Source organism: Hydra viridissima, unplaced genomic scaffold (assembly GCF_058129835.1).
Source record: "Hydra viridissima isolate aposymbiotic clone 2 unplaced genomic scaffold, HvirCarnegie_v1 scaffold_1, whole genome shotgun sequence".
Classification (NCBI taxonomy): domain Eukaryota; kingdom Metazoa; phylum Cnidaria; class Hydrozoa; order Anthoathecata; family Hydridae; genus Hydra; species Hydra viridissima.
In genome coordinates, this window is record NW_028324300.1 from 1633067 (window position 1) to 1759686 (window position 126620).

Here is a 126620-nt window from a genome sequence, read left to right on the forward strand (position 1 = left end):
AAAAAGGAATATCCATCGAAGTATTCGAAAGACGATAAGAGGAAACTTTGAAAGAAAGCAGAATCCTTCCGGTTGGTACATGGAGAATTATTTCACATCGGAAATGAAAAACGACTACAACGAGTTGCAACTGGAGAAGAAGAGCGAAACCGTATAATACGAACTCTCCATAGCAACAAAGTTGGAGGATGTCACTTTGGGCAAAACGCCACGATCAAAAAAGCAACTGAGAGGTATTGGTGGAAGTCGATTTTAAAAGACATACGCGAATTTGTCGGATCCTGCCCTGAATGTCAACGTGCAAATCCTAACAACAAACCATCACCTGCGACGCTCCATCCGATCCCAGTTAATGACATTTTTCACCGTTGGGGAATAGATCTAATTGGTCCGTTGAGAGAAACTAAGAACGGAAAGAAGTATATTGTAGTAGCAACAGAATACCTTACTAGATGGGCTGAAGTTGATTACATCGCAGACAAGAATGCGGATTCTATTAATCGTTTCATTCTTCGTCTGCTATTCAGATTTGGGGCTTGTCACATTCTACTTCACGACCAAGGAAGCGAGTTTTGTAACAAGCTTGTGGAAGATCTTTTATTGAAATTAGACATAGAATCCGCAAAAACGTCAGCATATCATCCCTAGACTAATGGACTGACAGAAAGGTGATAAATGGTTATACTCTATTTTTTACTTTGTATAGTTTTTATAATAACTTTTAAATTTGTTTTTTGTGTAAAATAGGGGCATTATTTAATAGTCTTAAATACAACAGTTACTAACTATAACGTATCAATTTTCTTTGCACAATAGGTTCAACCAAACGTTGATTACAAATATAATGAAAGTTGTTAACAACGAAGCAAACGACTGGGATGAACTTCTGGACCCGGTGGCTTTTGCATATCGAATAAATAAACAAGTTTCTACGAAATACTCTCCCTTTGAGATTATGTATGGAGTTAAAGCTCTGATTCCAATCGATTTGGAAAACCGGACAAGAGAGATTTTTCTGTGAGATACCAAAATTGACGAAGCTAAACAAGGATTACGAATGGCTGAGTTCGCTGAAGAAATTGGCGTGAAAAGAAACGCAGCTAAAAAGAACATCACAATGGCACAAAATATGCAGAAGAAACGTTACGATGGTAAACATTTACCTCAATCATTTGAAGTTGGCGACAAAGTTTTGAAATGCAATAGACGCAAAGACACACGAATAGGTAATAAGTTAGCTCAAAGATTCCACGGCGCTTACACAATAATAGATGTTTTAGACAAAGGAGAGAAGGAGTTTATCGGTTGCAAGATAAAAAAAGAATATTAAAACAAATTGTTAACGCTATCAGCCTAAAAAGATGGAATGAACCACAGGAATACGCCATGTCAATTAAACCTGCAACCTCCGGTCAGAATATTGATAAAGTTATAGCAACAGAAGCATTGAAAGATTCAGTCGAAAAAATCGATTATCAAAAAAAGTTTTCAAAATCAGAACCCCCGGATTTCAAAGTACAACTAACAATTGGAGATAAACAGGTCCCGACTTCAGACGCATGGTTGAACAACAGAATTATTGACGCGGTCAACAAAATGGTTTCAACACATCTTGGTAACAAATACAATCCATCAACTCTTCTGGTTCAGACACGATCTGGGTTGGAAGCAGTCACCTGTGAGTCGATCATCATTCTTCACGACGTCAACCATTGGGTCACAACTGCATGCGTTGAAGGAGAAGTTTTGTATTTAGATAATAGCTCCGTTTCAAATTATGTTAAAGCTCAAATGAGACAACTCAATGTTAGACTTGTTAATCCCGAAGGTTTTCTTTAGTAACAGTAGTACAATGCGCACTACAACCGAATGCATCGGGCTGTGGTATTTATGCAGGTTGCCTTTGCATTTCAGTTGACAATTTATGGAAAAGATGGTATGACGCAAACATTTGAAAACAAAATTATGCGCTCTCATCTCATTTGCTGTTTGGAAACATCAATCGTCACACCTTTTCCAAAAACCGTCTCACATAAACATGAACGCAAGAAGGCGATACAAATTATCAATATTTAGAACATGTTAATAAGTATATTTAAACTGTATTTTAACTGCTAAATTACGTTTTTATTTTGTTTTGTTCGTTTTTTTTAAAAACAAAATACTGGGGGCTATGTGAAAATTCTGCATCAAGATCCACCATGCATATTAACTTTCCTTGGTATCAGTCATAATTAACGTTCAGGCACGTTATTTAACAAATAAAATGGCTTGGCAACAATTACAAATGTTTTATCAAAAAAACCAAAATTTTTAGTAAACATAATATCGGGAGAATATTCATTACGGGCGGGAAAGAAATAATGTATCCCCCCGGAATGTTTATTCTAGAGTATACTTTCCGGGGGAAAAGTTTGTCCCGGTACATACTTTCCGGGGGAACAAAAATGTGGGGAGAACATTTGTTACGCGACACTGGCAAAAATATTAGCGAAATTCATTCAAAACCAAAAGAAATTATCCAGTTTTGTTTTACATTTTGTTTTGTTTACAATATGGACTGTAGTGTAAACTTTTAACCTAATGACTCAAGAAGAACAAATTTTCAAAAAAGAAATGTAAGTAAACCCAATATCTTTGTCTTAAATATACACTATAATTATTTTCAATTATGAATTTTTGCACAGAAAACAGTCCTACGTTCAAATTATATGTTTTACAAGTTTTAAGATGTTTTTTATAAATTCGCAAGTCCATCTAATGAATGTTTCATTAAATAAATTCTTTCACAATTAAGCAGTTATAAGTAATTTTTTCACTGTATTTTTCCTATGTTACAGACATCAGAAAAGGAAATAATTATATATCATAGAACTTTTCAAATTTTGTAAATTTTATAAATTTGTTTTTTTTTGTGTTGACCCTAAAAATAATATCATTCCCAAACTTATATTTAATGTGTTTTTAATATCTTTATCCAAGGGGACAGAAAATAGATGCCTACGCAGCTTAAATATCATTGAATTTGTCACAATAAATTCTTTTGGCAGACTGGATTAGACAAGGTGAAGATTTTTTAATGGGAAGGCTTAGTGGCAAGTTCATAGATGGCTTGAAAATAGCAAAGGTTACCAATCATGAAAACACCCGGGGATGGGAGACTATCTAGTCTAAAGCTGTTGCAAATGGACTCGCTATTCCAAACACCACTACCTAAGACGTGTTATACTTTCTTATACTTCCAAATGTGTTCTAAACCTAGTTAAAAAATTAGATTATCAAATTTTATTCACATTAGATTGGTTTGTCTGAAGCAGGATCTATTTTGAGTAGACAAAATGCATATCTTATAAAGCAAGTTATTTATAAGCCCTTAAAAAGGAGCCTTCTCCACTTCTACTACTTTATAAATGACAATTAATAACTTTAAGGAGCATCAAAAAAACTCCTGAAAGTTGTCCTAGCAAGTTAAAATTTAACAATTCAATCTATTAAAAATTTTTTTAGCAGGTGAATTAAGCTCTTGCTCTGACCAATCGAACAATTTTATTTGTTGTCTCCTGAAAAGTTTAATACTCTTTTTAATCAATTAGTGTGAGTTTGTTGGAGAGAGAAAGCTAACAAAAGCTAACACCACTAGATCATATTGTTTTTTTGCATAGTCGGTTGAGACTCAGTCTTCCTCAAAGGACTCCAGCTGTCATGTTGAAAGATGCTCTACCAACAACAACCCAATTTACTTCAACCAACAGTTAAAACACTATATATTTTATATATTCTATAATTTCAACTTTTTAAAATAATTTTTAGTTATGGGTCCGGGAAACTTTTTTAAGTTTTGGCTTGAAATAGTTTATCTATAAATAATTTATAGGGCGATGTAGACTCAAAAGGCCGGGTGAATAAAAATGAGCAATTGCTTTTACTCAGTAATTGGTCAGCTTTACGTGAATAAAAACTTTAACAACTTTTCTTTAGTTTTTATTCACGTAAAACTGGCCAATTACTGAGTAAAAGCAGTTGCTCATTTTTATTCACCCGGCCTAAATTGTTCAATAGAATGTAGTACATTTATTATAGAATCTCCAGGAGATATCAAACCCTTTTCAATCGGAATTCACGAGAATTTCATCTGAAACCCCCTGGAGTGTGCGTATTGCTGCTACAAACATACTATTTCGTAATTTCCGCCAATTTACGCTTCAAAATCTGATAAAAATTTACGTGAATTCTCAATAGCGGAATTCGTATGTCCAAAAATTTGAGCTACCTTATCCCTACTACTAACAGTTTATTGTTTTGAAAATAAAAACAGAAATCAAACCCAATCTCAAACATTTCTCATTGACAAAATTCGAATAGTAAATTCCACATTTCATTTTTCACCGTCTACCTTGACAACAGATAATCAACAATTGGTAAGAAATTTAGAATGTGAATTTGGCCATAAATAAATTTCTAATTTTTTTCAGACCTAACTGTATTTTCACATGAATTTCTCCACAAATATCAAACACCAAGTTAATCTTTTAAATGCTATTTGAAAAAAAGAGACATGTTTTTAACATAAAGATTAGTGCCAGTAATAATAATTACAAATACTTTTATTTAGATTCCTTTATATTGCAGTAGAACACATTGAATTTGATTATAAAAACTCTTGCATTGCACTTTGCCTGGGTTGAACCATACGATTACCGCTAACGTCGGTAACACGACCGTATAATTTTCGGTAGTAAGGGCCTGCATTCGCTCTTGCCCCCTCCTCTAACGATGTAAAAAAAACAACCTCATCTCACCCTTAAGAGTTACTCGACCCAAACAAGTAAACAGAAAGCTACCGTCAAAACGTTTTAGAGGTGGGTGGATGTTTTTGAGAAAATTCAAATTATAGTTCTGCTATAGAATTATCAAACATACAAATTTGCTTTCTTGTCAATCAACTTCAGCTCAAATAGTTTGGCATGCTATTTAAAAGCGCTTCAATTGTCATTAAAAACTGTCGATAATAATAATAATAATAATAACAACAATAACAACAACAACAACAATAATAATAATAATAATAATAATAATAATAATAATAATAATAATAATAATAATAATAATAATAATAATAATAATAATAATAATAATAATAATAATAATAATAATAATAATAATAATAATAATAATAATAATAATAATAATAATAATAATAATAATAATAATAATAATAATAATAATAATAATAATAATAATAATAATAATAATAATAATAATAATAATAATAATAATAATAATAATAATAATAATATATATATATATATATATATATATATATATACATACACTCATGGAAAACGCAGTAAAGAAAGAAGAAAAAATATATATTTATAAGCTCACCAGATTCAGTGAGCGCTGATATTACTATTCTTCAGACGAAATTTATACTCCAACCGAAATACAGAAATAATCAATTATCACATAAGTTTAAAATTGTCCGGATACTATGTGTACCATTTGTCCGGAAGCGATTTACTAAAAAATTTTTATCTAGCTAATATGAAGATTAAAATGAAGAAATATCTTGAAAAAATGCTGAAGAATTTTTTAAAATATGTTGACAATCTAAAATATGCATTAACCAACGTATTTATAACGTTTTCAAGAAGACGAAGAAAAAATATTTATTCTGAAACTTAATCTGGAGACTATTGATTTAAAAACAATGGTCTAAATTTCCGGAGTTGGCCTCAGCATAACACATTTCTTTGAAGTGTTGTTGCCACAAGTTGAGCAGTGAAAGATCATTTTCACTTAAAAGAATGTGTGTTCTTCTTTAGTACAAAGTAGGCTTTAGTGCAAAATAGACTTTACAACTTGAGGATTTTCCATAAAAGAATTTTTGATAATTTTAATACATGCGATAAAATTAACCAGTTTGAAGAAATCTAGTAAAAAAGAAAGCTGGGGAAAAATTCACTCTTTTTTTGGGTGCGCTTTTTTAGTTGTCTAATAAGATATCAAATGGTTATTACCTATAACAGAAGGAACAGTCTTTACAGCAAAAAAATCATTTTTTTATTTATTTCAATGCTTTGCTTAATGACTAAGGTTTCTTTACTTTATCTGAGGCTTTTGTTAACATCTAAAGTTTCATTATAATTAAAATATCAAGTATTTTTGGTTATTACGTCACGTATAAAACGCATCATATTACCGCCATGTATTTTTGGATATCAAAAAACGTATATTGAAAGTGTGTTTTTTTAAAAAGTGGTGTCTGAATAAACTTTTAAAGGAGTATTGTTTTATCAAACCGTTAATTAAACGTTTTAATTTTAAGTCTTGTATCGAATGCGATGGTCTCTTTCGTAAGTTTAAAGAATGTGATGTTAAGCTTAAAAAGGATGTCAACCCTTTTAAATATCTTTCAGCAGATTTGTAACAATGTTATTATCATTATTTTATTATAATTTCACTTTCGACGATAAGAAGTGTTTTTGCAAGATAGTTTAGTCATGCGATAGCTCATGTTGAGTCACGCGATTGTTCGTGTTTAGTCTCCGTCACTATTTTATTTAAATATCAAAAGTACAGTGAATATAAAAAAAGCCTGAGCACCAACTGTCAAGCTCAGAAAACGCACCAAATATGAAGAGTTTTTCGTTTAAATAAACAGCTAGCTCTGCACAAAATTTTTATTTCAAATGCAAATCTCTTCATGTACGGATTTGCTTAATCTCTTATAGAAAGTTAATCTAAAATAAAAATGGCGGTTTTGTCGTTGATTTTCCTTCTTTGTGGTTTAACTTTTTGTTTATGCGCAGAAAAATTGAGTATTTGTTTTTTCACTAACTGGTCACAATATCGAAGTGGTTTGGGTAAATTTACACCGGAAAATATCGATGTTACATTATGCTCGCACATCAATTACGCATTTGCTAAAATCAATTTAGAAACCCATTTAATAGAGGAATACGAATGGGATGATGACTCGTTAATGTCAGAAATAGCTGCGCTGAAATCTCTTAAACCTTCGCTAAAGACTGTGTTGTCAGTAGGTAACAATTAATAATCATTAAAATCATATTTCTATAAAAATTTAAATTAGGGAATTAGTTTTGGTACAAATACTAAAACTTTATCAATTTCTTACGTAGAAATTTAAATTTTCTTGCTATATTTTTTAACCATTTTTTAAAAAACGCAGGTGGTTGGACTCACGATGAAACAGATCAACGTTATTCAAAAATGGTGGCAACAGCAGCCACAAGAAAGGCTTTTATAGACTCAGCTATTGAATTTCTTAAAGCACATAGCTTCGATGGACTCAGCTTAGATTGGGAATATCCAGCAAACAGAGGATCTCCAGCAAGCGATAAGCAAAAGTTTACGCTTCTTGTGCAAGAAATCCGTGCAGCTTTTGATCAAGATGCTGCTAAAACTCAAACAACACCTTTTCTACTGACTGCTTCAGTAGGTGCTGGTCCTAAGGTTATTGCTACAGCATATGAAATACCAGAAATTGCTAAACATTTAGATTGGGTAAACCTTATGACGTATGACTTGCATGGTTCCTGGGAGAATGTAACTGGTTGCTCAACAGCAATTTCCGGACCGATACCAACAGTAACTAATTCTTTAGACATTTGGTTAACTGGTGGCATGCCAGCTAGCAAAATAACACTTGGTTTAGCTGGATACGGAAGGACCTTTAAGTTGAAAGACTCTAGTCAGGCAGGTCTGGGGGCACCCGTAGATGGACCTGGGGCGGCTGGAAAGTATACATTAACACCCGGTGCTTTATCTTATTATGAAATATGTAGTACTGATTGGTCAAGTGTAACAACTTATATTGACAGCCTTGCCGGTGCTCCATACGCATCAGCTGGTTTACAATGGGTGGGTTATGATTCTACAGAAAGCATTATAAACAAAGTAAAAACAATAGTAATCCCTAAAAATCTCGGAGGGATTAGTTTTTGGTCAGTTGATTTTGACGATTTTTCCGGCAGTTTTTGCAACCTTGGAAAATACCCTCTACTAAGAGCAGCTGTAGAAGCAATTGCTGAATCTAATCCTATAATGCAAACTCAAAACATGGGAAAAGCTTGCAGAGCTGCTAAGCGATGGAAACACGTCGATTCTTTACAAGTTTGGTGCAAAGAATATTGTTCTGCAAACGGATGCCCAAAATATATGTGCCGATGTAACTAGTTTACAATCGTTAGCTTATATGTATAAATGAATTTAAAAAGTAGTATTATTAGGTGCTACAGAATGTTATAGAAAATTCAACATTTTGCTATTTTTGCTTCACTCATCTCTTTTGAAAGTTGAATTATTTGCTCTCAAACGTAGGGTTGAATTATCTGCTCTCAAACCTAGGGTTGAATTATTTGCTCTCAAATGTGACTTTAAAGTAAAACCATATACTTTTATAAACATATTATTATTTTATACATTTTCAATTTAAAAAAATTTGTACTTGCAGAGGTGAGCGCGTATTTGGTTTTTGTAAAACGAAGCTTGATAAAACAAATGGAACGTTCTCAAAACAGCAAAACTTTCCTCCACTGAATTTAGATCCAGTAGTGTACCAAGGAGGGGGCGTGGGGTAGGAATGGGGGCGGTGCGGCGGTGAGGAGGTCCGCCTCCTGGTGTCACCCTAAAATGGGTGACACTTGGTGCCTTATTTCTAGAACAAACAAAAAAATAAAAGTTGGGAAAAAGAATTAAATTCCAAACATAACTTTTTCTTTTTTGACGATTTTCGAAGATAGAAGCCTCTTCAAGATGAGGCTCTATTATTTGAGATCGTGCCAACAAATTTTTTTGTAAGTCTTATGAGTTATTCTATCTTACTTTTGTTTGCTTTTGGCAAGAAAAAAAGTGTAAAAGAACTAAACTTAGCTACATCAAAATTTACAAACTTTTAATGAGGCCTCAGAAAATTACTTTTGGAGATTCCAAAAACATTTAAAAGCTGCAAATGTTACCCTAGACTTGGGTATCCCTAAACTTTTAAAAGTTTATTGTAGAATGGGATTTTACATGATGCTCTTCCAAATCCTATAAATGCACTGAAGCTGTTTATCGCAGTTTGCGTGTCAGTAGCATCATGTGAGAGGAGTTTCAGTAAACTAAAATTAACAAAAAACTATTTACGGGCGACGTTTACAGAATAGCGGCTTAGCAATCTTGGTGTATTAGCCATAGAAAATGAGGCAATACAAAATAAAAATTTTGATGATGTTATTTCAGAGTTTGCAGCAACCAAACGCAGAAAGAATTTTTAATTACAAATTATACACAGTATAAAAATACGTTTCTGCAAATACGTTGTTACTGTGGTTTGATATTCGTTCAATATTATTAATATTAGAAATATAAATATTAGAAATATAAATATTAGAAATATAAATACTAATTATTCCATGAAGTACATAATAAATTTATTGCTTTTAACTTTTGATGGGGTAACAACACCAACTTCCGCCCCGAGCTACGCAATTGTTAAAATCTTTTTAAGTTATAGTTTATATATGTATACATATATATATATATATATATATATATATATATATATATATATATATATATATATATATATATATATATATATATATATATATAAACAGGATGGCTTTAGTAGACTTAAATATAAAACATTCATGATTTCATAAAGGAAGCTCAAAATAAATATAGGGGGTGACAAAGTTGATGATTTATAAAAAATAAAGTTAGTGATGATTGGTCGTTATAATTGATTGGGTGGTCATCTTTCTCAAAACAGCTATGTTAGAACGAAAAATGATAAAAAAACAAAATATGTTCCAAAGTATGCATGATTTCAGTAACTTAAACTCACTTTTTCATGGTATAATACAACAATCCAATTAAAGAATAAAAAAAAAAGGGTTATAGAATTAGTAATTAGTTTACCGATCAAAAATGAACGCCAATCTTATCACCTTCTACAACCATAATCAATTTTTTTGAATTGGTATTGATCTGTTAACAAAAGATAGTTTGAGGAAAGATTTTTTACTGAACGGTGAGACATTGAAACAGAATTAAAGTCGTTGACGATATTGAATTAATTACTTTATTTATTTAAGCAAAATTAATTAAGGTTGATAATCAGGATAAGTTTTTCCCTGAAAAATTCTTACATCTTTTTTTGACTACTTGTTTCAAAATTTGATTGATTAAGCTTCAATGTAACTTGATGTATCAAGTCTAAAACACAATTTATATGTATATATATATATATATATATATATATATATATACATATATGTGTGTATATATGTGTATGTGCATATATCTATCAAATTTAATCTGCTTTCATAATCTTTACAAAACAAAATCCTCGACAAAAACATTCACCTATGTTTTGGATGAGCAGTTATGTTCTCCCATTTGTTTTTATTCCTGGAAATTAGCTGGTACTTTGTTCGATATCCTTTTTTAGGCGCATGAAATAACTTTTTATATGATAATCACTGTTTACGGAGACGTTTTTTAATTAAAAATGTCGCCACTTTTTTATTGTGCAGAAACTTTTGCGCTAGCTTTTATATAAGTGTATGTACTACTGTGATCAAAAAGTAAGGTGAATTTTTAATTTAAACTTCCCGCCTTATTCGAATCGTCCAATCCTTTTTATTTTTAAGTTGGTAGGAATGTCATTAACATTTGCGCCAAATTACATGTCAAACTCATAATTATTTTTTTTTGTTTACGCTTGTTTCTGAAGTACCAAAAGTGCATTTGGCGATTTTCACGATGTCTAATTTTGTTGAGCAAAGAAGTGCTATTAAATTTTGTTTGCGGAATGATATTTCTGCTGCTGAAACGTATCGAATGTTGCAAAAGGCCTTCGGTGAAGAGACTATGTCTCAAAAAAATGTTTACAAGTGGTACAAAGACTTCAAAGAAGGCCGAGAACGTGTTGATGACTTGGAACGCTCCGGACGACCATCGACTTCGATTGATGATCGCCACATCAACAAAATCAAAGAATTGGTGCTTGCAAATCGTCGGTTAACCATTCGAGACCTTGTTGACATGGTTGGAATATCATTTGGGTTGGTGCAAGCGATTTTGAAGGATCATTTGGGCCTCAGAAGACTCAAATCACGTTTGGTGCCGAAATTTCTCAATTTCTTTGAAAAAGAGCGTCGCGTTAAAACGTGTGAAGCGATGCTTTCTGACTATCAAGACGTCTACAAACAAATTATTACTGGCGATGAGACTTGGGTCTACGCATACGACCCTGAAACAACCGACCAATTGAGTGAATACCGTGAAAAAGGCGAGCCGAGACCGAAGCAATCACGTCAAAGTCGCTCAAAAATCAAGGTCATGTTGACTGTTTTCTTTGATTATTGTGGTGTCGTGCACTACGAATTCCTTCCAACTGCCCAAACTGTCAACAAGAAATATTATTTAAGCGTTATGCGACGTTTGCGTGAAGCTATTCGCAAAAAGAGACCGGAATTATGGGCCAATAACTCTTGGATTTTGCACCACGATAATGCGCCTTCGCACACAGCACTGGTTCTTCGTGAGTTTTTCGCCAAAAACTCTACCCATGTTGCTCCACAACCACCGCATTCGCCCGACTTAGCACCGTGTGACTTCTGGCTGTTCCCAAAGCTCAAGAGACCACTCCAGGGAAATCGTTTTGAGTCCATTGAAGAGATCCAACGTGAATCGGCACGCGCATTGAAGGCTATCCCTACCAAGGACTTTTCGGCATGCTTCGAAGACTGGAAAAAACGTTGGCAAAAGTGCATTGGGGCCGGGGGGGGGGGGATTATTTTGAGGGGGACGATACAGATTTGGAAGAATAAATAAAGATTTTTCATTTTATAAAAAAATTCACCTTACTTTTTGATCACAGTAGTATGCTTAGTCTAGATAAGGATAATTAAAGAAAATAATTAATGATAATTAATGATAATTAATGATAATTCAAGAAAAAATTTCGAACGAAAGAGAAAATGAGAGAAAGCTGCTTCGTAACATATTGGTCACCATTTAAAAAAAAACAAACAAAAAACGATAAAAGATTTGTACCATAAGAATCTCAAGTCTTTAATACCTATATATTATTTTACTTTCCATTTTTAGATTTATTATCTTTTGTGAAGTATAAAAAGGTATTTGAACAAATTTATTTTTTAAAATAAAAATAAACATGCTGATCTTTCATTTTAGTGCCATAACATTAAACGATTTCATTTATAATTTTTCGAATGAAATCGAGTCAACCTTCCTTTTCTTGCATGTTAAAGATTAAAGGGAAAAAGAAAAAGAAAAAAAACAACAACAACAAAAAAAAAAAACAAGAAGTGGAATTCAACTACATATTTTTAAAAATACCATAAAATACAATCAATAAAAGTTTATAAAGCTTTTTAAATATGATATAGTCAAAATAATCTAGAATTAAACTCACCAAAGCTGGATTTGATCTCGTAAATTCCGCCGGCAGGAGCATTGGGGAAACTTTTTTTATAATAAATTTAATAAAAGTGGGTTTTATAGCACAAATGCAGTTTTTTTGTTTAACTTGCTTATTCGATATGTTTAATGAAACATTTCTTAGAACTCATAAGTTTATAGTCAACTCTTCGTGGTAAATTGGTTTTGAGGGAGTCGAATGCGCAGCTGATGCTGCTATGAGAGCTTTAGAATGTAGCGCTTGTAAAGATGATGGGATGTAAAGCGTTTGTAAAGATGATGGAATGTAAATTCAGAAGACACTGAAACCCCTACCATAATATTTGAAAATTAAGTTAATAAGCATCTTCTTTTAATGTAGAAATAAATGAAAAAAGGCTTGTAAAAATTTAAAAAATTGTCGATTTTATTGAAAAGCTTTGTTGCATTTGTTTAAATCTTCTTTTGACTCAAACTTCTTTTAGTTTTTGATTGAAGTTGCTGTGATATAACTTTAGTAGCGTAGAAACTACTTTTAAAGTACCATAGTATTTTAACACGAATTTTTTAACAAACTCTGTGTCTACGTAGTTTAAAAATATCTAAACGAATTCTTAATTAAACAGAAAGTTACATAGAATAGAAGTTTTTTTTTTAAAATTCATTTATATGTAAAATCTTGATACTTAAGAAGTTTGAGTCAACGAGACGCCAAAATAAATTGTTTTCCAGCTCTATTGGTAAAAACCGAAAATTCAAGGGAATGACATAAATATGATCATAAAATAAAACTTTCACCTGAAACCGCACTTGACTGCATATGATGCAAATGGAAAACGAAGAAAAAACACATGCGGCATGTAATAAAAAAATGGTTTAAACCGTGTTTTTTCTTGCAGCAACTGCAGTGTTTGCAATGTTTGCAATTGCCATTTTTGTACTAATACTAAATGATGATGATGATGAACTAGAGAGCAAGTGTATTTGATATTTTTTATTAGAAGACCATTTTAAAGTAATAAAGAACTTTCTTAGATTGTTTTTTTAAGTTATTTTTTGATATAATGGCCTTATCGCATTTTATTCATAAAGTTCAGAGGCATTCATTGGAAAACATTTACCTCGCTCATCCAATAAACTAATTGAGGTTAGTATTACTTAAACTGTCATGATTTATAGACGCTTTTTGTAACTACTAATATAGATCCAAAATTATTACAGCAAAAATATACACTTGGAAACTAGATTAAAATTTCAGCTTTTTTCATTTTTGTCTCACGATTGTAGTATTTTAATTTTGTCCTAAATTTATGTCTTTAACAATACCAAATCCAACTTTGGTATATTTAAATCCGGATTAAATTCATGTTTAAGCTAATGCATACATACATACATACATACATACATACATACTTACATACATACATAAATACATACATACATACATACATACATACATACATACATACATACATACATACATACATACATACATACATACATACATACATACATACATACATACATACATACATACATACTTACATACATACATACATACATACATACATACATACATACATACATACATACATACATACATACATGCATGCATGCATGCATGTACAAGTATGTATATATATATTTGCTTTGTTGATGTAAATAAAACTGCAGTTATCTCTAAAATAAGTTAATTTCGTTAAACAATACCGTTGTTGAAATAAAAAGCCATTATTTGATTATAATTTTAACTTTAGAAAAAACTATCAATAGAGTGCAATTATATATCAAAAATGAATTATCTAAAACATGGAACACGGGACTAAACAAAATTTAACTTTAACATATAATTGGATTTTTTTAAGCCCGGTGAAAAGTTCAAATGAAAAATTACCAAATATCAAAGTAAAGTATCACATATTACAAAACACAGGTGCTAACCTTTTATAAAATTCATCAGCAACTTCACGAAATGCTTGACGTACACAGTCACTTTCTGGTGCAAACAAGTCTATTGAACATGCGATAGCCTAAAAATAAGTTACTGCATCTTTTTTAGGCTATCAAGAAGCATGGCAACTAGCTAGTCTTCATTATATTATATAAAGATTATTCGAGGTCTGGGAAAAAAATTATCAAATTAAAAATTTTGAATTTCACATCAACACCGGGTTCTTATAAAGATATTATAAAGTTTATAAAATTATAAAGTTTTATGAAGAAGTATTGCAATACAATGATCTGTGGCGCAGCTGCAGCGTGGAAATATTTATACTAATAATAAAAATAACGACTTTTTGAAAATTTGGATCCTTTTTTAGTCTACCTGCAGAGTTAATAGAAAATCATGTAACTTTTGAAACTCTTCTCCACTTTTTAAACCATTTTCTTCACGAATCGCTTTGATATTTCCGTGCTTAAAAAAGTCCAAAGCGTAACTATTCAACTTGATCTTTCGGAAGTCTATTTTCACAAACGGTATTACGCGCACATCTGTGTAAATCTATGAGTTAAGTAATCACCTATTCTTAAAAGTACAAACAATTAAAAAATAACATTAATGGTTAACGATTGACTAACTAAACGGTTGACAAAATGATTGACAGTCAGTGTTTGCAAAGAGTTTAACCCTGAAAAAAAAAAAAGAATTTTCAGAATTCTTTAAAGTCTCCCCAAACTTATCACGGTTAAAGTTAAAAATAAAAATCGAAAGTTGATTAAGCAAAAGATAAAATTTTTAAAACGCGTAAATTAAAGTTTTGATTTGTTTAACACTTTAGTTACAAAATTATTTTTTTTCTCATTAAATATTCTAGTAATAATATTTCAATAACTTTTAGAATGCTTTAAGTTTTGATTACCAATTTTTGTCGCTAAACATGAGACATTTTAATTTTTGAAACTTTTTTTATTTTAAAAATAATCAGCTAATTAAAATATTTTCATAAGTAAAACTAAAGATAAATAGGATAAATAGGTTTTACAATATTTAATCAATCTATTATCAGCTGCAATATCAGCTTTCATTTTGGGCTGGTACTTTGAACATAGAACTATGACATATAACTCTGACATTTCAGCTTAGAGCTTGGTAATGGCAGCCTTAAGGGAGGCATTGTTAGGATGCTGACGATCACAGACCCTGACATCAATGTGCTCTCGCGCTAAGAAAGTGAGGGGTTTTAAATTAGGCAAAAGGGTGATTAGATGTAAATTAGCTAAAAGTTTATGATCTCAGACAGCCGTCTTTGCAAATCACGTGATAGGGAAAGCCATCTTAAACTAAGAGAAATTTTTGTGTGTGAGGGAAGATGGCTATAATCCAATTAAAGACACTTTAAAACTTGGTCTAGATCATATTTAGTACTCAACTTCAAGCCTATCGTAAGGAGACTGGTGGGATCTTTTCCTCAGAAGAAACAATTTGTGTAAAAACCATGAGTTATGCAAAATGCTCTGACAATTAAACTGATCTGATGGCATCAAAAACTTTGTTTGAATTCTTCTTGGAGATATTAAAGACTTCAATGATCTTTCAAGTTAATCTCATTGAGTTCTAACCAATCCGCTATTTTATGACACTGATTAATCTGGGCATGATAATTAAAGGCTTTCTTGCGAATTCTGGCTTACGTCCGACACATAGTTGATCCTTAAACTGTTTTCGACTCTGTGAAAAGCGCCCAGAGATATTCCAACTTCCATGATTATCTTCTTGCTTTTGCTTCATTTATCAGAAATAAACGCGTGTTAACATGTTAAAAGTGATTATTAAAAGCCTTGAGTAAACACTTAAAAAAGTTACTAAAATAATTGGTTAAAAATAGTAATCGTAATAACGACTTTAAAATTGTGGGTAACTACTATCTTAAGGTTAACGTGAAAATCCGAAAGAAACGGAAGTCTTACTTCTACGAATTAAAATGGTAGTTTTTAGTCCATTGACAGTTGTTCTTGAACAAATTACGCAAGGGCATCAAGATATTCACTGATATGTACCAATATTTGCGACGCTTTGGATGGTAAACCTGAAATGTGGCCGCAAATCATTGAGAATATTCTTTTTACTTATCACGCTATTTTTTTACTTATCAATATTTTTCAACCAAGTATTCCTGCTAATTTATAACCGGGAGCTAGTTTTATGATAAAGAACACTTAACGACGGCTTTTTTGATGCCATTTTTTCATCAGCAACTAAAGACCGAACAGTTATTGAAAGTCCAAGAAACAGTCACAGATGAAGCAGCCAGAAACATCAAAGCTGCTCAGAGAAAAACAAGTTCGAGATTACTATTGTAAACATAATCTTGTTTTTGCTTTTTCTGAGCAATTTTAACATTTCATTTTAGAGCGGAAATTAAGGTGCCTGACATTGTGTTATTGAAAATCAACAAACAATTCGGTCTGAAGTTTTCACAAAAATGGTTCAGTCCATAAATTGTTATATCTTTTACAAAAGTTTACTTTAAAAAACGCGTCAGGATGAATTCTTCAGAAGACATGCAAGATTGTTCAGCTAAAACACTACATGAAAGGAGCAGGCGAAAAAATCAAAATCAACATAAAATGATTGAATGTTCTTGTTAACGAAAGTGTCAGCTGAATCAATCTTCCTCAAAATCTTTTTGGTTTAAAAATTTCTTTATCGCTCAAAAATCTCTTTATGGCTCAAGCCTTTATGGCTCAAGCCTTTATGGCTCAAGTCCATATGGGTTAAGTCTTTATGGCTCAAGTCCTTATGGGTTAAGTCTTTATGACTCAAGAATAAGCTATATGAGCTCACAGAGGAAGAAATTCTAGAAAGGATAGATGGTTGATTAAACAACAAACTTAAGGATGCAAGAAAAAATTAATTTGTTAGGCTCTTGGTAGCCTTAAAACTAACAATTGATATCAAAAAGCCAGAAAAACAACTCAACATTCTTCCCAGATTCTGAAAATTATATGCCATTAAAATTTAGTAATCACTTTAAGTGAAAATGTGTGATAGCCTGCACAAAACCCAACATCTCTTTTGAAAATATGATGGAAATCCTTCTTACCACCTCTGGTGAGAAATAGCAAGGTTGAAAAAACATTTTCCCTATTACAAGCAGACGGATGGTTTCAGTTGTAGTGTCTTTATTCTTAGCTTATGGTTATGTCAGTAGCTTAGTTTGTTCTAGTATTTTGTTAGATGGAAAATCCCCTGTTGATGCTTGATTTGTTGTGAATAAAAAGCGATGGCACTTAATAAAATGCGTTACACATATCCTTTCTCAACACTTGCCATTGATGTTTCAAGAAACAAGCCTAAATACTTTGATCGTTCAATGAATGTTTAAATGTTTTGATACAAAAAACGATTTTTCATTTCGATAATTTATTTTGAAGCTTACTTCAGCTCAATTCTTGTTTCGTAATGGTTAAAAAACTTTTCCTAAGGTTTCAGGTTTATTTAACTTTTTTCAAAAAATTCTAAACTTCGTGTAAATTATCGCTACTAAGTAATAAACTTAGTTGAGATGATTTACAGTATTCCAAACTAATGTCTATCATCTTTACAAAGACATTAACTTGAATTTTGATTTGCTCCGTAACGAATCAGTAGCAAAATAACCTGATATGATTTTATATATTTTTGTCAAATGGTTAGTGTTTTAGTAAACTCCTAAGAATTTATTTTAAAAGTATTAATGAAAGAAAATATTATCGTCCAATTCTAAATACAGAAAAAGTCGTAGACCATTCATTTATCTTTTGTTAAGAAAAAGCAACATTCCTGTCCATTCAACACATCTACTATGCTATTTTATTCTGGTTATCTGGTCGTCAATTTGAAAAAAAATCCCTTACAATATTCTTGCGGAAATTCTGGGATCTCTAAAGATGTCCTTGTTCATCAGGATATGGTTTAAAAAAATGTCTTATATTTTCCGGAGTCCTAATTTACCTCAGCATCGTTAAGAAAACTGCATCAAAATAATTTTAATTTTTTGCGACGCAGTTTATATATATAGATTTAAATGAATATTGAATACTAATGTACTCTTCATTAAATGCGTTTCACTTTTTAAAAGAAGTTATTTAAATTTTTTTAATTCTTATACTCTATTTTAACTTGAGCTTCATTAACTCAGATACATGCCACCCGACGCACAGTGTGTCATTTTAACAATCTAGAAGGAAAAAATTCATTTTTGAACTTATTTTAAAGTGCTTATTTGAACTATTATTGATACCAGGTAGTCTATAGTATTTAAAAACCAAACCAGATTTTTTTTTATTTTGATGCAGCTGCTAATTAATTCTTCTGAGTATGCGCGAAATTTTAAAGTCCTTGAACGTAGCTATGACAACAATAATTTTACAATAACTTTTAGTTATTGTTAACGTTTTGCTTCTGAAACATTTTAAATTATTTTATTTAAAAATAAGTTATTTTTTTATTTATAAAATTTGTTATAATGATCTCTTATCTTTAAGGTTTTCAGCTTTTAATGAAAATGTTTTACTGTGAAGCTGTGCCCGAAAATTTTTTAAGAAATACTGCGAAGTCGATTTAGATAACAAGAGTGCGCTTAGAATTAATAAAGCTCTTAGGAATTATTCTAGAATGCATAAACTCGAATTGTAAAATCATTTTGGTTAAACAGGGTGCTAATTACAAACAGGGTGCTAATTACTTCAGATTAGACTAAAGCAAGTTTGAGAGCATATTCGAAAACTAAGCATATTAAAATAAATTCTGAATAGTTAAATTTACTAGAAAGTGAGCAAAGTGAGGTAGCTTTAGAAAGTAACAATTCTGAGGGCACATCTTAGGCTTTAGTAAGATGAACATGGTATTGCCAGCGATACCAAATAACTGAGTAATCTATTTTTGCCTCCTTTAAAATGTGTTTTGGTGTTGAATTGTAAAAAATAAATTTAAATGTCTCTTTCATAAAAATTCTTTAATATTGAAATTAAAATCTATAATTCTTAAATTCTTTAAATTTGATCTATTTTATAAAGTTCAAAAAATGTTAAATATGCTTACTCATTTTTTTTCCATTATTTTGTATTTTTATGATTACTATAAGGATAACTGTACTTTAAATAAACAAGATTATAGTCTGTGTTTGGGTTTAGAGTTTTTTCCTTCTAGATTGTTAATGACACACTGTGCGACGTTACACGATCTTGAAAATTAACACAATTGAGTTGACTAACAAAGAACAACACTTTTACGTATAAAAGTTAAATTAAATAAAATTCGGACAGTTTTTATTTTTAATAAGCAATCAATAAGGAGACTTTACTGTTAGAGAGAACTTAAGAGTTAAATTTTACCGAAATCACATAAATTAAAATACCTGATGCCGAACTTTGGATATTTTATCGTATTGATCATAAACGCCGTTATCAGAATGGCTCGATGTCCCAACAAAGTTTGAGCAGCATTTGTTGTTGAAAGCCGATCTCCATATCAATGATTCAATTGAATTTTCTAAGATTCATTAAAATTGCATTTAATTCTAAACTTAATCATTAGCATTTCAATGTGTCCTTTAATGGTCCTAATTGTTCTATTTACAAAATACTTTCCTTACTCTGGGATCACAGTTGGGAAAACGCTCAGCTAATGAAGTATCACTTTAATATATAAGAAAACTTATTGCAATACTTTTTAAATACAAAAATTATGGAGGGAGATTAATAAATCACTGAAAATCGTATATTAAAAACATGAACAAATTTGTATTGCAGTTTGAGACAAATCACTGCAATCTTAGTGACTGAAAAATGTGAAAGTGAATTATTTATAAAAGATGGCAACTAAAGAAATTTATCTAATAAATTAAAATAAAGTAATATCTTTCTTGAAATATTTACTACCACTTACATTTTTAAAGGGATATCGTTCATTAAAGGATTTAACTATAAGCCATATATAAAAAACAAATTCATTACTTGTAATTAATTATAATTAATTCTAAATATGATAATTAATTCAAAAAAGCAAAAGTTTTCAAAAAAAAAAAAAGACAGAAAGAGACGACGACAGAGAAAAAATACATAAGGCCAGCATTCTTTTTGGAGAAAATGCTATACAAACATATATATATATATATATATATATATATATATATATATATATATATATATATATATATATATATATATATATATATATATATATATGCTATACAAGCTATATAATTGCTACACAAGCTATAAAAATGCTATACAAGCAGTATTATAAATGAGAAAAAGTTTGTGATATGCCAAAGTATTACAACGAAAAAAGTTATGTATACAGAAATACCTTCAGGAACTTTAGATCCACGAGATGACTTGAACTTGATACCTGACAACGGCAAGCTATTATCTTCGTCTAATGCTTTATTTATGTGTTTTGACATTAATAGCAAATACATGTTGTAAACAAGTTCTACTCGGTTATTGTATCTTAGAATTTCCTATAAAACACAAAAAACACAAAGCTTTCCCAAACTCTAACTTATATAATATCTTAAAAACTTTGATTTCTCACAAACTGCTATCACATTACCAAATTGACATATAAAAAGTAAGTGATATGAAAGATATATACCCTGAGAACAATTGAGCCTATGAGAGTAAAAGTGGACCAAGTCCAATTTTTTTCAAATGACCCTTATGTATGTAAAACTGCTAAAAATTTGCTATATTTTTAGAGCAAAAATGGACCTAGTCCGTAACACATTTATTTCTTATTCAACAGAGGGCAGCACATTTTTACTCTAACAATAAATCACCAGGTATAGAGAGTAATAGTGGACCAAGTCCATTGATAGTGCTTTAATGTAAGAAATCAAGATTCAAGACCACATAAACTACACATTTTCTTAGAATTATTATTACTATGTTAGAACAAGAATAACATTTGTACAGGTAAGATGCTTTAAATGAATATCTGATTATGGTTTTATATTAATATAGTGAAGTATACAGCACTTTCACACTTTATAAAGTGACAAAACTGAAATAATTTGGTGAGCGATAATATAAGATTTATTCAATTGCTCTCAGCAGGAATATAAATATTGATTTGTTAGACAGTAGATATAATAGTCTGTCACTACCAAAGTTACAGCCTCTTTAGAAAGGTCTATTTTGTGGCTTTAATAACATCTAGCTAGGGGAGCACTTGCATGCATGTTGTGTACATGTACATTATTCTTTCTAATAATATTCTGAATGTATGTAATATTTAAAAAATATTTATTGTAGAATAGTGTAAACATGCATTCACGAGCCGCACACATGGTGTCACTGGCATTGATAAAGTGCAAGAAGGTTCAGAGATCTCTAGCTACAGATACAACAATTGCAGATCCTAACTTAGCAGCAGATATACAGACAGAACGTTCTACATTAGCAGCTGAATCTCCGATTGTAGCCGATAATTCACCGGTTGTAGCAGTTGAATCTCCGATTGTAACAACTGAATCTCCGATTGTAACAACTGAATCTCCGATTGTAACCGATCAACGCCCTCGAAAACGAAAACGTTGTGTAACGAACTGGAAGAAAAATGTGATTAAGCGCTTACGAAATACAGGTAGCGAATATGTAAAGCATGGCGGAACGTTACAAAAAGCTAAGAAATTAAACGAACATTATTTAATAAATCACAGTTGCAAAAACAAATGTGCTGAAAATTTGACATTAGAGCAGACTAAAACTCTGTTTGAAAATTTCTGGAAATTGGGAGATTTTGATGCACAAAATCTGTTTCTTGCTGGCTGCGTGAAACAATCAACAGTAGAACGTAGACGACCAAGAGTAAGAAAAAACAAAATTACGAAAAATGAAAAAAAACATGCAAAGGATTTTGCACGAGTATACTCTGTGTTTGCAGATAATAAGCCCGTTACTGTTTGCAAACCATACTTCTAGGCGATATTTGACATTAGCAGCGGTCGACTAAATCGTGCGTTAGTCAACCAACGGGAGAATGGTGGTGTGTCAGGCAAAGATGGACGAGGAAAATATGATCACAAGACACGCATTCATGAGGAACACATCACTCGCATTAAAGATCATATTCGCATGTTTCCCACATACGAAAGTCACTATACTAGAAGTCACAGTGCATCTCGCCGCTTTCTACCTGCTCATTTGACGGTATCCACTATGTACGACATGTATAGAGAAAAATGCATACAGGATTCAGTCGAACCCCAAAAAGAGTGGAAATTTCGGGACATTTTTAATCATGAATTTAACTTGACGTTCCATCAGCCACTAAAAGATACGTGCAAGAAATGTGACATTTTTAAAACAGACATTGAAATAGAAAAAACTGAACACAAAAAATCTCAACTAAAAGCAGCGCATGAGATTCATTTGCGCAAAGCAGAGAAGGCACGTCAATCCTTAAAACTAGAAAAGGAAAATGAAGACAATAAATATGCATCTTTTTGTTTTGACCTGCAAAAGGTCATGTCATTGCCTTGCCTTACAACCAATGAAGTTTATTATTGCCGGCAATTATCAGTGTATAATCTAGGGATTCATGACCTTAAAAATGACAATCCAGTGATGAATGTAAGGCATGAGGGAACAGCCTCACGAGGTGCAGGTGAGATCGGTTCATGCTTATTGGCATATTGTCAAAATCTGGCAAATAGGGATATTACGTCTATTACAGCATTCAGCGACTCGTGCGGCGGCCAAAATCGAAATATAAAAATTGCACTGTTATGGATGCATTTGACGCAGACGACGAGTATTGAACTGGTGAATCATAAGTTTATGGTCTCTGGGCATTCTTATTTGCCTAACGATGCAGATTTTGGAATAATTGAGAGAGCAAAACCAAAATCCACAGAGATCTTCGTGCCAGAACAGTGGCACAAATTGATCGAGAACTGCTCTATAAAGAAGCGCTTCAGTGTTGCAAGATTAAGCACTGATAATTTCAAGAGTGTGGAGCCCTAATTGAAATTAATTACAAATTGGAAAGTGGATGAGAGTGATCAGAAAGTCAACTGGCTGGATATGCAATGGCTGCAACTTAGAAAGAACGAGCCATACAAACTGTTCTTTAAATACTCTTTAGATGATGACGCATCATTCAGTTTCATTTCGCTAGCGAAACGCGGACGTCAAACAAATCTTAGTGAAGTGAGTTTGGCTCCACTGTACTGTAGAGCAACAAAACTGAGCAAAGAAAAATACTCAGATCTAATGAAACTCTTAAAGTATATTCCTCCCATCTATCATGACTTCTATCAAAAGTTGGAACACAGCGGTCACAACAAGGATGTACTAGAAGATGAACTGCTTGATGACAGCGGCGATGATGATCAGTAAATTCGTGTGGTTTTTATTGTACTGTTTGTAATAATGAGGACTATTTTTGCCGATAATTAGTAAATAGTAATTGTGTTTTTTTACAACATAGTATGAATTTGTACTACTTATCTTAATTTGAATTGCTATTGTAAACGAATAATATGAAATTTGTTCATGATTTTACACTAAAATGATTTAGCAATTTGTTGATTATGTTTAGAGAAAAAATGGACCAAGTCCATAACTATTATTATATTATTAATAATTATTCAAAAATTTATTTGTGCATTTCACATATCTTGTTGTCTAAGAAAAAAGATTTAAAATGATACTAGACATCAATAATATTACATATGACTGATTTATAATATATGCAAACACTAAGAACGCTTATTTCTAACGATATAGAAACATGGACTTGGTCCACTTTTACTCTTATGGGCTCAATTTAAACAAACCCCTGTAAACGACCATTCAGCATTTTTTGCATGCAATCTATCTAATCTGTGTAATCTATTTATCTTACTATATATATTAGATCGGTCCGAATGAAAAAAAGGTGGAAAACTAAGTTGGGTCATATTTTCTTTTGTTCTATTCCCCATAAGGACCATTTTGGCAAACTTCTTTTTAACTTTAAAAAAAATTAGAAGTGGCGAAATTTTGGAAAACATTGTTGCGATAAAAGGCGCAAAAAATGATGTAATACTTTGTTTCTTCTCTAAGAAAACTGTAACAAATCAAAGACGAAGTTATTTTGAACTTAATTCACATATTATTATGAAATGATTGCTTGTTTCAAAACTTCATTAATAGACACTTTAATGTCTATGGAAAGACTTTCTGACGCACACTGACGATCTGGAAGAGGTATTGCATTTGCTTTTCGTCTTTTGTTACATAAGTGTTGAAGACTTAAATTAAATCTATTCCTCTCTCAGAATAGTCATTCACTAGTTCCGTTTGAATGGCAGTTTTCCTAAACTAAATGTAAATTGGATCCCTTTGTCAAAATGCAGGTGGCATCGACAGCAAAACTTAAACCGTTTCTGCTTCTTTGTTGATGAGATGGTCGAAAAGTTAGGATGTTTTGCTTTAATCGCTTTGGTTCAAGTGGGTAATTCAGTTGAATAGATTCCCTTTGTCATTCACTGGTGTGGTACATAGTTCAAGGTGCTCAAAATTGCACTTCTATTTTTTAACTACCATTAAGAAAGGCAATTCACAATTGCTCGCCATAGTGTTCGCGGTGGTGAATCTTTACAGCTTCGTGTAGTAAACAACCATTTCACTGCGGAGATCAGTCATAGATTCATTGAAGAGTGATTTATCACCAGCGCCATATTGCAAGAAACTGAAACGCACTTCTGTTATGTTCAAATCTTAATGTAGTCAAGTGTGAAGTTAAACTTTGGAATCAGAATGTTATTCCTTGCCCATTTTGAAGCTGATGAGGTAGTATTGCGGAAACACTGAAAAGTTCATCATTAGGTACTGATTCAGTTTCAGAAGCGGAAAAACTAGACGAATGTTCTGATGGAGTTTAAGCAGCCGCTTATTGGTTTTTCCTGACATCTTTAGTATTCCTTTTTTTTTTGGTTTTTAAATATTTTTATAATTATTTTCCGAGATATCTAGAGGGCCTAATGCTTTTCCATACCTCAAAAGTGGAACAGGAGGGATTTTGCAAGGATACAAGAAATGCTTTGTCTTCCTCATTATGCATAATTTAAAATGCATCTGACATTGCTTTATCAAAAGCTCATAAAATTCATTTTTGAAAAATTTCTATTACATCCTGTATCCCTCAAAATTTATGGTCCTCTCAAGCATGCAAGCAAAACAGTTATGACCCAAATTAAAATTAAAAAAAAAGACAAACTCAAACAGAGTACTTTAGAAGCTTTGTAATTAGCCATGGTCTTAAAAAACAATTTTTAAAAATAAAATTTCTCATCATTTATTATACAGTGCTTCCAGAAAGTATTAGCGCACTCGTAACTTTTTTATTATAGACAACTTCAAATCAATATAAATTGTAAAGTAATTTTAAATTTTTTTTTTTTTAAATGAAAGGTAAAATCAATTAAATTTAAATACAATGTCAAATATTGTCAACCTGCTTGTTTTTTTTATTAATTAGAAGTTTAATGACTACTCGGAAAAATGTCTGAAATTTAGCGTGCAAAAGTATTAGCGCACTTATTTAAAATATATTAGCACACTCGTTTAACTCCTTTGAGAAAAACTTTTTTGGTTAATTTTTGTTAAAAACTCTGTGCTGATTAACAATAGTCAATAAAAAATATAAGAAGAATAAATTGAAGTGGCAGAAATATCATTTGAAATACAGTTAGTTAAAACTTTAAATTTGCAACAACAAAAATATAGGTTTAAGGAGCATATTAATTGAAACAAAGTGGCAAGTTGTTGACCTGAACAAAAGTGGTCTCAGCAATCGAGAAATCGGACGTCAACTTGAAATCAGTGAATGCAGCGTTAGAACAACGCTCAAAAATTATAATGAGACATCGCTGTTGTTACAGATATTAGATCTTTTTCGGAATTATTCATACTATTTGTAATTTTTGGGGTAGTTCATAAGAAAACAGAAGAATTGCTGTAGAATCTGTCTGAAGTAGCATATATAATTCGCTGATGCCCTGATTGTTTCCAACTAACCACGTTTCCAGTTTCCAATTTTCTTTATTTTTATAGATTTTTTACTATTTATAACATCTGAAGATCGTTACTGCGTCAAACTTTAAGTAATGTCAACTAAACTAACTATTAAACAAGCTATAATAATAATAACATTAATAATAATAATAGTAATAATAACAATAATAATAACAATAATAATAATAATAGTAATATTAACAAAATAATAAAAACAATAATAACAATAATAATAATAATAATAATAATAATAATAATAATAATAATAATAATAATAATAATAATAACAACAATAATAATAATAATAATAATAATAATAATAATAATAACAACAATAATAACAATAATAATAATAACAATAATAACAATAATAATAATAACAATAATAATAATAATAATAATAACAATAATAATAATAATAACAATAAAAATAATAATAATAATAATAATAATAATAACAATAAAAATAATAATAATAATAATATAAATAATAATAATAATAATAATAATAATAATAATAATAATAATAATAATAATAATAATAATAATAATAATAATAATAATAATAAAAATAATAAAAATAATAATAATAGTAATAATAATGATAATAATTATAATAACAATAATAATAATAATAAAAATACTAATAAAAATAATCACTCAACATGCATCACTCTAATATATTGCTCTAATAACAATATAATCGTTCTACTTATAATTTGCTGTATTGAGCACTCTAACTGGAAACATAAACATAATTTGTAATATATAAATATATATATATATATATATATATATATATATATATATATATATATATATATATATATATATATATATATATATATATATATTATATATATATATATATACTCACGCACAGATATATACCTTAGATTGACACACTCACTCACTGATATATACCTTAGATTGATTTATAGAAAATAGATGACCTTTAAAATGCGCCTACTGCAGAAAAATAAAAATTTCTCACCAGTATAAACCTTTCAGGAAGTTTTTTTAATATGAGAACGCTTGTGCTACGTTTCTTTTGTTCAAGAAGAGGATGAACTTCAGTGTTTGTAAAGAAATATGATAAAATATTAATCAAATTCTCAAGAAACTTTCTTGGATACATCCCATTGCGACGCTTTTTTGTTTTTCTACACAACTCATGAAAGAGGCCAGAATTTAGTACAGCAATAAATGCAAAGTTGTATGGCTCATGATGATGCAGGTGAGATGCTAATGCTGCTAAACCTTGTGGTGCCCCATTAGGCTTCAAAAAACCCTGTAAGAATGAAAGGTTACTCATTTGTATTTCCTTGCCAAACAGCAGGAAACTTCATTAAAAGTGAAAAAAAGCGTCTCTATTAAAAATAAATCTAATAAAAAAAACACAAAGTGTAGCAGCATACTTCTCTGATAAGAAACTGCATACTAAACAAGAAGAAGTATTTAAACTGACAATCAAGTTCAGGATGCTCTTTCAACAATAATGGGTGCTTTAGCAGTGACAAAGCTCTAAATAAGTAAAAATGAAAGATATGCAAAGAAGCATAACAATAATGCATTTGTTAATCAAGATTTATTTTTTTCCTAACATTTACATGCACTGTTTTTATCTAACAGTATGATGCAGCATAATTTTATAAAATAATTATTTAAATATCATAATTTATCATAATTTATTAAATGCTACAAAGATAACTTTACATTACACAATGCTACGACGTATTGTGTAACAATATACCTTATAAGGGTATTTTCGAAAGCTTCTTTTTTAGCATGTCCATTAACCAAAATAAATAGGCGTAAGCAAAGAGACACATTTATTGGAAAATTTCCCAGAATTTCTGGTAGATCTCCAGCAACCAAGTTAGATATCTTTGTATCTGAAACTCCATTGAAAACAACATTACCAACCATATCAAAACCTCTACGACCAGCTCGACCTGCCATTTGTCGAAATATCAAAGGATCCAATAAAGAACTATTACCTGCAATTACAACTGTTTTGCATGGTACATGAATACCTAGTGCAAGAGTGGTTGTAGCCACAACAATATTGAGAAATCTCTTCCTGAACAATATTTCAACAGCTGATTTTAATTTATAATTTAGTCCAGCATGATGATAGGCTATTCCATAACGTATTCCTTTCATAAGCAACTTAGGCGCTGTAGATTTTATCTTATCATGCAAGTAACTCAAATCTTCTTTAGTTAAAACACCTTTACCTAAAAGTATTTTTAAACAACTAACAAATTTATTAATAGTTAAATTTTTATAAAAAGTTTATCAAAGGCTGAGAGATAAAAATCTATCAACTACTAAAAAGCATCATAATAACTACAAGCAAAACAAAATTAAATATAAAAAACAAACTATTAAAAAAAAGGAAAACGCAAAAAAATAGATAGAAATAAATAGGTGTTATTATAGAAAAGTAAAGAAAAATAAACAGAAAAGACTTAATACGAAGCATAGAAATGTATTTAGAATGGACATTTGTGTTTTAAGAAAGTAATAGCGTTTACAAAACACAAGCAATTCTTTTACATACTTTTGTTATTTGTGTCATATAACTTGTGCAAACCACATATTTGTAGGCATACATTTACCAGTTATTAATAACTTTACAAAACATATGTACAACTAAATAAAAATGTTAATTTTTAAAAAAAATTTTTATCTGGGTAGTGGTTTAAGTGTATTTATTTTCCAGGGAAGTTTTAATCAGAATGCAAAATTTATTTAAAAAAAACAACCAATTTTCCTTTTTAAATCTTCCAAAAATGAAAAGGAATATTTCTGAAGTGTAGGAAAAACCATAAAAATATAAACAAGTATTTCAGAAAAGTGAAGTATGCAAAAATATGTAAATGTTGAAAAGCACATCACATACAAACAGATGAAGCATTGAAACTTTAGTAAACACTGATTTGATGTACTTACATCTTAATTGATAAGAGAATACGGAAAAAACTAAAATTAAACTTGTTAATTACAAGTTTTTCCCTCATAAAGTAAAGTAAAAAAACCAAAAAAAAAATTAAATTTTCGGCAGGAAAAACCATATTATAATATAAAGACTTTTTAACATGTTTTTAAAAGTTGTTAGTAGCTCACAACAATTTTCTTCCTAAAGTCAACTGATAAAAGCCTAACCATTTTATGTGATAATGGTCGCAAATTAGATAATCATTATTTGCAATTATGAGTTTTTGCAATATCTGTCTTGTTTGCTGTTCTAATTCACTGTTTTACTGCTTGTTTTATAATGGAGCTGAAATCTTCTGAAAACAGTTAAAGTGGAGCTGGGATTTGACAAATACATGGTTTTACGTTCTTTAAGCGACTGAAACTTCCTTTGCTTTGCTTACCTTTTAAAAATAATGTCATCAGGAAATATGTATGCGAAATTTGGAATCAATTTAGGTAACTCAATGCCATGCAACAAACAAACTTGATTTTTAGAAACCATCTCTTTTTTGATAAGGATTTCCATCTCTATTTTCAAACATTTTTGTTATAATTTTTAAATTGACTTCCCTCGTTTAATTGTTAATTGTTCAAAACTTATTTTGTCATAGCAGTTAACCAATTGCTTGTTCACCGCAATATCTTACAAGGCAGCATTTTTACAATTTTCTTTTGCACCATATGAGTCAGTATCGGAGTTTAAGTTTAAAGATTGTTACATAAACAACTCGAGTAGGCATTACAGAATATGGCTTGTCATCATAATGTATAAAAAGGAATTTTTTTCCATATTTTCAAAACCTTTTCTAGAGTATTTATCAGCCAAACATCACGGTGCAGTGATACTGAGTACAATTGATCCAGAGTATATTCACAAAAAAATCCTGAGAACTGTAAAAATAAACTTTCCACCATTCTATCACTCAGTTTAGATTTGAGGGCTGACCAACTCCCTTTGAGCTAATTATTAAGGGTCTGCGTATCGTTATCGGTATATCGGTATGAACCGATATTTTGAACCGATAACGATAAGAAATGAAAACGATATCAAACGATATGAGTTTGTCAATGAAACGATAACTTATCGTTTGAACCGATAACCAAACGATAACTTATCGGTTGAAACGATATTATCGGCTTTTTTTATCGGTTTATCGGAATACATAAAAATAACGAGAATACCGATATTTATCGGTATAATAACGATATTTTTTACAATATTCCAATTTATTTTTTTTTTAAAATGCCAAATTTTAGTTCAAATATATCATAAATCTTCAAGTCGAGTCAAGATGTCGTTTTGCTTATCTTTACCGGTTTTAAAAGTTAATCCTTCCCAATTGCATATATTGTCTAGATGTCTAACTTCACAAAAATTCTGTAAAGAAAAAGTGAAGCAACACTGTTCTCCAAATTGAACTCCAAGTTGAAACACTCCCCACTCCTGATTTTTTTACATTTAATCAATCATATGCATTAGTAAACACAATGTATGTTGTCAAAAAAATCTGAACTAAGTGTTAAATATGTATACTTCCAAAATTAAAACGCATAATTTTTGGCTTTTTTTCTTCCAAAGTTTTAATAAAGTCAGCCATTATGGTTGTCAAAATAACCCGTTAATATATATATATAGATTAAAGTACCTTTGATATACTCTCTAGCCAGTGTGTGTGTGCGTGTGTGTGTGTATATATTTACATGTATATATATATATATATATATATAAATATATATATATATATATATATATACTCTCTAGCCAGTGTGTGTGTGCGTCTATTGATATACTCTCTAGCCAGTGTGTATGTATATATATATATGTATATGTATATATATATATATATATGTATATATATATATGTATATATATATATATGTATAAATATATATATATATATATATGTATATACATATATATATATATGTATATACATATATATATATATGTGTATATATATGTTTATGTATATATATATATATATATATATATATATATATATATATATATATATATATATATATATATATATATATTAACACACACATACATATCGATATTATATAATATACTTCAGGTAGAATAATGTATTTGATAGAAAGTAATGTATTTCAGGTAAATAGGAGTACTATTAGGCAAACCTCTGATATGTATCCAGACAAATAATTAGCCAGGGTCAAATACTTTAAATGTAGCTGAAAAAATCTATGGACTCTGCTATTTAAATCTTAGTATAGATTATTTATATTTATGATTTTATAATTTAAAAATAAAGTTAAAATAAGTTCAGTTAAAACATTTTTTCTCTTAATGTTATTTTATAGTTTGATTCAATATGTTTTTTATTGTTTTTACTTATTTCAAAAACCGTTATAAAATTCTTTCTATTAATTTTAGAGGAGTTTCTTATGATTGTTGCAAAAGTAAAGCTGTAACCAATATCGTTGATATTAGTGAATCACTTGGAGATAAACATGCAGAACAAGTAGCATCTGGATTGTTAAAGCATAAAATGGAGAGTGAAAGCATTGTAAGTGTAGAGCAGTTCAGGATCTCTACAGGTGGAAATCTTCTCTCTGTTACAGTTGGAGTAAATGAAATTAAGTCAAAAAGAAAGAAAGTAAATCATATCATCCAAAAAATTATGGAGCTATCAAATTCATTAGAACTCTCTAAAAATAAAACCAAAAAATCAAGTTCTACTTTACAAAGGAATCTAAGAAGTGCTGTAGAATTGATTATTAATGTTAAAATGACTGAATTGCAGGAAACTCTGAATATCTTTAAATGGTGGTCAAAATTTCTTAAAAGTTATTATTAACGGTTTTGATCCAAAAAATCATTATTCTTCCTTTGAAATATATGAAGATTCTGGTGTCAAGCAATCCTATATTCTTGCCATTATGGAGATGGTCTTAGAGGATAATAGCAACCTCCAAAAATTATTGGCACTTCTTCAACCAGAAGAAGTAAATTTCAGTATGCCATTTGACCTAAAGTGTGTAAATAGTGTTTTTAGAACTTTCTAGTCACTCTGGGAAATATGCCTGTCTGTATTGTGAAGGAGAATGCTCCCTTGAAGCAGGGAAACTAAGAACGTTGGGCTCCATAGACTTATGTCATGATCAAAATGTATATGGTGGAAAAAAAAGATTGAAAATGCAGGATTACAAAAATGAAATAAATCCTCATTTCCTTTACTTAAAAGAAGATCAAGAAACTTTTCTTGAACACATTGTTCCTCCACCTGAGCTTCACATTATGATGGGAGTTGTGGATAAACTTTATGCTTTGCTTTAATATGTTTGGCCAGCTTTTCAAAGCTGGTTGAAAACACATTACATATTAATGAGAGGATAGCATGGTGTAGGTTTAAATGGAAACAATGATAATTGATTTATGCCCCTGTTAGATATTTTGGAGAGGGATGTTACCTTAGTTGCAGCAATCAATATTTTACCAATAATGAGTTGCTTGCGTAAGTTTTCATTAGTGAAATCAGCTGTGTTTGGTTTGGAAATGGGTACAGATATTTGTGTTAAAATTGAAGATTTCAAAAGTTCATTTTCTAGTCTTCAACTATATACAAAAGATGTATTTAGCTATGACTTGACAGTTTCATGGAAAATACATATTTTAGTGTGTCACATTCTCACCTTTGTAGATTGCAATAATATTAGCTTAGGTAGCTATGCAGAACAATGTGGTGAATCAGTTCATCACAAATTTAAAAATACTTTGATGAACTATAAAAGAAACATAGGACAAAAAAGTTATGGAGAAAAGCTAAAATCTGCTGCGGTAAATTTTAATTTAAACAAGCATTAACTTAAACATCATTTGTGATACAAATGTATTTGTATTATGGTTTTTTTGTAAATAAAATAAATAAATGTTAATGGGTTATTTTGACAACCATAATGGCTGACTTTATTAAAACTTTGGAAGAAAAAAAGCCAAAAATTATGCGTTTTAATTTTGGAAGTATACATATTTAACACTTAGTTCAGATTTTTTTGACAACATACATTGTGTTTACTAATGCATATGATTGATTAAATGTAAAAAAATCAGGAGTGGGGAGTGTTTCAACTTGGAGTTCAATTTGGAGAACAGTGTTGCTTCACTTTTTCTTTACAGAATTTTTGTGAAGTTAGACATCTAGACAATATATGCAATTGGGAAGGATTAACTTTTAAAACCGGTAAAGATAAGCAAAACGACATCTTGACTCGACTTGAAGATTTATGATATATTTGAACTAAAATTTGGCATTTTAAAAAAAAAATAAATTGGAATATTGTAAAAAATATCGTTATTATACCGATAAATATCGGTATTCTCGTTATTTTTATGTATTCCGATAAACCGATAAAAAAAGCCGATAATATCGTTTCAACCGATAAGTTATCGTTTGGTTATCGGTTCAAACGATAACTAAACCGATATTATCGTTTCATAGACAAACTCATATCGTTTGATCTCGTTATCGTTTCATATCGTTATCGGTTCATACCGATAACGATACGCAGACCTTTACTAATTAGTACTTAATTAACAGCAGTCATTTACAGATAATAAACATGAGTGCAATAATGTGGTTACATTTTTAATTTATAAAAGCTATATAATTTTGAGTTTGGAATTCATACAGTTTTTTAATTTATCACAAAAGATTTAAAATGTCTTTAAAATCTAAATAATAGAGTGTTTTATTATTTCTCTATCGTTTTCAGAAATTTCTTTTTTTTCCAATCTTTATTAGTTGTTCTGGTTTTAATGTGCGTCAATCTTGCAAATTATTGACAAATCGCGAGGTTAGAATTATTTTGTTCTATCTCCAATTTTAAAAGTTGGGAGAAAATGAGTCATTAATTTTAGTAAGCAATGATTGCTTTTAAAATACGCTCTACTTTACAATTTTTTTTCTAAATAATTTGTTTAAACAAAAATTAATTGAAGATAAATTATTATTTCTTATAAAATTAAAGCTAAAATTTTAAATAGTTTTTACTTTAAGAAAAAAAATTAAAAACTTTCTCCTAACGTTTAAACTTGGAGATAAAACAAAATAATTCTAACCTCGTGAAATGTCACACGTTGTTTTTTTGATTATTATGAGAACGCTTTTTTTTTTGGTAAAAGCATTATTAATTATCGACAAGAGTCGCAAGTTGCATTTTAAGAATATATATATATAGCGAACAATTTTTATCTGGGCGGTTGGTTGAGAAGAAAGAATTAAAAACATAGATGGCTCTTAAATGCGTTGAACAACAAGGTAACCAACCATGTCTATTATTTCCGGAATATGAAGATGGACAGCCAAAGCGATTTATTCGACAGATGACCTCTTTCTTCGTAGTAAACAGTATAACCTCAGAACAACATGTAGCGTACTTGCTTGCTGCTCCTTCGTTGAAGACTTACAAGACCATGGAAAAATTGACAGCACCAGAAGTTCCAGAAAAAGTTTCGTACAAAGAACTGGTGACGAAATTGGAAACGTTGGAATTAAGACAATCATCATTAATCTCACGGTATGAATTTGGTAAAACTTATTGTGGCAATGAAGCATCTATACAGACGTTTGCGCATCGAGTGATTCGAGCAGCTCAAGATTGCAAGTTCTTTCCCTCAGAGAGAGACAGCCGGCTTCGTGACCAATTCATTATTGGAACTAATGATGGTGCTTGTTGTATCCTCCAGCAACTTAGTTGTGTAGAATATTTTAAGACCGCCCGAATTTACGGCTTCTTGTTGTAAAGTAAAAATATGTAAAATGGAAGTTTACAGTTTATAATCTTGATGTTAATAAATATCGCGTAGATTTGATATCTATTACCTTTAGCTTAGTAGATCACTTTCAAGATTCTATATTGGAGCCCTCGTAGAGAGAGATAGATATTTACATTGAACTTGCTTGTTGAGTTTTAAAGCTGTATTATAAGTGATTACAAAGATTTAATCGGATTAAAGTCTGTCACATGTTTAAAATTTAACAGTTTTTTTTGCATATCACTGAGAATAAACCTGTTTGCATATTTCTGTGATGACTACCCATTTATGCATACTGCTGTTGATTATGCTGGTCCTGTTTTTGTCAAGAATATTTATGGAGACTGTAGCACTATGTTTAATGGGTGGATATTTTTATTTACCTGTGCTAGTACCCGTTCTATATGCTTGGATTTGGTTTCCGACCTTTCATCTACATCATGTATTCGTGGACTAAGACGTTTCTTTGCTAGAAGAGGTGTACCAAGCGAAATTCTATCTGATAATGGTACACAATTTATTGCAGAACAAACACAACTCTTTGCAAGTGACAAATCGATTACTTGGCAATTCAATGTCCCAGCTGCCCCATGGTGGGGTGGGCTGTTTGAAAGGATGGTAAGGATGGTAAAACGATGTCTAAAGAAAGTCGTTGGTAAAGCTCGTTTAAACTTTGAGCAAATGTTAACATTGTTACAAGAAATAGAAACTGTAATTAATAATCGACCCCTAACCTATGTATATAACGAACCCTGCATAGAAGCCTTAACACCAAATCATCTTGTCTTTGGGCGAAAGCTAAACTTAAATGGTGTGAATAGTGATAGTTATATTGAACATGACTTAAATAAACGACATAATCATTTCCAAACAGTACTTGAACATTTTATAAAACGATGGAAGAGTGAATACCTAACAGAACTGAGGGAATTCCATAAATCTAAACGAAGTATTGGTAGCGTGCAAATAACTGTCGGCGACATTGTTTTGATAGAAGAAGACAAAAAATCACGTTCGCTCTGGAAAACTGCAAAAGTCGAAAAAATCTTGGCATCAAGTGATGGTTGTTCACGTGCGGCAACAGTAAAGTACTTACAAGGAGATGGATCTTTTAGGCATGTAAATAGACCCATAAATAAACTTGTTCCTGTTGAATATGCGAATCAAAGAGAAGGCATTAATGAACTTAAAGTAACATTCGTAAAGGAAAATGATATTCCTCTTGTAATAAAACATTAAAGGCGGGGGAGTGTTGTATCCTCCAGCAACTTAGTTGTGTAGAATATTTTAAGACGGCCCGAATTTACGGCTTCTTGTTGTAAAGTAAAAATATGTAAAATGGAAGTTTACAGTTTATAACCTTGATGTTAATAAATATCGCGTAGATTTGATATCTATTACCTTTAGCTTAGTAGATCACTTTCAAGATTCTATAGTGCTATTCTACGAGCTATCCTTCGGGGAGAAGATGCGTTGAGCTTTGACGATTGTGTCAAGACTGCATCTGTGGTTGCGTAAACCAGATCAGATGCGGTATGCTTATCTGTAAATGAAGAAGCAAACGCAAGTTAACGGAAGACTGAGACTGAAATGACAAGTTATACACGAAGAAAGAAAGAAAAGCGATGTTACAACTGTAAGTCATTAGATCACTTTGCACGTGAATATACCTCTTTATGCTACATACGTCTACGAAACCAGGAAAACTTGAATGGGACGAGTTCGCATTAGGTATTTCTACAAGAACTCGTCCCGAAACAATACTACCTACTATTGACATGGTAATAAACGGAAGAAAAGCTACAGCACTTGTGGATACTGGTTGTTCGCAATCAATCATCACCAAGAAGTTACTGCCGTCTGACTATAAAGTAATTCGTGCCGTAGATGTTGCAACAATGGGCAGAATAATTCGATGTGAAGAAGTTAGTGCTAGAATACGCCACCCAACGAACGGGTGCTTGGTGGATGCGTTGGTTTTAAGTGTGGATAAAATAGTAAACAAATAAGACATGATTATGGGCATGGATCTAATAAAGACGTGTGATGGACTAAAAATTAGCACTGGAAAATTGAAGTTTTGTAATTCTGTGATTAAACTGTCATCGACACCTCGTGTTGCGAAATTGGAACAAGCAAAGCTTATTTTGATGGCAAAAAATGAATTAATAGTTAAGAGCGAGAGAATGAACCTAAAATGAAAAACAGAACAAGTCAGTATAATGTGTCTGACCAATATTGTGAGGCGTTCAACAACAAAATAAATGAATGGAATAAAGAAGGTATACTCATCAAATATGACGACGAAGTTATGGGAAAAGCTAAAGGTCTACTACCGTTGATGTGCGTCATTCAAGATAATAAAAAGAAGATAAGACCTGTCCTTGATTATCGCGAGCTTAACACGTATGTAAAAGCCTCTACAAGGAATAAAGATGTCATCAACGATGCAATGAGGGATTGGAGACTGATGAGTAAAAATAGGAATGACTCGGCGGTGGATCTAAAACGAGCATTTTTTTTACAAATTCATGTGCCTAAAAGACATTGACCTTACCAAACTGTCATTTACAAAAATCAGCGATATGCACTTACACGTTTGAATTTAGTAAGGGTCTGCGTCTCGTTATTTTTTTTAATCGAGACGAGACGAGACGATCCTAAAAGCTTTGTCCCGATTAGCGATAAAATTCGAGACAGTTTTCAATTTTCAGTCGAAATCCGGGACGATACCGAGACGAGACGAGATGTCCCGGACAAAATAGGAACTTTACAATTTCCCGGAACTTACATCTTTTTAACGGGACATAACGAGACATAACGAGACATACTAGTTAATCCTTAATATAAAATTTAATGAATTTCTGGCACAATTACCATTATTTATTTCAGCTGCTATTATTGATATTGTTATACCATCTACATAAACAAAGCTTTGTAAAAGTTAATGGTAGCAACTGAAATCAGGGGAAAAAATATATTTTTGGGATAGTATTTAAATCTTTCCACTAAAATATGTTGGAAGAAGGGGACAAATGTGTCCGAGGGCTAAGTTTCTGATCATTTAGTATTGTTTACCGCTGAGGTCAGTATTCACTTCTAATGCAAGAGTTTGTTTTACACTCATATTTAAGGGAAAGGTTATCCAAAGTGTCTTTAACTTTTTTGATCCATAAAACATTTGACTTTTTTTAAAAAGTTTAATTCTTGCAGAGACTAACAATAGAGCAAGATTTCAATACCTAGTTCTTTTATTTTTTCTCTTTTCCTTTGCTTCCCAAGGACCACCCATTGCTTATGGGGTTTTCCAGAACCAAAATGGCTACTTTTAATGGTCATAAGATTTTCTTGAAGCCATTGGTATTCTTTTTCTTTAAAAGAATCATAATTTCTACCACATTGTTTTAGTTTTTTTCTTCACTTTTGAAATAAATCTAATTAAAGCATTAATTTATGCTCTAGTTGCTAATTTCTTCAGTTTTATTTGATTTCGTTAAGTAAATCCTTAAATTCGTAAATTATCCACTCCTAATTCACGTATATTCGGGATAAGATCTAACCTTTTTGTTGTTGTTGTTTTTAAAATCATTAAAATATATCAGAAACATTTTTGAGTACTTGATGTTATTTTTCACTTTACACTGTTTAAAATTGTATGTTATAACTTCTTTGACAATTATCACATGACGTTCCATATAATGTTTAAGTAAATAATGTTACTTGTATATTATACAGGAAATACTGAAGTTGTTAAGTAATGCTATTTCAAATATCTAGCACTTCTTGAATAGTAAATCGTTATTCAAATTAAAACATTTCAACAAATTTCTAAGTAGCATATGATGATAAAAATATGTTTCTTGAAACTATATTTGATATGTTGAAACAAGTCATACAAGTAAAAAACTCAAATTCAAGAAATACAAATGTCAATTAGTCCATAAAAACCTTGTTTTCCGCCATTTTCATTTATTTTGATATAATAAACCACTGTTAAAAAATGGCGGAAGACAAGGTTTTTATGGGTTCATTGACATTTGTATTGCTTCAAAAAATATATAAAGTTATAAGATTATCTTCAAAGTAAATATAGACTTTAATTTAGATTAAAAGTTCTCCATTTTTACTAAATAAAAATCTCTCATTTTTTAGATTTCTTTGAAAATAATATTAAATTTTTTAATTTCTTTTAACCATAAAAAGGTAAAATATAAGTTTTATTAAAATACTGCTTTTACTTTTTAAATAAATGATCATTCTAATTTAATATTATTTAAAAAAGGGCGCTATATTTATCAAAAAATTGTGAGGGGTTTAGTACCATTTTTGTTGTTGTTTTGAATCACTGTGCGTCATTTCTGGCTGGCAAAAAATTTTCTTCACTGCGAAAGCGCGAGTTAGATATCTAGTTAATATAATTGATCTGTCTCGTAACGTTTCGTAATTATCCGGGACACAGTTTTTAAATTCCGAGAAAAAATTTATGTCCCGATTTATATTTTTATTCCGGGATAATTGTTTCCTTTGTCTCGTTATTTTTTTCCGGGAAATTTCTCGTCTCGTTACGCTTTTCCCGGTTCATTTCGAGAAAACGATTCCGAGACGCAGACCCTTAGAATTTAGCACCAGTGATGATGAGCTCAATATTGCGATATGTTCTCCAACAAGATTCTGCTCTTGCAAAGTCAACAAGAGGATATATCAATGACACCCTAGCAACCAATGGAAATGGAAGAAAGCTGATGGCTTATATAAAAAAATGGGGTCTGCAGGCAAAAACACCTGAATATTTTGGCGAAAACCCAATTTGTTCACTAGGATTGGAAGTCACAGTAAATCCATTAACAAAGGAAATGTTTTGGAAGAGAGGACTTGAGATTCCCATTGTTAAAACTGTGCTCACCAAGAGTAATATATTCTCATTATGTGGTAATCTGGTTGCCAATCTACCAGTTGCTGGGTGGTTGAGACTTGCATGCAGTTACATAAAAAGATGTACAAACGAATTAGATTGGGATAAACCTATTATGGATAAGCATTGAAATGATGCAGGAAGTTGTAGATAAAGTCGTAAAATGCGATCCGGCAAAAGGTGTATGGAATGTTAAACCAAATGCATCTTTAACTGTATGGTGTGATACAAGTTCGCTGGCAAGAGGAGTTGTGATAATGCTAGGTAACAAAAAAATAGAAGATGCGACGTGGCTCCGACCAAAGTCAAATGCGACGTATATCAACGTAACTGAATTGGATGCATGTATTGAAGGTTTAAATAAGGCATTGAAATGGAACCCAAGTGATATCTCTATTAAAACTGATTCTCATAGTGTATTCAGTGGTTAAATTCTGAATTGACTCGTGACAAACCTGTAAAATGTGCTGGGCAATGCGAAATGTTAATTCGACGAAGGCTTCAAATATTTGGAAAATTAGTCGAGGATTATGCCGTAAATGTAAATCTTACATGGGTACCAACGACAAAAAATTGTACAGATGAACTCACAAGAGTGCCAACAAAATGGATAAAAAGAAAAGTTGCAACGCAAGAGTTTGATGTCATTTATAAGTACGATAATCAGCAGATTCAAAAAATTCATTCAATAGCACACATGGGAGTTTCCAAGAGTATGGAGTAATGTACGCGCGCCGGTATCCGCGTTAACAGAGACACAGTGAAACAGGTCGTCGCTGAATGTGATGAATGTAATTCCATTGATCCTAATGTGGTTTCGTGGGATAAAGGAAATCTTGCTGTTAGTAAAGTATGGGAAAGAGTAGCCTGCGACTCATGTCGGTTCGGTGCTATATCTCACCTGTATCGACTGTGGCCGAAGCAGATATACGTTATGGACACCGTTAAGCGACGAAAGTGCAGCAATGGTTGTTCAATCTTTAGAAACAATATGGTCATCACTTTAACCTTCTTCTGAAGTTCTTCTAGATAATTCTAAGTCATTTAGATCTCAGACTATGCAAACTATGGCGTCGATATGGGAAATAAGACTTATCTATCGGGCTGTTGAAAAACCATCGGGAAATGGAATCGTTGTAAGAGTTCATCGGATTGTAAAAAGAACAAATGCAAGAGTAAATGTGTTATACCCATGTCTGTATTCTTAATAAACAACGTTCCATCAAAACACAGCACACCTTTTGAAATCTTTTGTCAACATTACATTCGCGTTCGAATTCCTGGAATCAATAAAGTCGAATCAAAACAGAAGACATTGACTGAGTTTCAAGAATGGAAAGTCGGCGATAAAGTGTGGGTGAAACCCAATCATATGACGCCATGTTCACAACGATGTGTGAAAGGAAGTATAGTGGTCCTGCATAATGGATCAACAGCTGGCGTTAAAGTCAACGGACATACGTTACCACGACATTTTTCTCATCTGCAGCATCGTCGGGTAGACAAAAAAGAAGAAAATATAACAGCTGACGTCGATTTCGACTTGAAACTACTGAAACCTTCCGAAACGAGCTTAGAACACATCGTTAATGAAACTCCAAATAAATTCTTCGGATGATGACAGAGCTGACAATAGTATGGACAGCGCTAATCAAGACTATCCAACTGATTGTGAGACTGAGTCACAGCCTGTTCGATTCACTCGCTATGGAAGAAGATTATTTCCTAACCGGAAGTATCATGATTACATATGAGCTCTTGTTGAGCTGGGGGAGATGTTGTGGTTTTAATGTGCGTCATTCTGGCAAATTATTGACAAATGTCACACGTTATTTTTTTGATTATTATGAGAACGCTTTTTTTTGGTAAAAGCATTATTAACTATCAACAAGAGTCGCAAGTTGCATTTTAAGAATATATATATATAGCGAACAATTTTTATTTTGGGCGGTTGGTTGAGAAGAAAGAATTAAAAATTTAGATGGCTCTTAAACGCGTTGAACAATCATTTTTTTAAATGATTTTTTAAGATATTGTTCACAACAGTTCGAACTTTGAAAATAATTGGTAAAATTCAACTTAAATTGTCACAACCTTTTTCTTCACTCCTATTTTTAATAATCAACTTGGTAGTCAACTCATTAGTGTCATAACCGACTTGATTCGATTTAATTGTGCTTATTTGAATACTCTAATGTAAGAGTAACAGGTACTGATACAGTCTTAGCGTATTTTGAAGTAAAACTCTTCAAAAAGGGCCTTCTTCAAAGTCCTCAGTAATTTAACATTAATCTTCGAGAATTGACCATGTCACCATATCATGCCACCATATCCATTGTACAACAAACAAGGTCAGATTAACATTATTTCCAAAGTTTGCAAGATTTCTAATAACCGTTTCTACATAAGCTTTTGAAGAAAATGAATATTTGTATTCACCTAAGCTATCACACTGGTCTCACGCTTAATCTCATGTTTAATCAGATTGCTTCAACTATATTTGTATTGAATATATATTTTAAAAATGTCAAAATCCTTAATCGAATTTTGTAAAAACTGTGTATCATCAATACCTCAAAATAAAAGTGTGTAACCAGGACAAGCCATGTGTTCCTCATATTGTAAACCATAAATTTGTTCTATGTCTACGGTTATTTGTTCTACGCATCTTCTCTGTTGTGAAAATAAACGACGTTAACCTTGGAAATTGATCATATCCCAACTTATCTTTTACTCATCAACCTTATTTAAATCACTTTTAAATCCTGTGATGATCCAAATCTCTGTGAACCTAAACAAAATACGTCAAATGAAATCTCTGATCCAGACGACAAACGCAGCCTTTCAGAACCTCAACCATTTAATCAGAAATAACTAAATGATTTAGTAAGAGATCTTAGCTTACCGAAAGAAGCTTCTGAAATTTTAGCATCTCTTTTAAAAGAAAAAATTTTTCTAATTCCGGGAACCATCATCACTTTTTATCGTACCCGAGGAAGGATTTAGCCATGTAGAGAAAGATTTAGTGTTTTGTAATGTAACTGATACTCTGCAACAGATGGGTTTAAAAAACTACCAACCTAGTAATTAGCATTTTCATATTGTCAGTAGCAAAAAAAGTTAAAGTGTGTTTTGCTTCATAAAAGTATAAAGTTCGGATCCATACCTTTTGAAGAACCGAGGATTTTGAAAGAAAAATACAAAAATGTTTCTAAGGTTATAGAAAAATTTAAGCACCAAGACCATAACTGAGTCATTTGTATTGATTAACTATTTAATCAATAAAATATTAGCGATGATCATTAACTTTCTTTATCTTTTTTTTTTGATTGGTTTTTTTATTTAACGTTTTTTAGGATGAAAATCGTAGTTAACAAGTTTTATTTTGCTTTTTCGTATTTTCTAAGTCAACAAAGGGGATGCATAAAGTTCCCTTGTCCCTGTTAAACCATTAGTCACAAAAGGTTTGGCCAATGTGGCAATAGCTAAAAGTTAATTCAAAAAATGTTATAAAAGTGCTTTTAGTTAGACGAGATTGCATCTTTATTCCGCTACATCATGCTAAATTGCATAATGAAACAGTTTGTAAAAGTGATTGACAAAAGTGGCGATTGTTTCAATTTTCTTTTATACAAGTTTCCAGGATTAAGTAGATTAAAAAAGCGGTTTTTTTTTTATGGACCACAGCTCAGGCAATATGCGAAAGATCCTAATTTTGTCAAACTAATGACTGAAGTCGAATCCGAAGCTTGGAACTCATTTGCTTTGGCTTAGAATATTTCCCGAGGTTAGAAGAAATCTAACGACCAAGTCGAGCTTTTTGAGTGCATGCTATCGAACTTGCAAGAACGAGAGTGCAGCATGAGCATAAAAATCCACTTCGTCGCATTTTGACAGATTTCCACAAAATTTGAGTAATTTTAGTGAGCAGCATGGTGAAAAATTTGATCAGAATATTCGGATAACGGAAGAGCGTTATCAGAAAAGGTGAGACTCACATATGATGGAAGACCACTGGTTGAGTTAGGAAAAAAATCTACCAAAAGTCATTCATTCAAGAAAATCATATAAAAGATCATTTGATTGTGTTAAGTAGAATTTTTGTTTACGTAAGTATTAACTTTCGTTTGTTGTGTTAGTCTAAAGAGTAAAACTCTATACTTCAAAAAGTAAATCTGTTAGCATTCTTCCAGCATTTTTTGCTTAGTCTGGGCCATGAAATATACCCAATAACCCTAAAAACATTGAGGAAGCAAGAACTGTACATATGAAAATAAGAATTGAGCACATTCTTGATAACATTGTCCCTAGTAAAAAGTTATTGGCTTTTTTAAAAAAATTTACAAACTTTTTTTTTAGCGTCTTAAGATAGAAATCAACAAAGAAATTTTTGAGATTTAGAATTTACAAGCGCTAGTGTAAAATGAAATTTTATTCTAATAGTTTGCAGAATATTTATTTTACACAATTTTCAAGAACGGAAATAGAAATTCCATAAGATAATAATTGTGACGGTGTTGACGCAGTAATAATTCAATTAGTGTTTGTGAGAACGTATTAAATATTCACGTGCACATGAATACAAATGATAGTATGATTCGAATATTTGCCTTATTCTTTGACAATACAACAAGATTAAAAAAGCTAAAGAAAATAAAAAGGGTGAAAGCTTAAAATAAGCGGGTGAAAGCTTAAAATAAGATTTATTTTTGTCAACTGTCATTTTGCATTTGGAATTTGTTTTAAATGAAATTTTTATGCACCATAAATTGTCTCTTGCTGTAACTATATTAAAATTCTAACTTTAATAAAATCTTTTTAAAAATTAGAAATGTCTTCCCAGAACGAAAAAGGTCATTAGAAATCCTATGTAATTTTTATAAGCTTGAGGAATTAAAAGAAGTCTTGCAGGAGTTGTTTAAGATTTATATTGAATCTGTAAATACATTTGTAAAATGAAGCTTTTCGTTCTTGGACAGAGATGTTTTTAAAAGAGAAAAGAAGTAATCGATTAAAGCATAAAAATGTCACATAAATACAAACAAAACAAAATAACAAAACAAAAAAATCAATCAAAACATTTATTATCAAGATTGCATACCAGCAAATGAAGCTCCTTCAACAAAATTGTGATCCAGCCAAAAATTTTGAATTTCCTGTTTCTTTTCAGTATCTTTTTCACTAGTTTCGAGCATAAACTTTTTTTTGATTGATTTTTCGTAGAAAGAAGGTTTTTTATCTTTATTCTTTGAAAAATATTCTCTTTCCATTTCTTCACAATAACTGACGACAGTTTCAACTAGAAGACAACACAAATTACGATCTAAACAAAACACGATGACTGGAAGCATACAATTTCTTTCCAGTGTTTTGATCAAACTTATAAAAGTTTCCACTTGATAAGTATTTTGCGTTAGATGCAAAACACTTTTGCCAATCATTTCAGTTGATGAACAAGCACTTGCATCAGTTTGTGAGACTTTCTTCAATCTTTCCTGCACAGCTTCAAAATGGTTTTTTTTTGCACACCTACTAGAAAACTTCTTTTTTAACTTATCTTCATATTCTCTAACATCATCTCGCTTTAGAAAAGTGAAGTTGTTGAAAAAATAAGAGGGAGAAAGTTTGATCAACTCGGGTTTATCAATGGCTGTGTTCTTCATGGCTTCATAAAGTTCCAAACACTCCCTTGGTGACAAAGTGAGATGTTCAGGTAATCCATGTTTACTGACAGCTGATAACTTTAGAGTACAAACAGGATGTAGCTTTTGAAGAGAATTTAATTCAGGCTTAAAAACATAATTCTGTAAATCAGAATATCGATCTTTCACTATGACCATTTCAACTTCATAGGATGCATCATCTCTATTACTGCCCAGCATTGTTCGATGTTCTTTTTGAAAACTTTGAACCTCTTGAAGCCAGCTATGAAGAACACGGGGATTTGCCACTGTAGCTGAAAGGGCAAGAAAAGGGCAAGAAATGAGACATAGTAAGTGTTCCCAGGTTTCTGAACCTTTTCCACCACCAATGCAGTGGACCTCATCAAAAATGACATACTTTATTTTTTGAGACCATGCATAACTTTGGGCAGACAAAAGGAGATTTTCTAGACATTGTGGTACTGCAATGAGTATTTGACAGTTTTCTACATCAGATCTTTGATCTCTTGTAAATACTCCACAAACTGTTTTTCCAGCAGGCAAATCATTCTTTTTATATTTGTTGAACACAAAAGCTTGCACTTGATTTACTAATGCTTTTGTTGGAGACACATAAACAACAACATTGTCATTGCTACCCCTCAATACCTTCTCAATGCAGTAATATGATGCATAAGTTTTACCAGAGCTTGTTGGAGCAACTATTAAAGCTGATTTGTTATTATCAACAGCATCAAAAAGTTGTCTTTGCCATGTATCTGGAATAAAATCAGAGATTCTTGGATCACGATCACTGCGCTGGGTTCTTGCCAAAAGGTGACCAATATTCTTAAGTTGAAACTCAATGTGACAAACTGAGTTAGTTATAATGTTTTTGCCATGAGGTTTCAAGTTTAACAACTTTAAAAGATTGAAAAAGTGAGCTACATACAAAGCTTTGGAAATTTGTTCTTTATCATGAACTGACAGTATAGCATTATATTCATTGTAAAGTTTTGACACAATTAGAAAAATTTTGATAGTATCATTATGAATTAGCGATGATGATCTTTTTTTATTTCGTAACATTTTTCTAAGTAGTAACAGCTTTTTAACTTCAAATTTGACTTTAAACTGATCAGTATAAAAATGGTTTTCTTCAATTAGGTCTAGAGCCTTAGAAGGAACCATATCTCTAACTTGTGACTTTATTCTCTTCCAATGTTCTTCATCCTTGCTTTGTTTTTCTTCTAATTTTTTCTTTTGATTTTGTTCAATTATACGTTGTTTTTTTGCAATTGGCTTCTTTTTTTGTGAAGCTTTATGATGTTGCTTTGGTTTACTTCTTTTATGCTTATTTTTTTCTTCTAGAACAATAAAAGTTGGTTTATTTACTCCTAAACTTTCGCCATAAGTATAAAGATATTTTGAATACTGGTTTTTCCGTCTTTGTTCACATTTTATAATTTTCATTTTATCCTCCTTCATCACTGTTAGCTTCATTGTCTTCGTTGTTCTATTTGCTGATATTGTTTCAAATTCATTAAGAATAGATTGTTTAAAATGCCAATCATACTTATCTTCTAAGAAAGCAAAGTTAACGAGCCTAGTTATGATAGGATGAGTTTTATTCAATATATTCATTCGATTATAAATATCTCCCGCATACAGATCAACCATTTTACTAAAAACGGGAATTATCTGAATTAATATAGGTGAGGTTTCTTTCTTAGCCTCAAGACGAAGTATCAAAGAGAGCAGATTTTTGTCACAGGGAAGTGTTGATTTTAGACCTTCAAGTTGAAATATATCAATAATAAGCTTGAAAGTTGAGATAACATCGGTTTCAAACATATTTGTATTTATTTTATTACGAAGATGTTTAAAATATTCCAAGCAAACTGTAGCAAACAGATTGCCATCCCATATATCACAAACATTTACATTCCATTTTATCAAATGAGATTCTCTTTGCTTTCGAACCACTCTTGCGAGAGTGCACAGAAACTTTTTAATTAGTGAAGTAAGGCCGTTATTTTCCCAAACTTTAGGTAAAATCCTTTTCTGGATAGGTAACTTCCTTTTTACCAACACATAAAGAATAAAAAGCTTTGCAAAATCTACATATTGTTCATTTGATAAATGTTGCTTAATAAACAAATGTGCTGCTAGACATTCTAACTGAATATCTTCAAAGATGGAAAACAACTTAAATTGCAAAATAATATCTGGATCTGTTTTTAATTTCTTTTTAAAAGAACTAAGGTAGACCTTTTTCACAGTATCCTCTCTCTTTTTAATAAAGGATTGAACATCTTCCGCTAAGATGTAATAAGCATTTAATGTAGTTGCTCTAACTGCAATATCATTCATAAATGCAACATTTATTTGGAGAGCTAAAACTTTTTCCAGTTGCAAAGCTAAATACTTTTTAAATTTCAGCTGTAGATTATTATACTCATGCATTTGAAAAAAGTCAAACATTAAAAAGAAGTTAGGAGTACATATATTGATATGAGTTTCAAAAGAGGCATCCCATACACTCTCAAATTTAGTCAAAACATTTAGCATTTTACTAAGATGATGCATTAAAACTTCTCTCAATAATTCATTTTCTGGAGTATTTAAAAAAATGGAATTTTTAAAGAAGGCAACTTGAAACTTAGCATGTAGTCTTGTAAATGCTTGGAGTTGTCTTTCGACAAGAAAAACAAAATGGAGTATCTGTCCACCATGACTTTTACTCAAATTTGTGTCACAAAGTGCTGACAGAATTAAACTGTCTGCATCTATGAGAAAAGTTCCAGAACTAAATTCTCTTCTTAGATCAACCAATTTAAGGTAATCAATTACAAAACTTGGAGAATTCAATTTCAACTCTTCTTTTTCTTGGAATGTTACTTTATCAGTAGACAAGATTTTCTTAGACAATTTGGCTTCATTAATGCCATTCTAAAAATATTTATAAATTTGATATTCTTATATGCAAGTGTACGTGCATATGTGAAATATTTCTAAACTAAAACTGCATTCTAATCATACACATTTATGAAAGCCTTTAACGATTGTTACTGAACCCAACTAACTGCATTAGCAAAGTAATTAATCAAAAGAATGACAATGGAATGATGAAATGTAAATGTATAATTAAGACTGTTTACAACAGCGCTTCTTACTGGGAAGTGTTGATATTAAGAAATGAGCATAAAAAACTGTATATAATATTTTTTATAATTGAAAACAGACGAATATTTAAAAGCATGCAATATAGATATTGCACTCAGTTGTTGCATATATATATATATACATATATGTACATACATATATATATATATGCATATATATATACATGTATATATATATGTATATATATAAATATATATATATACATATATATATACGTATATATATACATATATACATACATATATATATGTATATACATGTATATATGTACATATATATATACATACATATATGCATATATATATTTACATATAAATGTATACATACATATATATATACAAATATATAAATATATATATATATATATATATATATATATATATATATATATATATAAATAAATATATATATGTATATAAATATATATATATATGTATATATATGTATATATATATATATTTATATATACATATATATGTATGTATATATACATATATATTTATGTGTATATATATATATATATATATATATATATATATATATATATATATATATATCCCAAGAATAATTGATATATAATACGATAAAGAAAAATACATCATATACATACGTTTGATTTAGATGCACTTGATTTATTGCCTTCTTTGTTACCTGGACTCTGTAAAGAAAAAGCTGCATACTACAAAATGATGAAGCTCAATGAAGAACTAACTAATGATATTAAGAATATTACAACTTTAACAAAATCACAAAGTTTTTTTCAACCGAAGACAAGGGACACAAAAATGAAGTATTGCTATTAAAAGCGAATATTTTATGCGATTAATTTACGGAAACACCATCTAAAAAGAAAATTATGAAAAGTGTGGCTATATATTTAATAAACACTTTTCAGTAATTTGCTAGGGGAGACTTATATTCTTGTCAATTAACTGCATAAAAAATAATGTCTCAGTAAAAATGCCATCATCATTTCAGAGAATTCTTTAGCGTTTGCCGAATTTCGAACCCCTCTTTTTTCGCAGTTTTGAACCCTTTTTTAGCTGTTTTGAACCCCATTTGTTTTGCAGTTTCGAACCCCATTTTTATAGCAGATTTAGAAGGACCTTTGAAAAATTCGTTCCTATTAGTTATTCTTTCTCTGCAGTCAATATCAAATTGATTTTTGTATATATTCTTGTGATATATATATGTATATATATGTATATATATATATATATATATATATATATATATATATATATATATATATATATATATATATATAGCTATTTCAAGTTGTATTATTTTCAAATACAATATCTCTTGTTCGTATAAGAGTGCTCAATATTTTTGTATAAATATATATATATATATATATATTTTTGTATAAATATATATATATATATATATATATATATATATATATATATATATATATATATATATATATATATATATATATATATATATATATATATATATATTAGAGGTATGACAAAAAATTTTTTTTGGCAATTTTTGGTTTCTCATGCCACTATGAGTGGAGAAATTACATTTTAAAACTGGAAATACCATTTGAAAGTGTTAAATCTTAAAAAAGTTCACCCCCCTAAGCTGAAAACTGTTTTCTCCCATCTACACTACGAGTCATTAAAAAACATGCCACTGAAGTTTCTACCATAACTTTGTCAAATTCGGTCTGATGCCTAACAAAATTTTAGGTTTTGTTAAGAAGTGAATTGCAGAAAAGCATTCGTCTGATGGCGACCCAATTCTAAAAACTGACTGTACACGAACACTCCAAACTTTAACAACAGAAAAATTGTCTGATTTCTTATATAGAAGTTAAAATTAGCTTAAAAATTCTAGATTGAGACAATAAAAAAGAATTTAAAAAGTAATATTTATATTAGTCAAGTATTGTTATTGTTCTCTACTTGAAGAAGACACCATTTTTAAAATCGGTTCACAATGAGCAAAGTTATTGCAATAAGTTCAGTGGCATGTTTTTTTATGACTTATAGTGTATCTATTGTTAGATACAGTACAGTTTAAGGTATCACAGCTTCAGTTTATTGCTGGTGTGATTTTGCTAAATGTATGCATTCTTATATAATCTTTCATATTATATATTATATTTGTTATCATCACCTGACTTTTAATATTTTATAAACTTCTTTTGATAACCTAAACTCATAAAGTTTGTTTATTTGCAGATAATTAAATTTACACTCAAATTATAATTCGACAAGACAATAGTCAAGATGTCTAAAAATAGTCTTCCTTCAGATTTGAATAAGAAACTATGTGAATCAAAATTTGGTGAGGTTTGAAACAGCCAAGAATTCAAGAAAGTATGCAAAGATTGTTGTCAGTCTTGATCAAATGAACAAAATGCCAACAGAACAGCTTATCCTGGACAGATTTAAGTGTTTGGCTGCAAATGTGAAAAGTAGACAGGAGAGAGTTGTGATAGTGGTCAAAGAAGTAAAAATCTTATGGAAAAAACTGAATCTTCCAAAGGCAAATTTCAAAAAGACAAATCTACAGTGGAAAGAAAAATTGAGAATGTACTAAGCAAGTATGAAAAAGACAGCAGAAAACCAGGAACGCAAGACTTTACCAACTTGTTTAACGTAACTGATGAAAATGGAGAATGGTTGTGTCAGGAAGATAAAGCCTTCTATAATCTTCAGATGTCAACAAATGGTAGAGCTGGCTACTGCACCACAATTGAAGATACACAAGGAGTTCATCCTAGAAAACTAAAGTTGATTAAGCAAAAAGTCAGTCAAGATACTAAGGATAATTTAAGCAGTGAAGATGAAGAACAGCAAAGAGTCAGTCAAGACACTAAGGATGATTTAAGCAGTGAAGATGAAGAACATTTTAGCACTGAAGAAGAAAAACAAGATTCTGACAGTGGTTCTCAAGATTCAGAGGCTCCAACAACATGTAAAAGACAAAAAACTGATTATGCAATAAATTTGGTGACAAAAGCAAAACTGAGTTCAAGAAAGGCACACACAGTCTGCAAAACTCTTGCAAAAGATGGAATTTCTATTCCAACTCCAAGTCAAAGTGGTGTTTACAAAGCTACAATGAAAGCAGGAGAAAAATTAAAAGAACATTTTATTGAAACTCTAAGAAACGAAAACTGGAGCTTGCACTTTGATGGGAAGCACATAAAGAATACAGAGTACTAGGTTGTAGTTCTAAAAAATGAAAATAGAGAAGTTAAACTAGCAGTTCTTGCACTGATCAATGGAAAAGGTGAAACAATATTCAATGGAATAAAAACTGTGCTTGATGAATATAAGCTATGGCCTGCAATTAAGTTAATAATTTCTGATACAACCTCTGCAAATACAGGAAAATCTGTTGGGGCAGTCACACTACTACAGAAGCATTTTGTTAAGCTTGGATTAGACAAACCTCTTTATATTGGATGCCAGCATCATGTTTTTGATACATTACTAAAACGTGTGATGAATTATTATTATGAAGCAGCAACAACCTCGCCTAATCTCAATTATTGGTTCATTAGCAGAATAACAGAAGAGTACCAGCAACTGAAAGCATCTTTTGACAATTATGGAGATGCTCTGAAGGAAGAAGAAGAAATTGTTTGGAGAGATGATATGGCTTTCCTTCATCACTTGATCACTTGTTACAGACAGTTTAAGAAAACAGGATACTTCCCTAAAGTAAATTTCAGAACTTTGCCAAATATAAGCAATGCAAGATGGAATAGCCGAACAATCTATGCTTTGCTAGCTTATATTTTACTTCCAGAATTTCGACAGTCAGCCGAAGTTCAGTCATCATGTGACTTTATTTGTGGCACGTGGAGTGACATCTGGTTTTCTGGTCAGGTTTATAATCAGGATAACTACAGTAATTTGGCAGCCGTTTGCAAAGATCACTCAAAGGCAATAAAGACTTTAGGGACTTTTTGGTCAGTTGAGCCGACTCCAATCCCAACTCAAAGGTCAAACATTTGTGCTGAACGTGCAATTAAAGTTCTGCAGGATTTACTTCCATTGTGCAAAAGCATTAAAAAAAATTAACATTAAATTTCTTTTGACAAATGAACACTAAAACCTGTATGTTTGTATCTCTGATTAATAAAAACCATTTTGTACAATGTATAATTGTATATATTTTTATAAACTCGAATCTTTGCATTAAAACTCCACAAAAAATAACATGGGGATAGGGTCTTTAAAATTTGTCATTTCCCTAATATATATATATATATATGTATATATATATATATATATATATATATATATATATATATATATATATATATATATATATATATATATATCGCAAGAATAATTGATATATAATACGATAAAGAAAAATACATCATATACATACGTTTGATTTAGATGCACTTGATTTATTGCCATCTTTTTTAACTGGACTCTGTAAAGAAAAAGCTGCATACTACAAAATGATGAAGTTCTATGAAGAACTAACTAATAATATTAAGTATATTACAACTTTAACAAAAGCACAAAGTTTTTTTCAACCAATTGCAAGGGGGATACAAAAATGAAGTATTGCTATTAAAAGCGAATACTTTATGCGATTAATTTATGGAAACACATTCTAAAAAGAAGGTTATGAAAAGTGTGACTATATATTTAATAAACACTTTTCAGTAATATGCTAGGGGAGACTTATATTCTTGTCAATTAACTGCATAAAAAATAATGTTTCAGTAAAAATGCCATCATCATTTCAGAGAATTCTTTAGCGTTTGCCGAACTTCGAATCCCTTTTTTTTAGCAGTTTTAAAACATTTTTTTTTAGCAGTTTTGAACCCCTTCTTTAGCAGTTTTGAACCCCTTTTTTTGAAGCAGATTTAAAAGGACCTTTAAAAAATTAGTTCCTATTAGTTATTCTTTCTCTGCATTCAATATCAAATTGATTTTTGTATATATTCTTGTGATATATATATGTGTATATATATATATATATATATATATATATATATACATAGAGTTGTTAGTGGGTTAAGAAAATTGAACCCAACCCAACCCAACCCACTGCCACATGAACCCAACCCAACCCATGGGTTGACCCACGGAGTGCATGCAAACATGTACAATTATACCGTTAAATAGGCGACATTTTAATACATTCTAGCCTATACAACCATATTAGATACAAATAATATGTTGTTACTCAGTTACTGTCACTATATGTGTTAGTAAGCAAACTAACAAAGAACAACTTTAACATAAATGAGCACTATATTAGTGAAACATGTCATTTCGCATTCCCCAGCGTACTAATTCGATAGCTTCTACGTTAGCCGGTGATAGTTGCGACCTTGTGTCTGTAATGAAGTGCCCAACAGAAGAAAAGTCTCTTTCTGACTGCGCAGAGCTTGCTGATATGCAGTATAGTCTGCGAGATGTTGCTGCTAGAATAGGATAATCGGCTGCGTTGTCCTTCCAGAAGGTTACGGGATTCTTGCACGCAGCAGTAACACAAAGACTCTTGTAGCTGGACAGTTCATGTTGGCAAGTCTCCTGTAGCGCTGTTGCTTCATTATGTAATTGCGCGTCTTGCGTCTGTGGCCGATCTCGCGTTGACTGCATTGTTCGCAGCTCATCAAACGGGTCCGTTCTTCTCTTCTTTGCTGGCGCTTCCAATTGGAGTTGGACACCTTGTTCCATCAATTCTTCTGCTGCTGCTTTCCTGGCAATTTGTGTAGCAGCGGGCTGCATTTCAGCCAGAAGCCACTGATCGACGTCATTGAGCAAGTCACGCTTAAATCTTTTGTCAGCCGCCGTCACATTAGGTATAAATGCAAAATTTCTGAAAGAGGGATCTAGGAAACAAGATAGCCAATCCATTGCTTTAATAGATGTCCAAAACTTTAAATCAAAGTATTTAATGAGTTTTTGCCGAAATGTTGCTGCTGCTGTTGTCAATCCTGGTGCAGGTTGAAGCCGCTTAATCAGTAGGTAGTAAGACGGAACTACTAGTTGCATAGTTGGTTCAGTAACCTTCTCCATACCTTCAAATATATCTTTTATGCCGTCAGTCACATCACGAATTTCGCGGTTAACTTTTCTGCTGACATTGGCGATTGTCGATAGCTTGTCCTTGTTTGTCAGAATAACGACGAGTGCGTCATAGCTGTCTTCCACAGAGTCGGCTCGGCGAAACATGGATATCCACGGTCTAGTGTCACCTCCATGCTTTAGTGACTTGGTAGTTGTTCCTACAATAATTATTATTAACAATATATAAGTTACAACGTAACAACAACAACAACAGTCACAACAACAACATAGCATTAGCGGCACCAACAATAACAAACTAATAAAAATATAATAATGTAATTTTTGCAATAAAAAATGTAACAACATATTATTATTGTTCATGTATAACACAGACACACACTGTCATCGCAGAACGAGGTAAACTACTTTTAAGCAACATGAGTTGTAAACATTTACCTGTATGCCAGTAGCTTGCTTGACGTAACGACAGAGGTCAGAAACGGCAGATTCATAGGTAGCAGCCTCGGGTTCTTCGGCCATTGTGTCTTTCCATGCACTGGTGAGGACCGTGTGTAAACGGTGGCACATGCAGTCAAGTCAAACATTGTTCTTCAATGCTGCTACGACGTTCGATCCGTGGTCAGTTGTCACTGGCGTATCCTTTTCTGGCAAAGCATATTCAGCGAAGATGGTATTCACCGCAGTTGATATGTTGACACCCGTGTGAGCTTCAGTCCCAAAGTGGCGAATGGCCAACGCTGCATGTTGTACGCAAAATTGTCCGTCAATCCACGAAGCATGAACATCAAGGTACGCTTTTTTCCTGTAGTCGTCAGTGTACAAGTCGAGACACAGTGAAATTGTTCCATCTTTGATAGGCTCCTTAATAGCGTCTATTATTCTCTTCTTTATTTCTGCAGCTTGTAGCCGTGTAGCTTGCGTTATAGTTTCACGTTTGACTAGAGCGTCAGTGATGTCAAATTTTCCATACTTGGCGCCAAAGTCAACACATGTTTGAAGCAGTCTCTTAAAACCATCGTGTTCGACAGATCGAAAAGAATGAAAACCATCAGCACAGAATTCTACTTCTTTTCTTTTCATAAGGTCACAGTCATCTTTTGTCAATTGACACTTTAACGCGAAACATTGACGAATCTGCAGTTGTTTGCTGTCCTTCGTGCCGCATAATTTTGCATGATTTATGAGATTTTTTGTGCCAAAGCAGCTTAGACCATCAGCAGACTTATACGCATACACTTTTTTGCATACGGTACACGCACAGAAATATTTCAATTCAACACTCGATGGCTCTCCATTTCCGGCAACGTCACGCTTTTCAAATATTAAAGTAAACCTATCCCAAATCGCAGATTTTGCAGCCTCGTACGGTTTGAATAAATAATTATTGGGGTAACGTTTCAATTTATTTTCTAATTGAACTATTATGATGCTTTTAATTTAATTTTACGCTGTTTATATAGCCGTACTCAGCGATGAATTTGCTATATGACGTCATTCACGCAGAAAAAAACGCTCTAATCGCTAACTGTAAAAAACTGCTCTTGCGTCATCGAAAGTAATTATGCTTTCGACTCACTAACAACTCTGTATATACATATCGCAAGAATAATTGATATATAATACGATAAAGAAAAATACATCATATACATACGTTTGATTTAGATGCACTTGATTTATTGCTATCTTTTTTAACTGGACTCTGTAAAGAAAAAGCTGCATACTACAAAATGATGAAGTTCTATGAAGAACTAACTAATGATATTAAGTATATTACAACTTTAACAAAAGCACAAAGTTTTTTTCAACCAATTGCAAGGGGGATACAAAAATAAAGTATTGCTATTAAAAGCGAATACTTTATGCGATTAATTTATGGAAACACATTCTAAAAAGAAGGTTATGAAAAGTGTGACTATATATTTAATAAACACTTTTCAGTAATATGCTAGGGGAGACTTATATTCTTGTCAATTAACTGCATAAAAAATAATGTTTCAGTAAAAATGCCATCATCATTTCAGAGAATTCTTTAGCGTTTGCCGAATTTCGAATCCCTTTTTTTTAGCAGTTTTAAAACATTTTTTTTTAGCAGTTTTGAACCCCTTCTTTAGCAGTTTTGAACCCCTTTTTTTGAAGCAGATTTAAAAGGACCTTTAAAAAATTAGTTCCTATTAGTTATTCTTTCTCTGCATTCAATATCAAATTGATTTTTGTATATATTCTTGTGATATATATATGTGTATATATATATATATATATATATATATATATATATATATATATATATATATATATATATATATATATACATATCGCAAGAATAATTGATATATAATACGATAAAGAAAAATACATCATATACATACGTTTGATTTAGATGCACTTGATTTATTGCCATCTTTTTTAACTGGACTCTGTAAAGAAAAAGCTGCATACTACAAAATGATAAAGTTCAATGAAGAACTAATTAATGATATTAAATATATTACAAAAGCGCAAAGTTTTTTTCAACCGAAGAAAAGCGAATACCTTTGGCGATAAATTTATGGAAACTTAATTTAGGGCAGACTTATATTCTTATCAATTAACTGCATAAAAAATAATGTCTTAGTGAAAATGCCATCATTATTTTAGAGAATTCTTTAGTGTTTGCCGAGTTTTGAATCCCTTTATTTTCGCCGTTTCGAATCCCTTTTTTTGTATATATATTCTTGTGATCATATATATATCACAAGACATCTTAAATTCCCACAACCAAAACATTCTGCAACAAAACCAGCAAAAAAACCCCAATATTAGAGGAAAAACCTGTAATTGCATCACTAAATTAGGTGCCCTTTACATCAGAATTGCCTTACAAAAAACATAGTCTACCAAGCCGTCATCTCCTCCAGCAACCCATTAATGAAAGAAAAAATATATTACGGCATCAGCAAAACACCTTTCAAACTGAGGTACGCAAACCACTTAAAATCCTTTAATATTGAAAATACAAGAACGACACTAAACTATCGAAAGAAATATGAAAATAAAAGGAAAAAATTTCACACCTATTGTTAAGTGGAAGATCATCAAACATTGCAAACCGTACAACCCGGCCACAAAGTGTTGCACACTATGCCTGCATGAGAAGTACATGATTATAATGTTTCATGAAGGTACCTTATTGAATAAGAAGAACGAAGTGGTTTCAAAATGCAGGCGCAGAAATAAATTTCTACTTTCGAAATTTGATAGTGGCGACTAGGCCTAAATTCTTTCTTTCTTTCTTTTCTTTCTTTTCTTTCTTTTCTTTCTTTTCTTTCTTTCTTTTCTTTCTTTCTTTCTTTTCTTTCTTTTCTTTCTTTCTTTTCTTTCTTTTCTTTCTTTTTTTTTTTCCTTTTCTTTTCCTTTTTTTTCTTTTTTATTTCTCTATTGCTTTCTTTCATTTCTGTACTTCTTTATTGGTTTCTTTCTCTATTTCCTTCCTTTTTTCTTTTTCTTTTTCTTTCTTTCTCCTTTCTTTTCTTTCTTTATTTCTTTTCTCCTTATTTCTTTATTTCTTTTTTTCTTTATTTACTTCCTTTCTTTATTTCTTTCTTTATTTCCTTTCCTCCTCTTTTTTCTATTATGACGTCAGACCACACGATACAGTAATTTTTGTAATTTTGTAACGGTTTTTATATATTTTTGATTTGTATTTCATGGCTGATGATTGCCGTTAGGCATGACACTTTAAGTACCATACATAGTTGTTGTTTCTTCGTTTTATATATATATATATATATATATATATATATATATATATATATATATATATATATATATATATATATATATATATATATATATATATATATATATATATATATATATATATATAGCCACAGACTCTGATAAGAATAAGGAAATATGAGAAATGAAGTGGCTCTAAAAAAGATCGCACTTTTTTTGTAAATATAAATAAATAAACAATATCTCATAATTGATGCTTTGTTAAAAAATTAATTCAAAATGTTAAACAGTTCTCTAGTTATATGGATATTTCCTTTTTTTTCTTTCAGAGCGACGCCTAGCGCGCCGTCAAAAAAGATCGCAAAATCACGTTTTGAGATAAAACTGGATTTGAACCTTTCTAATATTTCAAAGTGGACATTATCTCGTTGAATAAAAGCATTAGGTGATTTTTTTCTGGAAAGCAAATAAAAAAAACTTTTGTTAGTGAAATCAATCGCGAAACAAGATTAAAGTGATGCATTGAACACAAAGATTGGAAATGTGAAAAATTGACTAAAGTTATTTGGAGCAACGAGTCTCTTTTCGTCTTGTTTTACAATGGTCAATCTCACTGTTGGAAATTCGTTGAATGAATCAATTCAGGTGACGAGGATTGATCCTCATGAGATAAGTATCGATGAAGATTAATTCTCATAAAAATAAAACAAAAGTAATATTGTGACAAACCCAGCCAACAAGCCAACATGGGCCCCATCTAATTTTTACCTGGGCTACGTGGGCTGATCTGGGCCAGGGTTAGCAATATAGGATTCGAAATGGGTCATATGTGGAATGCCCATTAAACCGGCAACTGCGAAGCGGCCGGCCTATCTATAGTATAATCGGCCATGAAATATTTTTTATCGCGCCGAAATGAGGCAAATAACTTCTATAGTGAATTTTTTCCTAAATTTGTCTTAATTTCTTGTATTTGATTCGAAATACATTACTGTAGAGATGTCTAATAAAGTATATAGCGAGCGAAGTCGACGACGTCACATCCGTTCTAGGGTAGATGAGCATTTTCGCATTGCAGCTGAGAAATCTTTTGATGTTGCTGAGGAGCTGAGGAGGATTTAACTTAAGAGATAAAAACTGTTGATGGTTTTCAATATCAGAATGGAATTGATTTGGAGGGAAATATTGCTGATGAAGATTATTTGGTAGGAAGTTTGATGGAAGTTGAAGATATTGATCTTTGTGTAGAACACTGTGATGTATACTTCGATGATAATGATTTATCAGATGAATTTGAAGAACATGAAGAAGTTGAGCAAGAACCAGATTGTAATGTTCGAGAGCGGTTAGCAGAATGGGGAACTCATTACAATATTTCACATGCAGCCACAAATGCACTTCTGGTTATTTTAAAGCCTCTTCTTTTAGATATCCGATCTGATGCAAGATCATTATTATCTACCCCAAAAGTAACTGATATAAAGTCTGTTGGAGGTGGTCAATACTACCATTTTGGAATATCTCATTCTTTAATTTCAGTTCTTAATGCATCAAAAATATCTTTAGATGACATACCAGGTATACCTACACTTCGTATAAGTATTGATGGTGTACCTTTATCTAGAATTTCAAACTTATGCCTCTGGCCAATCCTAGGAATGTTAAAAAAATACCCAGGCTAGGTGTATTTACATCAGGCATATTCTCTGGAAAATCTAAGCCTAATTCTGTAAACGATTATTTACTGGCTTTTGTTGATGAGATGCTTACATGACATGTTTGAGGTAACAGCAATTCTTTAAGTTTATGTCTTTTTCTGATCCTTTTTCAGGCCAAAGTTAAACAAAAGAGTATTGCCTTCAGACTCTGAGTCTGAATATGATGACATTGTGGTTCCACCACCTCCAGAGTCCTTCATCCCTTGTTATCCCCTGTCAACATCATCCTCTCTGGTTTCATCACATTCACTAATTAGTTCTCAGTCACCTTCCAACTTCAACCTTCAACATCCTTCTAAAACACTGTTCACTACAAGACCTTCAAATTTACTCAATGATTAAACTGGTAGGTATTGGTCTTGATTTTGTGGCAGATTTTATCCTTTACTAAACAATTTTATGTATTGAATTATGTTTGATGGCATTATAATACTGAACTGAATGATTGGCAAATGGTCTTTTGTTATGCATATCAAAATTATGTTTTTTTAAATGAGGTGTCTTTTACCTCGTAATCTGTAATACAATAAAGAATACTATTTATTGTTAAAAAAGGTTTTAATTTTTTTTAATTTTTTTTTTATTTTAAAGAAATATTTTTCAGGTCAGCTCAATAGAATTGAAAACCTTTTTGGGAGAGTCTTAAGACAGCTAGAAGGAGTTAAAAAAACTCAGCGTGTACAAATGACTATGATTAGAAGTCGACAACCAGTTCAAAATGTTGCAACACTTCCAGAAGGAGCCATTTTTCCTTTGTTAACAGAAGATTTTAAATTAATGGAAGGAAAGCTTGATGACATCAATTTCTTGAATAGTGTGGTAAGTAGTATTAAACATAATCTATGGATTCTGTCTAAATAAGTTATCCACCCACCATTTGTGAATTTCCTGAAATAAAACAGATCTCTTACCCATTTTTAGTTTATGTTTATTGTACATGCTACAAAGCCCCTAAGAAATCGCATGTTGTCCCATCATATATACTGTGTGCTCATGTAAACCTCTGAGGGCAAGTATAAATGATAAGATGTATATGATGATACAGTATATACGATGAGAAATATAAATCAAAGTGTTTTGTCTGAGAACTTGATTTAATTAATTTTAAAAAAATGATAGCAGGACTATGATTCTACTTTCATAGAAAACTTTAAATTTATTTTTAGGTGAATTTTATTGGGGGCAATACTCTTGAAGAAGCAACAAAGGGGATGATGGCTTTTGTGATGAGCAACAACTTAGCCATGAAATTTAATGTTTTTGGTCGTGGTGGCAAGAGAGGGTTTGGGTCCACCCAACTTTTTGATACTGTGTACAGTAAGTGGAATCTTATCTAATTAACGCTTCATTGATTCTCTCATTTCGAATTTTCAATCAATACTATAAATTAAATAGTTTTAGAGTAATAACCATGGTATCTTTATATGTGAGTTCCTCATTTTCTTCCTTACTTTCCAGAGTTTAAAAAACAAACACTTTTAAGGATGCTAAATAAATTACATGCACCATTAATGTTGTTAATAGTTTTATTACATTTTGTATTTCAGAGGCAATTAAAGGTAACCAAAAAACAGCTGAGGTCAATAAGAAAGACTTTGAGAAGGCAGCAGGTAATTAGTGATAAGTTTCTTGTATATTTAATCTCTTTGTTATGAAAATCCTACTTTTATTAGGGTGTGAATTAAAAAAGAGTGCTTTCATAAAAGAACTCTTCCCCTTAAAAACTATACCAACAAATTTGCAGAACTGTATTGTAAACTTTCGTTGTATCCATCTGTAATAAGCTGAAAATTTTCCTGTTTTAAAAGTTATCTTCAGTCCTGGTATGGAAAGGTTTATTCACAAAATTTAAATCTGGAGTAATAGGGGATTATGTTGTCATCACTTAAAGTGAATTAATTAATATAACTGTTCTAAATGCAACGAAAAGTAACAATTTTGTATGTTTTTGTCTTAGGAAAGTGGCTTTTGGGAAGTCGAGACTGCGATGGTAACCGTGCCAACCGAGTGAGGGCTTTGGGCAATTGCTGAATAATTCTTTTTATTCTCAATACAATCACTAACAACATCCATGTATATTTTTTGTGTTTCCCGATGATATGCAAAAGCTTTCCTTTTTTTCCCAAACCAAACGAACTGTCTCACCCAAAGTGGCTCGAACTTGTTTTAAAATCTAGATTTATGCGCAATTTGTTTGACTAACGTCATGTATTGACTTAAAATTTAACTACTTAGTCTACGCATCAACATGCTAAGTCATGTTTAGTTATAATGAAGTAACCTAAGCAACAGAAAAGCGTAAATAAAGAAAATCTTTTAAAGAAAAATCAAATGAAAGAGTAGGATAAACAATCTTCGCCGAACCATGGTTAGCCCACATGGGACCCAGTTGGAGCCTGCGGCCAATTTAACATGGGCCCCACATAGTTATTCTACATGGCTCCCATGTATTGGCCCATCAAGACCCCATATGGGACCCAGCAATCCGTGTTGGCTGGGAAACTAGGTGACATTTACAGAAGTATCAACAAACAAAGCCGCTAAAATCTGCACACAGTTGTCACATGATTGCATCAATATTTCATTTCAAAATTAAGCAGCACTTTGCAATTAAAAGTTCAGAAAGGTTTCTACATTTATTGCTGAATTGATTGAGAAGTTACACATGAATTTTGTGAGTGAAATATATGCCTCTTGTCCACCTGAAACTGCTGCCATTTTAATAGTTTTTTATGCATATTTTCAAGCATTAAATTTTACTATGCATTATTTCCTAAATTATTATGGATAAAAAAAATGGCGGGTTAAGAAAAATTAGTAAACTTATGAAGTTTTATGGATTTTTTTATTCAAATATATTTTGTTTGTAATTAAGCTTCCACAGCATTATAATCAAATTCTCTACAAAATCCGATCTAATTAGAAAGGGCAACTTTATATTTTTAAAAGTTAAGTTTGTTGAAAATGCTAACATATGGTCCGTGAATTCAATAAAAGTTGATAAATTAAATGTTTGGGAAAAATAAAAATCAGTGGTTGTATTTTTGATTTAAAAGAACCTGGTAAAGCGGCCCCAGTAAAATTTTGACCCTGACGACCAAACTGTTTCTTTGAGTGAAAAAAATTAGTTGTCATTAAATTTTTAAAAGGGTGGTCAATTTAGTACTAATACAGCGAAAACTTAAAAAATTCTTCACAAATCCTTATTTCTTTTTATTATATGTAATATACAATAATATCATATGCATTTTTACCAAAACTGTTTTATTAACTTTATCAGATGAGTTTCAGACGTTTTTTTGTTGGTTATTTTATTAAAAAATTAAGTGCGGCTAATTTTTTGCATCCCCCACTAAACATATAAATATCTTATAAATGTTACTTGTGTCTTTACATTTTCCCCATTCAACAACGAACAAAACTCGTCATTTCAATTTGAATATTTGAAACTATCCAAAGGACTTTCTGTGATGTTAAATCATTGCCTTTTTCTGATGTTCAAATTAATCCTTTTTTTTATTTTATGGTTATAACAGTGTTTTTATTTTTTGCGATTCAACCGTTCAATCCGCGTTTTTAATAAACGATTTTTTAAATTCGAATTAATTTTGATCTTATGTAAGCTTCTTATGTTAATCACGCAGAAAATCTTTAACTTTATGGATCTGTTTAGTTTGCATATTCTCAATGCCTTTTTTAACTTAATAGTTGTTAGTTCCTTTATGTGCTGCTGGTACTGTGCATAGTTCTTTTGGTGGTATAATTTTCTGTGAAATGATTCTCCTTGGCTTGCTTCATTTATGCAAAAAAAAACTAGTTTGATTATAAATTTAATGAATGAATAAGACCCTCAAAATTTGTTTCGGCACCGTTCAATAACTGTCATTAAATCCATTGAATTTGCCCATTTGATTTAATTTTTTAACTTTTTTAATTTTCATAAAAAAACTTATCATTAGTTCACTTATATAACTTTCCTGTTACCTACTGCTACACTGCAAAAACTTGTTTTGTTAATTTAACCAAATACGTTTGGTTTAGGAGAAAAAAACGAGATTTTGTAGCCACTTTTTTTGCTTTATTAATTCTTAGGCATCGTAGTTTCAAGAGAACACAAAAATTTATTAATGTCACTATAATTATGATTAACTGTGCTTATTGTGAATATACTGCAAGCTAAATTTCACCAAATAATTTGGTTATTTTAACAAAAACATTTGGTGCATAAATATTCACCAAATGTTTTGTTAAAGTAACCAAATTTTTTGTGAATTTCACAAAACGTTTTTTGCAGTGTACTCAACATGATCTGTTAAATCTACAATTGCCATGTTTTCACAAATAGCAATAAATATTGACCAAAAGTTAAAATCGAAAGACAATTCATTTGTTCTTTTCGAAAAGCATTTTGAAATTCATGTAAAAAGAGTGATGTAAAAACAAACACAAAAAAATTTCTATATATCAGCTTTTTTCCTTTCAATTAGAAAGTGGAAAGCTTTAAGAGGGTTCATAGAGAAAGGGGAGGTGAAAAGAGAAAAAAATTGAAGCGATAAGCCAAAGGTGAGGTGGAAGTTAAAACCTTCACACAGAATGAGCAAACAGCTGAAGTCAAAATGCCATTTCCTATTTCTGATGGCGATTGTGAGGTTTTAGCAAATGAAATAAATAATAAAGATTTTTAAAAAAATCCTTTTAGTTTTCATGTGTTACAAAACAGTTAGACTATTTCACTAAACTATTTTGAGGAAATAATTTTTTACTTTCTAAGTCTAAATTATATTCAGTTTTCTTAAATGCTAAAAAAAAGTTTTGAAAATGGAATCTTAAAGTCGATAATTTTAATTTTCAAAAACAATGACAGGGTAAAAAGTAGAATAAATTTTTTCATTTAGTCTTTTTATCTTAAACACTTTTTATCAGAAGAAACAATATAGAAAGATGTTCATAAAATTACTTATTTAAATCACCGTAAAGAGAGTATAATTTAAACGGTCTGTTTTGATATGAATGGGTTTTAAGAGAATTATTGTAAAGTGAATTTTAAGGCCTTAAAAGTAAAAATGAGTTCAAATTAAGTTTGTACTAATCCCACTTCAGTGTAAAGTATGGTTCTTCTAGAAACATGAAAACAAATTTTATAAAGTATCCTTGATATAAGAACTATGATTTTCTAATTTTTAGCAAGGATAAATATTAATTACTTTATTATATCTGGAATATTTTGAGAGAAATACTACCTAATACTCTGAATACCAGAAAAGTACCTAAAAAATTATAGATGGTAAATTTGAATTGAAAAAAAATTATAGATGGTAAAATTGACGTTTTGATAAAAAACGAATTGGAAAAATAAAAATGTAGCATTACATTAGCTTAAATATAGTCCCAAGTAAGTCCTCTTTTAATTAACTATTAACTTTGCACACTCTTTTTAAACATCCTTATGAAAATGCAGCTGTCTCTTAACAACTTACCGTTCAGTTTAATTAAAATTAACCAAAATTAACTCTCAAAACCTGGACTCAGTATGCTTAAAGAAGAAATAAGATTGTTTCAGATACTATAAAAATCAACTGGCACCTAAAATGATATTATATGCCAATAGATTCAACTTAGTAACTGGTCAACTGACCTATTAATTTTCATCAATATTTGGGACCAAGGCGACTAAAAAAAAGTCTAGGTTGTTTACGTACAGCCTAAGCGTTTTCCTAGTTGCCTTGATCTTTTTTAGTGACGTCACTATTAGGCTGAGAGTATGCAATATAAAATAAATCCTGGTAGTACAAGTAAAAATAAGGAAAAACCCTTAATAAAAATGAAATAATCATAAAAAATATGTTAACTAACTTTAAATAAGATAGGCAAATTGTTATTAAATTACATATAGTTTTTAATTTTCTTGTTGTTTAGATTACTTTTTTCGATGATAAATTTGATTTCCATGAATATAGTTAAATGTCTTCCAAAATTACATAATAAAATTCAGAAACTCGTCTGAAGGATTAGTTAATTCACCATAAGAAAGACAGAAAAGCCATTTAAATGGTCTCGTAGAATTTTTTCATCAAAACTCTCAGTGTATTTCTTTACATTTTTGTATTTTTGTCATTAAGCTTTTTAGTATATTTCTCTACATCTTGTATTTCAGAATTGGAATATAAACATTATTGATTTTATTCAAATCATTTGGTATATTTTTGAAGATACTGCTGGAAATAAAGTTCTTAAAATAGTTATCATCCCGTTCATTGTTACAATCAACTGAAGCTGATTCCACAATTAAATAAGCACTCTTTCCTAAAACTAAAAGCTTCACACATAATAATATCTAAGAAAAAAAATATTTCCTTGATAATCCTTGTTGAGTTGTTATCTAAGGATTTATTTAATTCCATATTATTGAGATTAGTAATTATAAATGTTTAGGATTAGGATTGTGATGAAATAAGGACACTTGTCTAAATTAGTCTTAACTTTTTTGCTGCAATCTGTCTCTTTGATAAACTCATGGATATCATTTTGGCACAAGGCATTTCTAATATTTTCTTTCGGACATCAGGTTTGACTCCAAAGATTCATTTTATACGACGTTTCTTAATTGGTTTCTTCAACATGGTCAATTTCAGTTGTTTTTTTTATTTTTCTACAATCAGTATTTAAGAACTGATGTTGTAATATAAAAAAGAACTTGTGCGGCAGGTCTAACTCTCTGACGTTCTGAACCTTTGCAGGTGAGATGTTCTTCTTTAAGTTTAGGATGCAATTTCAATTTCTTATTATCAAAATGTAGGATAGTTTTCAAGAAATATTTATCTACTGTTATTCCATTTTTAAGTTCAACAATTATCTTGAAGGTGATTTTTTGTCACATCTTTTATAAAAGCGGAACATCTGCAAAAACATGTCCTCTCCCACTTTCATCAAAGGGTTTATTAAAGTAAGTTTTATTTAAGCTTTATTATTTTTTTATTTATATTACCAATTAATGTTAAGTTCATTTTTGAGATAACATGCTTAAATTCATCACTTTCTAATGGTTCTAGCTTTGGAAATCTATTATATGAATAATGTAAAAAATCTAGAACGTACATGATGTACGCTAAAGCAAACCACTTTTCTCCTATATAAGGCCATTTTAGGGTCATTTGTAAGGCTATTAAATAAAAGAATAGGTCAAAGGAGAAATGAGTGAATATTTGGGTTTTTTACGCTAAATTAATATAAACATAATTAAATGTTTTATCGTATAAGTATAATTGTAATTTAAATCATTTTAAAATAAATAAAAAAGGTATACATTTATTACATCAAGTTAACATTAAATTTATTAAACAGCTTCTCTGAAATTAAATATTATCTTTGAGATTAATGTTACGAACACGCGATGAATTGTATTTTATCTAGCAGTGACATCATAGTAAATGAAATATGCTAAACAAAACAAGCGCTTTATACCCACAACCCCATCCCCCTCCTTGGAAAGACTTAATGCGCAAAATTAGAAATGGAAAAGACTCCAAAAAAGGATGAATAATAGAATCTAAAAAAATAATATAAATTCTTAAAACTTTGATAAGATTATTTTGATATGGAAATCGCATGAACTTTTTTATCACACAGTAACACAACTACTTTAGGTGTTTGTGTGTGTGTGTGTGTGTGTGTGTGTGTGTGTGTGTGTGTGTGTGTGTGTGTGTGTGTGTGTGTGTGTGTGTGTGTGTGTGTGTGTGTGTGTGTGTGTGTGTCAAAAAACGTAACTTTAGTTTTGGAACTTTACTTTTTTTTTAAATATATATAAATATACTTTTTATTTTGCATTTTTACGATTATTTAATTAAATTTATTTACTTCATTTACTTTTTATTACTACATTCTTATATGTGTCTAACGCATTAATCAAAACCCTTCTTTTAAAAAACAAAAAAAAAATATAACAAAGAAATACCATTTGAAATTTATCAAAATATAAAATAAAATATAAAAGATTTAATACCTTTCCATTAGATTTCTTTGAGTCCAGCAAAGTTGGTTTTGGTAACTCAGGTGCCATCGATTTCCGGCACTTAGATCGGGGCATTTTACAATTCACACAAAATTGTGATTAAGCGGTTCTATGCTATATTTTTTTAAAAATTTTTAAAGATGTATCATACATAAATCAAAAGAAAACGACAAAATGATATTGCAGTCCAGTTTCTTTAAATATCTCTAAGGCAATAGAACTTTTTAAAGAAAATATTTTTTAATTAAATTTAGAATTTAAATCTTCATTATGTCGTATAAAAGTCTATTTGAGAAAAGTTACAAGGAAATTTCAATCAGTATTGAAAAATGTTTTTCTGCTTTTAAAGCCATTCACCCGATTCACATATTCATTAACGGATATTAAATTATTGAGAGTTTGTTTGAACTTTTCGAAGAAAACAGTTGCTCATTACAGGAATCATGGTAAATCCATGTGGGAATATTTTTATTTTTGACTGAAAAGACTGAGGTTCGTAGTTTAAATTATTTACATTAGTCAGGCCTAATATTATCACACAAATATTATCTACAGCTATTCACGAAAGTTTAAACGATTGCAGAATTTTCAAATCTAATCTTCGGTTTTTCTTGAATAAAAATCTAACGGAAATAGATATCAAAATAATTATTTTTCCAATTTTGGAAATAGGCTATTTGTTAATAGAATAAAAAAAAGTAGGTTTTGACTCATTACCGTTTACTCAGAAATTTCATTAAAAGGTTGGTGATACAAATTAAGAGGTTTCACAAAAGTTTAAACGATTTTATTTAGGATCAATTATTTGCTAATTAATTGATAAATCCGCTGCGAAATTTTTTTTCGCAGCGAATTTATCAATTAACTAGCAAATAATTGAGTAGTTTTTCAATCAAAAAATTCATCACAACATCATCAGGAAGCTTTTAATTCATTAAAAATCAACTTAAAATATTGTGAATTTCAAATTAATTTCAATTGCGTGCAAATGGGTCGAAAATCAGTTTCTATTGACATCAAATGGCAAGTTATTGGTATGGCGCGGACAAAAAATCACACAAACGTTCAAATAGGCAAAATACTTAACATTTCTGAATATTGCGTTAGAAAAACCATCAAAAGCTGGGAACTTACCAAGGACGTCTCCGACATGCCGCGTACTGGGAGACCATCCAAATTCAGCAACCGTGACAAAAATGGTATATTCAGAAAGAGCAGAGAAAACCCCAGACTCAGCTACAAAAAGCTAGCGCAAATCTTCAATGAGTCAAAAAACAATCCAAAAGTTAGCAGAGAGCTCGTGAGACGAACATTTTCGGACAAAGGTATTGGAACGTACATAGCTGCTAAAAAACCTACTCTTTCAATCACGGATAAACGTAAACGACGAGTGTGGTCCAAAGAAAGGCTGGACTGGTCTGTAGAACAGTGGGCAAAAGTTATTTGGAGTGATGAAGCTAACTTTCAAGTTGTAAACCGCAAGGGAAGGATCTATGACAAAAGATTTGGAGGTTCGGTTGACATCTGGGGATGTTTTTCTCACAAAGGTATAGGCTTCTGTGAGCTGTATGAAGGCCGAATTAATCAATACACCTACAAGAACACATTGGAAACGTGTTTAGTTCCATCAATCAGACACTTGTATGGCAGAAGCAAGCAATTCATCTTTTAACAAGACGGGGCTTCAGCTCATACAGCACACTCAATCAAAGAATATTTTTTGAAAAAAAAGTTCAATGTGATGCCCTGGTGCCCTAGATCACCAGATCTCAACCCAATTGAAAATATTTGGTCTTGGATAGACAATCAACTGACATACCATGAAATTCAATCAACTCAGCATTTAAAGCAACTTTTGAATGAGTACTGGCTGAAGGTACCTCGCGTGATGTGCATGAAATTAGTTGAATCAATGCATAAACGAGTTTATCTTTGCTATAAAAACAAAGGAGGACACTTCAAATATTAATTTGGCTTTTTTTTTCATTTTTTGTTCGAATGTTGCAATTCGTTTAAACTTTTGTGCTTCTTTTTTTTCCTATAAGATTTTTTGTAATAGTTTTTTTCTAATTAAATATTAAAATTTTTATAACATGTTCATATTCATTTTAAAGCTAATTACTTTTTCTTTAATAAATTAAAAAAGTTAAGTCGATATTATTTTACAGTTTTTCTTTATTAAACAAAAACCAAACATACTTGATAAAAATTTTGCAATCGTTTAAACTTTCGTGAATAGCTAATTTAGCTAAAATAGCTGTATTTACAGCTGATGGAAGATCCTATTTTACTTCTTCTAAATGTTTTATTGAGCAATCCAGTTTCCCATCAAAATTGATTAAAAACTTGATGTGCCAATTCATACCCATATATAGTATTGTGTCAAAGATGGAGTAAAGTTTTTCATCTAAACCAGCGTTAACCATCTAGACCTGAGTTAGCTATTGCTGAAACACCAAATTGTTGAAAGACACAACTCAGTGATCATTCGAAGCCATCATTCGAAGATTTTTCTGCGTGACAAATTAAAGCAAATTATTGTTCGAATAACAAATATTATTTTTTACTTGCGAGTTTATGATAAACCAATGTACCATTTTTTCCTTATTCCTTTTTTTGTTGATTGCAATAAATTATTTCTTTCTTTCAGATTAAAGGTTTATTATAATCAATCACCGCCTCACGTAACCGTTGTGAAGGATAATCTTTTTTTTTGTTTAAAATTTCTTATGAGCACACTAAATTTTAAAACTAGAAGACTAAAAACTAGAAGACGTGCTTATACATCAAAACATCTTGTGGTTCGATCATTTAATAACTTCTTCATCACAATTTATTTTGCTTTAATATGCGTCTAATATAATAAATGTCTAATAATTGTCTTATATATCCAGATGTAAATAATTATCCGTTAAATAATCAGATTTGACTAGAAAAGTACTGAGACTTAGAAAAATACATTATATTAATATTTATGTTACGATTTTCTTACCATTTAAAACAATTAATTTATTTCTAAAACACCACCTTTCGTAAAATTAAAGATTTGAGAAATAATTTTTTAACTACTTTCCTTCGATACCATGATTACGGACCGTATTGAGAGCTCTTAGATAAAAACAAAATTTTTTTAGAGTTTAAAGAGTTTAAAAGGGATTAAGTTAACTGTTCTCATTTTGGAAATAAAGATAACTAAGTTAGGATAAATTTTATCACACATATCACTGTTAATTAAAATTTAAAGACAAAACACAGCTTCTCGAGGTTCATTCGTCCAACTGTTATTCGCGACTTTGTTTTAAGACGAGATTGCCTGGTCAAAAAATATTTTTTACTGATTTATAAAGGCGGTCAGAACAGTAATTAGAAAGAATATTTGTTTACAACTTCTTAACGTAAATTTTACAAGCTTTTTTACAAAACACAGATTTGAACCTAATTTTACGTTCAAGAATTTTGGAATAAAGGGGGAGTCAGTTTTAGGAGTTACATTAAATAGTGTATAAAGAAAAAAAGCGAACTTTAATCCTCGAGCCAGTCCCCGTGAAACGGGCTCTTATGCTTGTTTACAAAACCCTCATTTCTACCCTAAAAACACCAAAAATAACAACAAAGTGGAAAGGATAGAACAGGAACACAGTAATACGACGTTCTATTTATAAAACGAGTGTTTAAAAAAAATAACTTTTGAAACAGACCTTTAAAACGAAAAAAAAAAGAGAGAGTTTTGACTTTATCAATGCATGACTTTCATCCGACCAGTGTAGATCAATTCCACCTGTATTATTGGATTATTTCATCTGTATTATTGAATTTCATCTGTATTATTGGATTTCATCTGTATTATTGGATACCGAAGTCAGTTTCAACAATGACCATTGAATCAAAATTATCAAACTGAACGACGTCTATTAAAGCCCACACCATATCCTGAAACTCCATCAAGAATAACAATTCACGGTGTTGACGATCTACTACTCCTACTGCTCGTAGGTGCTCTTTTTCTCTTTTGGTAACGATCACTAGTGATCCTAACGAAAGTGAAATCCAACAAGCGTTTTGAAGTGTTATTAAGGGAGAAAAAATGTAAGCCAAAATTGGAGCAAATACATTGCATGATAATTTCTTGCATCAACGTCGAGTAGGAAAACTCATATAATAACTCTTTTAGAAGTTACTTTTTGATTCAATTAGACGCTAAAGTGTTTCAATGAAATGTTTTGATAAGTAGACTAGTAAGTAAAGTGTTTGTCATCTTTAGACAACTCGATTCCATTCAGTGGGTGAAAGCGTGCGTCCAACAAGCTGTATATATCATTCTCGAGAATAGAACCACTTAATGGTATTAGTTTATGATTAGGAGCCACAAAAAAATCATGATGAGACAACTTGACGTTATTCAATGAGCATTACCATGGATGCTTGGCTATTTACAGCGGTTAAGTCCAATAGGGACTTTTTATTTTTATCATCTTGTCAATCAAACGTTTTTTAGCAGGACCAAGAGTTGTGGTTTGTTATAATAGAAATTTTATAGTAGCCCGGAGAAAATCACTTTGATTGATGTAATGAATGCTTTAAATATTGAGCTTTGTAAGATGGGCATTTGTCATGTGCCTTTTCCCTTCAACTGTTCTGTTATCTTTGGACAACAAATGAGAGACACTGAGAAAATTTCAATACAAAGGTTCCCATTCTTAAGCTTCTTTAAGCTGATCTATTAGTAATCCGGTCTTAACTGACCGGATTACTTTGCTGCAACGTCGTTTATGGGCAGCGAGTCTTGATATCACAAATCACTTAGCGCTAAACAGATTTTCATTTTACGAATCGCTCTTTCAATACATTACAGGGTGCGTAAAAAGTTCCCGCGCTCCAATGGCAACAACGTTATTTCCCTTATTATAAAGCATACCGTTTATTGTTCTGCATTATTTATGCTCTTCTCTAATCTTTGAATATGTTTTAATATTGAAGTTTTTAGGTTCCATGACGAAATCAAGAGATTTGCGGCCGGCAATCGAAAGGCTAGCTAAAGAGAAAAAGAAAGCATCGGAGATCGCTCGTCTTCTGAATGTTCCGCGGCGTACGGTTTAGACCAAAAACTGCAACTTCGGGTAAAATCGTCAAAAAAATCCGCGACAAGATTCGGTACAACCCAAAACGATCGATGAGTGATAAATTATTCACCCCCCCCCCCTTTTTTTTTTTTTTAAGCAAAACATTTTATTAACAGCCCAGCTAGCACTTATACGTTGTTAAAACATTAGAACAATGTCGCGCGGAGCGTTGGCCCAACGTCGGTTGCCAACGTTGTTTTTATATCATTATGGTTACAAATGCGACGTCGTCAACAACAAAAATCCAACGTTGGAACAACATTTATTTTAAGTCGGTACAGTGTAGGATTTTCGTTGGCGCAGTGCTGTATATAATGCCTATTCAACGTTGTATTTTATGCTGATCCAACGTTATATTTTATGTTGTTTCAACATTGTATTTTATGTTTATTAAACGTTGTATTTATGTTGACTCACCGTTGTATTTTATGTTAATTCAACGTTGTATTTTATGTTGATTCCACGTTGTATTTTATGTTTGTTCAACGTTGTACTTTATGTTGATCCAACGTTGTATTTTATGTTGATCCAACGTTGTATTTTATGTTGATCCAACGTTGTTTTGTATGTTTATTCAACGTTGTATTTATGTTGATTCAACGTTATATTTATGTTGATTCAAATTTGTATTTTATGTTGAATCAACGTCGTATTTTATTTTGATTCGACGCAGTGCCGGTTTTAGCACTACCAGCGCCCTGGGCGTCGCATTCTAAATAGATTCTATAGATAAACCATTTAGCTTAAAGGCAATACTTATATACAGAAAGAACACCGTTTAACATGGTAAAGATTATATTATTCAAAAGAAAACAAATTATGTATCACTAGTCTCATAAAAATCATCGCTTTCTTGTTCATTAAGGATTTTTTTCTTTAGTTTTTTCCTGTTTCCCGCCCTCCTTCCGCTATCACGATCGCATGCATATCTCAGCCATTGTTTTATCACCTCTTCAATATCCGCATCGGTTGATTTTACTGCTTTGTTAAGATGGACAGCAGCTTAAAGTAAAGACAATACCAAATAGTAAAAGTAAAAACAATATCAAAGTTAGACTAAAAAAGGTAATACTTTAATGAAGTTAATAATTATTTTTAAAAGTATGCCTTATATACTAAAAAGTATGAAATAATTAAGTAGAAAAATAAAAGTATATACTGATATCTCTAAACATAAAAAAACATAGTTATATACCTTTTATAGCTTGTGTTATTTGCAAGCTCTTAATCCCCATCTTACCCCCACGTCCTGCAAAATTTAATTTCATTGCTACTTTGTTATCAAATATCTTTTTTAAAATATTTCTTGTAGTAGAGCCACAATCCTTTCCGCCAGTAGTTCCGAGATACGTTTTCTGAAAAGATTAAAATTATATATTTTATTTACATATTTATATAATTTTATATTTTATATACAAATATATTTATAAATATATATAAATGGTACATTCATAGACTGATTTAGGGAGAACCCGCAAGTGATATATATATATATATATATATATATATATATATATATATATATATATATATATATATATATATATATATATATATATATATATATATATATATATATATATATATATATATATATATATATATATATATATATATATATATATATATATATATATATATATATAGGAGAAACAGCTTGTTGAAGATAGATAAGTCTTTTTACTAATTTATAACTATATATATATTTATAAATTAGTAAAATCTTCTAAGTATCTATCTTCAACAAGCTGTTTCTCCTTTGACAGGATCATCAGGAAGCTTTTATACATATTTTATATACTTTACTCACCACAATCCATATAAAAGTGTCATCCCCAAATAAACTCTTATAAATATAATAATATATACACACATAAACAATATAATAAATATATTATTAATATTATAATGTATATATATACATGAGTTTGTATTTACTCAAATTAAATATTTTTAAAACATTCTTAGATTACCAAAGCGGTCCAGGTATCCCTGCAACCAAGTTTTTCTTCTAAATCATTAAGTTCTTTTTCTGTTTTAATAGGCAACTTAATGCCATCTGGTAAATCAGTAATATCAACATGTACCATATTTCGCATAGTATTTAGGATTGCTTCTTGTGTTTTTTTAATTTCATTAATATCAACCTGAATTGAAGCAAGACGAGATAGAACTTTACTTATTGTACCACTGGTGACTGAACCTGATAGTTCTGCTAAAATATAAAACAAAAACATAAACTAAGACATTGACCAGTTTAAACTAAATTTAAGTTGTTGAAAAAGGTAAAGAAAATATAATAGTAAACTTAATAATATACATAAGGAAACTGTTCTTGTGCTACTTCTAGAACATATAAGACAAGAGAATGTCTTAAAGTTTTCAATGTAGTATAAGCAAAAAGATAAAATGGAGTAAGAAAAATTTTAAATAAAATTTTGATTTTATCAAGAAAATAATCTTTTTTTGTTATAGTGAATGTTTACAGACATTCGGTTATAAGAAATAAAAAATTGGTAAAAAAAGATCCACCCTATCATGTATGTAATCAAAATTTTATTACCTACTCCTGCAACACTGACTGAGTCAATATTATTGATATTTTTCTTCTTTCTTTTACTTTCTTGTAAATCTGTAGTATGGACTTTAAATAAATAAGAAAATAGAGTTAATTAATAATCAGATAATAAAGTTTATTTATATAATTATAAGATAATATAATTATAAAATAAGAATACATTATTAAATAATAATTAATTTATTAGTTTATAATTATATCATTAGATATTAACTAAATTAGTAGATAACAATTATATTATTAAATAATAATACAATTATCAGATATTAATTATATTATTAAATAATAATATAATTATTAGATATTAATTATATTATTAGCTATTAATTATGTTAATAGATAATAATATAATTATTAGATAAAAAGTTAATTACTAGATAACAAATTAATTATTATTATAAATTACATAATAAAATAATTATATATTAGATAATAATTAAACAATTATATAAATAAACTTTATTATCTGATTAATAATTAATTCTGATTTCTGATTTATTTACTTCTTATTTAATTAATTATATTATTAAATAATAATATAATAATTAGATAATAAATTAAGTAATTATAAATTTAATTAAAAAGTATAAAACTATAAAATTCAGTACAAACTGAATTTTATAGTTTAGAGATCTAAACTGATTTAATAATTAAAATACCTTTGTCAGTTACAGCAACTAAACCTGTCATATGTTCCGGAATTGAAGGATATGGTACTGTTGGGCATGACATTGGCATGAAACTCATATGAGCAGCTTCAGCAATATGTTCTACAGAACTTTTTCGTTTTCTGTCAAATTTTTCAGGACTTTCAGAATCAAGAGCAGATGTATCCAATTCAGCGTTATGAAGATTATTTCTGGCTTTTTTGTACGTTTCTTTAAGTAAATTTAAATATATTTAAAATAAAAGAAAATAAAGTTTACAAAACATGTTTTAAAAACAAGCAAAATTGAATATGAGCTTCAAAATTCCAATTTATCTTTTAATATAAATATATACTTTCAATTTTAATGCTAGAAAACTTTCTTGTTTAAAAAAATATAAATAAATTCTTAGATTAATTTTAAAAAAATATTTTAAAAATAATTTTATATTGGCTTATATTTTTATAATGTCTGCAACAAACCACTAACATCAGTCTAGTTGGAAAAGTTATATCTTTTGTTAAGAAAAGAAAATCATAATTGTGCAATAGGTGTTAAAATAAACTGTAAACATTTTAAATTTATGTTTCAGTACTTACCATAGCGTCTTAAAACTCGAGTATTAGTATGACACTCCCAATTTTCTTCAGGCATTTCTTTATTTTTAGTGGCAGCTTCTAATCTATTTGCCCTATATGGTGGCCAATAACATGAGCCAGGTTCCTTTGAAATCCAGCTAATCGGTACTACTGCTACTGAGTTTTCTTTTTCAAAATAAACTATAGCATATTCCATATTATATTATTGATTTCTATTACAAAATCAAATGCATAAACATTATTAAAATATAATTACCTAATTAAAAAATTATACATTTACTAATAATATACTGAAATATATTAGTAGTTCTATCATCATTAATTGTTATAATTACTTTATATTATAATGATTTTTAAATATTTAGCCTTAATTAGAAAGCCTTTAACACATAAAAAATAGAACATTGGTTATACATATTTTATACTTAAAAAACAAAATTACAAATACTTTAAATAATACTTTAAATAAATATATAATCAATATTTTGTTTGTTTAATATTTTAATTGTTCAACTGTGTAATAGTGGAATAATTATATATGATTCCTCACCATAAGGAAAAAACATACACTTGGTAACCACATCTGAAATTAGACAGGAATAAATCAATTTGTTCGTAAGTTTTTTTACCATGTATATATCTACTTTAGAAGAAGGTAATGGGTATTTAAATGCATCAGATACGAATAAAAACTTTTCATAAATTAAAAAAATCTCATTATCCATTTTAACTACATTTCTGACAAGAACTATTGTACCATCTTTTAATATCAAACAATTATTATTATCTGATACTTTAATTTTCCAAAGACTATTTTGAAAAAGCTTATATTGCTTTCCCTTTAAATTAGATATCAGCGGCCCATCGATGTGTTCATGGCTCAATATAGGAAATAGAGAGATCAGATCCTCTTTAAACATGTTTTTTTCATGGAGTCTTCTTAATATCTGTTGGATTGGTGATTGAGGCTTACGTATCAATTTCTTCAATTTTCCAAGCGTATTTTCATAACGAAAGCTACTAAATTCTTCTAAAGAACCTAAGTTTTTAACATCATTTGCCAAATGAATCAAGGAATGTACGTTATAAACAAGACATTCTTTTCCATAAAAATCTGCAGCAGTGCTAACAAACTGTACTAATAAATTATTTGCGTAGTCATAATCTGAGTTTATACTTTTTGGGTTAGCAAGAATTCTTGTTGCAATATATAGCAGCATAAAATGGTTATATAAATCCGTAGGCAGTATATTAATTAGGACAAAGGGGCCTAAGTACATTAAAAATAGTCTAAACTCTGTTGCTTTCCATCGCAGAATTTCTTTTAGAGCACAAGGTTTTCTAGCAAACTCAATAGGAATATATGAAATTAAACATAATAAGTTATCCGATATTTTTACAACATCTCTTGATCCTAGTCTTACCTTAAGAGGACCAACTGGACCTTTCCAGTATGAAAGAAATCGTTTCATCACACCCAAACAGCCGAGATGCATAAAATCCAATCCAAACTGAGTAACACCACCAATTTTAAGTAAATTTAAAGGAAAAGGTTTTGCATGATGATCACTGTCAATCATATTGCTAAATGACTCATCAGTACGCAAAGGAGCATTAGTTTTGGTAAAAATTACTTTCCCTAAATAATCACCCTTTTGAATACACTTTTCACAAGAATTGTAGCCTGAATGATACTTTATTCCTTTTATGAATGCTCTCGCAGGAGCATCACACACAAATGAATGAATTTTGATAAAATATTGAATATTATTAATACATATACCATTCAGTAGTAAATTACTTGTTTCTGTAACAAAATCATCCAAGAATTCTTCAGCATGAGCAGGTTTTTCTTTTCCACAAAACAACCCAATAACAAAAACTTTATCATTAACATTCTTGATCATTCCCAGGATTGGCCAGAGAGTAATGCTACTACTCTTGAATAAAGGTAAACCATCTGTGCTGAATTGCAATTCTAAATGAGTTGATTTTGGTAATGTGTTTTTCAGAATATTTCGAATACCCTTTTCTAAACCAACATGATAATATTCACCACCACCTGTTAACAATTTTAAATCATACTTGTGGGGTGTTTTTAACAAAGTGCGAGGATCCTTTGGAAGAGAGGGGACAACTTCTTTTAGTATAGGAAAGAGAGCACCTAGAGCAACTTGTGAAATACTATATGTGACAGACCATTGACCTAACTTTTCACATATATTTTTACTATTACATTTATGAAATAAAGTTTCTGCATATTGATTATTACAGGCTTTTTCATCGTTAATTAGGTCATCTATATCATCATCAAATAATTCATTTTGTTGAGAACCTTGATAATTATCATCAAGGTCAGAAAAATTAGAAAAAGTGGAGGATGTGTTATATTCCAAATGATTTTGATTGACAAATGATTCCATTATGAATGTAGAATTCAATTGCATATGGTTTGATTGGTTACAAACAAAACTGGCTCTGCTTTCATTATAAATATCATTCATATCTTTCTCAACCTGATTTTTTATTCTCCGACGCTTTGTAGTGTAAGAAATGCTCATTATATTTGTTAGACTATAAGTATACATTAATAAACTATATTAAACTATATGAAATTATTTTTAGTAAATATAATATATACATGTATATATAGAGAGAAGTCTATAAAATATCTATTGACACGTTTATATCATATCTATTAAACTTAATTTATATGACATAATATAATATAATATACATTTTATTATTATTTTTATAATATATAAAGTACAAAGTATTTGTGCCTGCCTGTGTGCAAACTTCAAAAAGAAGTTGTATAATATAATATAACTGGTATATTATATAATAAAATTGAAAGTAGCTTTGGAAAATTTGGTGTATTTTTTTCAATTCAAAATATATATAATAAAAAGTAATAAATTTAACCCTTTTCAATGAATAGATTACCATTTTATCAACTGTTTAATATTCATCCAACAAAAAACTAACTTTCTTTAAATTAAAAATAATAAAAAAATTGTGAATTAATTATGAAAAATAACATTACCTTTATAAGCAATTTAACGTCCTATTTAAGGAAGTAGAGCACGTGGTTAATTATTGAATTAATTTGTTCTTTTTATTTCATAACATTGTACATAATGTAACCATGGCCACCGAGAGGGGGGGTGGGGGTGGACGGGGAAAATTCCCGGAGCCCCGTGTGTGTACAAATAATTTTTTAAAGTAATTTTTAAAAGATTTAAATAGTTTTGACTTTTAAAAGATTTAATTAACTTTTATTTTTAATTTTCAATGACCAGAGCACGCTTCTTTTGGTCCTGGGTATATAATTGATCATAATGAGGGCCCCTTAAGAAAACTTCCTCGGGGCCCGAAATTTCTCTCGGCTGCTATGAATATAATATATTGTTCATAATATAATATAATATATTAACATAATATAATGTATAACATATTGCTCATAATATAACACATTGTACCAAGCCTTAATAAAATAGGTTAACGGATTTCGCACCTACAGGGAAACGCATTACTTGTCAAAATGATGTCTGAATAGTATACACTGGAATGTATATAAAAGAATTTATATTATGTAAAATTAAGTACTTAATAGAACTACGTTTTTGTTTTTGTTTTTTACAAAGCAGGTTTATGTATATATATATATATATATATATATATATATATATATATATATATATATATATATATATATATATATTAATATATAAACTAACAACCTTTAGCAATGTTTTTACATAGATTCGATTAACATTGCATCCATATATGAATGCAACAGAAAAAAGCTAATTTTACGAATAAAGGACTTTAAAACTAACAACTTTTTGCGATGTTTTTACATAAATTTGATCAACGTCGATCATCCATATGAAAATACATCGCAAAAAGTTGACAAAAAAGAGGCAAAAAATTAATAAACAAAGCAAAAAAAACACACATTTCCCTTAAAAATATCGCAAAATGTTTATTGTTTTCACGATCAATATATATTACATTGGATCAACGTTGGGTTTAGATCGTAAAAACAATAAACTTTTTGCAATGTAAAAACATACATTTATTCAACGTTGGTTGAATCAAAGTCAATTTAAATACATTGGATCAACGTTGGATTTACATCGTAAAAGCTATTAACTTTTTGCGATGTAAAAACATACGTTGGACCAATGTAAGTTTTCCAGTTGTTTTTAGTTCCGTCGGTATTAATTTCATCATTAAACATATGACATTGGATCAACGTTGGTTTTGCATTGGAAAAAACAGCCGACGTTCGCGATGGTTTTACATACGTTGGCCCAACGTAAGTGTGCTAGCTGGGAGACCTATCTTATTTTCAGCTCACTGTTCGTACATTTGTAATTAACAAAAGAATGATTTTCAATGTCTTTTGATATTTAATACATTGGCCTTTTATATCTTCTCACTCACCCAACATACAGGGTGAGAGAAACTTTTATTCGACAGCTTGGTGAGAGTATACAGTTCAAGATAACTAAGTTTGATGATTGTCTTTATATAAACTAAAAGTACATTTAAGTTTAAGCAATTTATAGTTTTATTGCATGTTTAAATGATGCATAAAATGAATGTGATTTTTATACAATTAGATCACTTTAACAAATTTTTATATTTTTTTTCTAAACGGTGATTATACTTAAGCTATGTATAAACATCAAATGTAAAATGTATAAATCCAAACAATATGTATAGATATCGAAGAACATGTATAAATATCAAATAGCATGTATAAACATCGAAGAACATGTAGATCTCAGTTTTCTATCTGTAGTAATATTTTTCTTCTCCAACAGAAGCAGGATTTTATTTAATCATTCTGGAATCGATGTTTAACTTCTCAACTATTCAACCATTTTTTTTTTTATCAGTACCAGGTTGAACAAGCATAAATTTATTTAACTGATATATATGTATGTGTGTGTGTGTGTGTGTGTGTGTGTGTGTGTGTGTGTGTGTGTGTGTGTGTGTGTGTGTGTGTGTGTGTGTGTGTGTGTGTGTGTGTGTGTGTGTGTGTGTGTGTGTGTGTGTGTGTGTGTGTGTGTGTGTGTGTGTGTGTGTGTGTGTGTGTGTGACTTTACGTCCAAAAATTATTAAACTGTTTGCTTCATTTCATTGTTTCTTGGTTTAAAAAAATTGCAATTTTGTGACTTGCAATTTTTTAAACCATGAAACCAACCCGATGGACAATAAAAGTGATGAGCCATATTTCTACAAAAGTGAAAACCAAATTTCCTAAGAAAAGTTAAGCCGTTTATATTCTGAATTATTGAATGATATCATTTGAGTATATTTGGTACTATGATTAATAATTTATATTTATGAAAAATGAAAACTTTGTTATTAAACTTTGATAATGCAATTTTCTCCTTTTTCTAGCAATAATCACATTGATTTATTTTCAATCAATTGCATGATTCATTTTAATGATGCATGCAATTTAATTGCACAGTCTGTTTCATACATTCATTAACTATTGAACAATCTATTTCTCACTTTAATGCAGCCAAAACTTTTCTTTTCTGCTAAATCTAAAACATCATAAAATTTTCCGAAACATTTTTAAAAATACATTTTCTTGGTTTCTTTTTATGCTTTTTAAATATTTCAAGGTATCCATATTTCAAAATTTCCATATTTTTGGAAAAACTACATTTACGTCCAGAAAAAATGGGTTGAGCTAAACCACTATTTGATAAAGCTGTAAGATCTTTTGAATTGTTGTTGTGTCATCAGTATATTTGAAAAGTGTTGTTAAGAAATCATAAAAGTGATGGTGAAAAAGTTTGAAACTTTTTAAAGATTTTCTTTCATTGGAGAAAATTTGATATCTTTTTATAGTGATCCCTACTTTGTTTATTTGGTAGTGACAGGAAAACTATATTAAAAAAATACATCTTGCATTTCCGACAGGGATAGGCTTTGGTTTAGCTTAACACAATTCATAACATTGATATTTTTTCAACGGGTTGAGTAATGCAGAAAGAGTAATCTAAAACACTAGGAAAAAAACGCCTGCAAAAAAAAACACTATTTAAACACCAGAAACACCAGACAAAAAAAACACCAGACAAAAAAACACCAGCTAAAACACCTGGAAATTATCAAAAACGTTCATAAAATGTTAGAATAGTTTTGCTGCACACTGCAAGCTGGTAAAACAGAGTGTAAAAATTTCATGAAGGGAATAAAAAATTTCATACTGCATACGTTTATTTATTCGGAGAACTAGTTATACATATATGTTATATATATGATTTTACAGCATTCCGAATTTTGATAGCGTTTTATATTAAGAATTTAATGTCTCATTTCATGCTTTACTCAAAGGCACCCCATCGCCTCAAAGTTGCCCCATTTATAAATTGGCACATGCTAATGTAAATAGATAAAGTTATGAATGAGTCTATAATTCGTTTATCGAAATTTAACGTAGGATCTCTATAGATAATGAAATTTTCAAGAGGACGGTTTTTTTAAATTTTTTTCGTAAAACTTAAAACGAAAGGAGATTTTAATACCGTTTTTCTTCAATATTTTTTAAAATGTTTTTTTTTTTGCGATGACGGCATTTCTTTTGATTTTTTATTTAAAGACGTAAGGTCTTAGGAAACCAGAGCAGTACGCCCTTAAATAGGAAATTGAAAAAAGTGACATCATCGCAATGTTATTGAAAAAAGTGACATCATTAAAATGCTAAATAAATTAGTGTCTGATTTTCTTCAGAAAATTTTTTGTTTAAACCGTCGTATTTAGACCCATCTCGTTTATAATTCGTTTTAATCCGACATTTCGTATAATCCGACAAGTCCCGTTTTATAATCTTATCTACTATTCCCGTATAAAACGGAGACTGAATTTTGCAAACACTTACAACTTTAAATATTCTTTTAACCTTTAGGTCAATTAGAGCCTGGAGTGGAATTTCAGCTGATATTTCTGTAACTGTAATTCCAGTATCACAATATAATTCCAGTACAATAGATTAATCGCTGGCGCAAAATATAATAACTTAATCGCTAGCCCAACAATATAGTTCCAGTACAATAACTTAATCGCTTTATCGCTGGCGCAAAATGTTTATGGTTCGAAAAATTTGTATCCATCATCTAAGCAAGTAGCTGATCAGATGATATAGTGGCAGCTTTTCATTAAAAGATATGAGAATTTTTTTTTATTGCTGTTCCTCTTTTTTGAGAATCATTACATGGTTCCGTAATTATAGTCACTGAATCTTTTTTAAAATCTTTCTGAAGCCTCACTTCCACAACAAAAAACAATGCTTATAAACTAGTAGTGTTATGGAAAAGTTCTAGTGTAATTTAGATTTACAACCACAATGCCTAAAATCTTTTTGATATCTCGCCGGTTTATTTTGGGCAGTCTTTTCCTTTGATGTGTTAGAAACAGCTTAAAGTAAATCAGGAAAAAGTGTTTTTTTTTTTTTTTTCATCCCAAGATAATGCCAATTTAGAAACCGATCTTTGTGTCAAGGCACACTTGTACATATAGTGATAACTTTATGAAAAGATCACTTTATGTATTTCTTGATATAACCAATAGATGACTGATAAGATGATATATTACCTAATTGTGCAACTTTAAAATGCATTTTTGCATTTTTCGGATACTCTACCTATAAGTTAAATAATGATCTGCAAGAATTAATCTGAAACTCACATTTTTTTTTGCGTTTTTTGAGGTGTATACAGCCAAAAGTACTATTTTTTATTCAATTATAATTACAGCTCTTCACAATACTGTATAACTGACTAAATTAACACAAAACCAACAAATATTTAAACAAATATTGATAGAATTAATAAAAACTATTTTTGGTTGGTCAACGAAAAATAGTGTTGGTAATAGTATTTAAATATAATCAAAAAAAAAAAAAAAAAAAAAAAAAAAAAAAGAAGAAAAAAACGAAAAAAACCACGGATAACTCTCAAGAGAAATATTTAAATTACCAACCAAACTAACCTGTAGCTTCGAACTTATGCCGTCGTTTATTAAACTCATCGGAGCAAAATTGAACATGTTCAAAGACGCTGTAGATGAACTAAATCCCTTTTATACAAAAAAGAATTATGTTCTCGTACTGACATAATACTTTACAATGTATTTGTAAAATATAAATGTTATTTTAATAAAGTTAAATTTTAATTTTTTTCCTGCTAGAATCAAACCTCAAGCTCTGCAGTCGGCTAAAATTTTACACAATTATGATGCAATTGCGATTTCCTTTCCGCTCGTTATCTGTTTGCAGTGAAATACTCATTTTCTTGTTTAATTAAAGGGTAGTTTTTTTCTGTCAAGTTTTGACAAGTGTGATTGGAAACATTTAAGTTTTCGAGCATATTTCTTATGCTACGTGACTTTTTGGCAAAATATTCGCATATTTCACATCATAAGACAGATATTCAGCATTTTTTATTTACTAAAAGAACATATCAAACCTTCTTTGTTTAATTGTGGCTTTAAAGAAATATGTCTACTTATTATTGAAAACATCTTTCTATTTAGCTGGTCCATCCTTCTTCAAAACTTTCTTTTTAAATTAAGTTAAATTTAGCAATATATTCAGTTTCCCTTTCTTATTGCTCATCAGTTATTATTTCATCTTTTTTTCGTAAATTACTTTCAGACTGAAAGTTGCTTAGGAATCTAGGCATCCATCCCGTCACTCTAACGAGCCTTTTTCAACTTAAAAATTTATTTACATCAAGCAGTTAGTTTTTCTTTTTTTTTCTCTAGATTATGGTAAAGTTTGGGACCTTGATAAGTGACGTTGTTAACTGATTTAACATTTTATGCATCATCGATGATGATTCTCATTTTAGCGACTGATTTATAAAAATGGATAACTGGAAAATGTTTAGGTTCCAAAAATTGGATTTCGTTATCAACTTTCTCTAATATTACTTGATAATCTTTTTATAGTCACTGCTGAGACTTTTGTATTTAATTAGACGCTATTCCATTTTCGTCAAAAGATTTAATGTCATCGCATAGCTATTATCTGTCTGTGTATTTTGTTTCCAGGGTACCATAAGCTCGCATCTTCCGTTTTTCATAGTGAATTCTGCATTATTTTCAGTGCTTTGATCTGGGGTTATTACATTTTCTTTCTGCAAACCTTCATAACCTTCAATATCCCAATACCTTCATTGTGTGGTATTATGTCTTCCATTTCCTTATTGCTTTATGCTGATTTGTAAAGTGCGTTAAAAGATACCTACCAAACTACCGATGCATGTTCATCCATGTACCACACTAAACAATGAATTTTTATCAAATGTGGTGTAAGGAGAGTAATTAATTTGTTAGGTCAACTAGGTTTGATAAGCGTAGTTTTTTTTTTAATTTACACTTAGTTTCGTGTTTTTTACTCCAAAAAAAGCTTTTTAATGCTGATAACCCTTAAGTCATTTTCATGAAAGGTTGTAATAAAACTTGTTATAATTAAATGGCTACCGTGAAGCACATTTGTGGTTGTGAGACGTTTTTTTTTAGAAACCGTTGGAGGTGAAAAAATCTCTGTTGTCATGAAAAACCTTTCTAGCGGACTTGATCAAGACGAAATATTTATTTTTGTACCAAGAGACAAATAAAAAAACTTACAGCTTCTAAGGTTTTATTAGATTTTTTGTGTGTAACTTTTACATGAATACATAACAATTTTCAGACGTAACTTTTTGTGATACTATAGTTAATATTGTTTAACCTTTGATTGGTTAATAACTTTTAAAAACTAGTAAGGCTTGCAAAACATTCTAACTCCATTAAACGCTGTATCGTCATCGCTACCTTGATTATCTTCTACACGTGTGATTAAGCCTGCAACAGCCATTCCTAAGGGACACCGGATTACCGGCTGCCACGCACCGAAATTGGTTTGAACTTGTGCAGACAACAAAGTCCCTCCATTGCAATATAAAACAAGATTGTTAGCACCGGTATCGTCGCCATTTCCTTGCGGAGGTTCAATTAAAAGGTTAAATCCCACTACTGGATCAGAGAACGAAGTACAATAGACATTGGGAGACCACAATCCAAACGGTCCCTGCTTACTTGAAATAGCAGTGTAACGACTGCCTTGTTTATCGTTGCAAAATAATTCGACAGCATTCAAAGCAGTGTCATCACCACCTCCTTGATTAGGTTCACTTCGAAGTCTCATGGCATATACATATTGGTCAGGAGGACACATTTGTTTTTCTCCCCAGGTTCCAAAGAATCCGTCATTTTGTGTGCTCATAATTAAGGTGACGCTTTCTCCATAGATTGAATCATGTATCATGCTTGAAATAACACCTAGTTGACGGTTTGGGTAGTCCATGGGTACAATGACTCCAACTTTTAAATTGGAATCAAAAAAAGTTTTCACTGCTTGGTTAGAAACTTTTGCATTATTTCCAATGTATATTCCATTATAATTTGCGCTCGCAAAGTTTATAAAGAAAAGATTTCTACCATAATTTTGTTTTGCAATTTCCAAGTGTTGTGTTACCAGACGCGCTTTTTTTGGATAATCCAAACCAATCCAAGGACCACAGCCTATTATAGGCTTGCATTCTGTGTCCAAATTGTATTCGTCTTGTATATTCGGTTTGATAGAATTCCATAGAATCCCAATACTATTATCATTGTTGTAACGGTTGAAAAGAACAATTTTACCACGAACTTCGTCTAATGTCGTGAACGGTGTAACTTTGTTTTGAAAGAATTTATGATTACTGTTTCGAAGGTAGTCTCTTACAAGTCTGGATTCGTCTATATTATCTTCATTTTTAATAGACATAAGAATGGTTTCACGTGGGTATCTATTTAGAAAATTATTGACATTATTCATCACCAAATTATTGAAGCTGCCTAACATCAATTTTCCGTGTCGAATTTCAAAATCGTTACTTGCCAAATTAACGCTGAGACGAATATCAAGAAATCGGATCCCGTTTTCCAACTGCTGCATTATATTCCAATCTTGGGCTTCTCCAATATCTCCAGGTGTATCGTATGCTCCAGAGTCGTGGGTTCCAGGTATAGCCAATTGACTTAGTCTTTTATTACCATCAACTTCACTCATCCAGCTTTTTGTATCAAATGCAAATGCAATTCCTAAAAAGTCAAAAATAAGTTAAATTGTCTTTCATTTTGATATTTAATAATAAAAATTTGTTTTGAAAACGAAGTTGTATAATTTTGCATCAATGGAATTTATAAGCCACGTTTAAAAGTAAAGTCATGAATAATTTGGAATCAAGCGCAAGTTTTCAAAAATAATTGACGGCGTGCGGATACGTATGGAATTAAGAACATAAAAATTGAAAACGAACTGGTATAGGTGGATTACAAAGACTACTTGGTTTGTGTCGGGTTTTTAAAATTTTAAAGGGCGGTTTCGTGCCACATTGTCAAGCTATGATTTTAAAAACTTATCCTTCTAAATCTCACTAATAGAAAGTAAAAATTTTCACTCTATTGCATTGCTATACAAACTGAAAAACAGTTTGTTTAATAATGCAATAAAGAATCTGGCTACAGGGCCAAAACCTAGAAAAAAAACCCTGAAAATAAAAACCTACCTAAAAGCGAGAGCAGCATTATTGTCCACATGTTCAAAAATAACTAAAGAGTACTTTAAGTAAAATAAAACTTTTTAAATTGGAAGTTGATGTTGTAAATGATTGTAATAATGAGGTGTTTTTACTGATATTATTCAGATTAACCAGATTTATGAGATGGAGGATTATTCAGAAAAAATTTAGCAGATGTATAAACAGTTTTTTTTTTCCTATTTGTTTAGAAGACTGTCTGTTATGAAAAACATTTTCGGTAAACAGAAAATAACCTATCAACATCAAATTATAATATTTCATTTTTGAGTAAAGCTTTAAATTAAGTTCGATATTTTACAGGAAGAAGTCTGACACCTTGAAGTCTGACATCTTGAAGGCTGATACCTTGAAATCAAAAAATGCATATTAAAAAAGATATTCATTCTATTGTTACACAGGAATGCAAAAGTTTGAATAAATACAACCTCCTGACTGTGTACTGAGTTACTATGGCCGACGACACTGGGGGCGATGCCGTTGGATGGCTTCAGCAATGCTTTTAAAATCATTATGATGGATAAAATTAGCACCCAAGTCACAATTTAGTTAACAAAAGTCTTTGTCAATGCAGCTGCAGGTTTAATATCAGCTTCTATCTATATTAGCTTTAATTGCACTATATAAGGCTTGAGATATTCTTTTAAAGGAATATTTTGTTTTGTAAGAAAAATCTATTGCCCATTTTTTTGAACTTATTTTGTTTCAGAAAATATTTTTAGTTTTCAAATGATTTTCAGATTTACACTTTCATAAAAAAAACTATTTGTTTGAACTTTTGTAAAGCTTTAATGTTTTGTAAAGCTTTAAAGTTTGAAATTTACAATTCACACACAAATAAAAATGTTATCTAACAAGCTAGTAATAAGATTTTTCGGATCGTATATTTAAACAGCTGAAATAAAATAAGAAATTTTTAGATTATGTTTTATTGAAAACAACATGTTAGAAATTAATAAAAATGAAGCATAACAGAAAAAACAGGTCTTTTTTTTTCTAATAAACTTCACCTTAATTTATTCCCGTTTTTTTAAACTTTGCAGGTGAAATTTTATTAATTTGACAATAAGCATTTTCTTTGTTTGTGTTTTGATCAAAGTTTGTTCTCAAAGTAATCATTTTTTCACAGTCTTTAGACGTAAGCAATTAAAATTTAACACTTTAAATCCAAGGACAAAAATTGTGTTACATAGTGTAATGTTATAATATCTTGAAAGTATAACAATATTTTGAAAATATAATAATATCTTGAAAATATAATGATATCTTGAAAATATAATGATATCTTGAAAATATAATAATATTTTGAAAATATAATAATATGTTGAAAATATAATGATATCTTGAAAATATAATAATATCTTGAAAATATAGCAATATGTTGAAAATATAATGATATCTTGAACATATAATGATATCTTGAAAATATAAAAGCATCATGATAATAAAATTATAATAACATTATAATCTTTTGACAAAATTAAAAAGACTGTCGACAAAAAATCTTTTGTAGGAAGATTTGATTAGGTAGTGAGCCTGGCTTGAGTTTTAATAGGAATGGTGATTAAAATTTACAGGTTGTAGTATGTTTCACAAACACTTTTTGATTATAGGTTTTAAAGCTATTATCAATGACTAGGTCTTTAGTTATTATATATCGGCTTTACTAATTAATGTAATCTGAAATCATCTTCAGAAGAAGGTATTTTAAGTGGTGACATACTCACATGGTTTAGTGAAGTACAACAGTTTAAAATGAAAAAAAAGGCATGCAAGTATTTTGCAAAAAAATGTAGCAGATCAAGAAATTTATAAATAAATTTTCCATATTCACATCTTTACAAATGAAATGCGTTTTACAAATGAAATGCGTTTTACAAATGAAATGCGTTTACAGATGAAATACGTTTATGACTAAAAAAAGTACGAAAACCAGTAACGTACAACTGGGCAAATTATTATTATCAGAGCCTTAAAAAACGTTTTAAAAAATGTGCTCATTGTATTACAAGACGAAGATTCATCGATAAGCGAAGACGAAAGTTTGGAGTCCCAATCTACGAACGTCTCGCAAAAAATGTGTTTACCACTAATGTCCTTTTCTACGAAGGATATATACACTAACATGCTAAACGAATCTACGCAAAGAGATTTCATTTAAATGTAAGGATATATTAAATGATAATCATTTAACCAGATATTGTATAGTATTTGAAATTTTTAAATTCTTAAATTTTAGGACCTTGTTGGAACCAACTTTATTCGAATGGCACTACTAATGCCGCTAATGCGCCTTTTGAACACACGTATATCACCCCGAGGAATTTAGAATTATATTGTCGTATAACAGGCACTAGAACACATACAATGATCATCAATTGAAGAGTATTCAAAAAATGATCTTATGAGATTAATTTGACCAGTTGTATGGTGTCTCAGAGATAACGCAAGCGATAAGTTCAGATATCAAATTTATGCTTATATAGAGTTTAAAGATATTGATGTGTTGGGTACATAATAAATAAACACATTTGTTTTAATTTGTAGTTAATCTTTCGAAATCTTCTTTTACAAATCTAACAAAATCATTGTATGATAATTCAATTACATTACGATCAAACTGATAATTGATATATTTTGCATTATGGCCATCATATAATTTTACATTATACTTACAATCAATCCTGCGATCTAATGGAGCACCAATATTACCACGATAAAGATTTACACTATCTAAATTACTCTCGAAAATTATCAATTTACTGGCAAAATTCATAACCACCCGTTATCTGTACCTCATAATCGTACCAATCGGCCAGTTTTAAGAATTCTTGCGCTTCATAGCACTACCGAACCTTTCGTTTTATGATAATATAAAACTTCAGGAAATAAATTTAGCTATGTCATAAGCTAATCTAGGTTCCCTACACCTGGGTCTCCAAAAAAAGTAAACAAAAGTATTTTTCGGTTGTTTCATACTCACATATAAATTTAGTGAACGACTTTATGTTCACTAAAGATTATATGTTCACCAAGAGAGGAAAAAGTCCTCATTGTCGATTATATCATTCATAGAGACACCTTCATCTAACTTTTCTATTTCTATCATGTTCTAGATGAAAAGCCCAATTTTGAAGCAAAAAAGGACGAAGCAAAATATATAAATTCATTGGCTGAGCACGCATGTATATTTGACGAGGAGTACCTACAGACCAGATTGCAACTGAAAAATATAATCGATATACGAAGAAGTAAAAAAATTAATTAAATCTTCAGGTGATACCGTAGGATTATTATAAGTAGCCATCCAGTGGTGCCCACAAATATTAACACGAGAGGAAGTCGTTTTTAAAACAAGCTATACCTATTGTACCAAATCATCAACGGCATAAAATTCCTACGCATATGGACCGATGCTAAACGTGGTGTACCGCTTTCTTCACAACAGTCTACCGACAGCGACGCTACTCACGAGGAACTCTCAGCAACAAACAGTAAAAAACATTTCAAAATGTACGACGAAGTCGAAGACGCTATCCATATTTTTGCGCATTGTCCACTCTCGATTGAAATATGGGAATATTTTATGCACGTTTACAAATCTTTTGTGCCGAGTAGAATAATAAAGCCGGCAAACTCTTTTCCTACTCTACATACCACACTTGTCAGAGTGGCACTCAGTGTCACCGCTGCTATTAACACTTACTCAGATTATATTGGGTGAGCTGTGGAGCAGTCGTTGCCACTTGGTGCATAGAATTAGGAAAATAGTGCCATCAGCGGTAATAAACTCTATAAAGTATAACCATCATGCGGAAAAGAACACTCTAAACATCTTTAGTGAGCTCTTCTGTTACAGTATCTTGTGCCAACTGGATCATGGTAAACTTAAAGTAAACGTATAACCGTTCGCTCATGAACATTTTTTTTTTTTTTTTTTAAACAATCATTGATTTAATTAGTTTATATAAAACTTTCTGATCTTTTTCTCTTAGTCTTTAATCTTGTCTTGTTACTTTATCTTCATCTTTAATACTACCCTTTTTTTCTTTTTTCAACTCTATCCTACTAAAATTTCTCTCTGTTCTTCTAACAACACTGAGAGAAGCAAATTATGAACATTAGAAAAACAGTTTATTTATAATAAACGAAAATAAAACTGAAAATGCTGTGAAAACTAAATGTAATTTCTTTAAATATTATGTAATTTACGGCTAATATTTAAGATGAAATACTTTGTATATAGACTTATATTGTAAATATAAAGCAGAAAACCAAAAAAAAAAACATCTTTAGGAGTATATCCATAAAATACTGATGCCATTTGCAATAAATAATTTTTTAAGGAGCATTCTTGCTCTTGGGAAAAAATTAACGTAGGTTTTAAGTAACTCATGAATGAGTAACAACCAGAGTTTATTTTTTGAATGTATCTTGTTGACATTCTCTTGATGTTGAATTCTTAAACAACTGACTTGTAAAACCACCATTTGATGTTTTTCTTTTATAATTATATATTCTGTAATATACATATACATATATATATATATATATATATATATATATATATATATATATATATATATATATATATATATATATATATATATATATATATATATATATATACCAATACTAATAAGTGAAAAAATACAAACGCATTACTATTATATACCAAAAATAAGTGAAATAATATATAACTCTCTATTTAAATTATATATAGTATATATAAAAATATAAAATATGCAATACCATCATAATAAACATAGCAAAGAAATAACATGTAATTCAAGTTCAAAATTAAATTAAAATTCTTGTTTATAAACTTTTTAACTTAGGGAGAGGTGGGTTGACCCAGACGGCGAGTAACCCCCTGATGCTTATTGCTGAAACTAAAGAAGTTATCTTAAGCACTACAAAAAATTCGTTTAACAAAACTGTGGCATTTGCAAAATATCTGTCCCAATACTTCAGAGCAATCGGTTGTGAGTGCTAAATATAGTTTAGTACCATCAGAAGAACGATGCATCATATTTGATTTGTTAATTACTGTATCTAATTTTTATTCATACCTTTAAGTTTTTATTAAATTGTGATCAAATTTAATTTATAAAAATAAAAAAAAAATTTTCTCTTTTGTTATTCTTTAAATATTTTTACTTAAATAGCTATTTGTAAATGAGGTCTGATTGGGTGGTACCGGACACATGTTTCAAGGGTAAATCCATAAATTTAAAATTTTTTACAAAAGAAATTTATGAAGTGATGAAGTATGATTTTATAAGTGAAATATTTCTTTGTATACCTTGGATTACATTTAATTTGAATGTTGTGCTTAGTCATTATTTTTTATTTAGTTAACTTAGAAAGCGGTATTCAACTTATAAACAACAAAATTTCAAGCTCACTGTTTTTCAATATGTTTTTAATTAGTAAATGACTAATATATATATAATTCTAAATGTTGACGGTTTGAAAATGGATGCACCTCCAAATAATATGCCAACATTGTCTAGCAAAGAACTGAGTGGGAATTTTTTGAAAGAAAAAAAAAAAGGTCAAAAACTGTCAAAAACATATTTTCTTCAATTTTGGACACAGATTACGTTACATTTGACAAAGATTAAACTTAATGTTTCGCATAATCATGACTTTTATAGTCCCACAACCCTGATTCTGAAAATAATCCCATATTCCTGAGGGATTAGGCACACAAAAACTTTGTTATAATTATTCGCACCATAGATTATAATCACTGGAATGTCTGTGTTACATTATGTAATTTAAATTATGAATTAAATGAGTTCATTAAGTATGCGAATCAGATTAAGATTATTTAAGACTTAGGAAAAAATGGCCAAGAATAATCGAAAGTCAAATAAAAGGGTAAAATGTCAACACTTTTACGATGCCAGATAAAATTTTTGATGCCAGATAAATTTTTTCTCAAAGATCAAAGAGAAAATCGGCTAAAAATTTTTTTTTTTACTTTTTTGGTCCGAAATTGAAAAAGTGCCCGAGATGCACTTGACCACTGTCCAACGACCATTTGATGCGTAGTTTTTGAAATACTTTATTTGCCCAACTTGCCCCGCCCTACCGTATTTTCTTGTCATTTAAATGAGTCTAAATGTTTTTCATGATTTGACTTTCCTATTTCATATTTTACTGCAGCAACCATGTGCAATTAATATTTCAATAGGAAGATACCAGTCATTCATCTCTCTTGTTTTAATTTTTATTTCACTTTTTTATGATAAAAGATTATCATTGACGTCACAGCAGATTTGACCGCTGTAAATTTAATGAAATTTTCAAGGATAGAATATTGAATTAAACAATTAGGAAAGATATGAATCAGTTCCAAAAAGAAATCTTCGGTTTTCAAAAGTTATTGGTTTTCACTTTATAACCAAAATCAGTTCTTTTGGCTTGTATACAGGCCTGAGTACAACTTTAAACAACGTTTTTATTTACATTAGGAATTTATTGTTAAGAATTGAGATTATTTTAATCGAACCATTCAAGGCATTTGATGATGTCATTTGATGATGTAAAAAAATACCGTTGGAGGTAAAATTTTGTGAGAGCGCATAAATGCATAACACAAGGAGTAATTTACTTGATACTATGCACCAATTCTTTTTGCGAAACAATTCTTTTTTCTAGATCTACATTACATCTACTCATTTAAACTGGAGTAACAGAGCACAGCGAAGAAATTTAAATCCAACGAATTCAGTTTAGCGAACATTTTCGCAACAGTGGCTTGGTAACAGAACGAATATCTATCTTAAGAAACCATTGTAAAACAAGTGAGCAACTTAACCTGTTTTGAAGCTGTTTTTATGAAGGCTTATTTTAAATTCCTTTGAGTGAATAATTTATTGTTGATTACTCGAAGGCTAGCATTAGCTTTATCTATCAAATACGATAATTCTTCTTATCTAAAGAATTTCAGTTACACATACAACAACACCTCCCTCTGATAGTCAAAAGTTTTATCGATGTCCTGATAGCCTAAAGTTTTCTCGATGTCCTGACAGTCAAAAGTTCTCTGCATGTCGAAACCGGTGAAGAGTTCAATGAAAGCGAAGGTAGCTTTGCAGCACGCATATTGTTTCAGCTACTTGAATTTCTCCCTGCTCCAATCTATAACGAAGAAGAAAGAAAAGCAGCAAACATTCGAAACAAAATAACAAATTACCTTCCAGATGAAATTTGTTCACTTTATCAACTACCTCGCTAAATCTAGGTTTAGTTTTGCTAATTGGTCTTTTTCTGTCGGGGTAATCAACTCCTCGAGTTCTTGAACGACTTGCTCTGTTTGTTCGTTTGACGTTGAAAGCGCAGCTAAAATGCCATCAATTTTCTCGTTCTTCTCTAGTAAACGTCTAATAATAAGGAATAAATCTGTTACGTGAATACTTGCTTATGTAAATAAATGTGTTATGTGAATACTTGCTTATGTAAGAAATTTGTTACATAATCAATTCAAGCTCGGATGTATTTTTAAGAAATGTTTCGAAGAAGTCATATGAGTTTCAAAATTAAGAATAGGTAATAAATAATAACGTATATTTATTTGTTAAATATATTTCACACATATTTCAAAGTAACAAACGCATTTAAGAGGAAGATTTTTTGCAAATTGGCAAAAGGTATTGACGCGTAAAACGAAAAAAATAAGTTTTCTTTTGCAAGAAGCCTGAAAATCTAAGAAATATTAGCATTTTTTTTTTTTTTTAAGAACTAGCGGAGAGAAAAAAACAGGCTTCAAAATCAATTCATCAATTTTTAAGGCTAAATTAAATATTCGACGAATCGACTTCAAATTTAGTATTTCAATTGTCATTGGGCTTATCGCCATATAATTGTTTGACATCCAATCATCTGACTGCGATGCACTTCAATCTGATAATACATCGTGTGACGGTGATAAAAGGGAATAGAGAAGGAAGATGTCAGCAAGAAATGGATTGCTTTTTTTTTTTTTTTTTTCCGAAAACTGAACTTTGATTAATTGGTCTCCAGTATTTTTTTCCCAGTATATAACGTTACAGAAATGTTACGTTATATACTGAAAAAGAAACGAATATATATATATATATATTTTTCCTTTATCAACCCTAAATAAAAAATTAGCAGACTATTGTGGTGTTTGCTCGTTTTTAGAGGGTCTAAATGAACAGGTTTGAAACACACTGTTTGGGTCCTATGATCTTAATCTGTGAATATTTCCTTTGAGTTACAAGCAAAAAAAATCGATCGATCAAAAAATGTTTTCTTTTGCAAAATTACGACATGAATACGTGAAAGAGCTCAAAATATGGCTCAAACATGTACCAGAAGCACTTAGTACTTTTTGCTCTATATTTCTTTTGTCTTCTAAATCCTAACAATGTTCTTATCGCTAAGATAATCACTGAGAATTAAAAATTTATAGCCTGGTTTTAAAGACCTGTTAAAATTCGTTTCACTTGAATAAAAAGCAAAACTTGCAGCACAAAAAACAAAAAGCAAAACTTGCAGCACAATTGTTGAAGCAACAGAAATCACTGAAAAATTTTTAGTACTGCAGAAATAATTCAAATAAAGAATAAAAGCTATTAACTTGTTTTCTTCCATCTCAAACTTCCTTCGCAACATCAAGTTTCCCATTGCCTAAAAAAGCAATAGCTGTAATAAAAAGAAAATAAAAACAACGGAGTATATATAAGAAAAAAGGGGAGGAAGGAGAGGAAGGAAGAAAATTTAAGCATCAAGTACCTGATAACTGCGATTTAAAAGTAACCTTGAAACTTGAGGCATGTCAACACCAAACAAATAAATTGACCTCGAAGGGGCATAGTCTTTTGTCTTGGAAACTTCCTAAAAAAATTTTTTTACCAACTTTTTACGCTGTTTTATTGAATCACAAATGAATTTTTTTTTTTTTATGAAAAAAATGTTTTAACTTACTTGAATAGCTAAAAAGTTTTCTTCAAAAAGTTTGTAAAGAAGTTCCTTTACATCTTTAAAAGGAATCATTGCCAATTCGCCAATCTATATCCAAACAAAGAAATATATTCTTTTCTTGAATCCCCCTCTTTTCATCCTCCTATATTTTTGAAAGGATCATGAAAATTGTTCATAAAAAGTGAAACAGTAATTAAACAAATTAACATTAAAGAATTACTGAACAGAACACCAGACTGTTTGCTTAAAAAGCATTAGGAATATAGAAATACCTGTTTTTGCTCTAGCAATCGTTTTTGGATCAATAATCTGAACACGCGACAGGCTTTAGAGCCGAATCTAATAGTGTTTTGTATTGAAAGAAAATTCATTCAAGCAGACACAAAAAATGGCAAGTTTAAAATGAAAGCAAAGTTTGATAAAAGAAACCTTTCCATAACAATTGTAGAGCAGACTGATTGACATATCATCTCTAAGCTATTTTGTATATCTTTATTATTAAAGAAAATCAATAACATAAAAATACTTTAAAAAAGAACACTGGTTATAGGATAGTATTAAACACAAAAAAAGAATTTCTCTGAAAAAGTATATAAAATAGATTTTCTTTTCTTCATTATATGAGAAAGATACTGACACAATACATACCACCTGCAGCTTCATCTGTTTTACTAACAAACCCCCCTGTCTATTTAAAAATAAAAAAAAATTTGCTTAAGGCTTCATTTTAAAAAATCACATGAAGCAAAGTGAGAATTCAGTCACCTTTTCATCAGAAAGAAGGGAGAGGTACTGATGTACTTCTTGCTGATCAAGTCTTGGTACAGTTGGCAGCTTTTTCATCAACTGTAAAAAAAAAAAAAAAAAAACAGTAAAAAAGATTGGCACAGCATTAGATCTTTGAATGCATATTGTCATAAGCAGAACGCCTTAAACTACTAAAAATAATTGATAACAAAATTTACAATTTTATTTTAATTTTTACAAAACTAAAAATTTTATTATCAATTCCAAGCTATGTTGGGGGAGTGATGATATACAGGCATGTAAACTTTTCAGCTTATTCTTAACTGGTAGCAGAGGCTTTCATAACTTGAAGAATTAAAAACAGCTGTTTAAAATCTGATTCACCCAGGAGGAGGAAATTTGGTTTTAACAGCCAGAAACTTTCTTAGACATCATATCACTGATTGTAGAAAAACTATCTTTGGTTCAATAAAGACTGCATATAAAAATTAATTTTTACTTTATCCAGTTTATCCTGTGGTATCGTTTGAACATTTGACATAAGTTTGAAGAACATCTAACTTAGTTTGACTTCTATTTAAATTAAATATTTTTAAGTTAGGGCTTAAAGTTAGGGCTTAAAGTCAGGGCTTAAAACCAGGATGTAAAAAAACTACAACCTTTAGAAACATTGCACCAATAACAATAAATGTATAAATTCAGCAGCAGGATAGTTGATCTCTTAATGTTTATGCAGGTTTATCAAGATGCAAGATTTGAGGAGAAATATAGTTTTTGAATTCTTTCATACAATTACACCATAGGCAGATATAATTAACAGTGCGGCTATCTAGACCAAATAGTCAATTTTTACATTTTATTTGAAAAGCTATTGAAAATTTTACATTTTCCAGACAAAGTCAATTTTTTTTTAAAATTACCATTTTGTTCTGAAACATATTTATATAAGCCCAAAACTATGGAACACCAGTTTTGTCAAACATTTCTGAAGTTGTTTGCTTATCAATGCTTTGAAATAAATTAAAGAAAACTCTCATCTGCGTCGACTAAAATTCTAGAATTTACAAGAATAGGACCATTTTTTTTTATCATTCGAAAAAAAAGTTTTTTAACCATTTAAGTAAATTCACAAATACAAGACTGTGACTTATTTCTTTATCTCCTGAAATGTTTCAATTTTGACATCACTGTCACTTTTTGTCAATGAACTGCGGATGTCACTCATTCTTCTACTTAAACTGTAGTAAATCAGGTTTGTGTATCTTTGATCAGCTACTTCAAGTCTTTGATCAGGTTTGTGTATCTTTGATCAGCTATTTCAAGTCTTTGATCAGGTTTGTGTATCTTTGACCAGTTATTTCAAGTCTTTGATCAAGTACTTATAATTTCCATAGCAAAAATCTGAAAGATCCTTTGGGAGTATTCTCTATGAGATTTATTATGATGTCGTATCATGATTTATTATGATGTCGTATCATGATTTATTATGATGTCGTATCATGATTTATTATGATGTCGTATCATGATTTATTATGATGTCGTATCATGATTTATTATGATGTCGTATCATGATTTATTATGATGTTGTATCATGATTTATTATGATGTCCAATCATGATTTATTATGATGTCGTATCATGATTTATTATGATGTCGTATCATGATTTATTATGATGTCGTATCATGATTTATTATGATGTCGTATCATGATTTATTATGATGTCGTATCATGATTTATTATGATGTCGTATCATGATTTATTATGATGTCGTATCATGATTTATTATGATGTCGTATCATGATTTATTATGATGTTGTATCATGATTTATTATGATGTCCAATCATGATTTATTATGATGTCGTATCATGATTTATTATGATGTCGTATCATGATTTATTATGATGTCGTATCATGATTTATTATGATGTCGTATCATGATTTATTATGATGTCGTATCATGATTTATTATGATGTCGTATCATGATTTATTATGATGTTGTATCATGATTTATTATGATGTCCAATCATGATTTATTATGATGTCGTATCATGATTTATTATGATGTCGTATCATGATTTATTATGATGTCGTATCATGATTTATTATGATGTCGTATCATGATTTATTATGATGTCGTATCATGATTTATTATGATGTCGTATCATGATTTATTATGATGTCGTATCATGATTTATTATGATGTCGTATCATGATTTATTATGATGTTGTATCATGATTTATTATGATGTCCAATCATGATTTATTATGATGTCGTATCATGATTTATTATGATGTCGTATCATGATTTATTATGATGTCGTATCATGATTTATTATGATGTCGTATCATGATTTATTATGATGTCGTATCATGATTTATTATGATGTCGTATCATGATTTATTATGATGTTGTATCATGATTTATTATGATGTCTTATCATGATTTATTATGATGTCGTATCATGATTTATTATGATGTCGTATCATGATTTATTATGATGTCGTATCATGATTTATTATGATGTCGTATCATGATTTATTATGATGTCGTATCATGATTTATTATGATGTCGTATCATGATTTATTATGATGTCGTATCATGATTTATTATGATGTCGTATCATGATTTATTATGATGTTGTATCATGATTTATTATGATGTCCAATCATGATTTATTATGATGTCGTATCATGATTTATTATGATGTCGTATCATGATTTATTATGATGTCGTATCATGATTTATTATGATGTCGTATCATGATTTATTATGATGTCGTATCATGATTTATTATGATGTCGTATCATGATTTATTATGATGTCGTATCATGATTTATTATGATGTTGTATCATGATTTATTATGATGTCCAATCATGATTTATTATGATGTTGTATCATGATTTATTATGATGTCGTATCATGATTTATTATGATGTCGTATCATGATTTATTATGATGTCGTATCATGATTTATTATGATGTCGTATCATGATTTATTATGATGTCGTATCATGATTTATTATGATGTCATATCATGATTTATTATGATGTCCAATCATGATTTATTATGATGTTGTATCATGATTTATTATGATGTCGTATCATGATTTATTATGATGTCGTATCATGATTTATTATGATGTCGTATCATGATTTATTATGATGTCGTATCATGATTTATTATGATGTCGTATCATGATTTATTATGATGTCATATCATGATTTATTATGATGTCCAATCATGATTTATTATGATGTTGTATCATGATTTATTATGATGTCGTATCATGATTTATTATGATGTTGTATCATGATTTATTATGATGTCGTATCATGATTTATTATGATGTCGTATCATGATTTATTATGATGTCGTATCATGATTTATTATGATGTCGTATCATGATTTATTATGATGTCGTATCATGATTTATTATGATGTTGTATCATGATTTATTATGATGTCTTATCATGATTTATTATGATGTCGTATCATGATTTATTATGATGTCGTATCATGATTTATTATGATGTCGTATCATGATTTATTATGATGTCCAATCATGATTTATTATGATGTCGTATCATGATTTATTATGATGTCGTATCATGATTTATTATGATGTCGTATCATGATTTATTATGATGTCGTATCATGATTTATTATGATGTCGTATCATGATTTATTATGATGTTGTATCATGATTTATTATGATGTCGTATCATGATTTATTATGATGTCGTATCATGATTTATTATGATGTCGTATCATGATTTATTATGATGTCGTATCATGATTTATTATGATGTCGTATCATGATTTATTATGATGTCGTATCATGATTTATTATGATGTTGTATCATGATTTATTATGATGTCGTATCATGATTTATTATGATGTCGTATCATGATTTATTATGATGTCGTATCATGATTTATTATGATGTCGTATCATGATTTATTATGATGTCGTATCATGATTTATTATGATGTCCAATCATGATTTATTATGATGTCGTATCATGATTTATTATGATGTCGTATCATGATTTATTATGATGTCGTATCATGATTTATTATCATTATTATCACCTACAAAAACTTTTATTATCATCAAAAAAAGATTATCATCAAAAAGATTATCATCAAAAAGATTATTATCAAAAGGCATAAAAGGAAACTTTGCCATAGTTATTACATTATTTATATCAGATTTTCAAGGCTTTCTGATGTTTTTGCTTATCAAATAGATCAAAAATATTTGTAAATCATTTAAGAAAGCCATCTACTGAATCTATTGAAGTCCTAGCTATACTCAAATTAGAACCCAACCTTCCTACTTTCTTCTTTTATTTTATGAAGAGTGAAATCTGAAGTAATCTTTGCAAACAGTAAACTGCAACTTAATCTTTCAACTGAATGTTTGGATATCAAACAATTCTGCAAATGCATTATGCAACCTTAATTTATGCAACTTTATTTAATGCAACCCTTCCATCTGACTGCTGATACTTTTTGATTTCTAATTTCTACATCATTCACTTTTATCTGTTGATGCATTGCACAATTAGCAGTTTATCTCCTTCACTTTTTGTCTCTCTGTTCAAAGAAAACACAAATTAATTTTGCAAGTTAACTCTCTGTTTTGATCTCTCTAAAAAAACATTTTAAAAACGACTCTTCTTCTCTATATGAAGTTTAGTACCTATCATATGACTTACTGAATGATCTTTGAAATGAATCTGATTTATAAAGTAATAAACATTAAAGTTAAAAAAAGAGATTCTGTAATTTCACCGGAACACAATAAAGTATAAAATAATGAAAGAAACAAAACATGAAAAAATCATACATCAAAAATGGATATGCTGCGAGTGTTTTTTGATGAAGTATTTCGCTCCAACTCAGTCATTTTAAGCAATGTGCCAACTATCTTTGATGCACTCTATTATAGTTAAAATATTAAACTTAGAAAAATAACTTACAATGTTAAAACAGTTTTAAAACAAAAAAATGACTGTGCTAGTTAGGGAATTTTACATTTCAAGAGAACTTTACATTTCAATATATTAGGTCTTTCAAAAAGTATTTGGAGAACCAACTGAAATTTGGTCCAATCTTATTTCAGATTATTTTTTTAGTATTGTTAGAATCCAATTATATTTCTAGAAATTTCTGCTAAGCTATATAAGCAAAAATGAGGTAAGACAAACAAAGTTTAACCTGATGCTTCCTTAAGAATATTGGCTTCTTATGAATGGCTTGCAAAATTTGTTACAGGAAGTCTGCAAGATAACCAAAATTCAGGTCAACCATTCCGTGTCAATAAGAACATGAGTTCTATACATAAGGCATGAGAAGTAGGTTCTCAGGGACAAGCAAATTCAGACACACGCCTTGCTGGACATCAACAAAGTTTTTTTTTTTTGCGTTTTTATGAATTACTTTCTTCTTAAGACTTTTTGAAAGACCTAATATAATCTCAGAACACAAAGTTTGTACCTGATCAACTCTTTCCACAACTGCACGTGTTATAAGCTAAAAATTATAAAAAGTGCCCTAAAATTCATGAAGTTACTTTTGATGTTCATTTTATAACTACAGCAGAATTTTAAACCAATCAAGAAACAAATAAAATTGAAAAGTAATTAACATACCTGGTCATTAAAGTCTTGATCCATCATTTCAAAGTTTATATGCCAGTATATACCATCATCTTCATACTGAAATCATAGCACAAGTGTTTTAAATATTTTCCACCGATTTTTCTTAACAAACATTTAACTATCAGAAATCTATTTATAAAAAAAACAAATAAAACAGGTAAAGTAGTTATTTTCTACCAAGAAACAAATTAACAATTTTTAAATAAAATGAATAAAAATACAAACCTCATCATTTTCATTGTTTTGCTGATCTTTTTCACTATAAAGAAATTCATACTAAAAAATGTCTAACACTTTCAATGCTCAATCATTACTATGTGTTTTATATATTTTTATATATTTCTTATATACATACATACATATATATATATATATATATATATATATATATATATATATATATATATATATATATATATATATATATAACAATGAAACTTATACAACATTGTTCAAAAGAATGTTAACAATCACATTTTCTTGAATTTTCTCTCCCCCCCCCCCGCTACAAATCAAGCTAAATTATTGAGATTTTCACTAATTATTTGTTGTGCTGTTTGAAAGAAATTACACCATTTTAAATAATGTAACATTTTTTGCTTTCTTTCTGTTGTTTTGTTTTTTTTTTGGCCAGAGCTCTTTGAGCTGTGACCTCTTACTAATAGCTTAAAAAACAATTGGCAAAAATTTTAAGAACTCAACTCAATTTATATGCAGGAAAATATGATTATTAAGATACTTTTAAGCGCTACTGTATTACTATGAAGAAAAAAAAACGGATAAAAAAAAAACCTATCAATTTTCCTTTTCTTCAACAATGGTTCATCTGTTTTGCTTTGGGCTCTGCGTTTCTTTCCAACGCCTTAACATATCAAGTATAAAACTTTAACATATGAAGCTGTAAACATACATGAAACATGTAACATAAAAAAATCAATTTATGCTGTAATATAAAGTTAAAGATTTTTGTTTATAAAGCATTACCTTGTGGGAGCAGGAATGCCTCTTTTGGATTAATATCTTCACTTTCATTTGCTTTATCTTTTTGAAAGCTTAAACATTTATATCGCATTAAATAATGAGCAGAAATTAACTCATTACATCTCTGAATAACAACTGACTGATCTGGTCGCTGTTCATCAGATTCATCTACCTCTAAGCGCTCTGTAACTCGTTTTACAACCCTACTAAGCGTATCACATCCACTAAGCAATATTGTCTCAATTATCAATTCTGCAATATCACCATACTTTGATTTGGCAAAGTATACATATCTTTGAAAAGATCTGCGTTTTAGGATGTTTTGAAGTTCACATTGATATTCAGTGACTTTATTTTTATACTTATTAAAACTGATAACGTTGTGTTGAATTAATATGACCAAGGCTTTCTTCACCTAAAGAATTTTTCATGTTATCATAGCAAATTTATTATGCTAAAATAGCAAAAAAGTAAATAAAATTAAAAAAAGAAATGTAGAAAAAAAAAAAAAAATGAATTAAAGACAAAAACAAGAAGTTTCACTGTCAACCTTTCATCAACCAATCATAATAAACCAACCATAAAATAATCTACTTGTCACTTTCCTGGATTTACAGAGAGTCCTTTCTCCTCCAAGAACTTATAAGGTAAAATGTTTAATACTCAAGGAAACATATATATGAACATATATATGAACACATATATATGAACATATGCTTATAAACAATTCATTTAAATTACAGAGGGACAGAAACCAATAATGGGTTTTTTATTAGATAGATTCTTAAAAAAGTTTTTAACTTATGGCATAAATTCATTCAACATTTATTCACTTGCTTGATAAAAACAAAAATTATAAACCTCATCTCTGCTGATTTTGACATTTTGACAAATTTCTTTTAAATTTCTCTGACCATTTTGCAGGAGATAAGCAACAACTTGCTCTGCTAGATCACCAAAATGTTCATTTATAATTTGTAAAGCAAGTGTACATTGTACTTTAGACATAAGTTAAGTATACTGAAAAAAAAATTAAAACTTTACATTAAAGGACCATATCCACAGGGTGAAAATAACCAATACAAAAATCAAAACACAAATTAAACATTAAGAACGAATGAATTTTGCTGAAAATATATTGTAAACAAATTTTTAAATTTTTATATTTTTATAACTGTTTTTATAACTAAATCTCATATATGTAAAAAATTCTATTAACAAGTTGCATCAACTAAAAGAAAACTGTAAATGAAAATCTTTTTAAGATGAAAAAATAAGAGTATTTCAATTATGAGTTTTCAAAAGAGTTAGCTTGAACAGAAGGGTTTGCAAACTGATAAATAACATCATCTCTAAATAGGTCTATTCCAGTACGATTAACTGGCGTTAGTACTTGACCCTGCAGTAACACATTTGCATACTCGCATGCATCTTCTGTGGTAGAAACCAAATGCACATCCAACAGCCATTCTGTCAAAGATTTTCCAGTAAACTCTCCTTGTCTAAAAAAATATTGGAAATAAGTTTTTATAAAAGTTTTTAAAATAATATTGGAAAGAAGTTTTTATAAAAGTACATGTAAAACAATTAAGTTCTTGCTGGTCAATGAGACCTTTATTTTTATAATCATCTGTTTTTGAGTATTGTCAAAAGAAAGTATTGAAAATTATTGAGATTTGCTGTTTTTTAAACATTAAATGAGTTCCGAAAAAATACCAAAACAAAAGCAAATTTATTTCAATAAACTAAAAAAACAAGTTACCCAAAATTGCACCAACAAATATTATTGCCCATATAAAAAGCAAACTTAGCCCTTTTACTACACAACACATATATACTCATAAAAAAATATATGCCTCATATGCTACAAGCGAGTATTTTTGCATCTTGTTTTTTAATAGTTTTTTGCTCAACATGATTATATTCGCTAGATATTAGGTTAGTTTATGAATACTATTTTTAAAAGTTAATTCTTAACTGCTCTACACCAACAATCTTGCTGTATCTAACTTTGTCAAACTGCTCAACACAAATAAAATCACAACCACTGAAATATATGTGCACAGCGAGTACAAAATCTCAAAACGTGTTGTGCAGCAAAAGGGTTAACAAATAAATCTTTAATGCTTTGCCTAAGTAAAGTAATATTTTGTAAAAGAATCAACCTTGCTTCCAAAATTTCAGCCTCACATTGAGCCAAATGATCTTTAACAAATTTATGGCATATCAATAAGTCAATATTTGCTAGTCTGGGTGATATTCCTTGAAGTTTTGTTGCTCCAAATAAATGTCTCCTGAAAGTTAACAAACCAAATACATCAAAAAAAAAATTGTAAAAAAAAAAAATACTGTTGCAGATGATTAACTATAATTCTAACCTTAAAAATTCAGACAACATGAAAAAATCTTTTAGAAAACCAAACACAACCAGTGAGAAAAAACCCTAAATTAAAGTTTTTTTTAAAAAATTTTACTTTTTATTAGGAAGCTATTATTTTCTAATTATCTATTTTATATATATATATATATAAAATAGAAATATACGTATATATGTATATATTCATTTATGTGTGTGTGTATTTTATTAAGATGTCCTAAAAACAGCCTCTAAAAAACCTTTATTCTACTTTTTCAGAATCTTTAAAGAATATTTAGGGGTTTCTCAAGGTCCCCAAACTTTCATGAAAATTTTAAAAATTATATAACATACTCTGCCAGAGTTGCCTGGTTTTGGTAAAAGTGAATATTTTAACAGTGATTATACATGTTTCAATGTGACAATGCAGTCTCTAAAAGCTATGAGTTTACAGATATTTAATATTTTTCAGTTTTTAAAATATTTAATCACAGATTTTGGATGACAGCTGTAGCAGGAATAAAATTGTGGTAATTTATATTCTACATTTAAGATTTAGCTTAAAGCATAAATTATGTATAGATTTACAAATGCAACCATATGAAAATCCACTGATACTTCTGTAGTTAACAAAGTGACTTCATGTTCAATATAACTATATATACAGGGTGTTAACTAGCCTGATGGCACTGCGTATAACGCGGAATTCCCAAATTTTCAAAATTTCCCAAAAGTACATAAAATCATTTAAATAAAACGACCTTTAATTAACAGACTTAGATTTTAAGTGTTATGCAAGAAACGTAGAAATACTTAGAAAACGAAGAAAATAATTTAGTTGATCGAAAACAATTACTTTCTTTACAAAAGAAAAAGCGTAGCAAATCATTCAATTCAAAGCCATTTAAAAAGCGTAGCAATTTATTTAAAAAGAAATAAAATGCATTATTTTTTAATTGACGTCAATTGTTCTTTAGATTTTTCATTTCGCTTGTTTTTTTATTTGTTTTTTATTTTAGACTTTTTATTTTCACTAAACCAAAAAATGAACGACCTTTTTTTTTTTTTTTTTACTCGACAGCCGAAAGAAAATTCCCAATATTATGATAACGCTGTGTAAATTTTATTCCTGGGTAACACACTGATATACTATATATAACTAAAATATATGTATATATACTATATATAACTAAAATATATGTATATATATACTAATTATAACTATATATATATGTGTATATATATATATATATATATATATATATATATATATGTATATATATATATATATGTATATATATATATATATATATATATATATATATATATATATATATATATATATATATATAGTTATAATTAGTATATATATACATATATTTTAGTTATATATAGTATATATACATATATTTTAGTATATATGTATATATACTAAAATATATGTATATATACTATATATAACTAAAATTAGTTATAGATAGGAAATTAGTATTTAAAAAAAACTAACTATATATATACATATATATATAGTTAGTTTTTTTTAAATACTAATTTCCCTGATCATTTTACATTTGTAGATAATGGTACTTTTACATAATATTTTTAATTTTATTTTTATTCCTAATTGAATGTATTGTATTATATTTTCAGATTTAAATAAATATGTCACTTGGTAGCAAGTGATCAAAATCAGCAGTAGAAAAAAAAATGGATGCACAATTTAACAATAATTACAAAATGCCATCCCAGCATACCAGAAATGAAAAAGGAAATTTATGAGATAATAAGTCGAATCTCTTTGAACAGAGACTTTGTTGGTAGGTTTTTGGGACTGTATGATGAACTCAAAGGGGAAGCTGACTAAGTAAAGAAGAATTTTGAGATGAAGCTTTAAGTTGAGCTGAGCTTCTTTTTTATTTCTAAGTGTTAAATTTTATTTCTAAGTATTAAATATATATATAATTAAGTATTGGCAAAGGTTGATAAAACAAAGTTGCAAAGTTGCAAAGACTCACAAAAGTGTTTATAAAATATATAAAGCAATCAAATGAAAATTTTGAAAAAATCTGCCTCATTTCTTTGATATAACAAAACAAAGTGAAAACTGGCTTTGCAGTGAAGACAAAGAACTTTACAGAAAACAAATTGAATCAGGAGGACAAGTTGGATGTCAATAAAAAATCCTTCAAATCATCAAAGAAGCCTATCAGAAATGTCAACAAGCCAAATGCAGGAGCTCAGTAGTGGTACTAATACTAAAGAAGATAAAAGTAGCACTGATGCTAATATTGCAAAAGAGTCTTCCCCACTGAAGAAAAAGTATCAATTAACAAAAATCTGCTGCCATGATGGTGTCAAGTGTCCTTGTCAACAAAGAAAGCATTAACTGTTCTTCAAAGTGATCAAGGAATGCAGACAAAGTCAAAGCACAACTGAAAAAAAAACTTATCACTGAAGAGAAATTTTACTCAAATTTTAATGGGAAGAGAATTGACAATAAAGAATATCAGGTAGTATGTCTAAAGAACATTGCAAGAACTCTTGGTGTTTGGCATGTGACAGTGGATCAGCTGAGAGTATCTTTATCCCATAGCAAGCCCTACTGGATGAATACAATGCTTGGTGGAGTGTCAAAATGATTTTTTATTACACTAGACTCTAGAAACAGTTCAGACAAAAAGGTCTAGGTGAGCTTCAGTTTATTGGTTGATAGTACCACATTCTCAACCTAGTTCCTTGATACTTGTTGGATTCCTTGTTCCTAATTGAGTAACAGTCACCTAACATCAACTATCATTTCATTAAAGAGGTTTTGGCAGGACATTAAGACTTACAAAAAAAGTTATTCTGGCAAAGAAAAGACAGCACATAAAAACCCATAAAAAATGGACCATAAAACCATAAAAAATCAACCATAAAGAATGGAGGGACATTTTCAAGTTTCTTTTTGAACTTTGTGAAGCATATAATTTCTAGGAGGGAAAATGGCCTCAATTACAGTGCTATAAGCTGCCCTCCCTTCATAGTGCTAGGTGGAATTCAAAGGGAATCTTTAATAAAATTTTTTCCCCTTCTGAGATGATCAGATGAATTCAAGAGATCAGCTCAAAAGTATTTGTGGCTTCCTTGCAACTGGTCAAAGCCATGGTTTTCAAATCAGCACTCTACAGAGGACTCATATAATTAGCTTCATGCTGTTGTCTCTTATTAAACTGTCCTAAACCTTAAGATGTTTTTCCGCCAACTGGATACAGGGACAATCAATCCTTGATATTCCTTGCTCAAATATGGTTGTCAAGCAAACTTGTCAGGCTGATGGAAGAGCTTCTCAGCACTTGTAAAACTGACAAATATCTTAACAGTAAGTTCATAAATAGTAATGCTTTCTTTTTTTTTTTTTTTTTCTTTTTCTTTTTTAAAAATATTAATTAACTTCCATATATTAGCTATAAATCATAGGTTAAAAAAAAATATTTTAACTGAAGTATAAAAATAAAATTATTGAAAAGTTTACAAAATATAACAAAAAATTGTGATCATAGAAAAAGCACATCAAACAAAAAATAGTGCTTTTTAAAAGTCTACATCAAAAAATTAAAAATAACATTATTATTTTGAGTAGCCTTTATTCTTTACAGCTGCAGCACATCTAGATGGTATACTTAATTAATAATTAAGCATTTAATAAGCCTTTGACATTGTTCAAAAGTAGTGGCATCTTAGACATTTTGAATTTTCCTCCAAAACACAATAGAATTGGAGGTTTGTTTATCTTGTAAAGCCACCTGAATATCAGATCATAAATTCTCATCTCAGATTAAGATTTGGAATTTGAAGTGACAATTCTAGAACATTAATTTTACTTTCCTCAAGCCAAGATTTCACGGATCTTGTAATATGTTTTGGGTTGCTGTCAAGCATTAAAAACAAAGTAACAAGTGGGTTATCATCAGCATATGGCTCCATTAAGTTTTGTAATATATCTTGCCAGGACATAGCTCCCCAAACCTTAATACTATTCCCACTGTGTTTCACTGTCTTTAGAGTATACAATTGGTTGTCTTATTGGTTCATAGGATGCCTAACATATACTTTCCCATCAGAATGGAAGCGATTGAACTTGAATGTTTGGTCCATAAAACATTTTTCTGAAAGGTATTATTTTTATTTAGGAGTATTTTTACAAATTTGAATCACTTTAGTTAATTTTATTTTGAAACAAGGAGTTTCTTCTTTGCTGTACAGTCTCAAAGGTCGGCTTCTTGTAAACAATGATGAATAGTTGGGGCTGACATAACTACATGATACTGTTCTTCAATTTTGGTTTTTATTTCAATAAAATTTTTATTTAGCAATCCATATTGGTTGAAGTTTTTTTAACAAATCTTAATTTTAAATCTCACTATTTAAAATTAAATCTTAATATTGTGTTTTCAAATTTTATCAACAGTGGTATTGCATTTTTTTAAATGTTTACAACAGTTTGTAACAATAAAAGTCTTTATTGTCACATTGTTGAACTAATGTCCAAACAATAATGCAAGTTCCAACTTGTAAGGTATCATAAGAAACCATTAAAATTAAATACATAGAAACACACTATAAAATGCAATTAAAAGAAAATATATACATACACACAAACAAAGTTCTAACCTGGCCATATGTTAAAACTACTCCAAGCAATTGAATTCCTAAGAAAATTCCTTGAGCTTGTGTTGGCCGAATTATGTTCCATAAACAAATGCATATGTTCTAAAAAAAAGTAAAAACCAAATTTTTTACAGAACTTAATACTTTAATAATTGGGAAAATTTTTCTTTGTTTTTCAACAAAACAAATGGATATAGCAAAAAATTGTTCAGGGATCCTGAAAAGAATAAGATATAACAACTGCAAAGCAACTGAATAAGCAATAAAGGACTAGATATAAGAACGTGTAAGAACTGGAGAAAAATAATTAAAAAAACTATTTCTTACTTTTAACAATTCTCTTCCTATTTTCACTTTTTAGTTATTTAATTGATTTAATTTCAAGAGTGCAAACACATTAAATTTTAAACTTTTAAAATAATAAATAATTAGTATAAAAATAAGTACAAAAAGATAACAAATTACAATCGCAATCATAAATGATATTCCCAGCAGTAAAATCACATGATTGGTGACATATTTTACATCAATGGATTGTGAAAGGGCCAAGTATGACATTACTGATTGAATACTACTTCTGCTTGACATAAAAACATCTGCCCTGATCATGAAATAAAACAGCCAAAAGATTAGGAAGTTCACCAACAGAATTTTTAGTATATGTTATTATATCTAAAATTCCAGATAAATTAATTTATATATCACAACTCTTCAAGTAAAATCAAATGATTTTAATAAGAATACAAAAGTTGAAACTTTAAAAAAACTGTGGGAGTAAAAGAATGTTCTGTATATTTTTTGCAACAATAAATTCAGAAAACTAAAAAATAACAAAACATAAAATATCAAACATTTGTTTAAGTCTTTATAAAAAATCACCACCTATTTCCTCTGAGTGGTTGATATTGGTTAGATTCAGGATCTTGTTGAAAATGTTGATTAAGTTGAACCAATCCAAATACAACAGCTATGAGAGTTACAAGACCAACAATAATAAAAAGGAGACTAGCATTATCCTAAAAATTACAAAAGAAAAAATAATCACAACTATAAGTATGTTAAAAGAACAATTCTATGATAAGATTTTTAAATTCTAAATAAGGCCACGCGGTTAAGGTTTTTTTTGGTTTGGTTTTTTTCGATTCGATTTTAAACTTAAACCCATTGGTTCGGTTTTTTTCCGGTTCAGTTTAAAACAAAATTCGGTTCGGTTTGGTTCGGTTCGATTAAAAACAAAATATGATTTTAAAGATAATTATTTATATATATTTTTCTGTGGTTTAATAATACTAAACTTTCATAAATAAAGTTTATTAAAAAAATATAAAATTAAGTTTTATAATTTTATAAAATTTTTATATAGGTTTTTCAGCTTTTTTTGGTTTCGGTTCAGTTCGGTTGATTATTTAAAATATTTTTATCGGTTCGGTTCGATTCGGTTTTCTTAGTTCGGTTTTAACCGAAAGAACGGTTCGGTTCGGTTAACCGCGTGGCCTTAATTCTAAATGCAAATGTCGCTTTACAATTAATAACTTAACACATAAAACTGGACTAAAAAAATCACCTAAAAAACAACTTAAAAAACATTTAGAACTACCTTGAAAGAAACTGATAACAAAAAGAATGGTGACTCTTTAATTTGATCAACAATACTTGGTGAAGTTACAACCAATATTGTTGTCATCAAAAAAAGTAAGCTACAAAAAAAATTCCATTTAAGAATTTTTCAAGCATATCAATTATGACCTGATTATGAAATCTTGGTAAATTTACCAGAGAAAAAGTAAATTTTCTCTGGTAAATTTAAATCGCCTGTATTATTTCATTTATTTTTTCTTGAGAAATATAAACCTATAAATAAGAAGTTTAAACATTTTTATTACTATTGTTAATTGAATGATAAAAAATACTCACAAATAAGTAACAAAAGCAATAATCCAATGGGTTTTTTTTCTCTGACATGTTCTTAGCAAGTTCAATGTCACAATAGCAGCTGATCCACAGCAACTGTACAGAGATGTAAGTAACATCCATACCACAAAATGAGAAAATTGTACGGAATGGTTGTGTATATTTCTCAAAACAATTACAGAAATACCAAGAAGGAGCTAAATATAGCAATTAAACAATATTCACCATTTCACATCACGCGAGAATATTTATGTACAGAAAAATTTTTCAATTTTCAAATATTTTACTGGCTATTTATCCTTGCATTAAAAAAAAAATGCTCTAAAAGATTTGTTTTCCTAATATTTAACAGGAATTATAAAATGCATGAAATACCTGGAAAAAAATAAGTATGTGAGTATATCTATATAATGGTTGTCTGAACAATTGCAAGCAAAAAAAAACAAACAAAACCCAAACCTGAAAGAAAAAACATGTCTAATCATTCATAAAATTCAATATTCATTTTTTCAAAACATCAAAGATTTTTATAAACAATAATTAGTTGTTGAAGGAGCCACAAATCTTACACAACACACAACTTGAAATATGCTGATATCTGTAGAAACTTCAGTGATGATTTTCAAAAACATATCTATGTCCTTCGTATTTATAACTTCGATCATTCTCACAGATGCGAAGATGATTGGACCAGAGAATAAAGTGCTTATGACTAAAGTACTACCAATCTAAATTTGAATTGAGAAACATTTCATTACTTTTAACTCTTTTAATAAAAAAAACCAGTTTCAAAAGTAAGACCTACTATGTCCTCAGCTAACTGATACTTGCTGGCATAAATCATGACAGTTGGTGCTGAAGGAATAGCTCCATAAAGAAAAGAAAATGTTTCAATTGTATGTCCTGTATAATTGGGAAGCAATCCAACTTTTAATCCATCTCCTTTAAAATTTGCCACATTGATCATATTAGATGCAATAAAGCGCATCACAACTGACATAAATATTCTAAAAATAATACAAAAAACATAATTTATTCAAATTTACAATTGAGTATGATCTCAACCATCAAAAAGAATTGAAGATGATGGGATAAAAATAAGAATCAAATAACATCTTTATCCCATTAGAAAGAAGAGGACTCAACAACAGACACTTGCTGAATGCTTCATTTAAATATAAGAATTGCATAAAATTCAATTCTTACATTAAAATAAAGCATTTATCATGTGTAATACAATTACATATAATAATATATATTTATGTAAAAATCTATATTTAATTATACATTATTATATATAATAGACGATATTTGATAACTCTTAAAACGCTAAGCGCACGAAGGATTCTGGTATATGTTTGGGGATTTAAAAATAAGCGATGCAAAGTCTACGAGATTCTTAACTGCAGTTAGTTGTTTTTAATTACAGATTTATTTAATACAGTTGTGAAATGGGTAGAAATGATCACTGTGCTGTATATGGTTGTGCAAATAGTCAAAGCAAACCCGAAAGGTAAGCATTTTATTAAATACACACACATACATACACATTTTATAAGCCATATATATATGCATCAGTGTGTGTGAATGTTTGTATGTATGTATGTATGTATGTATGTATGTATGTATGTATGTATGTATGTATGTATGTATGTATGTATGTATGTATGTATGTATGTATGTGTGTATGTATGTATGTATGTATGTATGTATATATATATTATATATATAGCTATAAACATACATGCATATATATGTTTATATATGTCTATATAAAAATATTATATATACATATATATTATACACACACAGACACACACACATATATATATCACATATATATATATGTGCATATGTATACACATACATACATACGTAATTAATCGCAATGTTTTTAGTCCTTGTCAAATTACAACTGGGGCTTATAGATAGTGATTGGCATTTAGGTTCAAAATATCACAATTTCTAGTGTCAAGCATTTTTAATTCTTGGATATCTTTTTTTTTTAATTTTAACCTGTTTTTAGCAAACTCGTTCATCAAAACCTTCAGTAAATCACCATATTCATTTTCAATAGAATTTGGCTCCATTACAATTTGACTCCAAAAAACTCAAAGTTTAAAATAATAAAAATGTCAATCCTCGATGTATATTAAGTTGTATATTACATATTATATTAAAATTGTCATCCTATTATGAAAAGTTGTTCAACGCAATGCCTATTTTATACTTTGATTTGTTATCCTGATCGATCCCACAATTCATATCAAAAGATATATAAAAAAGTTATCAAATATCATCTATTGTATTACATAGAAGCCCATAAACTAACCTTACATCAAATTATAATTTGATATTAAATTCAATTTTACAAAATAAATCTTTGTACCAAGTTAAGACAGAATTAGCACTCATTATTAGCAGAGAAGCAACTATACAAATAAAGATCATGCTATTCATGAAAGCCCAAACATTTTGGAGCTAAAATGAATAAGAAATTAAATCTGAAAACCATTCATAAGAAAAGGTGCGTGAAACTTGTGCAAGAAAATATGAATCATAATTTTAATTTATTATTATTATGAAAAAACATCTATATTCAATAAATAGTCTTGTAAATGTTCCTGACAGATTGGGTAGATATTGGAATGATTTGAGAAAAGAACCACAAATATTTTTCAACCAGAATTTTTGGAGGGGGTTCATTAATTGGTTTGCTAAGCAATGACATCATTCGTGCAACTAGAAAAGTGAATTTAGTTTTAACGTCATGCAGCATGAATACCAGAGACTACACACAGTTGTAAGGGCCAACATGGTTTCTATTTAAGATTAAGTACTACTGTGAAAGGTTTTTTTTCCAACAAGACAATTCTAGAATTTATGTTAGTACAAATTATATTTATAACATCAACTTTTACATACAGCAAGTCAGAAGAAATCTAACAAAACTAGCTTACAAAATATATAACAGATACAAAGAAATCAACCATCACTTCTACTCACCCTTTAACAATAGCTAGCATTACTGGCAAAAATAGCTGTTTTCCTGTTGTAGTTTTTAACTGGACTCCAAGGCTCCAACCCAAGTAAAATAATGCTGTAGCACTAAATGCATTGCTTAATGAATCAAAAAAAATAGTAAATAATTTTGGAATCTGCTGCTTAAAAACAAAATTTGCAATTATTGCAAACACCATTGTAAATATAAGTGGATTAGTAACAATTCCTTTTAATGTTATAACCAGAAGCTTGACAAACAGAGTTCGCTGGCTAACAGGAAATAATGATTTGACTTTATTTTTTGCTTGCTGATACTCAAGAAATACAAACCCTATTGGATTTAGAAGAGCTAAACTGACTGGTGCAATTAAGTACATATAATCTGTAAGAAATTGCTGTGATGGAGGGAATATTGCCTGAACTAATAAAAAGAAATGTTTTTTTTATTTTTTTATACATACATACATACATACATACATACATACATACATACATACATACATACATACATACATACATACATACATACATACATACATACATACATACATACATACATACATACATACATACATACATACATACATATACATATACATACATACATACATACATACATACATACATACATACATACATACATACATACATACATACATACATACATACATACATACATACATACATACATACATACATACATACATACATACATACATACATACATACATACATACATGTATATATATACATACATGCATACATGCATGCATACATATGCATGCATGTATGTTTATATATATATATACATGTATGGAAAATATTAAGGTAAGAACCTTTACTTTGCAAATGTATACAAAAGTTATAGGACTTACACAAAGGAATTCCAAATGCAAAATCATTTGATTGAGTAACACATATGGCATAAAGACCAGCTTTACCAAACTTATTATCTTTGGCAAAATATAATGTAGCCATAGCTACTATCACAAAAAAAATGGACTTGCTGATTAGCAATGCTGTCCATAGTTGCCAATTAACAATATTGAAATTTACTTGGACTAATGCTTTAAATATTAATCCAGGGAGCAGGAAATTAGCAGTAAATACTCTTATCCCTTTGCCTTGCTCAGCAGTTATTCTACGAAAACGGCCAGTTATATAACCAATTAGAATTAATAAAAAACAACCCAAAAGCGTCGGAAGAATACTTAAAACTCCACTGTTTGACATGTTTGAAATTTACAATTTATATTTTACAGTTCATCTTGTTAAAAAGTAAAAAACTTCTTGAGCATTTTAAAATGATATAACTTTGTTGACTTATTGGTTTTTTTTTGTTGACCTCAATAATATAGTTTGTAAACTTTTGCACATGGAACGAGCATTTTAAACAAACTTTCATATAGGTTTTATATATGGTTTTCACGTGAAATATGCGTGTAAAATGTGGTTTGGTTGTAAATACGCGTGGAAAACTTGACAAAACCAGTTTTATAAAGATAAGATTTTAAAATAGCACTTTTAGAAGTAAATTTAACGTTTTTAAGCTATTCCATAAGAATGAAAACATAATAAAAGTATTTAAGTTCTAGGGTTGAGACAAATTTGTTGTTAACATGTCGACAGGGCCGGATTAAACAATTATGTGGCCCTGGGGCACTGAAATTTGTGGGGGCCCTCGAGAAAGATTTTCAAGCAAGCATAGCTAACGTTTAGTACCGTTTACCGGTACTAAAATTGTATTGTAATGTAATGTGTTAAAATCTAAAGTAACTCCGTATAAGGTTTGACCATCATATAAATTGGGGGTAATGCTAAAGCACTGTATGGACAAATAAAAACAATCAATAGACATGAAACATAATGATATAAACATGTATTTTTATTCAACTTTGTAAAAATTTGTAAGATCATAAAGAAATGTAAGCCTTTCTAGCTTTTTGCAAAACAAATGTTTTCACAATATCTGAGAAATTAATCTCCCGTAGTAAATCGGATTCTATGCTCATTAGTGTCAAATAAGAAAGTCGATTTTGGCTCATGTTGGTCCTTCGTCTGTTTTTGATAAGTTTCAATTTGGAAAACGATCGTTCTCCCGAACAATTAGAGACCATTAGGACCAAGTACATCCTTAATAGGATTTCTACATTTCGAAAACCTGAGATGAAGTTATTCGCATTTAAAATTTTGTAAAAGAAAAGTTCTTTGGGCACATTTGCATTAGCACCATAGTCATCCATATAAAGCTTTAGAAGGGCTGAAAATTGAACAAGCTCATTTCCGAGACTTTCTTCAAGGTCAGGCTAGTACTTGTTAACCAAATTGTTCGCAGACATCGTTATTTCGTTTGGTTTCATTTCATCAAGGCGATTCACTAGTTTCTTTGAGCCACAGTACACATTTTACTTTATTCAAAGATTAGATCTTTTTTGACTTTATATAACTTAAAAAGTAAACAAAAATTTTTGATAAAATAAGTTTAACATTTAATATAAACAAAACCATTTACATTTAAAAAAAGATTTTTCAAAAATTTAAACCAATTTTTTTTTAAAATGATACAAATTTCAACTTAAACCACTATTTTTAACAAAATAGATTAACATTTGATACAAACAAAATCATTTACATTGAAACAAATAGACCATGCGAAAGTTTGTTGTTATTTATTTGCTACCATTTTTATTTTTTTCCCTACAAACCTCGCGATATGAATTTGGCCAATATACCTAATATATGTAAATTAAATATAAGTAATCTCTAAAATACAAAGTTTACATAAACTTTATATTAAGTATAATAACTTATACATCTATTTTTATCGTTACCCTTATTTAAGGCATGTCATTGAATTTTTTTTTCATAATTTGTGGGAGCCCCCCTTTTGTGGGGGCCCCGGGCTAGCGCCCCGGTTGCCCCCCTCCCCTTTTAATCCGGCCCTGCATGTTGAGGTTTGAAATTTTTCAAATTGTGGTTGTTTAGAGCGTTTTTATTTGTTTTGACTTTATTGAAGGGGAAAAAAATGTTCTCTCAAAAAATAAAATTCAAATAAACCATTAAAAAACATGTATAAAGATGTTGTTTTTTTTAATCAAATGGAGTTTATTTAGCTTAACAAATCATATTTAATATTGTTCATCAAATGCTCTCTGGAAATCCTTTCAGACAAACTGCATTCGATCTTCTATTAGTTGAGCATGCAAACTGCAGTACAACCTTGGAGCTTCTTTTTTCAAACAATTTTTAGTTTGTTAACAATATTTGATGCTTCCGATTAATTTTTGAACATTTTCTGTTTCCCACTTTCCCTTGTAAACTAAAACATTGAAATAACCGCAAAAGTCTTCTATTGGTCTTCTGAGGACAGTTAGCAGGGCTCATTTTCAGACCATTTTGCAAGAGCTTCCTGATGACAGTAATTCTTCCTGATGTTTTTTTTTGTTTTTTTAAACAACCAATGAGTTTATAATCGAAATTTTGAATTATGACTTTTTGACAATATTTGATGTGTTGCTTTTTTTTTCTTGTTTTTTTTTTTAACAATCTTTGAGTTTGTAATCGAAATTTTGAATTATGACTCCTTTTCTAACAGTGGCTATAGAATTATGAAATAAGCAGTAAGCTGTTTGATTTTACTTTTTGTCATTTTATTTTATTTTTTTTAAATTTTTTTAGTTTTATGCACTCATTCCACTTTTATATTTTTTTAGCTATACAATTTACAGTTGTTTTCAGAACATTTTCCACTTTAAAATGATTATACATAAACAATGTTTCTCGCAATGCTATTTTTGTAGAACTTTTAGATGGGTTTTCTTACATCCGCCATTTTTGAGCACATTTTTAAAACTATAAAATAATTATTTTTGACTAATAAGTTTTTTTTTTTTTTTTTGTAATTACATATTGTCGAGTTTACATTAAAACACAAAACTTTTTATTTTAACATTTTCACAATGCATTTCTGAAAGGGATAGTCCTTAATTAGTCTCTTGAGCATTAACTTTGTAAATCTCGGAGGAAATGTTTTTTGACTGACGCTAACCAGTCTTAAAACTGACAAATTGGTTTATAAACGATATTGTTCTACGAACAATCCGATACTGAATAGTTCATTTCTTGTTAATCGCTTTTAAAAACTGATGAGCAAGTTAATTTTTTAGTTTGCTCATCAGTTTTTAGCCATGCTTGATAACCACCATAACGGCCATGTCAATAATTTCTTCATCTAATTTTACATTCAACAGTTATGGGCTGGTGACATTATTGCATTTTTTTATCTACAAATAAGGTTTGCCATCAGACTCATACCTTCCGAATTCCTCTGCAAGTGATCCGAATTCCACTGCTAGTGATCCGAAAGTCCTCAGGACTACTTTAACATTCAATGACCAATGACAATAGCAACATAAATATTCTCTACCATAGCGGTATATCTCCACCATGGCCTTATATTCTCCAACGTGGCCGTATATTTCGCGAGGTTAGAATTATTTTGAATTAGGAAAACACAGAGAAAATACACAACGTAAAACCAGAACTATTACAATAGGTTTACATAAAAATGAATTATAGTGTTTCAAATAGTTTTTTAAGACTTCATCTTGTTTTCTTTACGAGGAATTGTGTTTATTATCTGGGTTGGTATAGAACATTCAAGAGTAATCACCCATCATGGCTTCATTCCAAAAATCTTAATAGATTTTTGGAATGAAGCCATGATGGGTGATTACTCTTGAAATTCACGGCAGGGGGAGACCGGGGCTGGTTGGAATTTTCCACTGGAAATTTTCAAAATTCAAATGTAACCTTCTTTTTTAACTAATTCATCTTTCAATGTGGTATCAGGGGTACAAGCGTATGCGCATAGAAGTTGTAGCGATTTTTGTGTTTTTTTTTACAAATTTTGTAACTTTTGTAACTATACTACTTTTTCAGTTTTAAAAAGCAATAACATTAGCTTCAAGTAAACTCGAATAGATTTAAGTGTTATATGATTAACTCTAACCAGTCACATTTTCTATTTCAATATTTCACATTTTTGGGGATTTATAAGCCATTTTGTGAGCAAAAAACTTATGGGGTTAGCTGGCAAAATGGTTGCGGGGCTAGTTGGCAACATGTGCCAACTTTTCGTTTTGGCCGTAAATTTACTAAAGTTATATAACACTGCACATCTACAGACATGCGAAATTATAAAAGAAAAGTAGACAAGCCTGTAAATTCTAAAAATGTTACAAAAAAAGCTGTTGATGATATTTTTATAGAAGGAAAGTCTATTCGATCGATTTAAAGGAAATAAAAGTTAATGTCAAAAAATATTGTTGGATAAGAATCATCAAGAGTTTTCATAAAAAAGATGCACTTGAAAGAGAGGCTTACTGTTGCTAAACTTGTCTCTTTTTATATGGTGTGCCAACTTACCCTGAGAATATAGGCAACTTACCCCGGGCCGGGGTAAGTTGGCGTCTATTTTTTTCTTTTTTGGAGAAACCAATTACTTTTTTATAATCTTTGACACTTTTTTTATAATCTTTCACATCTTTGAACATGCTTGCCAAATTCATCTTTATTTGAACTGCAGTTTGATATCTTCAAAAAAGTTCACCCAAAAATGCACAGAGCTCAAAAACTAAAACTGTAGCCAACTAACCCCGGTCTCCCCTAAAATTTTTAGGAAAAATTCTTAGATGGGAATATAAAAGTTCCATTTTTAAGGTGGTAACCCTAGAAATAAATGTTGATTTTTGATAAAATTTTCAAAAAAATTATTTCTATTATATTTAATTAAGAAATTTATTACCTTTTCAAAAATGTATAACATGAATAAGTTTTATTAATATGATTGTCAACAAATTGATATAATTGTGAATTGGTTGTTGTTACTTTCCCTAGCAACGCCCTAGCAACATGTAAATGCCCTTAAAAATGCAGCAGAAAACTATTTTTTAAACATTTTTATGGCTATACTTTAAAGCTATATAGTGACTATTAGCTATACTTTTAAACCTAAAACACTTTTTGAAGTTAAAAGGATAGACATGAAGTGTGTCTGGTGACATGAATTGCTTATCGAATGCTAATTTCTTTTTTGTTTTGAAGTCTATTTATCTAAATTTTTTAATTTTTTAGATTTTAGTTATTAAAAATGATTTCAACAAAACAAAATTTGCAAAGAAAAAAAAAGCCATTCTCTACCATTGCACCGCACTTAAAGATCCTGCATGTCGCCATGCTATGTGTCCCAGAGATAAAAATTCTTGGTGTAAGTGGCAACTTGATCAACTAAATGGTACTAAGTTTCATAAAGATAAAATTAATTTACCAATATGGATCTATTTAAAGCTGAAACCAATTTTTCAAGACTTATCTGATGATAAATTGCTAACCAAATGCCTCCATGGACAAACGCAAAATGCAAATGAAGCATTTAACGCAATTATATGGACTCGCTGTCCTAAAAATGTATTCTTATCCAGAAGAACGTTTGAATTGGCAATTAATTCTGCAGTTCTTCATTTCAATGATGGTGGGGAAGGAGTAAAATCTGTTTTGGAAAGTTTTGGAATTAAAGGACAAATAACTTCCAAGAAACTAATGGAGGCTGATAATAAACGTGTTAAACACATGAAGCACAAATCTTCTAATATGGTGTTAAAACAGCGTAAAAAACTAAGAAAAATTAAAAAAGGTACAGTGGATGTTGAGGTTTCAAATGAAAAACAAACTTCATATATACCTGGTGGTTTTTAAGCATTATTTTTGAAATACTTTATTAAAAGTCTCATTTCCCAGATTTAATAATTTTTGAGACATTCCACATTTCAAAACATGGTTTTTTAAAAATGGTATGGATTTATGAACTGAAATTTTCAGGACATTTTTATAAGACATTGATAAATCATTTCTCATAGGATTTTGTAATATAAAGGGCAAATTTCAGATTTACATGAAATTTCGTACTAATTTGAGTGACAAAATAAATAAACTCTGAAATATTTTGTATAACTTTGGAGTTATCGAGGCAAATCAAAAAATCCTATGACAAATGAAAATATTATATATAATAAACATTTCTGCAAAATTTCAAAGCTGTAGAGATATTATATAGTGAGATGTTATGTTTTCAAATACACCCAATTGTTTGAAGTTTAACTAATTTATTTTTGGATAATCAAGGCAAAAAAATTTTTGAATGATTTTTTTTTTTTAATTTTTTGAAATAGAATCAAGTTTTACTAAAAAATATCAATAAATAGCTTAAACTCAAAAAATAAATTATTTCTAGGGTTACCACCTTAAAGACAATGCGATGTCCCATTTTTTTATGTGAATCGAGTTTCCCTTGAATGTCTGTTTTATATCTGACTGGTTCGTAATGCTAAGAAATTAGAACCAACCCAAGTGAAAGGCAAATTTGAAATCTGACTAAATTAGATTTTCCAATTGCTTTCTCAAAGTCTTTGATCAAGCCAAGTTTGATATGAAAAGGTGAAAAATTTTTTTGCAGATGTAGCAATATCATTAATTGCCACTTACCTTCATGCATATTAAAATTTAATTAAGCTGAGAAAAAACTGAGTACATTTAAAACCAATACAAAAAACTCTGGGCCACCTAAAATTGAGTCTGGTGAAAAACTATGGTTAACCGATGTCATCAGGGTCGAGGAAATTAAGGGGGAATGACCTTTACATAGTCTCCATGTGAAGGTCATTCCCCTCTTTCTACATTCCTCCTAAATTTTTGATCAATATGCAGTTTATGATGATAAATTTTCTAAAAACTTTCCAAACTGTTTTTCCGATGCTCCTAATAAAGTCATCTTCAAAATGTGTATAAATCCTTAAAACAAATAAATACTATAAATTATTAGTGAAACGAAATGAGAACTTTTTAGGTGTTTACAGTACCGTCCTCACATTGTTCGACTCGAAAAATAATTTGTAGATTTCGTTAGTCGTAGCAAAATATTTGTTAGGTAGGAGATCTTTTTGTTGTCTACATGTGATTTAATTTCTTGTTTTTAAGCGCATAAATAGAAAAACGCTCTTTGAAAAATTTTTTTAAAATTCATAAAAGAATGACAAGTTTTAATAAAGTAAAATTTAAAAACTTCAAGTTGATTTTACCTGCCATATTTCAAACTATGCCATTTTAAAAAAATAGTTCAAACTCGTCATAGTTCAAAAAGTCATAAGTTAAAATAGTTCAAAAATAGTTCAAAAAAAGTCAAAATAGTTTAAAAAGTCATAGATCAAACCATGCCATTTATATTTTTGTAGGCTGTTTTTTCACTTAGATAATGTGTCTCAGACAAAAGTCAAAAATTTAATCACCAAACTCAAACTGGGACTCGAACAAGAAGCACAGAGAACGGACCGCTGCTATCGAAAAAGGAAAACGAATGCCAGAGACAACAGAAAAGTCAAGAATGTGATGGAACAATATGGAACGATGCTAGCTAGAAAACTGAAAACTGTTTTGAAAGACCAAGGCATCAATATTTCTCTTAGCTCCCTAAAACGGAAAATTTATGAACTAGGATTCAAGAGCAGAAAGCCGCTAAAGAAGCCGAAGCTCAGGCATGTAATGATTAAAAAACGTCTCGCTTAGGCAAAAATCATTATGCTTTCTTTCAAGATGATTGGAATAAATTAAGTTTTTTATTTTTTCTCTCTAGGCTCTGGTACTATCTTGACTGATATCTTGCCTTTATTGCTTTTAACAGTATTTTAAAAAGTATTGTAACATCAGCTTTAATCATCTATGTTGTGTTTATTAATGAATCTTAAGGTTTTGTCTGACGAAGCCGGGTTCTTGCGTCTCAGACCAGGAAAACTGCACAAGTCAGATAGTGAAGCAACCAGCACACTTAATAGTTTAGTTGTGTACAGCGGTGGCCAAAAGTCTTGGAACAAAACATTTAACGACCAAAAAAATTTATTTTTGATCTAAAGTATAAATTTTGAAGGTTTGAGGTATATTTTTAAAGAGAATGTTGTTTAAAAAAATACTTAGAACTTATTTATTTTTTTATTAATTTTACTGTTATTGTTTATTATTTTTAGTATAAAAATTTATCATAACATAAAATATGTTGTTCAAAGACTTTTGGCCACCATTATATATTGAGAAATGTTACCGGATATTGAAGCCTGCTCGGCTTCCTGCTAATAAACAATTGGTTTATAATTATTCCCGCGCTGCATTGTATGCTTGCCATGCTCTCTTTATATTCTCTTGTTAGAAACCGGTTAACTCGAATTTTAACCATCTCGAACTGTTTTCTTTGGTCTTTGAAATCCACTATCCGATTTCTAATAAAATTTTC

At 29.9% G+C, this 126620-nt stretch overlaps 8 protein-coding genes and 3 pseudogenes across 20 annotated transcripts; 4 read left to right on the plus strand and 7 right to left on the minus strand.

The window, feature by feature from the left end:
- The first annotated feature begins 6581 nt into the window (after positions 1-6581).
- LOC145187362 (chitotriosidase-1-like) lies at positions 6582-8283 on the plus strand. Its single transcript, XM_080063730.2, has 2 exons — positions 6582-7046; positions 7196-8283. Exons 1-2 carry the CDS (start codon positions 6755-6757, stop codon positions 8200-8202), a joined length of 1299 nt encoding a protein of 432 aa, XP_079919856.2. The 5' UTR covers positions 6582-6754; the 3' UTR covers positions 8203-8283.
- A 1676-nt stretch (positions 8284-9959) lies between these two features.
- LOC145187217 (putative ATP-dependent RNA helicase DDX60) lies at positions 9960-68721 on the minus strand. 8 transcript variants are annotated; one of them, XM_090082424.1, is made up of 15 exons: positions 68395-68615; positions 57330-57377; positions 56615-56662; positions 53300-53347; positions 49542-49589; positions 45205-48697; positions 28181-28667; positions 27846-27951; positions 27422-27718; positions 20732-20885; positions 19779-19912; positions 14765-14941; positions 14380-14468; positions 11884-11909; positions 10313-11762 (listed from the first exon to the last, which is right to left on the minus strand). In XM_090082424.1, exons 1-14 carry the CDS (start codon positions 68476-68478, stop codon positions 11891-11893), a joined length of 5232 nt encoding a protein of 1743 aa, XP_089938550.1. In that variant the 5' UTR covers positions 68479-68615; the 3' UTR covers positions 10313-11762; positions 11884-11890. The 8 variants fall into 8 exon arrangements, 7 of the variants coding, with proteins under 7 accessions (XP_089938543.1, XP_089938560.1, XP_089938567.1 ...); XM_090082417.1 differs by lacking the exons at positions 10313-11762; positions 11884-11909 and adding an exon at positions 9960-9999; XM_090082434.1 differs by lacking the exons at positions 10313-11762; positions 11884-11909 and adding an exon at positions 10166-10227 and having other exon boundaries at positions 68395-68721.
- LOC149892846 (uncharacterized) lies at positions 21634-23391 on the plus strand (annotated as a pseudogene).
- LOC149892847 (uncharacterized) lies at positions 31630-32834 on the plus strand (annotated as a pseudogene).
- LOC149892848 (uncharacterized) lies at positions 54184-55547 on the minus strand (annotated as a pseudogene). Its single transcript, XR_016455776.1, has 2 exons — positions 55399-55547; positions 54184-55160 (listed from the first exon to the last, which is right to left on the minus strand). The product of XR_016455776.1 is annotated as an uncharacterized LOC149892848 (transcript).
- LOC145192684 (uncharacterized) lies at positions 59557-62463 on the plus strand. 2 transcript variants are annotated; one of them, XM_090076691.1, is made up of 5 exons: positions 59557-60255; positions 61000-61214; positions 61562-61712; positions 61943-62005; positions 62353-62463. In XM_090076691.1, the coding sequence occupies exons 1-5, from the start codon at positions 59895-59897 to the stop codon at positions 62424-62426; spliced, it is 864 nt and encodes a 287-aa protein (XP_089932817.1). In that variant the 5' UTR covers positions 59557-59894; the 3' UTR covers positions 62427-62463. The 2 variants fall into 2 exon arrangements, with proteins under 2 accessions (XP_089932817.1, XP_089932818.1); XM_090076692.1 differs by having other exon boundaries at positions 60123-60741.
- Positions 68722-74340: 5619 nt separating the features above from the next.
- On the minus strand, positions 74341-77577 carry LOC149892849 (uncharacterized). The gene is made up of 6 exons (XM_090081590.1): positions 77348-77577; positions 76761-76979; positions 76087-76167; positions 75497-75738; positions 74719-74878; positions 74341-74525 (listed from the first exon to the last, which is right to left on the minus strand). Exons 1-6 carry the CDS (start codon positions 77541-77543, stop codon positions 74341-74343), a joined length of 1083 nt encoding a protein of 360 aa, XP_089937716.1. The 5' UTR covers positions 77544-77577.
- A 112-nt stretch (positions 77578-77689) lies between these two features.
- On the minus strand, positions 77690-80441 carry LOC149892850 (uncharacterized). Its single transcript, XM_090076722.1, has 2 exons — positions 80394-80441; positions 77690-79921 (listed from the first exon to the last, which is right to left on the minus strand). Exon 2 carries the CDS (start codon positions 79906-79908, stop codon positions 77857-77859), a length of 2052 nt encoding a protein of 683 aa, XP_089932848.1. The 5' UTR covers positions 79909-79921; positions 80394-80441; the 3' UTR covers positions 77690-77856.
- Positions 80442-87011: 6570 nt separating this feature from the next.
- On the minus strand, positions 87012-89486 carry LOC145187915 (uncharacterized). The gene is made up of 2 exons (XM_090075715.1): positions 88975-89486; positions 87012-88507 (listed from the first exon to the last, which is right to left on the minus strand). Exons 1-2 carry the CDS (start codon positions 89003-89005, stop codon positions 87141-87143), a joined length of 1398 nt encoding a protein of 465 aa, XP_089931841.1. The 5' UTR covers positions 89006-89486; the 3' UTR covers positions 87012-87140.
- A 6440-nt stretch (positions 89487-95926) lies between these two features.
- LOC145187224 (DNA-directed RNA polymerase III subunit RPC3-like) lies at positions 95927-106459 on the minus strand. Of its 2 annotated transcripts, none has more exons than XR_016449229.1 (16): positions 106225-106459; positions 105367-105778; positions 105175-105244; positions 104608-104641; positions 104374-104439; positions 104219-104254; positions 103569-103661; positions 98728-98808; positions 98596-98650; positions 98392-98452; positions 98235-98301; positions 97966-98104; positions 97774-97875; positions 97619-97668; positions 96246-96398; positions 95927-96156 (listed from the first exon to the last, which is right to left on the minus strand). XR_016449229.1 is itself a non-coding variant. In XM_090076725.1 (16 exons), the coding sequence occupies exons 1-16, from the start codon at positions 106369-106371 to the stop codon at positions 96087-96089; spliced, it is 1581 nt and encodes a 526-aa protein (XP_089932851.1). In that variant the 5' UTR covers positions 106372-106459; the 3' UTR covers positions 95927-96086. The 2 variants fall into 2 exon arrangements, 1 of the variants encoding a protein (XP_089932851.1); XM_090076725.1 differs by having other exon boundaries at positions 97966-98049.
- Positions 106460-106485: 26 nt separating this feature from the next.
- Positions 106486-118939, minus strand: LOC145187523 (lysosomal cholesterol signaling protein-like). Of its 3 annotated transcripts, none has more exons than XR_016449228.1 (13): positions 118159-118904; positions 117287-117704; positions 115086-115287; positions 114850-115008; positions 114656-114739; positions 114284-114477; positions 113967-114066; positions 113252-113385; positions 112835-112965; positions 112373-112471; positions 107742-107806; positions 107529-107657; positions 106486-106865 (listed from the first exon to the last, which is right to left on the minus strand). XR_016449228.1 is itself a non-coding variant. In XM_090076723.1 (13 exons), exons 1-13 carry the CDS (start codon positions 118514-118516, stop codon positions 106652-106654), a joined length of 2292 nt encoding a protein of 763 aa, XP_089932849.1. In that variant the 5' UTR covers positions 118517-118939; the 3' UTR covers positions 106486-106651. The 3 variants fall into 3 exon arrangements, 2 of the variants coding, with proteins under 2 accessions (XP_089932849.1, XP_089932850.1); XM_090076723.1 differs by having other exon boundaries at positions 112835-112970; positions 118159-118939; XM_090076724.1 differs by having other exon boundaries at positions 112835-112970; positions 114859-115008; positions 118159-118672.
- Positions 118940-126620: the final 7681 nt, after the last annotated feature.

Coding starts and splice junctions, on each gene's coding strand:
- LOC145187362 (XM_080063730.2), top strand. CDS start 6,755: ATGGCGGTTTTGTCGTTGATTTTCCTTCTTTGTGGTTTAACTTTTTGT. Junction 7,047..7,195: donor AAAGACTGTGTTGTCAGTAG/GTAACAATTAAT, acceptor TAAAAAACGCAG/GTGGTTGGACTCACGATGAA.
- LOC145192684 (XM_090076691.1), top strand. CDS start 59,895: ATGGAAGTTGAAGATATTGATCTTTGTGTAGAACACTGTGATGTATAC. Junction 60,256..60,999: donor ATCTTTAGATGACATACCAG/GTATACCTACAC, acceptor AATATTTTTCAG/GTCAGCTCAATAGAATTGAA. Junction 61,713..61,942: donor ACTTTTTGATACTGTGTACA/GTAAGTGGAATC, acceptor TTTGTATTTCAG/AGGCAATTAAAGGTAACCAA.
- LOC145187217 (XM_090082434.1), bottom strand. CDS start 68,478: ATGCCCCGATCTAAGTGCCGGAAATCGATGGCACCTGAGTTACCAAAA. Junction 56,663..57,329: donor CAAGTGCATCTAAATCAAAC/GTATGTATATGA, acceptor TTTTCTTTACAG/AGTCCAGTTAAAAAAGATAG. Junction 28,668..45,204: donor TGAAGGAGCTTCATTTGCTG/GTATGCAATCTT, acceptor AAATACTTTTAG/GTAAAGGTGTTTTAACTAAA.
- LOC149892849 (XM_090081590.1), bottom strand. CDS start 77,543: ATGGAATATGCTATAGTTTATTTTGAAAAAGAAAACTCAGTAGCAGTA. Junction 76,980..77,347: donor TCGAGTTTTAAGACGCTATG/GTAAGTACTGAA, acceptor ATTTACTTAAAG/AAACGTACAAAAAAGCCAGA. Junction 75,739..76,086: donor AGTCAGTGTTGCAGGAGTAG/GTAATAAAATTT, acceptor TTTATATTTTAG/CAGAACTATCAGGTTCAGTC.
- LOC149892850 (XM_090076722.1), bottom strand. CDS start 79,908: ATGAGCATTTCTTACACTACAAAGCGTCGGAGAATAAAAAATCAGGTT.
- LOC145187915 (XM_090075715.1), bottom strand. CDS start 89,005: ATGTGGACAATAATGCTGCTCTCGCTTTTAG. Junction 88,508..88,974: donor AATGCTGCTCTCGCTTTTAG/GTAGGTTTTTAT, acceptor TTGACTTTTTAG/GAATTGCATTTGCATTTGAT.
- LOC145187224 (XM_090076725.1), bottom strand. CDS start 106,371: ATGTCTAAAGTACAATGTACACTTGCTTTACAAATTATAAATGAACAT. Junction 98,302..98,391: donor TCTACAATTGTTATGGAAAG/GTTTCTTTTATC, acceptor AAACACTATTAG/ATTCGGCTCTAAAGCCTGTC. Junction 96,399..97,618: donor TTTGAGATGGAAGAAAACAA/GTTAATAGCTTT, acceptor CCTTATTATTAG/ACGTTTACTAGAGAAGAACG.
- LOC145187523 (XM_090076723.1), bottom strand. CDS start 118,516: ATGTCAAACAGTGGAGTTTTAAGTATTCTTCCGACGCTTTTGGGTTGT. Junction 114,740..114,849: donor TATTTCAAGTTGTGTGTTGT/GTAAGATTTGTG, acceptor TTTTTCTTTCAG/GTTTGGGTTTTGTTTGTTTT. Junction 106,866..107,528: donor GCTGAAATTTTGGAAGCAAG/GTTGATTCTTTT, acceptor ATATTTTTTTAG/ACAAGGAGAGTTTACTGGAA.